The sequence below is a fragment of the Neofelis nebulosa genome, chromosome 2 (assembly GCF_028018385.1).
Source record: "Neofelis nebulosa isolate mNeoNeb1 chromosome 2, mNeoNeb1.pri, whole genome shotgun sequence".
Lineage (NCBI taxonomy): Eukaryota > Metazoa > Chordata > Mammalia > Carnivora > Felidae > Neofelis > Neofelis nebulosa.
Window position 1 is genome coordinate 197,458,953 of NC_080783.1, and position 118,736 is coordinate 197,577,688.

Sequence of the window (118,736 nt, forward strand, 5' to 3'; positions counted from 1 at the left end):
AGGTCTTGGCGCGGGGGGGGGGGGGGGGGGGGGGGAGAGACACGCCCCCTCCCCCACCTCGGCCTTAGAGAGCTCCGCCCCCATCTCCTGCCCACCGCCCCGGATCTCACCGCCCTTCCCCCCACCCCCCACCCCTCTCAGAATGAATCTCACCTCCTAACATTGATCTAAACTGCTCCTCCCAAACTCGCTTCCTTCCCCAGGCTTTGCCTCTGCTGTCCAGTCTCGGGGGTTCTGAAGTGCGTAGGCACCTTACCTCAGGAACGCCCTTCTCCGGAGTCGCTGACCCCCCAACACATCTCCTCCTGCCAGGATGGGGGCTGCATCCTCCTTCAGCCAGCTTCTGCAACACCCACACACACACACACACACACACACACACACACACATCCTGGGCTCGAATTTTGTGCTTTATCTCTAGGAGGTGGGCCTTATTGTCCCCTCTTCACAAATGAGCAACCTGAAGTTCAGAGGGGTAAATGATTTTCCCCATGTCTCACAGCTGGTGAATGGAAGGCCTGGACTTGAATCCATATGCCTTCATCCTTTCATCGCACAAATATTCATCAAGCACTATTTCTGTGCCCAGCATTTTTCTAGGCAGTGGGGTTACAGCAGCAGGCAGTAAACAGTGGACAAAATATACAAGTCAACTCTGTAGTGTATTAGATACATATTTTGGGAAAATTTGAGATCGGCGTTTAGAGGTTGGGACGGTGGCAGTGCTGAGGACCATTCCAAAGATTGTGAGGACCGTTCCAAGGATTGTAGATTTTATTCCAGGTGACATGGGATGCTCTAGGTTGGGGCCTTGAGCAGAGTGAGGGTCTGACTTTCAGGTCAAGCTTCCTCAGGCATTCTGTCAAGAACAGACTTGAAGAGTGGGGGCCAGGGTGGAAGCCAGGGGCCATTTGAGGGTGAGAGAGATGAGTCTGGTTACTTTGAAGGTGAGCCGACAGCATTTGCTTTCTGACTAGACACCTCCTCCCAAGTCGGTGGCAGCCGGGACACCCCTGGCTCTCCAGGGCTCAGACCAAAGCTCCACTTCCAGGTCCCCAACCAGGCCACTCAGATGGTCAAAGTCTAGTCTTAGTCCTTCCTGCTTGAGGATGGGGAGGTCTCAACTGGAGGATCTGGGGAGCCAGGCGGCGGTGGAGGGGGTGGGGGAGGTTGGACATGTGGGCCCTCTAGAACATCAGTTCCTCCGTGTGCCTTCGCTCTGGTGTTGGGACCCCCAGTGGAGGCGTGAGAGATGCCAGACATGCGTGGGTGGTTCCCAGCTGCCTCCTGTGTGAGGACCTGGGGGCAGGGAGAGACTTGCTGCTCAGGCCCCACCCCAGGCCCCTGGAGTGACAAGCTTCCTCCATCTTCCCCACTAGGCCTGGAGAGCCTGCCCTGTTTGGAGCTGGATGAGGGGACTGCCCAGCATTCACTGCCTGGGCTTCTCCTCCCCATCCTCCTCCTTCCTCTCTCTCCGCCTGAAGCCAGAGAATCTTCCCAGCTGGGTCTGGATCCTCCTCTCCATCCTTGGGGTGGGGGGTCGCAGTTTATCCTCATAGGGTGCTGCTCAGTCACTGTCTCTGCTTCTTCCCACTACCCCCTGCCAGCTTGACCTCCTACAGACTGACTTCTTGGCTTAGCCCCTCAGGAGCCTTCTTCTATTCCCACTGTTTTTCTTCCCTATGAGGGTAACTCTGATGCCCTGCCCTCAGGGCCCCCAGTCTGAATTCTGTCTCCCCAGTAGATGGGGCTTCTGATGGCAGGACCATGCCTTCTCCTCTTCCTGGAAGCCTCACCTTCTTTTGACTTTCCCTGTACCTGGAATGAGTGGGGTAGATCTGGGGGCAGAGTGTGAACCCTGGTAGGCTCTGTACTACTTCCAATCAGCCACCTCTCCCCTCCTGGGGGCCTAAGAAGCAATGGGAGGTCCCCCAGAGCCAAAGAGGAAGGCTTGGGGCTCCCCATAATGTACACCAAGGCCCAAGACTTAGTGCCCTGAGATATAGCCCAAAAAAGCGGGCCAGAGGGGCAGCTGTCAGGAAACCTACCTGGGTCCCTCACTTCTGGATAATCTGGAGCAAGTCTTTTCCCCTTTGGGAACAGAGAGTCTAAACAAGTGACCTGGGTGCCTTGACATCCCCTGTTGAAACCCTTGACCAGACAGGCCTCATTTGCTGCCCCACAGTCTCCTCAGACCTGAAATTCTGGGCATGAGCATAGTAGACAGGAGGCCTCAGTGGCCCTGGAACCCTGCAGATTTGAAGGGCTCTATGAAGACTTGTTGTGGGGGTGAGGGTGGAGTGGGGTGTCCTTGCTGATGATACTCATCCCCATCCCACCCCAAACTGAGGCACAGTTTAGGGTAGATGTTGAGTGGGGTCATTGAGAGAACTGAGCAGTGAGTAGGACCCATGGGGGATAGAAGAAAGGGCAAGTCCCACAGGAGGCGGTGTCCTCAGGGTCTGAGGAGTGGGGCTGGGGTACAGAAACCAGAGGTGGCCACCCTCCTCCAGCACTAAAGAGGGATGCCAGAGAGAGAAGCAAGTGGGGGGTGAATGGAGAGGGGACTGCAGATCTCTTGAGCACCTACTGTATGCAGAGTACTTTGCAGGCATCACCTCCTTTGATCTGAACTAATCCTGAGGAGTCAATAATGTTACTGCCATTTCACAGATGTGGAGACTGAGGCTCAGAGAAGTGAGGCCACCTGCTGGAGGTAATACAGCAAGAAAGTAACTGCCAAAATTTGAACCCAATTCCATGTGACTCAGGAGCCCAGGCTCCCCTCTGGAAGTCTCTCAGTGAGGTAGGTAGAAGCAGCCCCTCCCCAGCCCCCTCAGAGGCACAGCCCCCACCCTCCCCTCTTAGGTCCCAAATGGTTTGGAAAATCCTGATGGGAGCAGATGGTGGGGACAGATGGAGGGAAAAGCATCTCAGGGCTGAATTACACAAACAAACATTGATAAAGTGATTAAACCTCAAGCCACCCCTTTCCAAAGGGCCCTGCCCACCCCAGCCTGAAGCACCATGGACCCAGAGGTGGGGGTCTGGGGGTCTCTGGGATGCCCCAGTCTTAGCCCAATGGATCCCAGCTTCTGCCCACCCCTCCCACCGCCGGGGACCACCCCCGGACCAGAGCCCAGGGCCTCAGAGCTGCCAAGAGCACAGCCCGGGAGGGGGAGGGGGCGGGCCTGGCTGTTCCCAAGGGAGCTGGGCCATGAGGAACACAACGGGGGTGGTGGGGGTGTTGGGAAAGTCCTGCGAGCTGGGACTGCAGAACTGAAATCAGAGTTGGGTGGCGTCCCTCCAGCAAGCTTCACTTTACAGATGGGGCTCAGAGAGCTGCTGGGCCACGTCACACAGCAGCCTCAACCTGACCCGGCCCCCCAACCCCACAGTGGAGGGGGGCAAACCTTCACCTCTGGAAGGTTCAGGCAGTTCCTTCATCTATAAAATGGAAATGATAATTTTAATGCCTCCCTGAAGGGTCTTTGTGAGGATTAAGTGAGAGGAAGCTTGTAAATTTCGGGACACTGAGCCTGTACAGTCAGTGCTCTGTTAATGTCAGCTCCAGCCAGCTAACAGGGCCTCGCTGGTGTTGAGGGATCAGGAAGGCAGGGGTTGGTTGGAGATGGTCCCCCTACTGAGAAGAAGTTTGGGCTTAAAGATTTTGCCTGCAGAGTCCCTGAGGTTACTGGGCTCCTTGGTGGTGGGATGGCCACAGTGCCCCCAAGAAAAGCACCAAGTCCTGGGTAAGATTCATTCCATTCATCCCCCACTTGCTCCTGGGTAAGAGCAGCTGAGGGGCTTCCAGGTGGCTCAGTCAGTTAAATATCCAACTCTTGATCTCAGCTCAGGTCACGATCTCACAGTTGTGAGATCAAGCCCTGAGTTGGGTTCCACTTGAGGCGGGTTCTATGCTAAATGGGCTCTGCACTAGGTTTGGAGCCTGCTTAAGATTCTCTCTCTCCCTCTGCCCCTCCCCATTCATGTGAGCATTCTTTCTCTTAAGAAAAAAAAAAAAAAAAAAACATGAGCAGCTGATCTCTCTGCCACGCTCAGAATCCACGAGCCAAAGGGAGGCAGAAAGGGGCTGCACCTTTGCTGGTCCCTCAGTGTGAACTTACAGACATTGCAGGGAAACAGACCCAGGTTCACATCTTGATGTGGCCCCTTCCCAGCTTTGGAAAAGTTGACAAAAACAACCCCACTGACTCTGGTCTCTTCTCAGTAAAGCCTGTATTTCCAGCCCACAGGCACCTAAGCCTCAAGCTAGCCAGCATCCAGCTTATGGCCCTCCACCCAGCCTGCCCTGTGCCTGGGTCCCCTCCAGGAACCCCTCTCTTCTCCTCGTCCCACACTTACTTCCCAAGTCAGAGTTCAACCAAAGCATTCCTCTCAGGCCTGCCCTGTCCTCTACCCCCAACTCGCCCCCCACTCCACCCCACTCCCTCCTCTGGTGGCCCTATATTATCACCTGGTCCTCTTATAGCTCCCCAGCCTTCGGTTTCTCCACATCTAATCTTCCTCCCTGCTTAATAACCTTCCCCACCACTACCAGGGTAAGTGGGTGTTGGAGACTTTTCATAATACACCCAACGCTTGCCTTCCACTTCAGCTCCTACCCTCCACCTTCCTCCGAAAACTCCCCCAAGGCCCATCTCCTCTACAGATGGCCAGGATCTCCCCTTCGCTGAAGAAGGGATCTGGAGTCAAAGCTGGGCTTTTCCCTGACCCCCATCTCCCTGCATATGGGTTTTAACCTAGGCGAGGGTGGGGTAAAGTGATGCAGGCAGGTGAGGTAACATCCCAGCCACCCCTTGTCTGCACAATATTTCCTCTTCCCTCTGCTGGTGAAAGCAACTTTCAGCTGAAAGGGCCTCAGGTTCGATGGCTTGCCTTAGGTCCCCCATCCAGGCCCACTCTTTTGCCCCCTCCTCAAATCAGAAGTGGCCCCTTCTGTGACAGCTCTTCTGGCAAATAAGCGTTTGGGTCTTTCTTACACATTTTCATCGCATTACACATTCAGTCTGCTCCTGCAGCTTCTCCTGGTATATCTCTGTTTGAAAATTGTTCCTGGGGTCACAGCAAATGGAATAGTCACTCTTGGAAGTAGGATAAAGGGCAGGAAGCTGAGTGTTCACTTGTAACTGTATATGAAATTCTATATGCGTGTCTACAACCTGCATGCAGGCACTCGACCTCATTTGAGACTTGAGTCAAAATCTAAAGAGTCCAAACAAAAGCTTGTTTTAAGTTTTTACATATCTTTATTTCTTAAAATTTATTTATTTTGAGAGACGGGGGTGGGGTAGAGAGAGAGGAAGAAAGAGAGAGGGGGAGAGAGAGAATCTCAAGCAGGCTCTACACTGTCAGCACAGAGCTCAGTGCAGGGCTTGAACTCACAAACCATGAGATCATGACCTGAGCTGAAATCAAGAGTCCAACGCTTAACTGACAGCCACCCAGGCACCCCTCAAAAAATTTTTGTTAAGTTTTTAAAATTTATTTGAGTAATCTCTATACCCAGCGTGGGGCTCAATCTCATGACCCTGAGATCAAGGGTTGCAAGCTCTTCTGACTGAGCCAGCCAGGTGCTGCCCCCCCAAATCTTTAAAGTCCTTCCTAAATTGGGATCTGCTCTCCAGAAGCCTTCCAGCAGCCCAGCCCCGCTCTGGGGGGTTGCCCAGGGCCCATGGCCACAGGATGACTCTCCCCCACCCCCGCCTGCCTCTTACAATCCAGAGAAGCTGATGGAATCCCCAGTCACCCCTGCAGCGGGGCTTGGTAGCCTGAGAGATTGCACACGTGGTACAAGGCTGGGCCCACAGGAGTGGGGGCAGCAGACCTGATCCCACCACGGCCAGCTGTGTTCTCCTGGAGCTTCAGTTCTGTGAACCTCCTCCTTCTTAGAGCTGCTGTGAGGAGCCCACAAGACACTGGAGGGTGGTTCACATGAAGGAGGCTACTGTGTGACACTGCAGGGCTCAGGTGTACACATTCATACAGCCTAGAGGGTAGGTCCTTCCGGGGAGAGGAAAGGTGACATCCCAACCCAAGGCTTCTGCTGGCACCCACTATTGGCCCCATTTTATGGACGAAGAAACAGAGGCACAAAGAGATCGAGTTCCCTGCCTGAGACTGCACATGAGATTAGGGCCAGATCCAAGATGGGACCCAGCTCTATTTCCTGAGCTCTTTCCAGTAAGCCAGGATGCCTTGGAGAAGTGTGGGCTTCCCACAGGGTTCCGAGGCTCCCAGAGTCCCAGAACCCAACCCCCAGAGGCTGAGGTCGCTGTATGCCAGGGCCTCATGCTCCCGATCCGTCTCCCTTGCTGAGAACACTGGGTCAGCTCTCATTGCTGGCACCTTAGGCTCTCCCCAAGACTGAGGATTGCCTCTTTGTTTCCACAGTAACAGTGAACAGAGGGGTCTCCTGAATCAGTGCAGGGATTCTGCACCGGCACCTGCAAGTAGGCATGTGCCCTGGGAATCCCCGGGATGGACAGCCTTAGGTACAAGCACACATACACATGCATACTCACGCACATGCTTGCACATGCATACACACCCAATGCACATGTGTGCACACCCATCCCCCCTTGCGAACACACAAGTGCGCCCTTGCACACGCAGGCACACGCACAAGGTGCCCGCTAACCGAGAAATGGATCAGGATATGATCGTGCCGGGCATAACCCCCTCCCAGAGCCACCTTGGCCCACTCAGGCACAAGGAGGGTCTTGGAGACATGAGGCACTTCTGTACCCCCTGCTACATTTGTGGATACTTACTATGTGCCCGGTACTGCACATAGAACCTTTTCACATAGAACATACTCCCCACACCGCCACGCTGAGACGGGTGCCCAGTGAGGGAACAGGCTCAGAGAGGTGGGGGACTTGCCAGAGAAGGCATGGGCCGAGCCAAGATTTGAGTCCAGCATTGTTTGACTCCTGCCCTCCCCACAGACTTGTTGGTGCCAGACCCATGAGCACTTCCCTGGGACTCACAAACACAGATGAGGAGGCCTGGCAGGAGGTGGGGCAGGAGCTGAGGCCTCCCAACTAGAATGCCAGGGTTCCTGGACTTGTGGCTCTGGGTCATCGGATGCCCTCTCCAGCATCCAGCCATTCTTAAGACTGGGGACTGAAGGAAGGTCCAAGGGACAGCAGGAGCTTTCTTTCCACTTCTCCCAGTCAGCAGAAAAGGAACTCTGAACAGCAACAAGAACCACCAGGAATCTCTTGCCGGTGAAGCTACCTGGGTTCACTTGTGAGCTCCCTACCTTTCCAGCAAAGGCAGGAATCCAGCTGCTGAGGTCCTGGCTCCTCGACCTCATGGGCCTCTCAGGCAGACCCTTCAGAGATGAGGGGGCCTAAATTCAGAGGCCAGGCCAGCCAGGTCACCCTGAGTAATGAGTTGGGCGGGGGCATCATCCAGGAGGGACCTTTCAGCAGGAGGAGCTCTAACAGTGAAAATGGGCTGCTGAGGAGATAGTGAGCTCCCTGTCACTGGAGGCATCCCAGATGGGTAGGTGCTGGTGCTCCCTGCTTAGGAAGTTGAAAATAAACAGTGACTGAGTCCTCCATCATTATCCTCATCATTGTCATTATCATAGTTACCACTGATTGGATACCCTTTGAGTCAGGAACTTAAAGATACAACTACCGCTGCTGCTAATAAAAATAGCAGCCCCTATAGATCAGACCTTATGGGGTTGATCTTCACTGACTCCTCACAGAAACCTGTGAGGCAGGCATGATTGTTAGGCCCATTTACAGATGAAGAAACCAAGGCTCAGAAAGGTCAGTGACTTGTGCACGGTGCAGGGACAGCAAGACCTACGTTCTGCCTGGCTGCTGAGTCTGTGGTCTGTGCACCTGGGAGCTGGCCTCGGGGGTAAAACAGGACAGCCTCCCCCCAGTTAGGGCTCTTGGTTCCTAGAGCCTTTTCTGTTCTGGGCAACATTGGCTTCACTATGGCCAATGAGGCGCCCTCTGCTGGCCATTTCCTGGCTCTGCGGAACCACCTGAAGGCGGAGGCATACCCTCCAGTACCTGGGATGTGAAAGGTCGGTAGGCCCTTGAACCTTGGACTCTCACTTCAGATGGTGGTACCTGAGGTCACCCAGACGGTCAAGGTTGAGCAGAGGTTGGAGTCTAAGGGCTATCTGATTCCCAGGCTCTCGTCCTTCCACCCCTCCCTGGTGGGGAAGAAGTTTTACTCCAGCTGCCTTCACTTCCTACTGCAGCCTCCTCTACATCCGGGCTCCTACAACAGGGCCTCTGGCCCCACGGCTCTTGAGGGATCTTGGGGACTGTAGTTTGTAGCTGAGAACCTGCCTCCAAAGGCAAAGCGGACCCTAGGGTTTGTGGCAGTTTGGGGCATGGGGCTGTCATTGACTGACTGTGTGAGGCTAGGCAAGATTCTCAACCTCTCTGGGTGTGGTGAGATGGGAGTCAGTTCCTTCGTAGACTCCGAAGAAGAGATTTGAGGACGTCTCTTTTACCCAACCAGGACACCTCGGCCAGCCCATTGCCGCACACTACCTAACATTACCCCACCCAGCCGTTCCCTACCACATCACTGCATCGTTTTCATAGCCCAGGGGAGTCCCTGAAGGTATTTTATTTAGTCATTAGCTCACTGTTTATTGCCTGTCTCTCCCACTGGAATGTGAGATCGGCAAGGGCAGGAATCTTGTCATCCTGGTCACAGCTGTGTCCCCAGGACCTATAGGTGTTCATACATATTTGTTGGATGAATAATGCCCTCCCGGGGCGCCTGCGCGTCTCAGTCGGTTGAGCAGTGGACTCTTGATTTCAGCTCGGGTCAATGGGCTCATGGTTCGTGGGTTCGAGCCCCACTTGGGGCTCTGAGCTGACAGGGTGGAGCCTACTTGGGACTCTCTCTCTTCCCCTCTCTCTGCCCTTCCCCCATTCATGTTCTCTCTATCTCTCAAAAATAAATAAGCATTAAAAAAAAAAAAAATCTTAAAGCCCTCCCTAGCCCAACCTCTGTTGCAGCTTGAAACAGTCTTCCAGATCCAGGGCTGTTTTTCCTGTTCCCATTGTCACAGCCCAGAGCTCATAGCAACTCCTCCCACCCTTCTCTGCACCCTCCTCCATCTCCCCTGCTTCCCCCCAACATGAACACTTTGCTCTCCCCGGCCTCGGGGCCAAAGATTCCTTTTTCTCTCTGCCTGTTCACCCTCATTTGAGTAATCCCCATTTGACCCTCAGGATTAGTTAAGCTCAGGCATCACCTCCTCCCAGAAGCCCTCCCTGCTTTCCTTTTAAATTAATGCTCTCTTCTGATTTATTTATTTATTTATTTATTTATTTGAGAGAGAAAAAGAGAGAGGGAATGTTAAGCAGACTCCACACCCAGCTCAGAGCCAGATGCAGGACTTGATCTCATGACACTGATCATGACCTGAGCTGAAATAAACAGTCTGACGAGGGGCGCCTGGGTGGCGCAGTCGGTTAAGCGTCCGACTTCAGCCAGGTCACGATCTCATGGTCCGTGAGTTCGAGCCCCGCGTCAGGCTCTGGGCCGATGGCTCGGAGCCTGGAGCCTGTTTCCAATTCTGTGTCTCCCTCTCTCTCTGCCCCTCCCCCGTTCATGCTCTGTCTCTCTCTGTCCCAAAAATAAATAAAAAACGTTGAAAAAAAAAAAAATTTAAACAGTCTGACGATTAACCAACCGAGCCACCCAGGCACCCCTCTTCTGGCCTCTTTAGACCCTTGGTGCCTCCAGGTCCAGAGGGTAGTGTTCTCTCTGATATTATTTTATTTTATTTTTAGGATTTTATTTTTCTAAATAATCTCTACCCCTAATGTGGGGCTCGAACCCATGACCCTGAGATCAAGAGGAGCAAGCTTGGGGTTCCTGGGTGGCTCCGTTGGTTGAGCATCTGACTCTTGATTTTGGCTCAGGTCATGGTCTCACTGTGGGTTTGAGCCACATATCAGGCTCTATGCTGGCAGTGCAGGGCCTGCTTGGGACTCTCTCTCTGCCTCTCTGCTGCTTGCACACTCTCCTTCTCTCTCTCAAAAAAAGGAACAAAGAGAGTAGCAAGCTCTACCGACTGAGCCAGGCAGGCACCCTCCCTCTGTCTTTTAAATGTGTATCTCTTCTCTACCCTGGGCTCTCCTCAAGGGCCAGGACCGATCTGGTTCATCACTAGGCCTTCAGCACCCAGGCCCAGGCTGGCCTGGTACAGGCACTCAGGAAGCATTGAGCTGGGCTGGTGTCACCACTGCTGTGATAGGGACTTTGGGGATTAGACAGGCAGGACCAGGGTCTCCCAGCTGTATGGCAAGCCACTTAGAGCCTCAGGTTCCTCATCTATAAAATGGGTATGACAATCCTGACATCTCAGGGTTGTGAGGATTCAAAAGAAGCTTCTCTTATGTGTGTAATGTGCCAGCATGTGGAAACTGTTGGGTGAGTGGTGCGCCCCTTCCCTGGTGTGATCTTGGGCCTGGGCTTAGCAACTGCCTCTGTGAGCAGCAAGCCCCCTCAGGCCCTCCAGGGAAGGAAAATGTGTGTCCTTTAGTGAACCCTGGGCCAGGATTCCTGCCCTGAGGGGCCCCCAGGGGTGAAGGGAGGAGGTAGCAGACTCCCTAATTCACTGGCTGTGTGACCCATGGCAGGTGCTCACACCTCTCTGAGCCTCAGCTTCCTGATCTGGAACGGGAGCTAGTAACATGTGCCAGCCTAAAACTCAGAATAACGTGAACAAAAAGCCAAGTTCTTGGTAGGTGCTTGATTATTTGTGTACCCAAAGCCATCTCCTGCCCTTCTGATTCCTTCTGATTGTGATTTGGGGTGTGTGTATCTAGGGAGATCCCTTAGACAGGGCCATGACTATTCTAGGCTGTGAAGAGGAGCCTTCCCATTCTAAGTGATTGCCTGCGGGTCTGGGCTGGGCACCTGCAGTCTGGGTGAGGTGCTAGGACTCTGGGCAGCTCTGGACACTCAGGAGGGTCCAAGTCCTCAGGATTAGCCAGCCCTTTAGGACATGTCTGTGGAGTCCTCCAAATGGAGACCAGTGCAGCCTGGGAGGACAGAGGCTTATCCTTCAATCCCACCCAGATTCTCACTCATGCATTCATTCATACTTCCAATGCTGTATTTACAGAATGTTGCACAGAGCCTGGTACATAATAGGTGCTCATTAGATATATGTTAGGAGAACAATTTTATCCCACAAATTCAACAAACATTTATTGAGTGCTTACTGCACCTAGCCCTGTGCTAAGAGATGATGGTATAGATAGTGCCCATAAATCATTGGTCCTGGGGCCCCTCCCAAGAGTGCCAGAGGGGGCTCTAAATCTTCCCAACTCTTCCCACCCCCTACCCTGCTTCCACTCCAGGCATCAAGACTTTTCCCTGAATCTGGTAATGCCCAAGCACCCCATGCATCATGGGGCCTGGGAAGGCTGCACCTCCACAGGCACGACTCTCCAAATCCTCCCTGCCTTTCACGCTCTCCTCCAACCACTTTCCCCCTCCCTCTGAAACCCTTAGACACAGCCATCACCCCCCTCCCAGTGCCCTACATCTACCCGGGGTTATACCTGGAGAGGCCAGCAGGTGGCGCTGAGACCCCCCCCCCCCCCCCCCGCCCCGCCTCCCGCTGCGCTAGACTGGACTCCGGACCCCACCAGGACCCTCTCCCTTCTCGCCTTTTCTCCCCATCAGGGACAGGAGAAAACTCTGTGACCTCTAACTGACCCCTCTCCTTCCTGCTGGCTCCTGCGATGAGGCCTAAGGAGACTCCAGCTGCTCCTGCAGGCCCCGGGTTGTCTTTTCCTGCCTGGTGGGTGAGGGGGGTCCCCAGGGGCCAAGCTGCAGCTGGTGGGGCGGCGCCAGGCGGGGTGGGGCAGAAGCAGCTGCTGGGGGGAAAGAGAGGAGAGAAGAGAGGAGAAAGGAGATAGAGGTGCTTTGGTTCCTTGGCTCCTGCCCCAAACAGGTGGAGGTCCCAACTGAAGCTCACCCCAGTGCAAGGTATGTGGCTGAGGAAGCAGATGGGGCTGGAGGGTTTCAGTCTGCCAAGCAGAGCAAGTCTGGCGGTACTGATGGGCTGGCCAGTTCAGTTCGCTCTCAGTAAGAATCCCCGAGCCCCCTCCTATCCTAGTGACCCACAGAAACTTGAGGGTCAGCAAGGAGTCCTGGGGTGGGCATTAGGAGAGGAAAGTTCAATTGCTCCTCCTGACCCACTGTGTGAATTTCGGGGAGCTCTTTCCATCTCTGGACCTCAGTTTGTCAATCTAAAATGGTGGGCGGAGGGAGATTTCGTAGACCTTCTGTGGAATAACTTTGCAAAGTGGCCCTTTTCAAAAAAGGATTAGCTCTTCCCCTGGAGCCTGGGGGAAGGCCAGAAGGTCTTTAAGACCCAAAGGAATGCCCCCAGTGGTGGAATTTCGGAGTGGTGGAGAGAGACTCATTTGGAGATGTGGGACCCCGTCCATGTCGAGGGGCCTAGGGTCTTAGTCTACGCCGCCCTCCTCAACCTTGTTTCTCTGATTGGGACTCAGGGTGGAGAGTGCCACAAGGTGGGGGGCTTCCCTCGAGGCCTGCTGTTCCAGAGGTCCCCTTGTTAGGGAGAGGGTAGCAGGTGCAGGGCAAAGGCAGCTCTCTGCCTCTTCAGGAAAAGAGAAGGGGTGGATTGGGCAGAAGAGAGCGGGAGGCATATGGGTGTCCCCAGGGTGGTGAGGAAGGAGCCATCCATGCCCTTTATTAACTGTGGTTACTTGCCAAGTCTCCAAAGCCCCCTGCACTTTAGAGTCATTAGCTCACTCACTGCTCACAGCACTCAGCCAGGCTAGAATGGTGGGGGAGGGGGCTGGAGCTACTTTTCCCTCACCCGCTCTTGGGAAGAGATTGTTCCAGATTGTTCTCTGGCTGGGGAGTAGCTAGCACAGGCAAGTTGTAGGATCTCAGGGATGGTAGGGTGGGTGAGTTCACTCCGGGTGGGGAGACAATCGAGTCAAGCGCACGTGTGGGAGTCAGATCAGCCTGTGTTCAAATTCTGGCTCTGCTGTGAGTCCTGGGGCAAGTCAAGTGACCCCTCTGAGCTGCAGTCTCCTGTGCAAAACGGGGGCCGCAGAGAACTCCTTAAGGGGTTCAGTGAGAAGCAAGGGGCATCGCGCAAGTCAAGCCCTCGGCACAGTGTCTGGCACCTAGTAGGTGCGGGCTGTTACTCTCATGGAGATCAAAAATGGAGGTCCAAAGAAGGGGGAAAGACTGGCCGGCCGGGGTCACAGAGCTAGGTCTCCAGTGAGTCGGAGCACCCTCTTCTCCGCCACGGTGAAACGCTGAGCACCTACTGAATGCACCCCAGCGCCTACTAGGCACTCTAGGCCCCCCAGTCCCTGTTGTGACACTCCCCTCGGCTCACGTCTGTCCAGGCCTGCGAGGCCTCCGGTCTGGGGTGAGGGATGGGGACCCCCAGGCCGAGGGAGGGCGGGCCACGGCGGGGGGTGGCGGGCACCGATATGCGTCTCGGGGCGCGCGTCCTCCCTCTCCCTGGGGAAGGGCAGGGCAGGGGCCAGGTCGGGCCGTGTGCTGGGGGGTGGGGGAGGGGGACAGGGGCTGCGCGCGGGCGAGCGGTGGGAGCCCCGCGCAGCCGGAGGGCCGGGAGGGGGCGGGCGTGGGGGCGGGCGGGCGTGGGGGCGCCCTCCGCCCTCACCCCGCCCCGCGCCTCTCCCCGCAGCGGGGGCGCCCCGCCCCCCGGGCGCCCGACGTGGACGCGGCCGCCGCCGCCGCCGCCGCCGCGCGGGAGTCGCTGTCCGCGGAGCCGACATGCAGGCGGCGCGGGGCGGCGCGGGGCGGCCGGGCCGGGCGGGCCGCGGGCCGCAGCGCGAGCGCCAGCGGCCGCCGGGCGCCGGAGCCGCGTCCCCCTGCGCCGCCCCGGGCCGGCCGGCCGGACGAGCCGCCATGCGCCCCGGGCCGCCCCGCGCCGCGCTCCGCCTGTGGCTGGGCTGCGTCTGCCTCGCGCTGGTGCAGGCGGGTAAGGGGGCCCGGGCGGGGGGCTCGGCGCGGGGCGGGCGGGCGGGAGTCCTCTGGGCCCTTCCTGCCTCCCTGCCCCGGGCCTCTTCCCCACCTCTTGACCCCCAGGCCCGTCCTCCAGCCCCTGCCCCCACCCCCCTGCCCACCACCCCAGCCCTGGGGTCTTTGGGGTCTAGGGTCTTGTGATTCCCCGGTCCCCTCATCCCATTGCCCTGACCCCCAGGCCTTTGCCTCAGGTGCCTGAGCTGAGCTCCCTTCTCTGGCCCGGGGAGCAGCCGAGGACACCAGTCCCCCAACCTTGGGCCTCCCTCCCTGTCCCCAAAGCCCTGCAGGACAACTCTGCAGGTCGGAGCAGGATGGGGTCCCAGTTTGCGTGAGCATGTGTGAGGGGGATGGGGACTGGCACCCTAGGGCTCTGGGGCACCCTAGGGCTCTGGGTGGGTGGGATGGACCCCTGAGCCTACTGCAGTCACTGTCTGGCCTGCCCCGTGTGCCGGCCTCATCCTAACCCAGCCCAGGCTCTCCCCAGGCTCTGTATCTGTCCCTTTGGCTTCTGGCACCTCGCTCATCTGTCCCTCTACCCATCTCTCTGTGGCTCAGTGCTTTCTCTCTCTCTCTCTCTCTCTCTCTGCTTCCTCTCTACGTCTGTCTCTGATAGCCCACTTGTCTGTTTTCTGGTTCTGTGTCTGCCGCCACCTGTCTGTGTCCCTCTGTCTCTATCTCCACTTTGGCTTTGTCGCCCCAGGGCCAGCCCCTTGGGCCTCAGGTCCACCCCTCTGTGGGGTGAAGGGTGCTGGTCAGGGCCAGGTGTCCCCCTTGCAGCACTTGCCCCTTGGGAGACAGAGAGGCTGTGTGACTCACGGCCCCTCTCCTAGAGAGGTTCTTCCTTCCCTGACCTCCACCATCCTGTCACTCTCCCTTCTTGACTGACCCCCTCTCACCCTTTTCCCATATCCAGAAGACTTGACCCACCCGTACTCTTGACTCTCCCCTGAGAGAACGTGCTCTGCGTGACCCCGTCTTCCCCTGCCACCTCCCTACCTGCCTCTCGAGGCTGGCAGAGTGTGGAGAAGAGGCTCACCTAGATAGACCCCTCCCCGGGCTTCGTTCTATCTGGATCCTGGGTCACTACAATACCGGGGGTTCTTCTTGTGATCCTCAGTCCCAACCCAGGGCTCACCCTGGCCTGGCTCTTCTCGACCTCTGGGTCTTTCTCCTTCCCTCAAGGTCACTTGACAATGTGGTATTATAGAAAGAGCACTGGACTGGGAGTCCTTTTGACTGCTTTTCATCAGACTAACTTCCAGCACCTGCAACCCTGGCCACCTATGCCTCCCCTGCCCTACCAGCGCCCCCCCCCCCCACCTCTTTCCACTCCTCCGTTAGATCCGGCCCTAGCCCAGGCCCGTCAGTTCTAACTTGGACTGATGATCGGGCCAGTGTGATCATTGGGGACTCCCATCCTGGACATGAGGAGCCTGGGGCCTCTCAGGCCTGGCTCTTCAACCACTGATGAACTGAGATGTGCCAGCCCCATGGAGGCCTTGCTTTCTTCCTTCCCCACTGTGTGGCCTTCCCCAGGTTTCCACTTATGAGACAGTGGGCCTGGGCCCCACAGCAGGGGGTGCTCAGGCTCAGGTGCCTCCCCACCCCCAGACAGCCCCTCGGCCCCAGTGAATGTCACTGTCAGGCACCTTAAGGCCAACTCTGCAGTGGTGAGCTGGGACGTCCTGGAAGATGAGGTTGTCATCGGATTTGCCATCTCTCAGCAGGTAACCCTTGAGGGTCTGGGAGGGAAGAACACATCAAGATAGTAGCAGGGGATGGGGGGGGTGCAGAAATAGAAAGGAACAAGGAGCAAGAGGGACAGGCAGAAGAATTGCACATATGGCTTGGAATGGGGACCCCAGCGGGGAACGGATCAGTAAGGAGGGCTCAGGGGCCTTTGACTGGAATCTGGGAATCAAGAGCCTGGTTTTGATCTTAAACATAAGACCGAGGTTTGGGGCCCGGTTCAAGTTCTCACTGGGGAGACGGTCTTGGGCAACTTCTGTAACCTCTCAGCACCTAGTCTCCTTATCTGGAAACAGAGATAATGATAGCTCCCTGCGGAGGTGAGGGGATCGGGGAGGAAGCTTATGTGTATAAAGGCTTTATTTATAAAAGCATGGTAGCTGGGTGAGCCCATGTCACCGCCAGAGAGGTGGGCAGAGTGGGGTCGGTGACGGGGCGCTGACAGCAGCGGGCCTGGCATTTTCCTTGGCAGAAGAAGGACGTGCGGATGCTGCGCTTCATCCAGGAGGTGAACACCACCACCCGCTCGTGCGCCCTCTGGGACCTGGAGGAGGACACCGAGTACATTGTGCACGTGCAGGCCATCTCCATTCAGGGCCAGAGCCCAGCCAGCGAGCCAGTGCTCTTCAAGACCCCTCGTGAGGCTGAGAAGATGGCGGCCAAGAACAAAGGCAGGCCCAGGGCACTGTTCGGGGGGGGTGCGGGGTGAGGCTTGAGGAAAGCGCCAACCCCGTTTCCTCCCCCACTGCCCACACCCTGCTGCCTGGTAAAGCAGAACCTGAGAGAGGAGGTCACCTTAGTCCCCAAACAATGAGGATATAGCCTCTCAGCTTTGGGTCAAGGCCCTGTTGCTGCTGCCCCAAGGAGCCATCGGCATGTTCCCAAATCTCTTTTTGTTAGGTATCTGGGCACCTATAGAAATAAGCACTTAAGGTCTTGGGCTTGGCCCTAGAGGGGTGGCTGGGAATGAACGGAGCCTCAGACCTGGTGTCCCCCTCCCCACAGATGAGGTGACCATGAAGGAGATGGGGAGGAGCCAACAGCTGCGAACTGGCGAGGTGCTGATCATCGTGGTGGTCCTGTTCATGTGGGCCGGTGAGTCTGCCTCCAAGCTCTAATTCACTCGACTTCTGGGGAATGAAGGCCCCTGGCCAGACCCCTTCTCTCACAGGAGCGAAGGGTGGGGGCTTGGAGGCAGCTGAGAGATAACATGAGAAGCCTCAAAGTCTTGCTCTGGGGGCCAGATATGACCTCTCACAAAAAAACTTAGTAGATTGAGAGCTGCCTTGGAGCACTTGGCCTTCCCTCCCTCAGGAGTAGTTCCTGGGGTGGACGCATCCACAGCCCCTTTGCCTTCTGGCCTTGGCTGCAGCAGCCATGCCTCCTTCTGGGTTGCTGGGTCTCCAGTCCATCCATTAGAATGGCCATCTTGCATCTTGTTCCCAAAATGCACTGCTTTTCCCTCTCTTTAGCTTTTCTTAGATGAGGTAGTTGGGCTCATGTCTCTCCCTTTTCCCAATTGTCTGTGAGCTACCTGAGGATAAAGAACAAACGTCATCTTTGTACTTAACTCAACCAGCATTTTCTGAACGGCCATCCCATTCCAGATAGTAGTACTATAGTCGTGACTAAGGAGAGCCCTGGGCTTGCAAGGAACCGGGTCTGGGAGGCCCATACTTAACTGTGATTCAGTGTGATGAGTGCCATCACATGAGGGCAGAGGAGAGGGAATTAATTCTGGAGCTAGGAGTAGAAATCGGGAAGAACACAGAGAGGAGGAAACATGGGGATTGAGCTTTGAAGGATGAATAGGAGTTCACCAGGCAGCCAATAAAAGGAACAGTGTTCTGATGACAGTGTGTAGAAGAAACAAATTGAGTTCAGTCTGGCTCAGTGCAGCTGTGACCCAAGAGAGAAGGTAGAAAGGGGACAGTAAAGGACGGTGAGGCTGTAAAGTAGGCTGGAGTCTGTTTTGAGGGACTCGAACACCATGCCAAATCTGCATTAGCATGGTGGTTGAGAGGACAGGCTGTATCGAGAAGTGTTTGGAAAAAATGTTCTGTAGGCACATCAAAAAACAGGTGCTTGTAGGGCACCTGGGTGGTTCAGTCAGTTAAGTGTCTGACTCTTGATTCCGGGTCAGGTCACGATCTCTCAGTTCATGAGATCAGAGCCCTATGTTGGGCTCTGCGCGGACAGCTTGGAGCCTGCTTGGGATTTTCTCTCCTTCTCTCTTTTCCCCCTCCCCTGTTTGAGCTATCTCTCTCTCTCTCTCTCAAAATAAATAAGAACTTAAAAAAACAAAAAACAGGCACTTGTAGAAAAAGGACCAAAAAACACAAAGGATTTTACAAAAGAGGTTTATGGTGTGTTATTAGACTGGGCACAGACAGTATTTAGATAACCGTAACAATATAAACATGGTGAACTAACCCAAGATTGTGATGTGATTCTGTTAGGATCGTGGGGAAGGAAGCGGGGTATCTACCATGGTGGAAAGTCAAAAGGTAGTATCTAAAACAGATCAAGAAATAGCACTATAAATAAAGCACAGAGGTAAAAATGGAGAAGACACCTACCAGCACTGGAGTTGGCTGCCTTAATAGTATCTGACTTTCAAAAACTATGACGTTCATGTCTTATTCGTTTGCTAACAATGAACATCTAGCAGAGCGCAGGCCCTGGAGTGCGCATCCCAGCTCCGCCACCGCAGGACCTGGAGTAGGTGCCGAGGCGCTCTGCATCGGCGTCCTCACTGGTAACCTGGGGAGGGTAATTACAGGTACCCTCCCAGCGCTGTGAGGACGGTGGCATTGGCCGAGTCAGTGCAGACTGCACGGGGCCTGGCACGTGCTCAGTGAATGTTACGGTTTCTATTTCCCCTAAGGGGAAAAGGGAGCTGTCCGAGGTTGAATGAGGGGAAGGTGGGATCAGATGAGTGTCGTAGGAAGATCAGCCCAGCGGCAGCAAAGGGGTGGGCTTAGTGGGGGACAGGTGCAGTGGTGCAGGGGAGAGGCCATCTGGAGCTCAGTATCTAACAGGGGCCCAGCAGATGCCAGCGGGAATGAAGCGAACAGGCGGGCCTTGAGCTCTGGCCTCTCACTGCTCTCTCTTGCCCCCCCTCCCAGGCGTCATCGCCCTTTTCTGCCGCCAGTATGACATTATCAAGGACAACGAACCCAATAACAACAAGGAGAAGACCAAGAGTGCGTCGGAAACCAGCACACCAGAGCACCAGGGCGGAGGTCTTCTCCGCAGCAAGGTGAGAGGGAGTCTCGGACCTGGGTGGGCGGCCCCTGGGCTCAGCTCGGGTCCCAGCGTGGCTGCAGCTGGGTAGGGCCACTCTTGGCCGCTGCCTGGGTGACACACGGGACATAGCACATCGATTTTGGACCTTCTCCAGGGACCAGCGGGGTTAAACAGATGCGGTGACCGGGGAGGGCAGATTTCTCGGTTGGTGTGGGACCACGCAAATAGGGGGTTCTAGGCCCATTTCTGCTCCTGCTGTGCTGTGTGACCTTGACCAGGCACTTCACCTCTTTGTACCTTCGTTTCCTCTTCTGCAAAACAGATATGAGAACCTTTTCAGTGCTCGCTCTGAGCAGCTCAGAAGAGACGGTGGAGAAGTGAGAGATGTCATGGTTCTGACGATGATTATCCAACAAACATCTGGCCCTCTCCACATCTCCTCCCTCCATCTCCTCACACCCCCTGGCTTACTGTCTTCTCTCTTGGCTTCTCTCTTTCTGCCGCGTTTTCCTGAAGCCTCTTTTTAACCCCCATCTCCAGAAGCACCTCAACAATGTCAGTGGCTGAGGCTGCGCTCAGAGGCAGGTCCGCAGGATGCGCGAGAAACGGCCGGCGGGATGGCCCTGCCGGGGGTGGACAGGGGGCCTGGGGCCGAGGGCCCAGCACCCAGTCTTGGCCACTAAGCGAGTGAGGCCGAAGGCTGGGTTTAAGAAGGCAGAGAGACGAGGCACGCGGGCAGGCCCACTCTTTTCCTTCCACGCGGGATGAGAGCCTGGCTTTTAGGCTGCAGCCCTTCCTTCTCGTGTCCTCTCTCTAGTTCCAACCTTGCAAGAAGTCTATTCAATTAGCCCTGGCTGCTTCTCTCATTTTTTTCCTCCCAGTTTCCAAACAAGCCCTCGGTGAACATCATTGAAGCATGACTGCCCGTCTGCAGGGAAAAGGATTTCATTTTTCTTCTCTGCTGTCCCCGGGTCCATGGGCACCCGGACGGGGAGGACTGCGGATGGGGGGAGGCACAGCCGGCCGCACCGTTGGCACTCTTCCCCATCCTAGTCTGCTGAAGGAAACCGAACTGTGAACCCAAAATCTGCAAAAAATAAGCCACAAAACTAAAAGGCCTGGCCCCATTCTGGAAAAGGCAAAGCTGCATGAGACACAGCCTTCTTTCTGCCTCCTCGTGTCTTCTGGACTGGCTTCCTCTTTGAGACAATGCACAGAGCTCCCGGGAGATGACAAGCACCTAGACTGACTTCAGCTGTGTCTTTCAGACTGAGAGCCTTCAGGAAAGCCACAGGGCAGGAGCACGGCTGCCAGCAAGCCTTTCCTGGATCCAGCCATCAAGGACTTGCGGTGTGATGCACAACTTTGCGAGTGTGTAAGATGTTATGTTTTGTCTCTTTGGAAAATGTGACGGAAGGGCTTCACTCCAGAGGGCAGAGGAATTCCCCAAGCTGGTTGCCCGCAGCCTCTGTCTTCTTTGGCCCTTATTTTGACCCTTAACATAATTAGTCTGCAGTCTTAAGAAGACGAGGTAGGAAAGAGACCTGGACGGTACTGGCCCCATTTCTTTAGGAAGAGTCTTGGAATTGTGACAGTGTTGGCTTACATGACTGAAAAGGTGTGTCCACATGGGACATCCTGGGGGCTGCTAAATCACCCGCTCTGGAATGGAAGCTGCTAGAAGGCAGGCCTGAGCCATTTACCACAGACAGAGCAGCCCTGGCCTCTGGGGTCTCCATATCTTGCCATCTCATCCAGGGTTCTGTGAAAGCTACCCAGGGTCCTCATGTCCTTCCCTAGAGCCTGAGTGGTGTGAGGTGACAGGTCTCTCTCTCCACTGCCCCTTTCTGGCAAACAAAACAAAACAAAACAAAAATGGTGCTTGACAGGGGAAGGCAGACTCTTCCCTAGGACTGCAAGTTACAGCCGCTGAATGCCTGCGTGGGAAGAGATGGGCCTCTGCGTCTTCCAATGGTGGCTAAGGACGGGCATGTGGGAGGACCACACCTAGCACAAGCCTGGCACACAGTAGGCGCTCAGTGAATACCTGCTGAACTGAATGGTAAGAGCAGTGGCCCCCAAGCCAGAGAGCTGAAAGCCATCACCCAAAGACCGGCCCCACCATCCGGTCTATAAGAGCTCTCGTGGCTAGGCCAGCCACTGCTCTGCTTCGTCCTGGTGTGGCAGCACAGGGAGGGAGGAGAGACAGGGTGAAAGGCAGATGTCAGCAATACTAAGGGCTTCCTCATGGGAGGGCATGAGGCTCCACTCATTGTCTTGTGACTTCCATCCCTGCTGAATGGGACTGCAAGGCCAAGGCTGCTTAGGGGAGAGGTCCTTACCTCTGATTCAGTTAGAGCAATAACCTCTTTTTAAATGTAAAATAAAAGACAAATGAAAAGGCACATCCTTGTCTTCTGGTAAATGCCCAAATGTTGCCCTCTTTTTCTGGCAATTGGCAGCAAGTCAGGATGTGTGGAGGAGGGAGTCGGTTCTCTCTCTCCATTTTGGCCTGCAGCTTCTTAGGGACATGCCTGCCAGCCAAGCTGGAGTTGGAAGGGAAATCTCGAACAGATGGGGGTGCACGTGTAGGAGGAGAAAATAGCTGCTCCATCATCCCATTACTGAGGCCCCCAAATCCAGGCTCGGGCTGCCTCATCGCCTAGGTATGCAGGCTGGTGCTCAGTTTTTAAAACAAAGGGTTTTCCCCTCTGGGCAGCGCTGGGTGTTTTCCCCTGACCCGAAGGAATGTGGTTCTTGTTTCTCCCCAGGGTGAGGAGGGGAGCGGAGAGGAGCTGCGGAAGCGGCCTGCTGCAGCGCAGTATTCCCAGCTTGCTGTTTGGGGCTGTCCAAGGAACATCACAATGAGCCCAAACAGCAGGCTGAAAGGTGGAGTAATGATGCCATTAGCCAATGAGCAAACTGGTAAATGGGACACCTCAGATACTTTTTGTCCAGAGCCAGCAAGAGCTTGGAGAGAAAATGTCAGGTGAGCAGGACTTAGGGTAGACGTTCTGGAAGGTTCCAAGAGGAGGAAGACAGGTCTTGAAGGCTGGGTGGGAAAGTGGAAATCTATTAGCACCCAGAACTCTAACCCCAACCTGAGAGACAGGTACCTGCCAAGGCCTGGGTCCTGTGTACCTGTCTAGTGCCTTGTGGTGGAGAAGCCCCTAAGTCGGCGTCAGGTAAATACAGATCGCTGTCAGTGGTCAGGAAGGCACTGCTAAGGGGAATTTAGCAGGGCCTGCAGTACATCGGCTGAGGGTCTGAGGGGGAGGGGAGAGGAGTGGACACTTCTGGTTTAGAAAAATTTACCCCATTCTCTTTAGTTACCTCCCTAAAAACCCCACGTTCTACGACTGACCAGCCGTCATTGCACGGTAAACCTACAGCTACGACTTGGGCTGGGGTCCCCTCTTCACCACACTTAGATCCGCAGATTCCTCACAGCTTGGGACGGATGTAAGCAAGTTCTTGCAGACGGAGACCTGACCCGCAGGCCACGCAGGGCCTGTGGGAGAATGTTGGACAATGCTGGACGGAGGGCAGAGAACCTGCCTTGTCACCACCTGACCTCTCAGGCCAGTTACTTCTCTGGGGGGTGGTTTCCTTATGTGTCAAAAACAAAAAGGGTAAGAACAAGAAGAGGGAAGCCCCAGGGTCTGGGAGAGGAAGGACCATGAGTGTTTCTGTGGGGCAGGAGTCCTTTGCTCTTTCTGACCCTGTCCCTTCAACCCGGGCTTTTCAGGGTGGCCGCCTCTAGAATCCATGGTAAGCTAATTCAGCCCTTTTACAAAAATATGTAATATTGCACCACTCCAGTCACGTGATGTTTCAGACTGCTGTTATTTCTCACCCTCTTTAAACCTATTTGACAGTTTTTGGATTTCGCTTTTAAGTGGCCTCCAAGAACGAATTGCTTCCATAAATGGGACACGGCCCCGGCCCCGCTCCAGCCGCACCAAGCTCCATCAGTACAATGTTCCCAAACCCTCAAAGCGTCATTGGAAGCTAAGTTGAAGGAGCTCCTCCTATACCAATAGTTCCTTAATGAGAACGATAGTGATTCAGGACTACCAAGTGGAGTGTGTTAAAGCTTGTCCTCAAGAGATCACATCCCACCCCCTTCTCAGTGGGTGCTGGGGAAGGTCTGGTTTTCTGTCTGTGGCATGTGCCAGTTGTCATCGGACAGGACAGGTGGAGAGGACTGACAAGGCAGGAGCTTGTTCATTAAGGAATTCCACTGCTGACCAGCTGATACTTCCTGTGACAAGTGGAAATTTTTTTCCTGACAGGTGCCCTGACATACAAAGCAAGCATTCCCTAGAACCAGCTTAGGAATTGTTTGCTCTGAGAAAAGCAGGACAACACTGAGAAAAGCAGGGAACTCTGCTTTCTAGTTTTAGGTGGTTGGGTTTTTTTTTCTTCCTGTAAAAGCTCAAAATAGGCTAGAGAATGACCCCATTCCTTTGAGAGAAGGTCCATTTCTCCTCCCCCTCAATTTCCTATAACATAACATGAACTAAGGGTAAAGGACATCATCACTTCAGAGAATGCAGCCTCGTCTCTGAAACCTTTGATGTCTGCAGTGACACGGTGCTAAAAAGGAAATAAGCAACTCCCTGGACAAGGGATCTCCACCTGACAGAAACAAAATGGATATGTATCAAACAGCTGAGTGTTTAGCAAATTTATATTGAAGCTTTTGCCTGGACTATACAATATCCACTAGTCAAAACTTACGCTGACAGCAGGACAGAGAGCCTGTCCCAACATGTTGCTACTTATTTCCTCAGCATGAGGGGAGATTTTAAAAGCATTGGCTAATATAGGTGACAAGCTGTTACTGCCTTCATCCTGTCTCCTGGGGCAAGTCTAAGAAGCTTAGGCTCACAAAAGGGATCGAAGGAACGTCGTGTCTCCCACAACTACCCACGCTTAATGCCACCTTCATCCAAGTTCCAGGAGCAGTCAGTTTCTGGAGAAGCTGGATTAAGAACAACCATCAATTCTGTATGATCAATTCTGGTTTCCCACATCCCTTTTAAAGGGAGAATGTCCTGGGATAGCTCAGCGTCCTCCTTAATCAGCAATGGCTCGGGAGAGACTGATATAGAGGTCAACCATATAGCTGTGGGAAGGACTGTAAGGCAGCGCTTGTGTGATGGGGCTGAGCCGTCTCCCCCTCTGCAAAAACAGCACAGTGATATTTCAGGCTTTCTCTATGTCAGGCTCCTGACATGCACTATATGTAGCTGCAGATCCCAATCAATTTCAACATTTCTGAACTGCTGGAACGCCTTTCTCAACACTGTAATTTACCCTCAAAAGAATAGGGAGCCCGCACCCTCGCCTCCCCAGTACCACAATCTACTAACTGCCACCCCCGCCCAGACCCCACTAACCTACCCACGCAAAAGAGGAAGGAACCCTCCTTCAAAGCCTGCAACAGACGGCTACAGTACATATGCCACGACAAGAACTTTTATTTCTTTTTAATGACATTAAACACAACTGCTACAAGGGAAAAAACATGATAAAGAGGAGGCACCAAACTTCAGTTTCATAATTGATCCCGACAACTCAAGTAAATCAGGCCTGTGTTAGATGCAAAACTACAGGTTATTTCAGGCTCTTAAAAGTAAACTATGTAAACAGCACATTTTTACTCTTTGTCAAGACCCCTGTGGTGAGAAGGCCATCATGAACGAAGAAAGCTAGGTAGGCAGTTAAATGCACATAACCGTCACTCCAATAAAACAATACAGCAAGAACTCATCACCAAATATTAGTCTGAGAGGCCAGCACCACATAGGAGATATGCAGCTTTAAATACAGATTAAAACTCCAGATTTTACCCACCACCATCTTTAAGGCAAACATGCCTGATAATGAGTTTTCTTTGGCTTTGTTTTTTTCTTCTTAAAGAATACCATGTTAACCGCTAAAGAACAGTTCTCTCCTCCCCCAGTCCAACAGATTTAATTAAGCTGCTAAAGCTTTGGAAAAACAGAATTATTTGAGCAAAGAGGAAATGTGATTGTCACATTTTCTAGTGAACCCGTCACTCATTTGATTTGGCAAAGGCAAGGCTGCCATTACACATTCAGGCTTACACCCTCTTGTACCAGGAGTGCAGGAACATGGGCCTAAGCGAAATGCTGTCCCTTCACTCCTTGGGCCGACTGTGGAAACTAGACAGCCACAGTGCTAGTTACTCCAGCTACAATTAATTTTTATTATGCTGTGGTTCCAAAGGTGGATGTCTGCTCGTCTCACTCCATCATGCTAATTTAGGGAAATCTGGAGAAGTGACTGATTGAGTGAATGTCCATTATGCCAACTGAAATCGATTTTGACTCTTGGCTCTGAACAGAACTTCTTTGCATCTGGTTCCAGAATCTAAACCAAATGTCCAAGGAAGAGACTCCTCACCTGGATAAAAACAGTAAACACTTAGTGGCATCCATCTAAGGTTACTGGTGGCTTGAATGACTGAACTTTTCCCAAGTCGTTTTCTAAAGCCGGGTAGGCTGTTTAAGATGAGTGCAGAGATGGGCCGATGGAACAACAAAAGCAGAAGGAGGCAGCTAGCCTGGTACCACAGGCTGCACCACAGCGACTATGCCCAGCCTCCATAGAGTGCGAACAGCAGCGTGAATGCCGGACTGCAAAATCTCCCCAAAGAGGTCTAGAGCTGGCTGTATAGAAAGAATGACGAACTCCTTGACATCCATTAGGCTGCACAAAGTCTGTCCACTTAAGGTAGAATACCAAAGCTGAAGGTCAGGTAATGCTTTCGTGCACAGGCTTAATCACAGCTCATTAGACCCACATTATCAGTTTTGTCAAGCTGTGTATCAGAGGTCTGACCAAACGAGATGGTAACATCCGGAAGCTAAAGGCACCTCTTGTTAACTACTCATGGAGACAACAGAGTGCCTCTCCAGAGTCTCTCCCACAGGATGATGGACTCACTGACTAACACATCAACTCACACTTGAAGTTGGGGTTGAGCAGATGAAACTGAAAACCAACTCACACCTCAGTAGGACTGGTTTGCTGGCCTGTCCTAGAGTGAAGCCTCTGGGTGGGAAGCTCTTTGATAAAGAGAGCAGGGAGGCTGCTCTTAAGAGGCATGTCTATGTCTAACAGGATACAGGAGCACACCAACAGAACTTAAGGAGCATAGTGGTCACTGGGGAGAAAAAAGGCAAATCCTTGAGAAAAGAAAGAGAAGACAATCAGTCTCAAGACCACAAATCAACAAGGGTTAGTCAGCAGTCTTCTGTCAGAGTTGAGATGTGTCACATTTGTAAACCTATTGTGCAAAACAAATTTAATGAAGAATGGGGGCAGGGGGCAAAGAAAATAAATAAAGGAGGCTAGTAAGTACAAAAAAGAGAGAATATTTACACTTTTAATTTGTCCCTTCCACAGGATTTTTGTCCTGCTCCGTCCTACTTCAGATGTGCTGGATTACCGACTTTAAAATACTGACAGGTATTCAGAGATTCAAATAAAAAAGTAAGAGGGGTTGTTAAAAGTGACTTATATCCACTTATAAGTCATTAGCAGTAATTAATGCTGGCTTGCAGCCTGGTAATCTCTTCCTTACAGGAGATTAGAAGATGATTTCTTTTGGGCACCAGAAGTAGACTTCACCTCTGTGCAGAGGTGGGTGCTTTGCCTGAGCCTAGGGATTCTGGCTTGATGCTGGCTTTCAATTAGTGGTCACCTTCAATTTAAATAAAAAATAAAAACTTAACAGTGCTTAAACGCATGCACACAGACAAACAAGAAGGACGTTATACAAAAAAATTTCAAGTCAGCAACGGGAATTTCCAAAAGGTGGCAAGTTCTTTAAATAAAAATCTTGTGAAAAATAAAATTCAAAATCTACAAAGCACAAAAGAGCAGAAGATGAGCTGCTGCTCCGAACAGGACCTGGAACAGGACCCTGGATAGAGACCTTCACTGCTGATGGGGTGAGACAAATGGACTCGGTGGGAAATCTGGGAGACGCTGGAACCGATGGTGGCTTCGCATGTTCCTGTCAACCCACTGAGTCAGACTGTATCTTTGCAGAGGTTTCTGTCGGAACCGAGCGTAGTTTCTATCAGGAGAAAGGGAAAATAAAAACAGGAAAAATGAGTGTTTCGGCTGGAATGGCTATTTGTACACCAAAAATGGCCTAGGCAACTATTTGAAGAGTATCTTTACTTTTGGATAGCAGATACTAATTTTACATTTCAATCCTCACAATTTTAGAAACTTTGTACTATTTTATTTATATGAAAGTCACAATGTAAGTGCTATTTCCTTCCAACTCCCAAAGCCAAATTGCCACATAGGTATTATGGTGATATATGCCACATACACAAATGTTAAGAAAACCTAATACATAATGTATAATAACACTCAAGTAGGCAAAAAAAATTCTCTCCCTCAGGAAACATTTAGAACAGGATCTGTATTTCACTGCATCATGCTTGTACCTCCAACAGGACCTCACTGTCTGACACAGCTCAAGGTTGCTCAGGACTCAGCAGTTAAAATTAGAATAAAATTCCCAGAGAAGGTAAGTCATCATGTGAGTATCACATTGCAAGTTTGGAGACTGAATAATTAATAGCACGGACTCAAAGTTTCTTGAGATTCTCCTTTACTCACCCCCAGTCCTTTAGGCTGTACTTCTGAAAAAGACCCTGTGTGATAATCTGAGCTCATTCTCAACCCCTGCTCTTCCTAACAACCACCTGGGAAGCTTTTTAAAGGTTGAGATTCTTGCACCACACCCCCACCCCAACCCCTGACTTAATGATTTAGAATCCCTTGAGTCAGGGCCTGGACATCTGTATTTTTAGACATCTCCACAGGTGATTATGAGCAGCCAGAACTGAAAATAATGATAACATCTTATGACATTTATCTGGCCCTATAGGCAAGTACTTGCTGAATTCTGTAAATAGCTCACCTCATTTAATGCTGATAACAATCCTGCCAGAAAAGCCCTCTCATTAATATTTTGTACAGGTAAGGAAACAGTCTCAGGTTAAATAACTTGCCCAAGGTCATAAAGTGGAGTAAGTACAAGAGCCTGGATCTGAATTCATACCTGTCTCCAGAGTTCATCTGATAACCATTACACTGCCCTGTCTTTCTGAGATTTGCTATCATTTTGGCAACTAGAGAGGAAACGCTGAGCATAAAGACCCTGGGGTGGGAACACGTGTGACATATTAGAAAAATAGCAAGGGAGCCAGTGTGACTAGAACAGAATGAGCAAGGGGAAGAGTAGGAGATGAAGTTGGTGAGCTAACCATGTCAGGCCATGGTCTTTATAGCGGACTGTGAGGGTGGGAAATGTGAGATGGAAAGTTTTGAGCAGAGAATCTGAATTTCTTTGGCTGCCAAGTTGAGAATAGTAGATGGGCAAGGGCAGAAGCAGGGAGACCATTTAGAAGACCTGCAACAGTCCAAGTGAAAATGATGAGAAATGGTCAAGTTTTGGATATACTTACAGGATTTGCTAATGGACTGAATATGGGGTGAGAAAGTCAAAGATGACTCCAAAGTTTCTGTAACTGAATCAAAGTCACTGAATCGATGTGTAAAACCACCCTGCATCAAGAATCCAGAAGATTTCAGAACAGAAAGACCCTTGGACGTCAATTAGTCCAACATACTAGTTTTACTGATGTGAGGACCAGAGGAATGGAGTGACTTGGTCAGAATCATACATCTGGTTATAAACTGCAAAGCTAGTACCCGACCCCGCGTTTCCTGGATTTCAGTCCAGTTCTTACTCCACTATACTCTACCACTTCTTTTCTACCTCTGGAATTATACAATTACACCCAATTCCCCACCACATTCCTCCCGTGGCCAAATTCTACCCTTTTCCCCCTCCTCCTCATCACCCACTCACCGCATGGTGAGGTCCGAAGGATGCTGCCATTTTGGGTTTGGCACATGATGAACTTGACCCATCAAGGCGTACAGTTCCCCCAAGGCACCTGTGACACAGAGGGATCGTGGTTAGGAAGCAGCTCAATGAACTACCATATCAGTCTAGGTCAAAGCCCGTGCTTTCAGGGAAAGAAAAAACAGGCACTGATCCTAATACTATCTACGATTATCACAAGCAGTCAGCACAAAAACTATAAGCCAGAGAGGGAAGCTCGCTCTCAGATGGTGGTGGTGATGATGACGACGACGATGATGGTGATGATGACGATGATGATGCAGCAGCGGCAATAATGACAGCCACCATTCATTCATTCAACATTTATTAGCTCCTATAGTGTGTGAGGAACTTTACTGGTCCCTAGAATATGGTAGTAGACAAGACACTACCTGCCCTCAATTAAGTTTATATAAGGAGACAGGCAATTCCAAAATCTGTGATACGTGCAGTGACAGGAGAAACACAGGCTGCTATGTGAGCACAGAGACTGGAGGGTGGAGGTTTGAGCAAGCCCTCTCCAGAAGTAAACTACAAGCAGGGATCAAAAGGATCTCAAGAAGTTAGTGAGGCAGACAGGGGTAGAGGTGGGGGTGTCCAAGAGAAATAGCTAATACAAAGGCTCAGAGATACAAGACAGCAAAATACATTCAAGAAACGAGAGAAGTTGGGGCACCTGGGTGGCCTAGTTGGTTAAGTGTTTGACTCTTGGCTCAGGTCATGACCTCATTCATGGTTTGTGGGTTCAAGCCCCACATCGGGCTCTGCGCTGATAGTGCAGAGCCTGCTTGGGATTCTTTCTCTCTCCCTCTCTCCCCCCTCCCCCGCTCATGCTCTGTTTCTCTCAAAAATAAATTAATTATGGAAACCAATTTGACAATAAATTTCATATATTGAAAAAAAGCTGGAGGAAAAAAAATAAATTAATTAAAAAAAAAAGTTGAGAATAGAAGGCAGGTGGGGCCTTTTTGCTAAACAAGAAAAATTGCTGGAGGCAATTTGTCAACCATCTGGGAGACTGGCAAGGTGCTATGCGCTTTACATACTATCTTATGGAGATAGATGTTACTAAAACATCACTTTGGAGGTGGAACCTGGGTAGCTCAGTCGGTTAAGCGTCTGACTTCAGCTCAGGTCATGATCTCATGGTTCACGAGTTTGAGCTCCGTGTCGGGCTCTGTGCTGACAGTCGGAGCCTGGAGCCTGCTTCGAATTCTGTGTCTCCCTCTCTCTCTCTGCCCGCCCCCCCCACTCGTGCTCTGTCTCTCTGTCTCACAAATAAATAAACATTAAAAAAGTTTTTTTAAAACATCACTTTGGAGATGGGAAACTGTGGCTCGGTGAGGTGGACTTGCTTTAAATGCTCATTAAACCGATCTCAAAACTGGCTCCTGTTTGACTCTATGCTTTTCTGATAATGCTAATTTTGCACTTAGGGGAAGCTCACAAAAGCAGAAATTATGATTAGAGAGAATAAAATAATTTCCCTTGACCAGTGGTTCTCAAATTTTAACATGCATCATAATCAGCCAGAAGTATTATAAAACTGGTAGCTGGGCCCAACCCCAGACTTTCTGATTCTGTAGGTCTGGAGTGGGACCTGAGAATTTGTATTTCTAATAAAGGCCTAAGTGATGCTGAGGCTGCTGGCCTGGGAACCACTCTTTGAAAACCACTGCCCTAGACGGTACAGACTTTTCTTTCGGCCAGTTTACATACTTCTCATTGCCTTCATTGTGCTCTCAGAAACCGGAAGCAGTTTAACTAGGCTACAGCCCATCTTTTCAAGTTCTGATAAAAGATATTTACTTGGGGCGCCTGGGTGGCGCAGTCGGTTAAGCGTCCGACTTCAGCCAGGTCACGATCTCGCGGTCCGTGAGTTCGAGCCCCGCGTCAGGCTCTGGGCTGATGGCTCGGAGCCTGGAGCCTGCTTCCGATTCTGTGTCTCCCTCTCTCTCTGACCCTCCCCCGTTCATGCTCTGTCTCTCTGTCCCAAAAATAAATAAAAAACGTTGAAAAAAAAATTTTTTTTAAAAAGATATTTACTTAACTTTTAGGACGAATCTAATTTATTTGAAGCCTCAAGAAGCCAAGCTATGTAGAGAAAGTATATACTTTGAAGTTAGGCAGACTTAAAATTCCAATCCAGCCACTACCTAGTTCTAAGACCCTGAACAAATCATTTCACTTCTAGGCCCACTTGACCCATTTATGAAATATGGACAATAATATGTAGCATGAAGTTGAATATTAGGAATACAGCACATAAAAACTTAGCATATTGCCTGGCACAAAGCTGTAAGTGGTAACTATTGTTATTAAGGTGTTACAGCCACAGGCCTATGTTAGTTTGCAAAGACTCTTCAAATCATGGGACAATCAATCACCTCTCTGTAAGGAAAAATGTTTATTAAGTGGATCAGTCTACACATAAACTCAGATATGTGTTACAGCACTCAGCAGAAATTCTCTAACCATAATGAGATGATACTTTTCAGGAAAAATTTATAGATTCATCACAAGCTTCTGTGCAGTTAAAATTAAAAAGTACAACCAAGGGTAAAAGAAGACAACTGACAAAATGAAAAATATCTCTGAAACACATATGGCAAAGTTTTAATGCCCTTATTCTACAGAAGTAATCTCCTCGTAATAAAAGAGGTCAAAGGACATAAATAGGCAATTCACCAAAGTCATACAAGTGATCAGTAAACATAATGAAAAGATGTTCAATCTCACTAATATGGGAAGAAAACATATGAATCTCACTTCTTGAGAAGGAAATATAAACCAGAAAAGAGTTTCTCCTTTAAGAAGGGAAGTAGCTTTAGATTAGAAAATCCCTTGCCTGCTGGATGTTAAACTAAAATCAAAGGTCTCAATTCAAATTGCCTTTCCCATATCCCACTGTCACATCCCAGCACCCCATCCTTCTAGGCCGGCAAAAAAAATGTCTCTGTGAGGGGAAAAATCAGCTTTGAAGAATTTCAAGATATGTTTTTCCTGCCAAAGTATCATCAAAGGATGGCTGGCAAGATATGGGTATTGTGGCGTCCAATCTCAAAATGGAACAAGATTATCTGTGGACCATGTCCTTCAGTTCACTCATCTCTTACCAGCTACAGCCTATAAAACTATCCTGATGACGGAGGCTAAAGATATGCTATAAGCCTCCTATGAAGAAACCCATTTACTTTTGGGGTACCTGGGTGGCTCAGGTCATGATCTCATGGTTCGTGGGTTCGAGTCCTGCATCAGGCTCTCTGCTGCCAGCATGGAGGAGCCCACTTTGGATCCTCTGTCTCCCTCTCTCTTTGCCCCTCACACACATGCACGCACTTGCTCTCTCTCTCTCAAAAATAAATAAACATTACAAAAAACACAAAAAACCTATTCACTTTAAACTAAAAGGAGGAAAAATTGGTCGATTAAGCCCAAGGCTTCAAGTATTAAACTGCTAGGAGTCAAAATCTAGCAGCAGCAACTTACATATAGCACTCACCATGTTATTGAACATTGTCCTATGAGCTTTACATATATATATATATATATATATATATATATATATATATTTTTTTTTTTTTTTTTTAATGTTTCTTATTTTTGAGAGAGAGAGAGAGAGAGACACAGACAGAGCGTGAGCAGGGCAGGGGCAGAGAGAGAGAGAGGGAGACACAGAATCTGAAGCAGGCTCTAGGCTCTGAGCTGTCAGCACAGAGCCCAACGCGAGGCTCAAACTCATGCACCACAAGATCATGAGCTCATGACCTGGGCCAAGGTTGGACACCTAACCAACTGAGCCACCCAGGTGCCCCAAGCTTTACATATATTAACTCATTTGTTCCTTATAATAATCCTATGAGGTATTTTCCCCATTTCACAGATGAAGGAACTGAGACACAGAGAAGTAATTTTCCCAAGGTCACACAGTTAGTAACAGCCTGAATAACAATATAATACCATCGAGTTGAGTTTCCTTACAATTTTTTCTGGGACTGACATTTCACACTGGGGATTAGAAAGCAAGAATCCAACCACAATATGTGTAGTTGCATACTCATTACCTCACACAGTGGTAAGTAAACAAGGGCTCAATAATCAGGTCTCAGCTCATGCACCAACAAATGTTAGTTTTCCTTAGCACTAAGAACTTACTGATGGACTATGGGAACATTAATTATTAATAAGACTTAATGATCTAGAGATAATGAAAACTACATTTATCAAGCATTTATTATGTGCCAGGCACTTTGCTAACAGCTTTGCATGTACCCTATCATCTAATCCTAACCACCACATGGGGCAAATACCATGATCTCCATTTTATTCGTGATTAAACTGAAGCCTAGAAAAGATACCCATCTATCATCTAGTAAATGGGAGAGCCAGGATTCAAACCCAGGTGGAGCTAATAATCCAAAGAACCTTATTTCAGCTTATAGCTTCTATCTCTTCTTCCAAATTTAGAGATGCTAACAAGAATGGAAATGTTTGAATTTTCTCTTCACAGTCTCTAACAGATGGGCTTTCTTGGACCAACAATCAGTACCATGGGTTTATTTTAAGTTGTGGCTAAAAGGTGGTGAAGACTGTCCTTTGTTTTGTGCCTAAGAATGAAATTCATCTAAGAATGAAAGAGGAAAAAACCCTAACATTTCGGGAATTAGATAAACAGTCTGTCTAAACCTTAATCTATAAATATATTGATGACTAGTTTTGGTGGAAATCCAGTCTAATACCTGTCCTTAGTAAGTTAGGTCAATCAATTGTTAGAAAGGAGGAGGAATGGAAGATGCTGAGTGCTTGCTATGCTGATGGCCCTCCTGAAATCTTAGATTCACACCTTATACATGACCCTGTTTAATTCAGTGTGGCACATGACCCAAGAACAGAGAATCTCTCAGCTGGCTAAGGACGTAAAGAGCTGGCCTGGCACCAATAGGTCTTTAAGTAAATCAGTCAGACACTCTCCTTTGGAATGTGAGTGCGAGCTTTAGTAATGAAAATGAGAGAGAACACACAGCCAGGGCTCCAGGAGAGAACAGACACGTGAGACAGCTAATAGAAGCACTGGTCACAGAGAAAGAGAGAAGCACTGGTCACAGAGAAAGAGAAGTATGAGAATCACTGAATCAGCAAGGAAAACCTGGACACGGAACAAAGGCACCTGTTTCTGGGGGACATGGGGCCTGGATCTATGGCTGATTCTTTCTACTATAAGAACTGGCTATATTGTTGAGTGTCTAATCTTCATCTTCTCCTGTAAATCCTTAAACTCCAATTACTTAAAGGCAATCACAAGGTCTCTATTCCTTGCAATAAGAAAAAAAAAAAACAACACCTAATACAGGAAAGGGAATGAAGAGGAAAAGAACAAAATGTGCTATATGGGTGCAGGCTACTGCTTTTATAAATACATTAATAAAATAGGAATAAAAAGGAAAAAGACATTAGTGGAAAACAAGAATGCAAACATGTCACCTCTAGGTCAACAAAACTGTGATGATCTACTGCAAATCTTGACCGATTTCCTTGCAGACAGGGCAAAAAGCAAAAGAAAGAAATAGGAATTATTATATATTATGTATTATATAATATATATTTTTGAAGTGATGTGTTAGGTAGGGGATACTAAGTGATATAGGAATGTCCTTGACAGTAATGCCAAATGCAAAATCAGAATTTACATAACCATTGCTGCTTGTGATCTCCAGGAAAAATCAAAGCAGAGACTTCTAGGCATGATGAATGGGCTTACCTCCTACTGTGAGCCAACTAGAAACTGGGCAAAATATATGAAACAACTGTTTTCAGACTGCTCAGAATCTTGATTCCCAAGAAGGGAAACCACTGAGGTGCACCTTGAAACTTCTTGTGAGTCTCTGAGTCTGTAACTTTTCAAAATAAAAAGTTTAAAATGAAGGCAAAACACTCTGTAAATAAACAAAAGCAAAGAGACTTCCTCACCAGCAGACCTACACTACAAGAAACTAAAAGTTCATCAGGAAAAAGGAAAGTAACAGATAGAAAAGAATCAAGAGCACTGAAAACAGTCAGTATGTGAGTAAATAGAAAAGACTTTTTCTCATTTAAAAAAGTCTTTCAAAAATAACTGTTTAAAATAAAAATAATGTGTTGGGGCACCTGGGTGGCTCAGTCGGTTGAACATCCAACTTCGGCTCAAGTCATGATCTCACGGTTCAAGAGTTCAAGCCCCACATCAGGCTGGCTGCTGTCAGCGCAGAGCCTGCTTTGGATCCTCAGTCCCCCTCTCTCTCCCTGTCCCCCTGCTCACGCTCTCTCAAAAATAAATAAACATTAAAAAAAAAAAAAGGAAAAATAATGTGAAGAGTTAAATACATACATATATATATATATATATACACACACACAAACGTATATATATATACATATACGTATATGTACGTATACATATATATATACGTATACGTACGTATATATACGTATATGTATATATATATATATATGTACAGTATATAAAAACAATTGCATAAAAAAACAGACTGGAGATTTGGAAGTATATTGTTATTAGGGCTTTATGTGTTAAGTGGTGGATTATTTTGAAGATGGACTGATAAGTCAAAGATGCATATTGTCAACAACGGAATCACAGCTCTCAAAGTGTGTCTAAGAATCCCTGGGAGTCCCTCAATACCCTTCTGAGGCTTAACGAGGTCAGAATGATTTTCATAATAACAATAAGATGTTATTGTCTTTTCCACTTGCATTTCCACTGCGTAGGGTGCCTGTGTAAGGTGGCTCAGTCAGCTGAGCGTCCAGCTCTTGATTTTGGCTCAGGTCATGATCTTAGGTGGTGAGTTGGAGCCCCGTATCAGGGGATTCTCTGTTTGCCCCTCCTCTGCTCTCTCTCGTGCGTGTGTGCACTCTCTCTCAAAATAAATAAACATTTTTTTAAAAAGTGTACTGTGGAGTTCTCAAGAGGCTGTACGACATGATTTAGAGTGCAGAACCACAAGTGAGGATCTAGCAGTCTTCTGTTTAGCCAGGCATTAAAAGAGATTTGTAAAATGTAAATCAATGCCATTCCTTTCCCAAAATTTTTGGTTTCATTTTCAAAAAGTCATTTTTAGAGGCACCTAGCTGGCTCAGTCAGTGGAGCCTGCAACTCTTGATCTCAGGGTCATGAGTTGAAATCCCATGAAGAGGTTACTTTTTTAAGAAAGTTATTTTTATTTATTTATTTTTTAAATGTTTATTTATTTTTGAGAGACAGAGACAGAGACAGAGAGAGAATGTGTGGGGAAGGGGCAGAGAGAGAAGGAGGGAGACACAGAATTTGAAGAAGGCTCCAGGCTCTGAGCCGTCAGCACAGAGCCCGAGGCAGGGCTCGAACCCACAAATCGTGAGATCGTGACCTGAGCTGAAGTCAGACACTTAACCAACTGAGCCACCCAGGCACCCTTACTGCATTTTTTTTAAATGTTTATTTTGAGAGTGGGGGCAGAGAGAGAGATACAGACAGACAGACAGAGAATCCCAAGCAGGCTCCACGCTGTCAGTGCAGAGCCTGACGCGGGCCTCCAACTCATGAACCATGAGGTCATGACTTGAGCCGAAATCCTTAACCAAGTTAATGTATACATTTTACATAATTCCAATGAAAATATCATCAGAATTTTTCCTGGAGCTTAAATTTTTATTATAAAGTTAACTTGGAAGAACAAATAAGCAACAAATAGGAAAAAAATGGGGGAATGGGTGCAATGGTGTACATGACAGACTGCTGGCCTTAGTAGATGTAAAAGCATATTATAAGGTCACTATAATTAAAAGGGTATAGCATTCTTCCCTGTATAGACACACTAAAAATAGAAGAGAAAATAACACTTTAGAAATAGATTCAACTGTATATGAACATTTAATATATAATAATCATGACCTGAACTGAAATCAAGAGACGAATACTTAACTGACTGAGCCACCCAGGTGCCTCCTCCAAAAATTATTTTTAGTAAAAACACATTATTTCTGTTAACGTGCAATGAGTTTATTATCTTAAAAAATATTAATAAAAAATAATTTTTCAGTTCTTTTAATATGATTAAGTATAGACAGGTGTAACCCACACAAACAAAAACACTTTTTGGGGTCCTCAATTTGCAAAAGTGTAACTGGGTCCTGAGACCAAAACGTCGTGAGAACTACTACCCTAGAACCACCATGAAAAATAAAACAAAGAGGTATAGAATGGAGATGAAATGGAATACTAAAAAATACTTTAAAAACAACAAAAAAGGGGGACTCCTGGCTGGCTCAGCCAGTGAAGCCTGTGACTCTTGATTTCAGGTCATGAGTTCAAGTCCCATGTTGGGTGTGGATGGAACCTACTTAAAAAAAAATTTTTTTTTTTTTATAATTTTTTTTTTAACGTTTTTATTTATTTTTGAGACAGAGACATGAACAGGGGAGGGTCAGAGAGAGGGAGACACAGAATCTGAAACAGGCTCCAGGCTCTGAGCTGTCAGCACAGTGCCCGATGCGGGGCTCGAACTCACGGACCGCGAGATCACGACCCAAGCCGAAGTCGGCCGCTTAACCGACTGAGCCACCCAGGCGCCTCAAAAAAATTTTTTTAAATAAAAACTAGCAATAATAATAAAGGGCCTTGAAAACAAAGGTCAAGAAAAGATGAAAGAAAAAACAAAGAACAGATAGACAAACAGAAAACAAGTAACAAGATGGCAGATTTAAAACCAACCATACTGACTGGACTCACACTTAAATTAGAAGACTGAGATTATGAGGGGCGTCTGGGTGGCTCGGTCAGTTAACCATCCGACCTTGACTCAGGTCATGATCTCACTGTTCATAAGTTCGAGCCCCACATCAGGCTCTGTGCCAACAGCTCAGAACCTGGAGCCTGCTTTGGATTCTGTGTCTCCCTCTCTCTCTGCCCCTCCCCCGCTGGCACTCTGTGTCTCTCTCTCAAAAATAAACATTAAAAAAAAAAAAAAAAAAAAGAAGACTCAGATTGAGGTGGGGAGAAAAAAAACCACACTCAACTATATAGTGTCTACAAGACATCCACAAAGATATGAGGGGCAATGGCTGGCTCAGTTGGAGGAGTGTGCAATTCTTGATCTTGGCGTTGTGAGTTTGAGTCCCATGTTGGGGGTAGAGATTACTTAAAAAAAAAAAAAAACTTAAAAAAAAAAAAACCACATCATGCATACAGTAGTGAAAAGAAAGTTGGAATAGTTAATATGAAACAAAGTGACTCCAAAACAGAATATTAATAAAAATGTAAGTACTGAATGTTGCTAAGAGTAAAAAAAAAAAGTTCATAATGATAAAGGTGTCAATTTATCAAGACGTGTAATATTCCTATAAGCGTATGCATCCAATAGCAGAGATTCAAAACACACAAGGCAAAAACTGACAGAACTGAAAGGAAAAACATGAAAATCCACAATTAGAGTTGGAGGTATTTAAACACTCCTTTTAGTAAGAAAATCTGTAAGGATATATAATTGAACACCACCAGCAACTAACAAAACCGTACTAAAATGTATAGAACACTCCACCAACATCAGAAATATATATTTTCAAGTGCACAGGGAACATTCACCAAAACAGACCATATGGTGGGCTATAAAAATAAGACTCGGCATATTTAAAAGAAGTGAACTCATACTGAGAATATTCTCTGACCACAACGGGATTAAGCTAGAAATAAGAAGATTGCTGAAGAGTCCCAAATATGTGGAAATTAAGCAACACACTTCTAATTACCCATAGGTCAAAGAAGTAATCACAAGGGAAATTAGAAATTGCTTTGAGCCAAATGAAAATGAAAATATATCAAAATTTGTGGGATGCACCTAAGTAGCACTTAAAGGGAAAACCTGTGACTTTAAATGCTTGCAGAAAATAGAAAGGTCTCAGATCAGTGATCTAACCTTCCACATTAAAAAGCTAGAAAACAAAAGCAAATTAAACCCAAAGTAAGTGGAAGGAAAGAAACAACAAAGTGTAGAAAAAAATTAAATGTAATAGCCAAAACCAATATAGAACTATGAAACTAAAAATCTACTTTGGGGGAAAAAAAATCAGTTAAACTGACAAACCTTTAACTAGATTGTCCAAAAAAAAAAAAGATAAATTACCAATGTTAGAAATGAAACAGTGACCATCACTACAGATCCTACAGTAATTAAAGGAATCTTTAGGGAAACATTATAAATAATTTTATGCCAATAAACTCATCAACTTAGATAAAATGGACAAATTCCCTATAAGACAAAATTTTAAAATGGACTCAAAGATAAAGAAATTCTGAAAAGCCCTGAATCTTTTACATCTGTACTTTGACACCTTGCCAAAAAGAAAACTCCAGGGTTGGATGGCTTCACTGATACATTCTATCAAACATTTAAAGGAAGAAATGATACCAATCCTACATAAACTGAGAAAACATTTCCCTACTCATTTTATGCAGCCAGTATTACCACAATATTTAAACTAGAGAACAATACAAGAAAAACTAAAACCCAATACTCCTTATTAACAAGACGTAAAAACTGTTAAAAATATTAGCAAACTGAATTAAGGATAATTCATGAAGATCAATGAGTTTATCCAAGGAATGCAAGTTGGCATAAGAGTCAAAAATCAATAAATGTAATACACCATGTTACAGAAAAAAGGAGAAATACCAATATGACCTTCTAAATAAATGCAGAAAATTCAACTAACAAAATTCACCACCCATTCATGATAAAAACTCCAATCAAACTACAAACAGAAGGGGAACTTCCTCAACCAAACTACCAATAGAAGGGGAACTTCCTCAAACCTGAACAAAGGGTATCTATGATAAATATACAGCTAATACCACAGCTAATTTACTAGAGATCCTAGCCAGCGCAATAAGGCAAGAAAAGTAAACAAAAGGCCTATATAGATCGGAAAAGAAGAAACAAGCTGTCCTTATTTGCAGATATTATCATGTTAACACAGATAATCCTACGAGATTTATTAAAAAGTTACCAAAAGTATCAAAACCGCAATAAGATATCACCTCATACCAGTGAGTATCAAAACAACAAAAAATAACAAGTATTGGCAAGGATGTGGAGAATAGGGAACCTTCGTGCAGTATTAGTAGGAACGTAAATTGGTACAACCACTATGGAAATGGTATGGAGGTTCCTCAAAAAATTAAAAATAGAAATACCCTATGACCCAGTAATTCCACAACTGGGTAATTACCCAAAGAAAATGAAAACACCAATTTGAAATGATATATGCACCCCTATGTTTATTGTGGCATTATTTACAATAGCTAAGATATGGAAGCAACCTGTCTATAATGGATGAATGGATAAAGAAGATGTCACACACGTGGGGTGGTTGGGTGTCCGACTTTGGCTCAGGTCATGATCTCACGGTCCGTGGGTTTGAGCCCCACATTGGGCTCTGTGCTGACGGCTCAGAGCCTGGAGCCTGCTTCAGATTCTGTGTCTCCCTCTCTGCCCCTCCCCTGTTCACACACTGTCTCTAGACAGTGTGTGTCTTTAGTTCTAGACTTACTAGAACTAAATATTCATATACAAAAAAACCCCTTAAGCCTTTGCAGTATAAAACCTACAATAAATAGTACGATCACTTTGCAAAAGTTATACAAACCCTATATGACTCAGCAATTCCATTCCTAATCATTTACCCTGGAGAAATGAAAACACATATCCATACAAAAACCCATATATGACTGTTCATAGATGCTTTATCCATAACAGCCAAAAACTAGAGACACAGATGTCTTTCAACAAGTGACTAGATTAAACTACAGTATATTAATACAAGGAAAAATTCAACGGCAAAAGTACAGAACTACTGATACACATAGCAACATGGATAAATATCTTAAAATTATTCCAAGTAAAAGAAGCCAAACACAAAAGAGCACATACTGCATGATTCCATTTATATGAAACTCTAGAAAAGACAAATCTAATTATAGTGACCAAAAAGAAATCAGTGCTTTCCCAGTGCAGGAGTGGGATAGAGACAAAATGACTGAGATGGAGCACAGGGAAAATTTGGGGGATGGTGGGAATGTTCTATCAATCTTGATTGTTGTGATGATTTAACAGGTGCATAAATTTGTCAAAGTTCAGCAAAAGTACACTTAAAATGGGTGCATTTTAGGGGTGCCTGGGTGGCTCAGTCAGTTAAGTGCCTAACTCTTGATTTTGGCTCAGGTCGACCTCACAGTTTGGGAGTTCAAGCCCCACATTGGGCTCCATGCTGGTAGCATGGAGCCTTGCTTGGGATTCTCTCTCTCCCTCTCTTTCTGCCCCTACCCCACTTGCTCTCTCTCTCAAAATAAATAAACTTAAAAAAAAAAAAGCCACTATAAAATGGGTGCATTTTATTGCATGTAAAGTATAGATCAATAAATCTGATTAAAAACACAGGTCAAGGCATACATCCAGAGAAACAGAGATTGACTGCATGAGTTTATCTTCTCCTACTCCTAACATCCCTTACTAAATTAGAAAAAAAAAAAAAAGACTCAAATAGATGGTCTTAGCAACCATCTAAAGAAACTAGAAAAAGAGCAAGTGAAACCCAAAGTAAGCAGAAAAAAAGGACATAGTATCAGAATGGAAATCAATGAAATAGAAAACAGAAAAATAGAGAAAAATCAGTGAAACAAAAGCTGGATTCTTTTTTAAAGAAGGAATTACATAATAGTGTTCATAAACTTTTAGCCAGACTGATTAGAAGAGAGAAAACACAATTACTGATACCAAGAATGGGAGGATGACATCACTAAAGAAAACTATATAAAAGGCTAATGAGGGAATGTTATTAACTTCCTGCTAATAAATTTAACAACTCGGATGAAATAGTCAAAGTCCTTGAAAGACCACCAAAGCTCACCCAGGAAGAGATACCATTTCTTCTATATAAACTCTTCTGGAAAATTTGAAGAGGTAGAAATAGTTCCTAATTCATTCTTTGAGACCAACATTACTCTGATACCAAGACCAGATCAAGAGATTATAGAGAAGTATAAAACAATACCCCTTATTAAGGCAGATATGAAAATTCATAACAAAATTTTATTTTATTTTTTTAAATTTTTTTTTTCCAACGTTTTTTTTATTTATTTTTGGGACAGAGAGAGACAGAGCATGAACGGGGGAGGGGCAGAGAGAGAGGGAGACACAGAATCGGAAACAGGCTCCAGGCTCCGAGCCATCAGCCCAGAGCCTGACGCGGGGCTCGAACTCACGGACCGCGAGATCGTGACCTGGCTGAAGTCGGACGCTTAACCGACTGCGCCACCCAGGCGCCCCCATAACAAAATTTTAACAAATCAACCCAATGCTATCATTATAAGGATAACACCTTAAGACCAAGTGCAGAATGCATAAGACCAGGAATGCAAAACTGGCTTAACATTAGAAAATCAAATAATGCAATTCTCAACTAATGGACTTTAAAAACCACAACAATACTGTATGATCATCTCAACAGATACAGAGGAAGTATTTAATAAAATCCAACTCTCAACGAGCTATAAATAGGAGAGAACATCCTAAAGTTGATAAAGGGTATCTAAGAGAAACCTAAAATAATAATTAATGGTGAAAGACTAAATGTCTTCTTCCTAAGATCAGCAACAAGTTGCTTGTACTACTTGTATTAAACACTATACTGGAGGTTCTAGCCAGTGCAATATGGCAAGAAAAGCCAATAAAAAGCATCCATATTGGAAGGGAGCAAGTAAAAATGTGTTTATTTGCTGATGACATGATCACAGATGTAGAAACTGATGCAATCTACAAAATAGGTACCAAAACGAACTAGTGAATTTAGCAAAGCTGCAGAATATAAGGTCAATGTACAAAAATCAACTGAATTTCTATACACCAGCATGAACAATCCTTTGTAAGTATGGGAGGATCTGGAATTTATACACTGCTGGTGAGAATATAAAATGGTACAACCACTTTGGGAAATAGTTTGGTAGTTTCTTAAAACAAACAAAAACAAAAAACAGCTAAACATACACCTACAATCTGATCCAATCATTTTACCACTAGATTTTTACTCGAGAGAAATGAAAGCATATCCATACAAAGATTTGTACATGAATGTTCATAACAGCTTTATTTGTAATAGCCAAAATTTGGAAACAACCCAAATACCCATCAATAGGTGAATGGATAAACAAACTGTGGTATATTTATATAATGGAATACTACTCAGCAATGAATAGGAATAAACTATCAAAATGATGAATTTCAAAATAATTATGCTTCAAGAAAGAAGCTAGTATATACTATATGATTCCATTTACATAAAATTCTAGAAATTACAAACTATAGTGACAGCAGATCAGTGGTTGCCTGGGGAATAAAGGAGTCAAGGAAAGGTAGGAGGGAGGAACTATAAAGAGACACAAAGAAAATTTGGGGTGTGGTATGTTTATCTCAATTGCATGAGTTTCATGGGTGTATACAAATGTCAAAACTCGACAAGTTGTATACTTTAAATTTGTGCAGTTTACTAAATTTCAATTATAATAAAAAAGAAACAAAATCTTGAGATAAGAAATTAGTTCACAAATAGGAACAACACAATATGCAAAGGGAACAAAACAGGAAAAGGCTCTCAGAAATCATAAATGTGAATATAAAAATAAAGAAGTCAAGGGGCGTCTGGGTGGCTCAATCTGTTAAGCACCAGACTTGTAGTTTCAACTCAGGTCATGATCTCACAGCTTCATGAGTTTGAGCCCCGCATCTGGCTCTCTGCTGGCAGCACAGAGCCTGCTTGCGATTCTCTCTCTCTCCCTCTCTCTCTGCCCCTCCCCTGCTCATGCTGTCTTTGTCTCTATCAAAATAAACTTAGAAAAAAAAAAAAAGTCAGTAAGAAAAAAATATCCCAGCAAGTAGAACACTTTGCATAATATAATGGATAAAGAGAAGACCCTAAGAACTTCCAGAGAGAAAAAGACAGTTACACAAAAAGGAATAAAAATTAAATTAATAAAAGACTTCTTAACAAGAAGACTAGATGTAGGTCTCCAAAATTCTGAATAAAAATGATTTTCAATTTAGAATTCTCTACCAAACTACCAATCAAGTATGGCAATAAAGACGTTTTCAGATACGGAGGGCCACCCAAATTTATGTCACACTTTCTTAGAAATTCTCAGAGAATGTGCTCCACCAAAACAGATCAAGAGGAAGAAACAGGGGTCCAGGAACAGGAGTCAACTGAGGAGGGCAGCAAAAAGAAATACCAGGATGATAGCTCTGCAGCAAAGCTGGAGAACAAGCAGTATAAATTGGAGCAGAAGGACACAAGGCTCTAGGAAGGTCTCCAGAAAAAATTATTAAAGGAATTGATAGATTACTAGGTATGTTTGTGCATTTGTAGAGGGGCACAACCCAGACACACAGACAACATAGATAAGGATATAAATTGCAGAAAGATTAAAGACAAATTAATTTGTAGTTTAAAAAATAAGTGAGGTAGGGGCACCTGGGTGGCTCAGTCACTTGAGCATCTGACTGGCTCAGGTCATGATCTCATGGTTCATGAGTTCAAGCCCCACATCTGGCTCACTGCTATTAGCGCAGAGCCTGCTTTGGATCCTTTGTCCTCTTCTCTCCCCTGCCTGTGCTCACTCTCTCTCTCTCTGTCAAAAATAAACATTAAAAAAAATAATAAATAAAAAATAAGTGAGAGAATGAATTACTCCAGAAAAATAAATTATTCAAGAAAATGAAACTATAGTATAGTGCTTGGCTTTGCAGTGAACGATATTTACATAGTTGTAATACTGATGAATACTTAACCACCATAAGGGCAGCTACTCCCAGAAAACAGAAAATAACAAGTGCTGGGAGTGCAGAGAAACTGGAATCCTTGTGCACTACTGGTGGGACTGTAAAATAGTACAACCACTATGTTAAACAGTAAGGAAGCTCCTCAAAAACTTCAAAGTAGAACTACCATACCATCTAGCAATACTTCTGGGTACATATCCAAAAGAATTGAAAGCAGGGTCTTGAGGAGATATTTGCACACCCATGTTCACAGCAGCAGCATTCACAATAGCCAAGAAATGGAGGCAACTCAAATGTCTATTGAAGGATGAATGGATAAACAAACTGTGGTATATACATGGAATGGATTATTATTCAGCCATAAGAAGGAAGGAAATTCTGACACATGCTACACCACGGAGGACATTATACTAAATGAAATAAGCCAATCACAAAAAGGTAAGTGCTGTCTGACTCCACTTATATGAGGTATCTAAAATAGGCAAATTCACAGAAACAGAAATTAGCATAGCAGTTACCAGGGTTTATAGGGAAGGGGAAAAGGCTAGTTGTTTTACAATAGGTTTGATAAGATAAGAAAGTTCTGTAGATGTTTCACAACAATGTGAATAAACTTGACATTACTGAACTGCACACTTAAAAACTGTTTAATTGTGGGGTGCCGGGGTGGCTCAGATGGTTGTGTCTGACTCTCGGTTTCAGCTCAGGTCATGATCTCACAGTTCATTGAGTTCAAGCCCAGCATTGGGCTCCATGCTGACAGTGAGGAGCCTGCTTGGGATTCTCTCCCTCTCTCTTTCTCTGTCCCTCCCCTGGTCACGTTCTCCCTTCCACCCCAACTCTCTCTCTCTCTCAAATAAATAAACTTAAAAAAATGATTTAATTGGTCAATTGGTATTACTTTTCTTACCATAATTTAAAAAAAGATTAATGGGGTCATGTCAGAAGACACAGGAGCCCACTTGAAGGAAGGAGTCCCCACTGGTCAAACTTGAGACAAACAGAATTTTAAAAAGTAATGACTAGGGGCGCCTGGGTGGCGCAGTCGGTTAAGCGTCCGACTTCAGCCAGGTCACGATCTCGCGGTCCGTGAGTTCGAGCCCCGCGTCAGGCTCTGGGCTGATGGCTCGGAGCCTGGAGCCTGTTTCCGATTCTGTGTCTCCCTCTCTCTCTGCCCCTCCCCCGTTCATGCTCTGTCTCTCTCTGTCCCAAAAATAAATAAAAAACGTTGAAAAAAAAAAAAAATTAAAAAAAAAAAAGTAATGACTATATATAATGACCACTTAACATTAATTTTTAAGAATCTATGAGGTAATAGTGATACTAAAAAAATCTTTATAGAAGAATGGAAGGTATTCATTGCAAAAGAAATTATATTAGAAATTATTTAGAAAATGAATACTTTCTATGCAATTCTCTGTGTAGTAGCTGTTAAGCAAGGATCATCAATGAATACTAAAACAATTAACAATTGTTGTGGAACAGGATATTCAAATGATACCAAAGCAACACCCACAGATGACTTACTAATTACAAAGGGGAAAATGCACCTTACAATGGAAAGATATGACAGTTAACACTTTAACAAAGTGATCAAACTTAGCATCACTATTAGAACACCATGCCAAAAAGAAAAAAAGAACACCCTGTTACTGTGTGGTGTCCCCTAATCTGATAAAGATCGAATACATAACAGTGCCTATGAATTATACCAGTCAAAAATGCTTACTCTGAATCTAATCCCTCCTCTAGATCCAACTTCCAATATATAGGAAATACAGGGGATAGAGGAACAAGTTAAATGACACCACAGGGAAACAATCAGACACAATTCAGAATGTGAGACAATCTACAAAACAAGTGACCTAGATTAAGAGAGACTAAGGAGACAATAATTAAACACGTGAACCTTGATTCGATCCTGTTTGAACAGTTTACAAGAAGACATTTTGGGACAACTGGGGAAACTGGAATATAAACTAGATACTAGATGATTTTTAAAAATCATGATTAAGTATATATTTCCAATAAACATAAATAAAAAATGTTTAACCTCACTAATTAAAACAAAATATGTTAAAATTTACCTATCAAATTGGTGACAATAAAAATTAATACATTTTTTGGGGGGCAGGACAATCTGGTAACATGTAACAGAGGTTTTTAAAATATTTATATACTTTACCCAGCAATTCCACTTCTAGGTATTCATCCTATAGAAATAAGAGTTGTACATAAATATTTATTGACCAGAATGTTCACTGCAGCATTATTAATGAAAATGGGCACAACCTAATTATCTAAATGGAATAATAAATTATATAATACTTTGTAATCATTAAAAATCTTAATTTGAGATAATTAACATGAAAAGGTCCTTAGAAGACATTAAGTATATGGAAGAGAATAGTTATTTTTTGTGATCCCAGAGGGCACAACTAGGAACTACCACTGGAAACTATAGGGAAGTAGAGTTTGTCTCAGTGTAAGGAATAACTTTCTAACAATCAGAATTTTTTAAACAATGAATGGCCTGCTTCATGAGTTAATGAGTTTTGTGTTATTAGAATTCTAAGCAAAAGCTGAATGGTCACTTGGCAAAGATATATAGAACAGATTTATATGTTAGGAGATTAAAGAGAAGATCTTAATGCTCCTTTTCTACTCTAAGAACTTATAATTCCACATAAAGTTTTCCATTAGCTGGAATGTCAGGAAGGAAGTAGTTGGTAATTCTTTGTAAATGCTATTAAAGACTCACCTGGCATTAAACTAAAAAGAGATTATATTTATATTAGAATACTGGAGTTGAAGGATGACTTGTATTATCATATTCTGTGTCAATAACATATACATTATTGATAAAGTGAAAGAACATTAACCCAATGGAGAGAACTCAAACTGAATTGACAGGAACTACATTACTAATTTCTCTGTTTCTAATAAAGAACCTGGAGAGTTACACTTTTCCAAGGTGAAATAGCACTTAACGTATCAAAAAGGACAGGAGGCACTATATGCTTCCTCTTTTTGTTTCTGGCTACTCTTTACTTCATATATAAATAGAGGAGGAATAAAATATATCCCCACTCTCCTCTGCAATTTTGCACAGAATCTTTAAACTTTGGACGCATGAGTAGTGGGCAGTGGGAAGTAACACAAAAACATGGTATCACACTGTGTTCCTGGAAAGCAGAAGCAAGTGCTAGAGGACTCTGAAATTTTTAGAATAAAACCGGTGATGATGGCAATTCAAAAAAGAATCCCCTAAAAAACACACTTAAAAAATAACAATAATAACCTTTTATTATGGATATTTTCAAATACACACCAAAGTAGAAACTATAGGGGCGCCTGGGTGGCTCAGTTGGTTAAGCATCCGACTTCAGCTCAGGTCATGATCTCACAGTCCGTGAGTTTGAGCACTGTGTCGGGTTCTGTGCTGATGGCTCAGAGCCTGGAGCCTGCTTCAGATTCTGTGTCTCCCTCTCTCTCTGCCACCCCCCCCCCCCCCCCGCACTCTGTCTCTCAAAAATGAATGGTTCAAAAAAAATTAACAAAAAACAAAGTAGAAAATATAATGAATCCCTACATAACTATCACTCAGCTTAATTAATCAACATTTTGTAAAAGTTGTTCCCTCTAATTTTCCAGGGTTTTGGCTTTTTTTTTAAGAGTTGAAAACAAACACCTGACATCATACTACTTTACCTATAAAAACTTCAGTTTGAAAAGATACCCTTTCTTGCAAATAATACCAAGTATTCAATAAATGTTGGCTGCTAGGTACTGTTAGTGGCTAGGTACTGTTCTATGCATTATACTTGTGCTTACAAGTATGAATTTTCACATATGCTAAACCTCATTATTATACCCATTTTGCAAATGAGAAAACTGAGTTTTATTGGCTCAGGTCACAGAGCCAGTAAGCAGTGGAGTTAGGGTATGAACCCAGAAGTTAACTCTAGATTAGACTTTATTCTCTCAACCACTAAAGTATGCTGTCTTTCCCCTATGCGTGTTATTCTAGCTGTTTCTTATGGGATACAGATTATTATGGTAAAGTGGGAGAGGAACTGCTAAGTGGGAAGGAGACTGGAAAGACGCTGTAACATGAGTAGCTGCTCATTGCTTTTCTTGTGAAATTTTCTCTTCTAAATGTCCCAAACGAGAAGGGAAATATAATTGGGTATCATCAGTGTGAATTGCCTAGGACATAAAAGAAAGTCACCTCACAGAGGGAAAAGCAATGCTCAAGTCTCTTCCACAGAGGTTAAACACACACAAACTTCTTTCAATCTGCCCCTCCAGTTAATGACCCGCAGCGAGGGGATCTGGGCCGATGGGAGAGGGGTGTCTCTAGTTCCACCAGACCTTTAAAATGGTTCAAACAAGGGGCATGTGGGTGGCTCAGTTGGTTAAGCATCTGACTCTTGATTTTGGCTCATGCCATGATCACACAGTTCATGAGTTTGAGCCCTGCGTCGGGCTCTGTGTTGATGGTGTGGAGCCTACTTGAGAGTCTCTTTCTTGCCCTCTCTCTCTCTCTCTGCCCCTCCCCTGCTCTCTCTAAATAAATAAATAAACTTAAAAAAAAACAAAACTTTAAAATAGTTCAAACAAAGAGATCTCACAAGCAGAGGGCTGAGCCATCAGTACAAGCAGTATTTGATTCCTTAATGAAGTCTTTGAAGAAAAAATAAAAGGACCTGGAAAAAAAACTTCTTCTGGCTGATGCCTCAGTTCCAAAACTACTAATTAAAGATTTGTTTTAAAAAAAAAAAAGGGATGGGAGTAGTCTCCTCCGAATCTTTGGTCAAGAATTCTCCTAAAACTCTTCCTAGTAATTTATGACAGATCTTAGAATAACAGAATTATTTTCCCCATGGAGCCTACCTAGGGTGTCCTCCACTCTCCCCAAACACAAACAGAAGTGCTTCTTCCTTGTTCCTAGTGCACGTTATACATAATTCTCTTAGAGCACTAATCAATATTGTGGTATAATCATCTTTACCTTCTCTGGACTATCAATTCCTAGAAAGCTAGGACCCTACGTTGGTCCTCTTTACATTTCAAATTCCTAATCTTCAAACCTAGCACCACTGAAAATATTTGAGGAAGATTTGCTAAATGAATACAGAAAGAAGCTGAGGATGACCAAATATGGAGTGATATTTAGGAGAAGATAACTTTTATCAGTACCTCTCTAACCTCAGCCCCTTCAGTATAGCCCACAAGTTCCCCTCCCTTTAGGAGTTTTCCCACCAGCTACTAGTCCAGGATGAATGATAACAGGGCCTATATCTTTTGAGGGCTGGAGAAAGAATCTGGCCACTTTGCTTTGTAATAGCTTTTAATGAACTAGGGAGAACTCAGCTTGAAGAATCTGGAAGGTAGTCAAAACCTTTTAGGAGCTTTTATTCAAATGCAGATATAGAATATTATTTGAAATGCCTGCCTTTTTACATTTAAATCCTGAAGGAAACAGGGAAAATAAATAATTCTATATAAAACACTAGTGATTACTAAGCAGCCCTTGGTCATCCACTTCTATTTTTCAGACAAAAAAATTCCCTATCAGAAAACTACAGGTCTGGTTACAGCCCTCAGCCATGGAAGACGCACTCTTCACATAGTGGTATGAGTCTCCTTGGACCCCTCTCTAATACAGGTTAGCCAAACCACTTGGGGAATTATTTGGTTAGGCAATCTTTTAAAGTAAAAATCTTTGGGTAAAGAAGTTATCTTTCTCATCAATTTTAGAAAATTCAAAATAATCTCCCAGTTTAATCTATATTACACTGGAAAAAAAAAAGAAGTCCCATCACATCTTTTACATGCCATTCTCTGGTTACCATGTTACCTTGGTTAGTGTCCTTTGGGTGTTCTATATGAGCAATGACTTCCTTGAGATAACTTTGCTTCTGCTTTTCTAGATCTGATTGTGAAAACGTCGGAACATTAGTCCTTGAACAAAGCAAACCAGGAGGAAAAACAGCCCATTAGAACCATGAGTGTAGTGTTTATAGAGAGAAGTCATATATTGCTGATCAGTTAGAACAACTAACTTTCAGAGGCAAAATACTCTTTAAGATCCAGTGACAGAAGACAGTGTTAGTCACATAGTATAAAGCTGAAATCAAGTATGGAGTTGAGAAAAAAAGGAAGATGAGAAACAGATACAACCTCCTGTTAACAAGGCATAGGAAAGTGAAGATTATCCAGTCCCCAGAGAAAGTAAGCACTTGTTGAGTAACTCAAGGTTAATCAAGAAATAACTTCACAGAGCCACAGAAAAACTCCAAGAGATAAAGACCAAAAAGAACCAGCTGGGTGTGGCAGTTAGAATACTGGTGACCTTGGCAAGAACAATTTTTGGCCCTTGCTCATCCTGTTTGCACTGTACTATGGAGTCAGTGGATTAGAATATGGAGATAATAAATTCATAACTGTTCTAAGTAGCCTGACTTGGCTCTTTGGTATAACTTCCACTGTAAGTAATTCACCAAGTTTCCCTCAATTGTGCAAAGAAAGCAAAACAAACAAACAAACAAAAAAACTGGGATTAAGGATAGAAGTCAAAGGAAACTTTAGCCTTATTTCTAATACATTAAAAAGAATTTAAAGCAGAGGAGAGCCTGGGTGGCTCATTTGGTTAAGCTTCTGACTCCTGACTTCAGGTCAGGTCATGGTCTAGTGGTTTGTGGGTTTGAGCCCTGCATAGGGCTCTGTGCTGGTGGTGCAGAGTGCTTGGGATTCTCTCTCTCCCTCTGCCCCGTGTGCTTTCTCTCTCTTTCAAAATAAACTTAAAAAAAATTTAAAGCAAAATAAATATAATATCTGTGTAATAAAAAAAAATTTTTTAATCCCTTTGTAGGGAAGTCAATCTGACTCAACCTAAAAAATAGCTCTGCTATAGGGCGCCTGGGTGGCTCAGTCGGTTAAGCATCCGACTTCGGCTCAGGTCACCATCTCACAGTTCGTGGGTTTAAGCCCCGCGTCGGGCTCTGTGCTGACAGCTTGGAGCCTGGAGCCTGCTTCGATTCTGTGTCTCCCTCTCTCTCTCTGCCCTTCGCCTGTTCACACTCTGTCTCCCTCTCTCTCAAAAATAAATAAACATTAAAAAAAAAAAAAAAAAAAAAAGCTCTGCTAATTGGAAAGGCCCATGTAGAGACACTGCCATCTCCTGGAAACAAGAGAACAGATTGTAAAGTGACCCAAATCTGCAACCTCTACTAGAATTTTCCCTCAAGGACAGCTGCATTCAAGTTGGAAGAGATGACTAAATGATCTTCTACATAGTTGTATTTTAATGTTTGTGTTCAAATTATTCTAACTTCCTATCATATCTGTGACCAGGCTTCCCCATACACAGGAAAAGAAATCTTAAATTTATACAGTATTTTCACTAATAGGTCTTTCTGACTCTTCAAAATAACTGAGAAACAGCAGGGAAGGCATCATTAGCCTCATTTTGTTGACAAATAAACACAGATTATTTGACTTGCCCAAGGTTAGACAGCTACACGTTAGTGGTCCCAGAACTTAAAGTATGCTTACTCCTGGTGCGTGGTTTTATTCCACATTAAGGGGAAATGGAGGAGCGGAAGACAGAAATTGAAGAGAACCAACAGAAACCAGAATATTATCATACTGTTACCTTCTTTTGGCTTGCAGAACAGGTATGACTTTGCCTAGTCTTCTCTCGTTGACTTTCAGCTTCCCAGAATCCTTGTCAAGAACATTCTGCTTTCATTCAAAGCAGAAGATAGTCATAAAAAAAAAAAAAACAAAAAACTGAAAACACGATTTACAGACATATTCTTAAACTATAGGCTACAAAGGCATATTCCTGTACCCTACTGTGTAACAGGCACTATAGCAGATGCCTTAAATGAGATAATAACTAATTTTAAGGAAAAGAAAGAAACCCTAAGTTGTATGCCCATTTGACAGGGAATCAGGCTTAAAGAGGTTAGGTAAATTGTCGAAGATTTTTTAGCTCTTCAGTGGCTGATCAGGTGCTGTATCTCATTTAGCATAGCAACCCGAGATTGAGACTTAGGGTTAAAACCCCCAAAAAAGGAAAAATAATAGTAATATCATCATTATCTTAGTAATTAGCCAATAACAGCAATTTAATATTATATACCAGTTACCATATAGACATTATTTCATTAATCCTTACCATATATGTGTGAAGTATTATTTAGTCCAATTTATAGATAAGAAATATGAGAGAACAGAGAGGCTAACTAATTTTCCCAAGGTCACAGTTCTAGTCAGGGTTCAAATCCCAATTTGTTTGATGAATACAAAGCTTTGCTATACAGCTTGTGAATGAAAATAATTTTTCTCTTTACCTTGAAAAAATATACGTACTTTGTTTGATGAACTGGAAACTGGAAACGTCATTTCACAATTTGATTTATGTGATCCATTTTTCCAGGATGACCCCAAATGAGGAGTCTCTGAATTGTCCACGATCTGAGAGAATACAGGTGTAGGTTTCTTACTGTCAGGCATATTTTTATCAGACACAGTTTGCTGAAAGTTACTGTCTGGAGAAGAGAGCGGGGGCATATCCCAAGCAGAATTATTGGGACTGATCCCTTCAGACTCAGTGCAGAGTTTGCTCTCATTTGGGCTAAGACCATCTTCTCTCATCTCTTCCCCAAGGGAGGAGGGCTTTTCAAGATCTTTGGATAAATCAGTCTTATCCTTATCAAGCACAGCATCACAAACTGTTGGATTAAATGGTGCAACTGTTACTTTTACAAGATTCTTTTCTAGTGCAAAGTGTCTGTTTAACGGTTTAGTAGGAGTTGGGCCATGACCAACTGATGTACTTAGTTGAGGTAGTTTTAAGAGGCCAGGGGTCTCAGCTACTGGTCCCAAGGTGTATGATGAATTTTTCTCTTGGGAAGTATCAAATAGAATTTGATCCCCTTTCCCTCCCTTCTCAACGTGATTGCTGTCATCTTTAAGCAACCCTCCTCCCCAAGAAAAGTGCTCATTTGATAGGTCATCATCCTTCAAGAGCTCCTGAATATCTTCCTCTGTGAAACTGAAATGGCCATCATCTTCTTCTCCCTCAGACAGATCCAGCAAGGAGTCATCCAATCCATCCTCATCCGAGGAACCCCATGAAAATGGGGCATTGTCTTTAGGCAAGAGAGAAGTCCCAGAAGACTGTTCAGAGGAGACTAGTGAGCACGTCATATCTGGAAAAATAAGAAACAGTTTCACCGAGGTACAGGAAATCCCCATATCAACTTCTGTTTTATAGAGTGGTAGTATCCTAATATTTCAAATTCTTTGCACCATGACTTATAACATGAGAAAGAATTTTAAGATATTTAACCTTACCAGAATCATGGAAATACACATTCGAACAGTGACATGCTTTTTTTCCTAACAAAATAGTAAAAATTAAGATGTCACAATATCTAAGTTGGTAAGGATGTAGGAAACAAGCGCTCTCACAATCAGAATAAGAGTATTAAGTCAGCACAATATCTTGTGGAGAGTAATTTGCAATACCATTTGACCCCACAATTTTACTTCTGGCAATTTTTCCTACAGTAGTACCTATACAAATGCACATCGATACATTTATAAGGATGTTCAAAGCAGAATTATTCAAAATAGCCAAATATTGGAGAGAACCTTAATGTCCATGACCGGAACTATTTAGTGGAATCATGGTACACTCATTCTATGGGATACTTTACAACTATTTAAAAACACAATGAAATAGATCACTATATACTAGCATGGAATAATATCCACAACATAGAAGGAAAACAAATACATATTGTGTAAAATGCTTGGATTTTCAGTTTACACTTTGAAAAAACAAACACGTATAACTTTTAAAGTTTAAAAAAAAACTTTAAGAATACAAGAATTGTCTTCCATACTGTGTGGAGCTGCTGGCGTGATCTCTTTGCCACGAGACCAAATGGAAAAAGGTTTCAGCTCCTGCTAGCTGTTCCTTTCAGGAGACTTGTCAAAATGATTGACTCCCACCTTCCTGCAGGCACAAAGAAAATTAGAGGATCTTCTCATCACTTTCAACTCTGCTAATTACAAAGTCAACTGTATTATGCTTTAAGGTGCTCCACCTATTAATTTTGATCTTGATTTTTTTTAAATACCAGAAAGTTGGATTTTGAGTCAAGAACATCAAAGAAAAATCTTTAGAGGGAAAATTATGCAACTAAGGAACTAGTTTTGTTCCTCCCAACAATTTGTTCTTTCTTGAGAATTATCATTTGCTCCCGTAAGATGAATACTGGCTTGGGAGTCTTGAGACCTTGCTTATAGTCCTGGTTCTGTCACTAACCAGCTGTAATAATTTGGGCAAGTCACTAAATCCCTGGATTTGTCTCATTTATAAAATGGGAAAGGGGTGGGAAGGTAGACTAGGCAATGTCTAAGATTCCACCAAGATCTAGAAGTTCATCATGATCACACATACCAATGTCTCATTTTCAGTTTATATATAAATGCAAAGAACAGATCCAGAAAAATATAAAACTGATGACTGTTATAACCTATGATGGGACCAAGAGATCTCAAGGGAAGACTTCAGTGTCATTCTGAATAATGTCAACTATTCTACTTGAATATTTGTATATTACTGATGTAATCAAAACCTAGCTTTTACACAGTGATGGACCTAATCGAAATTATTTTCTAGATGGTAAAGGTAATGAAAGCTTGTATTTCACACATCACGTCAACATCTGAGAAGCTATTAAGAAATGCTTATACACTAAACTCAAATAATTTCGAAAACTCCCCGCTAGCCTTTTTAACTGTGATTTTCCCCCACCCCACTTTTCCTTCACACTCTGAATTTTAGCTTTAGTTCATGCACTCTTTCAGAAAACCATTTTCTGAGCTACTATCATCACACAATACTGAGCAAGACATGTTTCTATATGACTTCTTAAAAACAAAGATACAGTTTCCTACCTTGGTAGGAAGACAACATTGAAAGTTATGCACTAATATCAGAAAATATAAAATGGTATGAATAATAAAGTACTAGAGAAAGAGAAGAAAAAGAGAGGTATTACAGAACACTAGCATTAGAAAGGATTTATATAATGTATAACATATTGACTATAGTTAACCATACTGTATTTTTATATTTGAAAGTTGCTTGAGACAGATGTTAAAAGTTCTCATCACAAGGAAAAATTTATAACTATGTGAGTTGGTATGTGTTAACTACTCTTACTGTGGTAATCATTTAGTATTATGTACATACATCATTATGTTGTATGCCTTAAACTAATACAGTGCTATATGTCAATTGTATCTCAACAAAACCAGGGGTAAAATAAATTTTAAAAAATTTAAAGAAGGAACTTAAACTTACCCATCTTATAAATGAGATGGGACAAAAGGAAATATTAAGTACCTATTATAAACCAGTCACTACGAGACACATTTTACGACTTCTAATTTAACTCAACATAACTCTGCAATATAGACCTTACCAAATAAACTAAGCTTTCTGTTGCATTTAAACTTAGGGCTGCTGAGACTTTTTATCTTATTTTACCAATATTCCAGCATTGTTGTGAGAGAGTTCCAGGCACTGCAGGCACTGAAACAGGTGCCTCTATGAAGAAAAAGTAATTTCTCTGCACAGTGACTGGGTTATTTTATATTATTTCTTTAGGCAGCAGTAAGAAAAAGTTTAGATGTAAAGTTTGTAGGTGTAAAGCACAAGTACCATAGGCACCGGGTTAGGCAGCTTTATTTCTGAGAAGCCCTTTCTAAGCCACTATCTCCATTCTCATTCAAACTTCTTCCAAAAGGTCTAGTTCAAGCAGTTGGCTTGCCCAAATGAAGAGTTCAATAAATGTTCACTCTTAGGAAACTCAGGTTAAGAAGCATTAAGAGGGGTGCCTGGATGGCTTAGTCTGTAAAGCATGTGGCTCCTGATCTCAGGGTCGTGAGTTCGAGCCCTATGCTGGGTGCAGAGATTAAAAAATAAAATCTTAAAAAAAAAAAAAAAAAAAAAAAAAAAAAAAAAGATGGCAGGAAGTAACTTAACCAAGCACACAGAGCTAGTAATGCTAGAACAAGGATCTAAACCCAGATCTAATTCCAAAGGTAATGCTTTTTTCTGCTACCCTTGTCAGAGATTTGCCCAGGGTCAGTCAGCAAATGGCAGAGCTTTCCAATTTCACACTCTCTAACATACTATGAAAGATAAAGATACTGAAGAGGGCTTTTAATCCCTCAGCAAAAATAACTTAAGCCACTTTATTAAACACAGGCTTCCCCGGACTTCCCAGGTAGAATAGAAGAACATGAGAAATACTCCTGAATGCAGCCAAACCTCACTGGAAGAAAATCATGGTTATTGGCAAACTTTACTGTGCACACATAGGATCAATATCCTTCACAAGAACTGAAAACATCAATCCCTATACTACATGACATCCAGAAGCACAGAGCTGGCTCTTCTGAGTTTCTTTCAGAGAATGTTCCAATAGGTTTGGGAGCAAAATTATGCAAAACAATACAATATACAGATAATTTTTAACTTGCACAAATCATTCTCTCCACAATTTTATTTCCTCATTAAAAATTCTTTTTATTATACATAACTTAAAACATATACAAAAATCACAACAGTATAACAAACTCTCATAGATCCACCACTCAGCCCCAACAACTATCAGCCCATAGTAAATCTTGTCTCATCCACTTCCCCCCTTTACTGGATTCTTTTGAAGCAAATCCCAGGCATCACATCATTTCATCTGTAAATAATAGGAATTCCTTATCATAAAATACATGGTTCAGGTTTCCAATTATTTTATAAATGTCTTATTTTTTAAGATTGAAAAAAATCGGTTTCCATAGAAGTCCACACACTGCCATTGGCTGACATGTTTTATATTTTAATCTATAGGTTCCCCATCTTTTTTTCCTTGCAATTTGTTAAAGAAACAACACCAGATAGTGTATGGATACACACATATATCATTAAATTATAAAAATATGCATGGGACTAGGAAGCACAAAATTCAGGATAGTGGTTACTTCTGGTGGTAGAGAGGGAAGAGGAAGGTCAAGGGGGCATGAGTACCTTCAATTCTATCTGTAATGTTTTACTTCTTAAAAAATAAATAGATAGATAAATAAATAAATAAATAAATAAATAAATAAATAAATAAATAACAAAAAGACCTCCAAGAAATATGGGGAAGGGTGCCTGGCTGGCTCAGTCAGTAGACCTTGAGACTCTTGATCTTGGGGTCATGAATTCGAGCCCCATGTTGGGTATGTAGAAACTACTTAAAAAAATATGGCAACATAATGAAAGTAAAATAAAGGAAGCTATGTTCCCATTCCAAGGGGGAGGCAAGAAAGTTAATCATTCCTCTAAGTTCCATCCTAGGCCCTGAAACACCTGATAACATCTAAGACAACTGGATCCCAAACATGTTCCAGGACATTAGCTCCAAACCTTGGCCAACACTGGCATCAATACCCCCTCCCTTTGGTAATTTATGGAATAACACCTATTGTTCTCCTGACACTCACTTTTGATCAGAGGCTATGTTGGGTTCTTGAAAGAACATGCACCCTGGTCCCCCTTCCAATATAAACTCATAGCCCCAAGTGACAGAGAGACTCACTTTTCCTTTTCCAAGTCTCCCAGACACTCCATCTGCTATACTCTCTCACTTACACTATTCAATGAACTCTGTTCTCACTTCCTCCTGGCTCACATTTGATTTCTATCCTGAACTAAGCCAAGGACTCTCTTGAGCCTCAGACCCCTCTGAGTCCTCAGATTCAGCTTGCCTACATCAATAAGAAAGATAAAGCTGAATGGTGTGCATAATGGTATTGTTTTGTTACTTCCTACAAATTTCATATGCTTAAAATATTGAATAAAAATATTTCTAAATTAAGAAGCCAGTGGAGAAAGACAATGATTACATTCTGAAGTTTCAAATGTCCTCTTCTGTACAATAGAGACCATCACAGTAGCTACCTCATAGTGTTGTTGCCAGAATTAAATGAGACCGTGAACATAGAGCACTTAGCACAATAGAAGCACAATGGAAAAGCTAAATAAGTAGTGGCTATAGTTTCTATTTCATCCCACATCATCACCTCCCTGACCCCTAGAGAATCTTAAGGAAGCATAGAAATGGTAGGAAAGAGTGCTAATCTAACAGAGAACTCCCCCTAGGTCCTTGCTTGTTAAGAAATTATCCAGTATACTCTAATCTCTTCTAGTTTAACCCAGCATTCAACCATATTGCCACTGAATTAAAGACCAGGCTGTGTGCACGTCTGAAATATCAGGCAAATCCTGCAAATTAATGGTTACTGAAGTGTCTTGTATAGAGGAACTGCACTAAAATTCAGAGACCTCTGCAAGTCACTGAAAGTCTCTGAACCTCAATACAGAGGAGAACACTCATCTGAAAAATGGGGGATAACTATACACTGTTAACTTCAAACACCGATTATTAAGATCAAATGAGGGGATGTTTATGAAAGCACTCTAAACCTAAAAGCCCTATACTAATGAAAGTTGGTATTTAATGAATTTGCAAGAGGTGGGGAAAAAAAAAAAAACTCAGATAAAATTAAGTTCTAAAATGAAGTTCCACAAGACGGCCTTAGTACTTCTCTGTCTGCCATTCTACCATTACCTGACTTTCTTGGCACTTGCTTTGTAACTGCCACCTAAAATGAGATCTCTTTATTTTTAAGGGAAGAGTATTTTTCCCATCTCCAAGTCTGTCTCTTATTCCTCTGCTCCCCATCCCTTCTGTGACCCTATTCTGTCCTTCCATGTCTCTCTCACCTGTCCACCCCCTTCTTCACACTTCAGTTTACCACCCCCTCGCTCTGTTCTCTAACCACCTAGCTGCAACCTCAGAAACTGGTTCCCTTTCTATTTTTATCGTACCTAAGAAAACCTATTGCCTTAAAGCACAAAGCCTTATTTTATTCAGGCCACTAAAATTGCAACCCCAGACACAACCCCATATCCCTCTTTCAAGGTTCTAAAACCAAGACCATTACCAAGCTATGGCCAAGAGCAAAGAATATTTCCAAGGGACAGGCCTTTGATTTCCAACCTTTCCCATATCCAATACATGTGAGGCACGCGGCACAAAAGACACTCACTAGGCTTTATCGCTCTATAAAATGGGCATAACATTTAAACAAAATCAAAGTGAACTGAAATTATCTGTAAGAATTCTGCAACTTCCTTTGAAGTAACTGGAAACACCGTAGGACAGAAAAACAACCTAGGGCTGGAAATCTCTGCTTTAGGTTAACATTTCACTAGATATGGATTCCAGGACTCTCATCCCACAGGGGCATAAAAACTAAATATTAAAAAAATGCAGCAACAGGTGTCTTCTTTAGAAGAAAATGTTTTTAAACTAATTTAGGCAGGATTGCCAAAGATCGCAGCCTCTAACAAATCCAGAAGAAACTGGAGATCAGGGTGGGGCAGCAGGTGAGCAATGCAATCACTTCTTTCCCTTCTCAGGGGCCCCCGCTGCGGTGCCAACTGCCCTCCCTCCGCCCAAGAAAGAACTGGTAACACCACCAGTCCCGAGAACCCCTCCGGGCCCAAGTCCACCCTTCGTAGGACACTACTTGGGCTCCCCCTGCTCTTCCTTACGAATGCAACGGCCCCAGCACAGCATCGCCCTTGGGGCTGGGCCTTCTCTCTTCCCTTCTTCCCTCCCCCGAAAACACCAAGAAACTCCCGCCTCCCGGTGGAAGGCGGGAGAAGCGCGGGCTTGCTCCGCGCCCCTCCCCCCGGAGGGGCCAAACCGACCTCCTCCGCAGGCCTCGGTGGTGCACCCCTCACCCTGATAGTGACCACCCACACCCACACTTCCGCGGGACCCAGGCCCCGCCAGCCCTAGGGGTGGGTCATCCTCTCCTCCGCCCTTAAGGCGCTGCTGTAAGACCACGATCTTCTCCCTAGCAACAGCCCCCCAAGTGGGGCATGGAGCAGCAGCACCCCCAACCCACCTAACACACCCATCCTCCCACCCCCACTGGGCAGGGAGACGGACGGCGCTCTCCGTCTCGCAGGTGACCCAACAAGCCTCCCTCTTCCTCAGCAGGGTGAGGGGCATCTGTCGCCAGCCAACGTGGAGGTGGGGCGCAGGGACACTCCCCCTCCCGCCGCCATCACCTCAGGAACGACAACGAGCCCTTTCCCAGCAGGGCGAAGGCCTCCCAACCCTTCAACAGGGTGGACAGACATGTACGGCCCCCTGGAGAAGCAACAGGCGCCCCCATCCCCCCTCCCAGCCGGGAACGCTGACCCCTTCATCCCTCCTGCTCTTCACCTCCGGAAGCGGGGCCGAAGCCTGTGCGAACGACTGCGCCTCACTCCGCCCCCTGCGCCATTTTATCGCCCCCTCCCCGACCTCCCCCACCCCTAGCCAACCGGGCCAGCGCAAGGGGGAGGGCAAACAGGCAGTGATTGGCAGGAAACAGCCCCGCCCCTCAAGGGGTTGTGCCCCGCTCAGGCGCGGCGACCCCGCCCCCGTACCGCCTATCCTGCCTACTGGCTCCTCCCCTTCTCGTCTCATCGACCCGCTCGACTCTCAGCTGCTCCTGACTCCTCCCTGGCCGCTCTCAGGCGAAGGGTCCAGGCCGAGCAAGCCGAGCGACGAGCTCAGCTGATGCAACCTAACTGGGCCCGCGTGCCACTTCCCGGCACGCGGCGGCGGCGGCGACCGAGGAAGCGGCGCGGTGCCGGCCTGAGCGCGGGAAGCAGGGGCGACGGTGCCATGGGGGACGCTCCGAGCCCTGAAGAGAAGCTGCACCTTATCACCCGGAACCTGCAGGTAGGGCCTCGGGGTTGGAAATGCGCTGTCAAGGACTGGGGGCTCGAGGTCCAGTGACCCTGAGTGCCACTACAGGGTCCTAACTGTGTGGGGTCGGGGGCTCCGCACCGAGGCAATTCAGAGAGCCTGCTGGTTGGTCGGTCAGTCGTTCAGTCAAGCAGCAGTCATCTGGGTCCCACAGAAATGACAGTGGGCTCACCTGTGTGCAGTCACCTTGTGTTGAGCCAAGCTTTGAATCTAGGACTGCCACCCCACCCACCCTATTATGTGCCAGGCGATACGTCAGGGCCCTGCCCTCCCAGGGCTTGTCTGGAGGGAATCAGACGTTAAGAATAACCCATAATTCAGGCACTTAGTTACAGTTGAAAGAAGGACTGCCAAGTCCTATCCGTGGAGCTTTGGGAGGAATTTAGGGGAGAGGGCTGGGGGAGTGTCAGGGAAGGCTGAGGAAGTGATCTCTGAACTGCGCCTTGGCGATGCAAATCACTTCACTCCACATCTGTTCCTGCTGTTTCCAGGAACTGCGGGAGTAGAAGTTAACCAGAAGAAGAATGGGTCGGGGGGCGGGGGGGGGGGGGGCGGAGAGCATTTTAGGTAGGAACCCAGGTCAAGACCCAGAGGGGAGAAAGAACACTGGTTCAGAGAGAAGGCTAAATTCGCAGGAGTAGAATAAGCAAAGTGCAGATCAAACCCTTAATAAATATTTATATTGCTCATTTCTTTACCTCCTTCAGGCCTCTGACTATTGTCACATTATCAGGAAGGCCTCTCCTGACCACTTCATTTAAATAACAAACCCCCTGCCACCAGAACTGTCCCATCCCTTGTTCTAGCTTTTTTCTTTGTTGTTTCTCCATATAACTTATCACCATCTGACGTACTATATATTTTACTTGTTTGTTGAGAAGGGATAAGGAGGAACCAGGTTATGAAGGCCTTGCAAGTTATGCTTAAAATTGGAGTTTATTCTAAGAGCAGTGATACATTGGTTCGGCCACAGTTTGGGTTTTTTTTACCTTTTTTGAGATACAATTCACAGACCATAAAATTCATTCTTTTAAAGTATACTATTCAGTGGGTTTTAGTATAGTCACAAGGTTGTACAATTATCACCACTATCTGATTCCAGAACTTTTTCATCACCGAAATAAAACCTGTACCCACTGGCAATCACTGCCCATTTCTCGCTCCCCGCAGCCATAGGGAAACACTAATCTACTTTACGTCTCTAATTTGCCTATTCTGGACATTCCATATGAATGGGATCATGTAATATGTGGCTTTTTATGTCTCATTTCTTTCACTTAGCATGTTTTCAGAGTTCATCCATGTTGTCACACCTATCAGAATTTTCTTATTACGGCTGAGAAATATTTCATTATGTGGATATATCACATTTTGTTTCTCCATTCGTCAGTTGGTGGACATTTGGGTTCTTTCTACTTGTAACTTGATCTCAATCGGTAATTTTTGCATGCTTCCTCTTAGCCAGATCATTTGTCCTAGTCTCTTTCCACAAAATAATACTGGTTGGGGACAAAGCATAAATAGAGCTAATGGCAATGACTCACTCAGGTTTTCAAGAGTAAGTAATATGACCTTGTGGCAAGAACTCTCCAAGTGTCCAAATAGTCAGGGGCTTGGAGAATGCAGGATCCACCATCCAGCCACCTTGAAACAGGATTTTAATAAGTCCTGCTAACAGGTGATTCAAATCAGCAAAACAGTTTTTGTCTTTCATGGCTTCCAACAGCCTCCCCAAACCATCCCTTAAAGAGACACTAAGATCTCTTTTATTAGCAGCATATTGACCTATAAGGATTTTTCCAATACTGTCTTAGGGCAAAAGGAAATCATTACAGTATCTAAATAGGTGAACAAGTTAATCAAGTTTTGAGTTTTAAAGATCTCTCTGGCTGCTTTCTGGAACATGGGTTGGAGAGAGCAAGCTGTTAGAAAGCTATTTACAGTAGTCCTGGTATGAGCTGATGGCCTAGACCAGGGAAGTTCGATGGAGGCAGAGAGGAGGAGGATTTAGGAGCTTTGGGGTAACTTAGGCAACTTGGTGAATGATAGTTACCATTTACTGCGCTGGGGTGAAACTATAAATGAAAAGGATGGGTGGGGAGTGAGGTGGGAAGGTGAGAGCATGAGGTTAATTTTGAACATGCTGAGTTTGAATTAACTGGGTTGATAACAAGTACACTGTTCTATATATGGGTATGAGCAGGAAATTTGGTCGTTACTAGCTCATGAGTAGTAACTGAAGCAACTCGAAAGGGATCAGTTAGGGAGAATGTAGAGTAAGAAGAGAAGAGATAGGGCTGCGAGGATTGCTAATTTTTTTTAAATTTTTTTCCAATGTTTATTTTTGAGAGAGAGAGAGAGAGAGAGAGCGCGCGCGCGTGCACACACACTCACGCGAGCAGGGGAGGGGCAGAAAGTGAGAGAGACACAGAATCCGAAGTAGGTTCCAGGCTCAGAGCTATCAGCACAGAGCCCAAAGCAGAGCTCGAACTCATGAACCATGAGATCATGACCTGAGCCGAAATGAAACACTTAACTGACTGAGCCACCCAGGTGCCCCAGGATTGCTAATATTTAATGATTAGGAAGAAGAACCGCTGCCAAGAAATCTGAGCCATCAGCCAAAGAAGTAGGAGGACAACTAAGAGAATAAAATAGGGGAGGACCAAAAGAGGAGAGTGTTCCAGGAGGGAGTGAGGACTAAAAAGTTTTCATTGAATTTAGCAACATGGGATAAAGACCAGAAGAGACAACTATTTCAAGAAGTTGACGATGAAAGGAAGGAACATGAGTTAGAGTAGATGCAAGGGATCATGCAGGTAGGGACGTGTCCAGTTTTCTAACATGGTGACATTTCACTGGCAACAGCACCAACTTAGGTTGACTGTCACTTGACACTGAGAGCATGGCTGGACCTCCCTGCTGGCTCTGAGCTTAGACCCCCCCAATGACACATGCTTCTGTTTTCCTTGCCACAGGGTAAAGGATGAGCAAGGTGGGGCACCAGCATTAAACCAGCTCTTCTGCTTCCACAACAGGAGGTTCTGGGGGAAGACAAGCTGAAGGAGATACTCAAGGAGCGGGAGCTTAAAGTTTATTGGGGAACAGCAACCACAGGCAAGCCACATGTGGCTTACTTCGTGCCTATGTCTAAGATTGCAGACTTCCTGAAAGCAGGATGTGAGGTAAGAAGTAAGGTTATAAATCAAGGAGTTCCCTGGGGAATGGCCAAGAAAGAGATTTAACAAGGGCAGGGGAAAGAGGGGTGTTTGGAGGGACTTGGACAGAATCACATTTTGGCGGTCCCTCATCTGTTATGTCCAGGTAACAATTCTGTTTGCGGACCTTCACGCTTACCTGGATAACATGAAAGCCCCATGGGAACTTCTAGAACTCCGAACCAGCTACTATGAGAATGTGATCAAGGCAATGCTGGAGAGCATTGGTGTGCCCTTGGAGAAGCTCAGGTTCGTCAAAGGCACTGATTACCAGCTCAGCAAGTAAGTTCTGGATCATCCACCCTCCTTGTGGCTCTCATGCTTCTAGCTAATTACAGGTCCTGTGGAGTCCAGGCACTCTATAAATTTGGATTAGCAGTGCTTTGGCCCTACCAATTAAAAGCCATTAAAAAATTTATACTCTTTGTCCTCTTAACTCATCCATCAAAAATGTACTGACTTGTGAAGGCCTGTGTACTATCCATTTTGCTGGAGATACAAATGTAACCAAAGCAAAGTCCTTGGCCTTGCTGGGCTCCCAGCATATGGAGGAGTGATGAATTGATAAACAATTCAGCCTCCCTTTTTCCTTCCAGCCTCCAGCCTTAGCAAATAATGATAAAATAAATGTGAAAGAAAAATATTTCACTTGTTTCTCACCTCCCCAACAATTTTTACTGCTTCATACTTTTATCAATTTTATTCATACTTGTAATATTAGCAAAGATACAATTTTTCTGTCCTAATATTTTTAACTTAAGTAATTTCCTAAGTCATTTCTCCATGCCGCCTCATAATCTCCATATTTTTTTTTAATTTTTAAAACCTCAATTAAACTATGTATCACTCTACTGGTCACTTTTGCATGTGAACCCTTAGAACAACTTTTTTTTTTTTTTTTTTTTTTAATTTTTTTAATGTTTATTTATTTTTGAGAGAGAGAGAGACACAGAGTGTGAGCAGGGGAGGGGCAGAGAGAGAGGGAGACATAGAATCCAAAGCAGGCTCCAGGCTCGAAGCTGTCAGCACAGAGCCTGACGTGGGGCTCGAATTCATGAACCGTGAGATCATGACCTGAGCCGAAGTCGGGCACTTAACCAACTGAGCCACCCAGGCACCCTAGAACAACTTTTTAAGGTAAGCATTGCTATGTCCTATTTCACAGATAAGGAAACACATTCAGATTTAACTTTCTCAAGTTTATACTTTCAGTAAGTAGAAGAGTCAGGATGTGAGCCCGGATCTCTTGCTTACAAGTTCATTTCTCTTTTTACTTCATTGATCATAATTTTCTTTATCCTTCCTCACTTTGAACATTTAAAGTTTCAAATAAGGCACATAACACTCTAATGTACACAGATGTTTGAATCCACAGTTTCAGTAGAGCGCCTGAGATTCCATTTATTTTTACATTTATTCTACAGATATTTATGAAGCACTTATTAGATGGGAAGCCCTGTTCTGGGTCCTGGGTGTACAGAAGTAAACTAAAACAAAAACCCCTATCTTAACGGGCCTTAGTTTAAGCAAGGGGATACAGCCAAAGACAACAAATGAACGAGTAACGTATATATAGTGTGTCAGATGGTGGTAGGTGCTGCAAAGCAGGTGAGTGGGGGAGAGAAAGTTCTTGGGGAGTGGGGGGTTTCTGTTTGAATAGAGTGGTTAGAGAAGACTTCTATGATAAGAAGATACTAGACCAAGACCTGAAGAAGGTGAAGGAAGGAGTCATGCAAACACTTATTGAGTTCTTACTATATGCCAGACTCTGTTCTAGGTACCGGGATCATAATGGTGAAGGATTCAGGCAAGGTTTTTATTCTAGAATTGAACAGAATTTGGGGTAGGAGGAGATGGGATAAATAAATAAAGCTACCTTGCTTCAAAGTCACTTGATCTTTTTGTATATACAAAAGTGACTTCAAAGAAAGATGGCTTTGTAAGTGTGCACTTTGATGCACTCCCTCTGTTCCAGACAACAGCAATGATAAAAACATTAAAAAAAACAAAAAAAAACAAAGGACATAGCCAGGTTCAAAAACAAGCCAAACATCTCTGTGGTAAGAGAAACAGAATTGAAATGCAAATTGGTGAGTTGGGCTGAAGTTACAGGTTTGCTGGGCTCCAGGCAGGAAGCTGGCAGTGGGGACAAACCAGGCTTGCTACTTAAAGCCAAAGCATAAAGGAATGCTTTTCCCCTTTTCCTATTCCCATCCCTACCTATCAAGGAGAGTAGAGACAGGGAATGGGGGCACTATTAGTCACCTGCCTGATAAAAGTCTTTAGGGACTTTTATCAAACTTCAGGCCTATGGAGATTAGAATATAAGCATACCAAGAATTAAACCAAGCTGCCCACCATTTTTGAGTGTTCTATCTGTGATATTAACAAAAAGACATAGATCTAACATGCTAAGGAATAACATCCATTTTTAAAAAGGAAATTATAAAACAGAGGCAGAAATGAAAATGAATATATAGAAATAAAAAGAATCATTTAGAAATCTTAGAAATGTAAAAATTAGTCATTAAAGCCAAACCAAACCAAAACAAAAAACTCCACAGGGGCACCTGACTGGCTCAGGCAGAAGAGCAGGTGACTCTTTATTTTGGGGTCATGAGTTGAAGCCCCATGTTGGATGTTGAGATTATAAATAAATAAACTTTAAAAAAGCAAAAAAGCCCCACAAACCAGGCTTCAATAGAAGGCATCAACTCTAGACTGAATAAAGTTGAAGAGAAAACTAGAGATTCACCTAGAATACAGCCTAGAGAGATGGACAGAAAAACTGTAAGAGTGTTTGAGATGCGGATGAGGACTTTTGTTTCCAGCAGTCTGTCACACTGGGTACTCTGACCAGCCTTACTGTTGAAATCAACTAAAAAATGCTGGATAAAATATTTTTTACATTTCCTGAATGCTTCAGATCAGTCGGTTGAAAAATTAGTCAAGAATACTCAGTGGCCAGAAACCAAACAAAAGTGGGAATACAAAGATCCTGTATTTCAGGGGTACCTGGCTGGCTCAGCCCATGGAGCATACAACTCTTGGTCTCAGGGTTGTGAATTCGATCTCCATTTCGGGTGTAGAATTACTTAAAAATAAAATCTTTAAAAAAAAAAAAAAAAGACACTGTATTTCAATTAATCTAAGATGCCCTTAAAAAACTGCTGGGGCACCTCAGTGGCTCAGTCGGTTAAGCGTCCGACTCTTGGTTTCAGCTTAGGTCATGATCTCACAGTTTGTGAGTTCAAGCCCCACACCTGGCTCCACGAAGGCAGTGCTGAGCCTGCTTGGGATTCTCTCTCTTCTCTCTGTCTTTCTCCACCCTTCCCTGCTTGCTCTGTCTCTCAAAATAAATAAGTAGACTTCAAAAAAAATTTTTTTAGTACTGCTAATTAATCTATATCATGCTAGTGTTTATTTTTATTTGTTTATTTATTTATTTTAAGAGAGAGAGAAAGACTGCGCGCTCACAGGCAAGTGGGAGAGAGGGACAGAAGGGGAGAGAGAAAGAGAATCCTAAGCAGGCTCCAATGCAGAGTCCGATGTGGGGCTCGATCCTACAACCCTGGGATCATGACCTGAGCCAAACTCAAGGGTCAGATACCAAACCAACTAAGCCACCCAGGTGTCCCTCTGGATGAGTCTTAAAACCTAGCATGTTAGGGGTGCCTGGGTGCCTCAGTTGTTTGAGCATCCGACCCTTGATTTGAGCTCAGGTCAGGATCTCACGGTTTATGAGTTAGAGCCCTGCATTGGGCTCAGTGCTGGAAGTGCAGAGCCTGCTTGGGATTCTGTCTGTCCCTGTCGCTCTGCCCCTCCCCTGCTCACATGCTCTGAATGAATGAGTGAGTGAGTGAGTGAGTGAGTGAGTGAGTGAGTGAATGAATGAAAAATAAATAAAATAAGATTCTGAAGGAAAACAATTTACAGCTTAAAAAATCTGTGCCTACCTGAACTACCATTCAAGTGTAGGAGTAAAATACTTGAAAATATTTATCTGAAAAAAGTTATTTTCATGTGTTTTTTGGCCATTTTTGTTTCCTTGTCTGTGAAGTATCTTTGCAAGTAGCCCATTTTCCTTTCTTTTTTTTAGGAGTTCCTTATGAATTCCTGGCAAATCCTTTGCATTCCTTTGTCATTTATATAACATGAGTATAGAGTAATAACCACTGGAACAGAATAGAGAATTCTGAAATAGATCCTCATAAACATGGAAACTTAATTTATGACAGAGCTGGCATTGCAGATCAGCAGAGAAAGAATATACTTTTTAAGAAAAAATGGTGCAAGACAATTAGTTACCCATATGGGGAAAAAATTGATCCCTCCATTCCAAGAGGATTAGAGATTTAACTGTAAAGGCCAAACTATAAAACATAAAAAGACTGTACATATGTAAGACTATCTTATAATCTCAGGGCAAGGAAGATTCAACAAAAACACCAAAAGCACAAATCACAGGAAAAGATAAATGAATTCAAATTAAAATTAAGACCTTCAGGGGCTCCTGGGTGGCTCAGTGGGTTGGGTGTCTGAATCTTGATTTCAGCTCAGGTCATGATCTCACAGTTCATGAGATTGAATCCCACATCGGGCTCTGTGATTACAGCGTGGAGCCTGCTTGGGATTCTCTCCCTCTCTGCCTCTCTCTCTCTCTCTCTCAAATGAATAAACTTAAAAAAAAATAGAGTGATATTTTGAATAAGAGGATGGACCACTACATTTTAGGAGGTACCAGGCCGCTATGCTCTCTTGGAATGGGAGAGTGAATTAATGTGCTTTAGGATCATAGTGAGGCCTTGGCCCAGTTTCACAGCTGTCCTCTCTTCCTTTCCTCTTCAGAGAGTACACACTCGATGTGTACAGACTCTCCTCCGTGGTCACACAACATGATGCCAAGAAAGCCGGGGCTGAGGTGGTAAAGCAGGTGGAACACCCTTTGCTGAGTGGTCTGCTGTATCCTGGACTGCAGGTACTCAAACGGGAGGGAGTCGCCCAGTGACCTTTTCTGCTCTGTTTCTAACTATTGGTCATAAACCTCTCTCTCAGCCTCCATTAAGTCCATGTACTTGCTGTTCCTTGGCTGTGCTGTGGGCCTTCCTTCCTGTCTCCCTCCCCTCCCCTTTCTTGCAAGCCTTTGACTTCTCAGCTGTAGATCCTCCCCATCTGTCCTTCAAAACGCTACTTATCTCACACATCTTTTTTTTTTTTTTTTTTTTTTTAGTTTACAAATCAGTTTACTTACAGATTTTTTAATTTTCTTTTTCTTTTAAGTAAATTAGTTCTACACGCAATGTGGGGCTTAAACTCACAACCCTGAGATCCAGAGCCACACGCTCCACCAACTGAGCCAGCCAGGTGCCCCAGATGTTATATTTTCTTAAAGTACATTTCAGCCAACAAATCTATTTACACAGGTATCCATGGGAATTCATACCAGTTATTTACAGATCGTACTTACAAACCACACCCTAAGTCTTCTGTACAGAGTTACACTGGATGTGACTATTGACTGAAAATGGCCTGATGACCAGGCTGTTTACACATATGTAGTAAATGGGTTTGTTTTTTCATGTCTGCACAGTACAGGACACACACAGAGACCAGACCTCCCAGAGAACGCTTTGCAATGTCACACATCTTCTCTGTGTTAATCATAATCACTTAAGTGAAAAAAATTTCAGAGGTGCAAAAATAAATTTCAGGCATGGTCCTATTTTCCATTAAACAAAGCATATCATATTTCATGTGTGTGTACATTATATTTGTATGAGCAAGGAGAAAGATGACAAAATTCAAAAAAAAATTTTTTTTAAATAATTAAAATTGGGGCACCTGGGTGGCTCAGTCGGTTGAGCGCCTGACTCTTGGTTTCTGCTCAGGTTATGATCCCAGGATTGTGGGATCAAGCCCTGTGTTAGGCTCTTGTGCTGAGCGTGGAGCCGCCTTAAGACTCTCTCTGTCTCCCTCTGCCCCTCTCCCCTGCTCATGCGCTCTCTTTCTAAATAAAATAATTAAAATTTTTAGGTTTCAGTCACATTGGCTATCTTTCACATATATTTCAGTGCTCACAGGCCCCATGTAGCTAGTGGCTAACCTACTGGACAACACAGATAGAGAATATATTCATCATTCCAAAATATTCTACTAGACGGCGCTGTTGTAGATTATTCCTGCTTGCTCACCTTTCTCTCCCTCTCCTTCTTCCTCATCCCTCCATTCAATCAGACGTGAAATTTTATCAATTCTGCTTCTTAAGATCTCTTACGTTTGTTCTTGTTCTACATTCCCACTGACTTGGTTCAGCATTGTTTCTTACCTGGACTCTCATAGCAGCCTTCTAGCTATTTTCTTTGTTCTAATCCAAAGGCCTCCACTCAGTGCTCTGTCTGCCCTCTTACTGGTATGGTCTTTCTATGGTGTGGGCCGGGATGATGCTAGCACCCTAGCATGACATTTAGGGTCCCTACTTCTCTGATGCCATCATTAACCACTTCCTGCATCCGTTGAAGTTTGTGCTTTTGCAGACTGAATCACTCATAATTTCCCTAAACATTTCACACCTCTGTGCCCTCTGACATCTGTTTCCTCTGCATGGTGAAAAACATCTATGTATTCTTCAAAACCAAGCTCAGCCCACAGTCTGATTCCAGGAAGCCTTCACTGCCACCTGTCTGACCAGCTAGAGATCAGCCTTTCTTTCTTTCTTTGTGTTAGCACTGTTCCGTGAATGAACATCCAGGGTAGCCCTTCGCATACTGTACGCAGGTTATCTGCTTAACATGTCTCTCTTTTCAACTGTTTAATTGGCTTATTAAAGGCAGAGTCTGGGTCCGATTCAACTCTGCGTCCACAGGGCTGGCTCTAGGCCTGGCAGATAGTGACAATACCTGTTTGCTTACCAGTTTAATAGTGCCCTTTTCTCCTGAGCTCTCACAGCATTTTATTCTCATGCCATTATCTGACATTTGTCACAGGCTACCTTGCTCACTGTATCTTTGACACGACCATATTGTGTCTTCTCCTTCTTCCCTCCTTTCCCCACTGGATTGTGAGCTTCTTAAAGGCAGAAGCTCTTCTTTTTTTCCCCCATGACATCCACATGGAGTGCTATTCACCGCAGGCATTCAGCAAACATTTCTCCCGCTCTTGAGGCCAACAGGGAGGCTGGATGCTGCTTATTTGCTTCCTAGCTTTACTTTCTGAAAAAAACCTAATGAATTTCAAGCTTCTGATTTCTCAGATCCATATAGAAGAAATACAGTAGGAGTTTATGCTCATGTGTTTTTTTTTCCCCCACAGGCCTTAGATGAAGAGTATTTGAAAGTAGATGCCCAGTTTGGAGGTGTTGATCAGAGAAAGATTTTCACCTTTGCAGAAAAGGTTGGTGTCCTCTTTTCTTTTTTTTCTTTTGTGTCTCAGAGGTGTGCAGTTACAGTTTACTGAATATTCCAGTCCCACCACTCATAACTACAGAGAAAGAACGTTGTCCATTATCACACAATTAGCGACTGAGCAGAAATTAGCACTCAGACCTGGCTGGCTCAGTAAGTGGAGCATGCGACTCTTGGTCTTGGGGTTGTGAGTTTGATCCCCATGTTGGATGCAGGGATTACTTAAAAAGAAAAATCTTTTTTTAAAAACAAAAACCTGTGTAGGGGCACCTGGGTGGCTCAGTCAGTTAAGCATCCAGCTTTGGCTCAGGTCATGATCTCACGGTTCATGAGTTCAAGCCCCGCATCAGGGTCTCTGCTAGCAGCACGGAGCCCCCTTCGGGTCCTCTGTCCCTCTCTCTCTCTGCCCCTCCCCCTACTCACACTCGCGCTCTCTCTCTCAAAAATAAATAATAAAACATTTAAAAAAGGAAAAAAAAAAGCCCATGCTCTGGCTGCCACCAGGAAACTGCCCCCAGACCTGTTGGATTTGCTTCTTCCCTAGTAGCGCAGTTTCTAGGGAAAGGTACCACCAGGCAGAACTACTGATCTTTCTCAGAACATTCAGTCTGCATTGCTGTGAATCTTACATAAACCACTCATCTGAGTTGAGGTTTAGCAGGGTTTAAAGGAAGAAATCAGAGCAAACCCTTTAGTTCTTTTTGGGGAAAGAACGTGAGTAAGCTGAAAAGGACTATTGAGAAATGGTTGGTATTTTTGAAAGCTTCTCAAAACCTCATCTTGGCAAGGGCATGGAGAAAACACTGTTAGTGGAAATGTAAATTCCTGAAGAGTAGTTTGCCCTAATAATTATACAAATTAATGTTAAGGAAATTATTTTATTTCTTTATTTTTTTTTAAGTTTATTTATTTTGAGAAAGAGAGAGAGTGTGTGAGCAGGAGAGGGACAGGGGGAGAGGGAGAGAGAGACAATCCCAAGCAGGCTCCGCTTGAACTCACGAACTATGAAATCATGACCTGAGCCGAAACCAAGAATTATATGCTTAACCAGCTGAGCCACCCAGGCACCCCAAGGAAATAATTTTAAAAGTGTAATTTCGGTTATATATTAAAGTACTTATCACATTATCAATTTAAAGGAAAAATCTAGATATAAGAGTGCTTGGCTGGTTCAGTCAGTAGAATGTGCAACTCTTGATCTCAGGGTTGTAAGTTTGAGCCCCATGTTGGGTGTAGAGACTACTTAAAAATAAAATCTGGGGTGCCTAGGTGGCTTAGTCAGTTGAATGCCCAGCTCAATTTTGGCTCAGGTCATGATCCCAGGGTCATGGGATTGAGCCCCACGTTGGGCTCCATGCTAAGTGTGGAACCTGCCTAAGATTCTCCCTCTCTTGGCCTCCTGGGGGCTCATTCAGTTAAGCATCCAACTTGGGCTCAGGTCATGATCTCACGGTTTATGAGTTTGAGCCCTGCATCAAGCTCTGCACTGACAGTGTGGAGCCTGCTTGGGATTCTCTGTCTCCATCTCTCTTTGCCCCTTCCCCACTTGTGCACACATGCCTTCTCTGTCTCTCTCTCAAGATAAATAAACTCTAAAAAAACCCAAGATTCTCTCTCCCTCTGCCCCTCTCCCTCGCACGCACTCTCTCAAATAAAGTTTTTTTAAATATCTTTTTTAAAAAAACTAGAAATTCCTATCCAATGACAAGTGATTGGTTAAATATGTTATGATAACTCCTTGTAATGGAATATCGTATAGTGTATTTAAAATGGTTTCAGGATGTCTTTTTTATTAAGTTTTTAATTCTATTTCCAGCGTAGTTAACATGCAGTGTTATATTAGTTTCAGGTGCACAGTATACTGATTCACCAGTTCTATAGATGACTCAGTGCATTCCCCCAGGCCCCCACCCACCTCCCCTCTGGTAACCATCAGTTCTGTATAGTTAGGGGTGTTCTAGGTTTGACTGTCCACCCCCCCACCTTTTTTTTTCCTTTGCTCATTTGTTTTGTTTCTTAAATTCCACATATGTGTTGGGGCTCCTGGGTGGCTCAGTCTAGTTAAGCGGTCGACTTCAGCTCAGGTCATGATCTCGCAGTTTGTGAGTTCAAGCCCCATGTGGACTCTGTGCTGACAGCTCAGAGCCTAGAGCCTGCTTTGGATTCTGTGTCTCCTTTCTGCCCCTCCCCCATTTGGGCTCTGTCTCTTGTCTCTCTCTCAAAACTAAACATTAAAAAAAAATTTTTTTTAAATAAAAAATTCCACATGTGTGTGAAGTCATATGGTATTTATCTTTCTCTGACTGGCTTATGGTTTTGGGGTGTATTTAATGAATGGGGAATGCTTACAATGTAAATTTTTTAATTAGGTATTTCACATTATTCTATTTTATCTCCTCTGTTAAGTTTTTGGTTGAACGTACTTTTATTATTCTAGCAGAGATGTGACCCATGGCTTGTTTTTTGTGTGACTCACAATCTCTTAGAAAGGTTTTTATATTTTTTAAGGGCTGCACAAAACATGAAGAAGAATATGCAGTAGAGGGGCACCTGGGTGGCTCAGTCTGTTAAGTGTCTGACTTTGGCTCAGGTCATGATCTCGTGATTCATGAGTTTGCCCCCTGCGTTGGGCTCTGTGCTGACAGCTCAGAGCCTGGAGCCTGTTTTGGATTCTGTGTCTCCTTTTCTTTCTGCCCCTCCTCCTCTTCAAAAATAAACATTAAAAAAAATTTTCTTTTAAATAAATAAAAAGAATATGCAGTAGAGTCCCAAAGTCTAAAATATTTATTTTTTGGTTCTTTACAGAGAAGTTTTGCTCATCCTTACTCTAGAGATTACAACATGTGTCTGTATAGTTTATTACAGTTTAAATTGGGTATTTTAACCACTTCTCAACAATGTAAGAACCTGCAATTTAACTCCTTCCTGCCCTTTGTGCTATTGTCATATATTTCGCTTTTACATATATCTTAAATCCGAAAGATTTCATTATAACTCCTTTTCAAGCAGTCAATTTTCAGGTATACTCATCCCTACTTACCCTTCCTGGTATTCTTGACTCCTTCCTGCACTTCTATACCTCTGTGCTTCCTTCTGGGGTCATTTTCCTTCGGCCTGCAGAGGCCCCCCCCCCCCCCTTGGATTTGGTGATGGTAGTGCAGGTCGTTAGTAATGAATTCCTTCAGCTTTCTTTTGTCTGAAAACATCCTTCTTTTGTTTTCACTGGATATCAAATTCTAGGTTGGCAGTTATTTTTCTTTTAGCCCTTTAAAGAGTCATCCCATTGTCTCTGGCTGCCTTAGTTTCCATTGAGAAGTCGCCTGTAAGTATTACTGTTGCTCTTTTATAGATAATAACTGCTTTTCTCTGGCTGCTTTTAGGGTTTTCTCTGTCTCTGATTTTCAGCAATTTGACAGTGATGTTTTTTGGCTATAGTTTTCTTGATATTTATCCTACTTGGATTTTGCTGAGGTTCCTGAGTCTGTTTTCAGCAATTTGAGGCAATTGTCCCCTACTATGTCCTTAAATATTGCTTCCGTCTTATTCTCTGTCTCCTGCCCTGGGACCCTAATTCTACATAGGGTAGACCTCTTGACTATGTTCTACGTATCTTTTTAAAAAAATATTTATTTGGGGGAGAGCACAAGTGAGGGAGGGGCAAAGAGAGGGGGACAGAGCGTCTGAAGCGGGCTCTGCGCTGACAGGCTGACAGCAGCGAGCCCAATATGGGGCTCGAACTCCTGAACTGCAGGAACTTGACCTGAGCCGAAATTGGACGCTCAACCCACTGAGCCATCCAGGTGCCCCTCCATATGTCTCTTACATTCTGTTCTGTTGTTTTCTTTTTTTTTGTCCCTTCTGTGCTTTAGTTTGGTTATTCTCTACTGACTTTTCTTCGAGTTTATCAATCCTGTCTTCTGTTAAATCCATCCAATATTGTACTGTGCCATTTTAGAACTTCCATTTGGTTCTTTTTTTATAGATTCCAGCTCCCTCTTACAAAATTCTCTTTTATCCAGTTTGTCCATCTTTTCCTGTTTCCTTTCACACACCAGAGTTATTTTGACATCCTAATCTGTTTTTTCCAGTATCTGGATTGTTCCTGGGTCTGCTTTTAGTTCTCTTAATTATCAATCATTTTTTTTCTTCTTCCCCATTTCTAATACTTTTTTTATTGTATCAAAGATATCATAGATATGTGGTAGAGACTCTGGATTATGCTTACAGGGTGAGTGTTTTCTGTAGGCTGTTAAATTACTGACCTACCATCTTGATCCTGTCTGGGGCAGGTTTTAGGCTTTGTCAGAACACGTTTGTTTCAGGGCACCTGGGTGGCTCAGTCAAAGCGTCCCACTTCAGCTCAGGTCATGATCTCACAGTTCATGAGTTCAAGCCCCAAATGGGGCTGGCTCTGTGCTGACAGCTCAGAACCTAGAGCCTGCTTTAGATTCTGTGTGTGTGTGTCTCTCTCTCTGCCTCTCCCCTTTTCATGCTCTGTCTTCTTTCAAAAATAAATAAACATTTAAAAAATTTTTTTAAATTATTAAAAAGAAAAGATTATGTGTCTCCTTCTCTTCTCTGCTCCTCCCCTGCTTGTGCACGTTCTCTCCCTCACTCTCTCTCTTTCTCTCTCAAAAATGAATAAACATTTAAAAAAAAAAAAAAGGAACAAGTCTGTTTCAGTTTGCCCTTCTACAATGTGGGTCTTATTCCTAGGATACAGCCTTTCTGGGATCTCAAACTCAAATCTCAGGGTGTTCACAAAGACCTCTCCACTTGGAGTGGACCTAAGCTTCAACCTCTGTCTCCCCAGCACTGTGCAGCCTCTGAAGTCTGTGCGCAGATCGCCAGCCTCCCAGCACCTGTTCTCTGCTAGGCTTCCTAGCATCTCCGTTTGCACACACCGCTATGAGTCAGCTAATAAATGAGTAGGGAATTTTGACTTCGATTTGAGGGTGGGGGGGCTCACTTCTCTCTAGAACCTTTCCTCAGTCCTAGCCTCCTGGCAGCCCAGAACTCCAGTCTCTGTCTCTCCTTCGTCAGACTCTCTTTCTCTCAGCACCTCGTTTGGGGAAAATGCCCTCAAGGAGGAAGCCAGGGTGAGTGTGGGGTCACCTTTGCTTTCCCTTCTCTCAAAATTCATAGTCCTACACCTGTTGCTATCAAATGCCTGCAGATGGTCATTTTATATATTTCCAGCTTTTATAGTCGTTTATGGTGGTAGGGTAAATCCAATAGCTTCACAACATAATACTAGTAGGAAAACAGTAGGGAAAACTTTGTTTATGTTATTGTATACACCATCGAAAGGTTGTATATCCAATGCAGTGGATTATTAGCCACAAAAAAGAATGAAATCTTGCCATTTGCAATGATGTGGATGGAGCTAGAGAGTATTATGCTAAGCAAAATCAGTTACTCAGAGAAAGACGAATACCATAGGATTTCACTCATATGTGGAATTTTAAGAAACAAAACAAATGAGCAAAGGAGAAAGAGAGAGGCAAACCAAGAAACAGACTCCTAACTATAGAGAACAAACTGATGGTTACCAGAGAGGAGGTGGGTGGGGGGGAGCAAGTTAGGTAGGTGAAGGGGGTTGAGGAGGGCACTTGGGATGAGCACAGGGTGTTGTATAGAAGTGCAGAATTAGGGGCGCCTGGGTGGCTCAGTCGGTTGAGCGTCCGACTTCGGCTCAGGTCACGATCTTGCGGTCCGTGAGTTCGAGCCCCGCGTCGGGCTCTGGGCTGATGGCTCAGAGCCTGGAGCCTGCTTCCGATTCTGTGTCTCCCTCTCTCTCTGACCCTCCCCCGTTCATGCTCTGTCTCTCTCTGTCTCAAAAATAAATAAAATTAAAAAAAAAAAAAAAAGTGCGGAATCACTATATTGTACACCTGAAACTAATCTGTATGTCAACTGCAATTTAAATAAAAACTTTTTTAAAAAAGAAAAAAAGTCTACTCAGTAGGAAAAGAGATTGGAAGGACTATATCAAACTATTAAGTTGCTTGCCAAGTTAGATGGGATCAGGACACTGAGGAGGAGTTTACACTAACATTTGCTTTGTGTGTTTCTTTCTAACCCCTCAGTACCTCCCTGCACTTGGTTACTCAAAACGGGTCCATCTGATGAATCCTATGGTTCCAGGATTAACTGGCAGCAAAATGAGCTCCTCAGAAGAGGTAGGTTTGCCAACTCTGACTTGAGTTTAGAAATCTTCAGCAAGAGGGGCGCCTGGGTGGCGCAGTCGGTTAAGCGTCCGACTTCAGCCAGGTCACGATCTCGCGGTCCGTGAGTTCGAGCCCCGCATCAGGCTCTGGGCCGATGGCTTGGAGCCTGGAGCCTGTTTCCGATTCTGTGTCTCCCTCTCTCTCTGCCCTTACCCCGTTCATGCTCTGTCTCTCTCTGTCCCAAAAAAATAAATAAAAAACGTTGGAAAAAAAAATTTAAAAAAAAAAAGAAATCTTCAGCAAGAGAGATGCCTGGGTGGCTCAGTTGGTTGGACATCCGACTTTTGATTTTAGCTCAGGTCATGATCTCACAGTTCTTGGGATTGAGCCCCACGTTGGGCTCTGCACTGGCAGTGTGGAGCCTGCTTGGGATTCTCCTTCTCTCTCCTCTCTCTCTCTCTCTCTCTCTCTCTCTCTCTCTCTGCCCTGCCCCTGCTCGTGCATGTGCGCTCTCTCCCTCTTAAACTTTAAAAGAAAGAAATCTTCAGCAAGAGATGAAGATATTGAAGACTCAAAAGAACAGTTACCTGGCTAACTTGAATTCTTGTAGATTTGAATTCCAAGGAATCTGAGGTTCATCCCATTAATTCCAGTGGTTCTTGAGTATTGAAGGACCCAGAAGCAGTCCTGATAGGATCCAATCATAATCTTAACAATTTTACTGCTGTGATATTGTGTAATAAAGCACACAAGCAAAAGTAATGTTTTCATTCATCGACTATGGTAAATCTCAGCCTTACTAATGAGGTTAATGAGGTGAGGGTTACATTTCACCAAATAGCATCTTGATTCTTAGAGTGATATTTGATATAACTAATATGACAAATACAATATTTTTTAACATTTAAAAGTACTGCTTAGGGAAAATGCACTTTTGTTTTGATCACTAAGGGTACAGAATGGAGGGCTCTGTGGAACCCAGAGATGTGGAAGTTTGAGTTCGGGGTTCCCAAACACAGCTGACCTTGAGAACCACCTAGGGAAAGCATTGATTAGACTCTGTTCTTAGAGATTCTGATAAAGCGGTTCTGGGAAACAACTCAGGAGTCTGTACTTTCTTTCAGATTCTACTAGGTGATTCCGATTGAAGTCACGTTTGGGTGCTCATCCAGTTCTTTAAATCTGACTTCTCAATCGTTGATCAGAGATCAATAAATATATGCATGGAAACTTTTCTTATTATTTTTAAAGGAATATACTCATTCGTTTTTCTCTATGTTAAGATGATCCATGTATCAGCTATTTCTCTGACAAAATATCCTATCACTCACCCTATTTGGTGACACTCACCCTATCTTAACCCCGGAAGTCCGTGTTAGTTAGCAGCAGTTCCTGAACACGACTGCATCAGAATCACACAGAGAGCTTTTTCAAGATACAAGTATCTGGCCCAACCTCAAGAGATTTTGACTCATCTCCCAGTAATTCACATTTTTTCACAAGCACCCCAGGTGATTCATACACAGGCATACGTGGACCGGAATTTGGTAACCACTGTGAACCCAGAGATCCGTGAGTTTACTCACTTCAAAATAAGAAACAACTCCTATTACCCTAAAAAGGAAAAATGGCTCTAGGTAATATACAGTACCTAGTGTGGGGGCTCGCTGTGAAACAAGTCCCCTCACACATTGTTTGTGGCAATGTCAATTAGTCTTTCCCTTTCAGAAAATCGTTTTGGGCCTAGCAGTTTTGGGTAGCTTAAGGAAATAATCTCAGAGAAGGAGGAAAAAAAAAAAACAACTCTGCAAAGATATTCATTGTATTATATATAAATTGTATAAATTAGAACATAATCTAACAGTTTAGAAATCATTAAAGAAATTATATTGTCACTAATAATCGGGACTATAATACACCATAAAAATTACAAGTGAGGGTGAGGTAGCCACTCAGAAATACTTATGATAGGGGCGCCTGGGTGGCGCAGTCGGTTGAGCGTCCGACTTCAGCCAGGTCACGATCTCGCGGTCAGTGAGTTCGAGCCCCGCGTCAGGCTCTGGGCTGATGGCTCGGAGCCTGGAGCCTGTTTCCGATTCTGTCTCCCTCTCTCTCTGCCCCTCCCCCGTTCATGCTCTGTCTCTCTCTGTCCCAAAAATAAATAAAACACGTTGAAAAAAAATTAAAAAAAAAAAAGAAATACTTATGATAGAGTCTCAAGTGAAAAAGCAAAGAGTAGACATTTGTTCTCGAACTACAGATTTGTAATGATTCTGTGTGTTATAGACAAGGCCTGGGAAGAACCCAGGAAAACTGAACTAGTTATTTTTGTTGGGGGGCAATATCGTGAGTGGCTCTTGACTCTGATTAATTCTGCTTTTGTTGAAGCTGTTACTGTTTAAACCTTCGTTTAAAAAAAAAAAATGGAAATACACAGATTCGTTGAGCATATCTCATTTCCCACCATAAGAGGTCCCTTCTCCTCCTTGGCTTCTAGGAGTCCAAGATTGATCTCCTTGACCGGAAGGAGGATGTAAAGAAAAAACTAAAGAAGGCCTTCTGTGAGCCAGGGAACGTGGAGAACAACGGAGTTCTGTCTTTCATCAAGCATGTCCTCTTTCCCCTTAAGTCTGGTAAGACACCCTTTTATTGCTTCTCAGAGGCCAGGCCGAGGTAGCAGAAGTAGTGCTGAGGTCGCCCTTGTGATTTGTCAGAATCTTGTTCGCCGATGGCTTCCCTGATTCTGTGCTCTGACTTCTCATATACCGACGTACATTTGGAGTCGGGATGTCATTTCACTGCCCGTGGGGTTGTTACCAAGGTTAGGTTCTAAGCGGGGTGTCAGGGTGGGCAGGGGTGTAGAGATGAAGGTGGGCGCAGGCATGCTTAATTAGAGGAATACAAAAGAAATGTAAGGCACGATCCTTCCCCTTGAGCTTGGATGCCAGCTGGTTTGCTAGCTCATCTGATTTAAGAACAATAAAATGCCATATAATAAAGTTCAAAATATATAATAAAAACTAAAACACCCATAATATTTGAGCTAGGAATGCTGACTCTGCCATTATCAATGAGTTTGTTGGCATAGATCCATTTTCTTACAGAGTTTGTGATCCTTCGAGATGAGAAATGGGGTGGAAACAAAACCTACACCGCTTACTTGGACCTGGAAAAGGACTTTGCTGATGAGGTAATACCAAAGGAGGAGTAATCCCCACTGAATTCCTTCTGACAGACGTCTCCATCTTGGCCCAGCCAGGTTTCTAATATGCGCCGCAAGGCTCTGCTTGATGCTGATGTGTATTGTGTTAGTGTCTTAATGAGGATTCGGGTGGTTCACAGTTTAGATGGGCACATGGCACAAAGCTCGTATATTGATGTCCTCATCATTCTGCAAAGGATTTAGCCTGGAATGAAGGACCAAACCCAGCAAGATGAAGCATTTCAGGGAGAGGTGCAAAGTCCAGGTTCAAAAAAGAAACACCTGTGGAAGGTAGCTAGCTAAAGGGTACTGATGATCTCAACAGACAGTTTAACAAAAGAATTGCTAGGTGCCCATGTGTTAGGCACCATGGTAGGGGCTGGCATTACAGAGGATTAAATCCTCATGAAGGGGATGCCTGGGAGGCTCAGTCGGTTAAGCATCCCACTTTGGCTCAGGTCATGATCTCACAGTTCGTAAGCTCGAGCCCTGCACCGGATGAGCCCAAGCCCCACTTTGGTCTCCACGCTGATAGTGCAGAGTCTGCATGGGATTCTCTCTCTCTCCCTCCCTCTCTCTACTGCTCACTCACTCGTACCCTCTCTCTCTCAAAAACAAATTTTAAGGGGTGCCTGGGTGGCTCAGTCGGTTGAGCAACTGACTTCGGCTCAGGTCATGATCTCATGGTTTGTGAGTTTGAGCCCCACATCAGGCTCTGTGCTGACAGCTCGGAGCCTGGAGCCTGCTTCGAATTCTGTGTCTCCCTCTCTCTCTGCCCCTCCCCTGCACATGCTGTCTCTCTCTGTCTCAAAGATAAATATAACCATTAAAAATAAATAAATGAATAAATAAATAAATTTTAGAAAATCCTCATGAAGCTCATGGTCCAGTGGGAGAGGCAGACATAGAAACAAATATCACTGCTATGTGACTATACGATGACGATGTACATGTATGATCCAGAAATATAATAGGAGGAAGTGATTGCCTGGCTGGTCAAGCTTTACAGAGGGGACAGCCTCCGAACAGAGGGAAGAAATTGCGCAAAGACATGGTGAGGTGAGACAGCATAGTATGGAATTACAAGTGGTTTGATCTAACATGAGTCCAAAAGGTGAGGCAGAGTGTTGTGGGAGAGATAGGCAGGGCCAGGTCATAAAGGGAAGATGTGGCCATGGTGCATATGGAGAATGAAATGGGACTTTTGACTGACTCTGACTTTGGGTTGAATCAGCAACGTGATCGGGCTGTCAGAAACGTAATGAAGTCTTAGTGTAAGTCATCCGAAGTGTAGAGTCTGGAACCACAGAGTTGATCATTCAGTTCTCCACTGTTGTGAGTACATTTGGGGTTGTGCATTCAGCCCTGAACTTCAATTTTCTGAAGTTTATTTGACCATCTGGGCTGTGTTGGTGGAGAGAAGGAGGATGCTGTGATAGGGAACAGACCCAAGCCCTTGTCACAAGAGCACAGTTGAAAGAACAGGGGATGTTTAGTTGGGAATCAGGCCTGTGTTCCGTCATCCTCAAATACATGACAGATTCCCGTGGGAGAGGGGTTGGATTTCTTCCTGTGGCACCAGAAAGCTAAACCAGGTCTGCAGGTGGGGACCACGGAGGTAGGTGTGTTCGGGTTCAACATCAGGGAGAGCTGTGCAGTGACCTCCACTGTGTGGCAATGGACTGGGCTGCCTCACTTGACCTTGCGTCCCCGTCACTGAGGTGTTCAGGCAGAGCCCGGAAGACCACTGCAGGACACCGTTGTGTAAGGGACAGAACATCAAGTAGAAGCAAAGGCTCGGTGACCTCTGAGCTCTGCGGCCCTCAAAGCCCATCTTTTGGATGTTTTTCACAGCCATTGCTCTGAAACCCTTCTGTCTGCAGTCTGAGGCCAGCCACGAAACCCACACGGTACTCCTCAGTCCTGTGAACGGTCATTTGTGGGAGTAACGAAAAGGATAGAAGAAATGTGTCTGAAAAAAGAGCTTGGAGCAGCACTAGCCAATAGCACTTTCTGTGACCATGGACATGGTCTGTATGCACTGCCTCCTCACGCAGCTGCCACTGGCCACGTGTGGCTGGTCAGCCTTAGAACATGCCCAATGCAGCTGAGAAACTGCGTTTCAGTTTACCCTGAAATATCCACATGAGGCTAGTGGCTCCCATCTTGGACAGAGCCGGTCTAAAGCTCTCCTGTTGTTAAAATTACACATGCCCGGGGCGCCTGGATGGCTCAGTTGGTTAAACGTCCAATTTCGACTCAGGTCATGACCTCGCAGTTTGTGAGATCAAGATCTGTGTCAGGCTCCGTGCTGACAGCTCGGAGCCTGGAGCTTGCTTTGGATTCTGTGTCTCCTTGTCTCTCTGTCCCTCCCCCACTGATGCTCTGCCTCTCTCTCAAAAATTTCCCAAGGAAATGAAGGAATATTAGAAACAAAAATGTAGGTATTGTTGTATTACAGGTGTTCATGCCTAAGAGACATCACCTCGGAATATCTAACAGGTGCTTTCAGGCCAGATCTGGGATATAAAAGCACGAGTCATGGGACACAAGAAGAATTGACTTGCTCAACTCTTACTGCATACTTGCACTCCTCACCATTTTCACCCACGTTATGTGATTTAATCCCCATTCTGACTCTCTGAGATATAGGTATTATCTTCAGCTTTTAAGTGAAGAATCCCAGACTTAGAGGAGTTAACTGCCTGGTCCAGGGGTCACACAGCTAGCTGGAACTCAAACCCCAGTCTAACTCCAGAGCCCTTGTTCTTTCTTCTGGCTCACTCGGCTCGGCCCCCCTCGGGCTGTCTCCTTGGGTTGCATATGTGAATGTTTCTCTGCCTCTAAATGCCTCTGGTTTGTGCCATTCTTCTAAGAATGAATGGAGGGACTAGAAGACTTTGACTAATAAAAACATTCAGCCTCTACAAACCCTCAAGTTGGTATGGAATTCAGAGTCAAAAACCCTAACTCTCATACAGTGAGATAATCTTTCTGAACCTGTTTTCCCTTCTCTGTCAGCTTCACAGGATTGTTCTGAGGATCAAGTAAGACTGTAGGGAGGAGTGGTGTCTGGGTGGCTCTGGGAGCTCACTAGCACAGGTCATGATCTCATGAGTTCGAGCCCCACATCAGGCTCTGCGCTGGTGGTATGGAGCCTGCTTGGGATCCTCTCTCTCTCTCCCCCCTTCTCTCTCTCTCTGCCCCTTCCCCACTTGCGCACTCTCTCTCTGAAAATAAATAAATAAATAAACTTAAGAAAAATAGAGACCACTGGGGAAACACCCTGCACCCTCCACACACATTATCCTTAGTGGACTTGGACATCTGTGCTGCATCTCACAGAGCCTTTGGACGCTTTTGCAGGTTGTACACCCTGGAGACCTCAAGAATTCTGTTGAAGTCGCCCTGAACAAGTTGCTGGATCCTATCCGGGAAAAGTTTAATACTCCTGCACTGAAGAAACTGGCCAGCGCTGCCTACCCAGACCCCTCAAAGCAGAGTAAGGCGAGCCAGGGAGGGGGAGGGCCAAGGGGTGCTTGGCATCATCAGGACAGAGAGCCTGTCAGTGGGCTTCAGAAGAAGGTCTGCCTTAAATTGAGAGCCCGAGAAGCCAGGGGGCCCGAAGTACAGGAATATCGTACCCCATTGACTCCTGGAATGGAGCTGGAATCATCTGGATTTTGGTTTGGGCGATGCTGTGAAGTGATTACGTCCTGCCGTACCAGTCTACTGTGTGAGACATGGCCTGTGATCTCATACTTCACTAAATCCTCTTCAGTTAAGAGACCAGTTGGGTTAGACCATGAGGGTAACACAACTGCTCAGGCAGAGTCTGCACAGCTCCTTAGGAAAGCTCATCTTTAGCTTCGCCCAGTTCCCTTGCATGGGCTTCTGACCGGCTCTTAGTTGGCCATCCATTGACCCATGATGCTGAGTTATTAACTTGGATGGTTTTGTGTGACTCTCCCAGAAAAGACTCCATCAATGCATGTGAGATGCATGAATAGAAACACCTAGAGGTAGCAAAGCTACTACTGTCCCTTCCCAAAGGTTGCCAGTCCTATTTTAGAGAAGATATAAGTAGGGGCGCCTAGTTCATGAGTTCAAGTCCCATGTCGGGCATAGAGATTACTTAAAAAAAATAAGAAAAAACTAAATGGGTAGATTCTGGGGATTCTGCACTAAACCCTGCTAGTGTCGTCATTTGGTGGGGTCAGCATTTGGCCTGTCATGGCAGAGGAAGAGAGTTCTGATCCCTTGGGGTTCCTTTCTTTCCCAGAGCCGATTGCCAAAGGTCCTGCCAAGAATTCAGAACCAGAGGAGGTCATCCCATCCCGGCTGGATATCCGTGTGGGCAAAGTCATTAGTGTGGACAAGGTACTCATTTTTCACCACATCCCAGAGAGGCCGATAGGGGTCACGTTTGTCTGTTTCCATCTGGAGGAAACCTGGCCTGGGATGGGAAGTAACATCCCTGAGGCCATATTGCAAGTCAGAACACAGGTGTCTAGTTCCAGGTGTCAGGCTTTTCTTTCCCTTTGCTGCCTCTGGACCTTTCGCAACCAGACACAGCCAGGAACTCAGAGCCGGGGTTGGGGAGGAGAGGATATTAGTCAGAGGGAGGTTGCTTATCAGTTAAATCTGGTCTGATAGACTCTTCTGGTCTCTACTGGCTTGTCTGGACTTGGCTGCAGGCCTTATCTTGGAACAGCCACTTTGTCTCCCTGCCCCATCCCACCCACCCCTGAAAATGGGGAAGGGAGAGGGACTTCCTTTTACCCAGAGACAGAAGGTTATGCAGCCAGCGACCTGGGACCATTGTTGTGGACTTTTCTTTCTTTCCCAGCATTGTTTTTCACTACAGAGACTACTGAAAGTACTTTGAGATGGCTGCCTCCTTCAGATGGTGAGGCCAGCATTGTCCTCCGCTCATCTTCCAGGCCACGCAGGACTCAGCCGGTGTAGCATGTGGCCATAGCGGTAGCCGCCCAGACAGTCCAGGCCATTTACTTGTGCAGGAGACTCCCTGCACCTCATCTTACTCAAACCCTGCCTCTTGGGGGAGAGTAAAATGGAGCTTCAAGGCCCATCTTCCTGTCTGCTCTCTGGGACCTGGAAAGAGTTTGCTGCAGAGGGTCCCTCAGGAGCCTCTGTTGGAGAGTAGATGCCCCTTTCAGCAGTCAGAGGGCTCACCGGACCCCCATGGTCCCTTCTGTCACGATACCGTCCGGGACTAACCTCTCTTGCCGGCAGCACCCAGACGCAGACAGCCTGTATGTGGAGAAGGTCGATGTGGGGGAAGCTGAACCACGGACTGTGGTGAGCGGCCTGGTGCAGTTTGTGCCCGAGGAGGACCTGCGGGATAGGCTGGTGGTGGTGCTGTGCAATCTGAAACCCCAGAAGATGAGGGGTGTCGAGTCCCAAGGCATGCTTCTGTGTGCTTCTATGTGAGTGAGAGCTTGGGGTGGGGCGCGGGCCTGAGCGTGGGGGGCAGGAAGTGCAGGGAATTGGCCCACGTGATGCCCTTCTCCAGGGCATCAGGCGGAACACTTGGAGAAACTGTCCAAAACATGATGCGTGAAGGAATTACTCACCACGCACGTACTGCGAATGAAGCGCTTTACCCAAAGTTAATTTTATTACCACAGGAACTGAAGGTTCAAAGCAGCAGGTACATGCCCAAGTCTCTCTACTAGTGAGAGATGGAGCCAGGATTCTAGCCTAATTCTGACTGGCTGTTCAGGCCTTGCTGTCTCTGTTATGTCATACTTCCTCCCCTAGAAGCCTAGATTTCGGTGTCTCTCCTGACAGAGGGTTTCAGTCTAGCCCCGGTTAACCCAACGCACAAATGTAGTACAGCACCGAGGACTTCCTGGGCCTCTGGCATTGAGGAGGCCCTAAAGCCCCACAGTGAAGGCCCCGGTGCTCTGGCTTCGCTGGCCGCTGCAGGCAGTCCATAGTCTCACTCTTTCCTTCTCCTGTGTGTCTTCCCCAGAGAAGGGGTAAACCGCAAGGTTGAGCCTCTGGACCCTCCTGCCGGCTCTGCTCCCGGGGAGCGAGTGTTCGTGAAGGGCTACGAGAAGGGCCAACCGGATGAAGAGCTCAAGCCCAAGAAGAAGGTCTTCGAGAAGCTGCAGGTAAAAAGCTGCAGTGCCCCCTCTCTGGCCTGGGCCGCCTGGACCGTGTCCCCAGACTGCTATTGCTGAGTCCACAACTGCCCTCTCCCCCGCTGGGCCTTCCTGCGTCTGAGCCCCTCTCTTCCTTCAGTCCAGACCGCCCCGGAGGAGGTGTCTGAGCAGCACGGGAGCCCTCACACGTACCTAGCATGGACGGGCTATTTGAGGCACCGTGTGAGGGACTTCAGACGTTTCCTCACTTGATCTTCAGCTCGTGATCAGAGGCCTGTGCCTATTGTACCTGGCAGGATACCTGCCAGGGCCACACAGGGTCACCAGCAGGGATGAAGCCAGGGTCCCACCACCACCCCCAGCCTACCTTGATCTTAGAACCACTCATTCTTTGTCTGCTCTCTGGGACATGGACTCCATACAGCCTGTCCCTGTGACCCCTGAGTGCATTCGTTCCCTCAACAAATACTGAACCCCTGCTGTGTATGCCCACCACTGTTCTGGGCGCTCGGGCTACATCTGTGAACGAAGTAGCAACAGTTCACTCTCCTCATGGAACCAACATGTGTGATTATGAGCAAATGAGGAATTAATACCTCATTTCCTCGCTCAGCCAGAATGTTTCTGGGTGAGGGGCATTTAGAGTGCTGTCTACTTCCATCCGTCCTCCTGCATATGGCGGGTGGTTTTACCCGCTCCCTCCTTTCCTGCTTTTCCAGGCTGGTTGTTTTGTTTTGTTTTAATGTTTTTTAATGTTTATTTATTCTTGAGAGAGAGACAGAGTGTGAGTGGGGGAGGGACAGAGAGAGGGGGAGACACAGAATCCGAAGCAGGCTCCAGGCTCCGAGCTGTCAGCACAGAGCCTGATATGGGGTTTGAACCCACAAACTGCAAGATCATGACCTGAGCCAAAGTTGTACTTAACCGACTGAACCACCCAGGCGCCCCTCCAGACTGGTTTTTTAAATCACTTATTTTTTCTGGCTATAAAATCAAAAATTTTTTTAAGTTTATTTATTTATTTTTGAGAGAGAGAATGTGGGAGGGGCAGAGGGAGAGAGCGAGAATGCCAAGCAGGCTCCACACTGTCAGCACAGTGCCCGATGCAAGGCTGGAATTCACAAACCCGTGAGATCACTAAGATCTGGATGCTTAACCGACTGAGCCACCCAGGCGCCCCAATAAAAATTTTTCATCGTAGAAATGTCTAAAGTGGAGGGGATATGAAGACAATGAAATATGCATAGTGTTGCCACCTAGTGATACTAGAAAATAGCATTAGTGGTCATTTCTTTCTGGACTTTTTCTATACATGGAGATGACATATTTACAGTTTGAGTCCCACCATATGTCTATTTAACTTTGTGCTAGAAAAACTTCCCCATCTTTTTAAACACTGAGAGGGGGATCTTACTGTATATACTATTGTATCATAATTGCTATAATTTAATGAAATTATCTAACCTTATTAGACGTTGAGATTCTCTTTGGGTTTTCACTATTTGAACGCTGAGATGGAGGTCTCAGTACATAGTCCTTTGCACTTACTCGTGACTGTCTTCCTAAACTAAATGCCTAAAATGAGCTTCCCGAGGTGAAGAATGAGAGCTGGGTGCGCAGCTCACAGAGAAGCTCGGCCTGTCCACACTGCTAGAGCATCAGAGAGCCTGTTCTCCTGCAGTCCCGCTGTCCCCACATTCACTGCTTTTGTTTATTCCATGCAGGCTGACTTTAAAACCTCCGAGGAGTGCATCGCACAGTGGAAGGAAGCCAACTTCATGACCAAGCTGGGGTGCATCTCCTGTAAATCACTGAAAGGGGGCAACATTAGCTAGCCAACCGGGCACCTTCCTCCCTTCTCCCGTCACCGAGTCATCTGCTGTCTTAATTTGCTCCGTCCGTCACCCATTTATCCATCTCCCAGGACACCGAAGCAGGAAGTTTGGGACTTTATCAGGTGTGGGACTCAGTAAGCGGCAGCTCAGCTTCCCCAGAATCCAGAACCATCCTGTCTGGCTGAAGTGAGCCGCTGACCTCCCAGGTAGTCATGCCGGTGGGGCAGCAGCAGGGAGCCCAGCTCTACCTTCTTCCCTCGGCAGCTGACTGGAGAAATCTGGTTTCAATAGAAGTCCTAGAAAAGGCTTATGCCACAGTCGTCCTAATTGGAAAAATATTAGTTCCTGCTTTCCTAGAGTTATCCCAGCGGCTGTCTCTGTCTGGGATCTGGTGCCTGAACTGGGCTAATTACAGCCTTTCCCCAACAGGAAATTGTGGGATTCCAAAAGCAAGGGGAAGAGAAAACAGAGAACCTAGTGGTCTACCGAGGGGTTGGCAGCTTTTTTCCCCAGTGGCCGCCAACCTTGAGGCTTGGCACTGGGGGCAGGGCCAGCCCCCAGGGCTCCTGGAATTTCTCTCCCTTGATTCTGTTGGGTTGAGACATTCCCTAAACCAGCTGTGTGTTATTAATATCGGAAGTAGGGCGGGCACAGCCTGAATCCTCCTTCAGAGAGGGTGGGGTACTTCTCCATAGGCATCTCAATCAGAATCACTATCACTGTCATGAATTCAAATAAACTATCTGAACAAAGGTGTCTGGATGAGGCCTGTCTGTGAGCTGGACCATCCCAGGAGAGAGGAAAAGGTGTGGAGCAGCTTCTGGGCCCCTCACCCAACCTAGGCTGCTCATATCTTGGACTTTTGACCCTGTAATGTTGGGAGATAGTGAATTGGATGACCGACACTTTGACTTTTCCTTCGTGATAAAAGCAGAAGAGGCCCACTTTGGGGTCCAGTGCTTACAGGAGGCAGAAAGAACATTCTCTCATAATAGTGGGCCCAGACCACCACCACCCTGTCCCTCCATTAAGAAACAGCAAACCACAGCCACGTTTTAATCATTTAATTAACACCTTTGAATGAAACACACACACACAGCTCTTTCATGTGTCTCACTCAGGCTTCAGGGCAGAGGGAATGGATTTGTTTGTATAGACATATCAAAGACTCAAAAATTTAAAGAAATATATATATATACTTCTCTCTCTCTAACATTTTTATGGAAATTAAAAATCAGAGGCTTTTGGTCTCTCCATTTGCACTAGGTCAAGCTCATTTACCCCAGAGGACAAAGAAGGGTTGCCTCTTCTAGATCCTCCCTTCTCCTTTGTACTCTGTCCCACCCAGTGGGGAAACAAGCTCAGAAGATTCTAACTGAGGATAAGGAGCTCAAGTAACGTGGGGGGGGGGGGGGGGGGGGCGGGGAAGAGACACAGAAGTTGGGCTCCCTCCCATCTCCATCTCCAACAGCTCCAAGGCTGCTGCCAGGGCCAGGTTTCTTTCGTGGAGGCTTTGGCCTGGTCTTGGTTCCCAGGGGGCTGGTCAGGAGCTCTGAGCAGAGCAGTGCATCCTGACTCTCCTCTTTCCCCGGCTCACTGGACAGGTGCGACATGTACCCAGCAGCCGCTCTCCATTACCCAAAGGGCAAGGGAAACCTTGGTTTACAGAACGCTGGTTTACAGCCACAGGGAGAAGACCGCAGTGAGGGAGGGCCCCAGGAACCTGGGCTCTCGTACCACATCCCCTGTGTTCCCAGCTCTGGTTCTGGGAGGGGTTCAGCCTCTCCACAGAAGCAGCTGAAAGTGAGGTTCCTCAAGCCCAAGTCACTGTTGAGGAAAGAGGATCAGGCCAGAAGGGGTGGCCCTGGTGGCAGTCACACTACTGTGAAGGGAGGCCCCAGGGCCAGTGGGGAAGCCAGCTTACCTAGATAGGAGGCACAGGCTGAAAATAGGTCATTAAAATTCCTAGAGGAGACCTCAGTAGCAGAAGCTGATGGCCAGGGGGCAATTGCCCAGCCTGCTCCCTAGGAGCACTGAACCCCCTTCACTGACTAGGGAAGAGTCTGGAATAGAATGCACCTTTGGCTTCCTTCCCATCCTTGTCACTCAGCGTCAGCTCCCCCCAGTGAAACCACCTGTGCTGAAAGGCAGCTGCAGAAAGAACATGCACCGAGTAAAGAGAAAGGTCAGAGAATGTAATCTGTGGGGCCAGGTCTGGGCCCACTGCCCAAATAAGCGCTCCCCTGGCCAGACCCTCCACCCGCCTCCCTCAGGGCTTCCTGCACAGCTGAAGGGGACACAGCTTCGCCACAGCCCATGGGCTCCTGCCTCTGAAGCGTTGCGTCTGCCTGCCCAACCTGATCAAGTGAAACAAGGGGGCAGATGCTTGGCATTACCAAGTGCCCGCTGAGAGGCCTCCCTGTCCTGTCCTTCCACTCTCTGAGGGCAGAGCCTGTGGACCTCCTCTCTTCTTCTCCCTCCCACCCCCTCCCTCACTTGGGCCCAGGCAGTCCCCACTTCTCGTCCCCTGCATGGAGCACCTGGCAGAACTGGAAGGCAGGTGGTTGGTGGTCAGTTGAGGCACAGGAGGGCTAACCCCTGCTGCCCCTTTTGTGCTTTGGAATTCCACAGCCCCGCTCCTACCTCCAGCCTGGAGAAACCTGTGGGAATACAATGACTCGCCCACCTCCAAGAACTAGAAAATGAGCAAACTGGATCGGAGGGAGCAGACTGGTCCCAGCTATGGGCTGGCTACCGGGGACTGATGCTGCCGCCATGTAAACAGGCCCTTAGAATGAGGCTTCATGGGCCCTGGAGGATGGACATGCAGCCACTTGTCAAAAGTGCTTTGATTCTGGACTACAGTATGTGCATGATTTGGACACGGGGGGGGGGGGGGGGGGAGGAAAAATTCACGTGAGGCGCTCTCCTCCCAACCGTGTGGCCTCAGGGCCAGCAGGGGGCGCAGCCACCCACTCCCACCAGCTACCTCCTTCAAGATGAGGCTAAGGCCAAGACAAGCAGCAGCTGCCAGAGGGGAATCCATCCAGGGAGGAAAAGGCATGAGCTGGATGACTTGGAGGGCAGGATCAACACCAGGCTTGCATAAATATCGAAGGCTGTGAACGTTAAGGCTGCAGGCATCCTCTCTACTAGGTTAAGTGTCTGCCGTATCGTCTCATCCTTGGAGCTGCTCAGGTCCCTGAGATTGTATTCCTGGGATGGGTCAGCCGTGCCAGTGAGGTGCCTGGCGGTCAGACCAGCTCTTTCTGTGGGTCTGCGGCAGGGGGAAAAGAAGGGACATTCAGCAAGGGGCCTCTTGGCTTAGTTCTGGCTACTAAGAGCCCAAGGCACATCCTCACCTCCTCAACTGACCGATGCCAGCAGCACCAGCTAGATGTGTTACAAACAATACCTCTGACGTGCTAATGTAGGCATCACTGCCCTGCACTTTATGGTGAGGAACTTAAGGCCAGGATGGGTAGATAAAATGGCAAAGTTGGAGTTCAAACTCAGTAGGTCTGACTTCAAAGCCCTACATACCATGCTCCTTCACTAGCTTATCAACGGTGATCGCTCACCCTTCCCAGGCAGCCTGAGACCAGGGAAATCTTAAAGATCCAGTAACAAATTCCCAGTAGTGGGACTTCAGACACCTGCTTCCCAACACCAGTGATGGGGACCCACCCCCACCCCCACCCCCCGTACCTGAGCCAGGTGGGCCCAGCTTCTGCTCCTCCAGGCCCACCAGCTGCATGACACTTCCGTTCTCCGCCAGCTCCCCCTTAGTCCTGTCTTCAGCATGGAGCCCGTTGGTGGGAGGAGCAGTAAGGGACTCAGCCCGAGGAAAGCTGGGCGAGGTGGATGGCGGGACTCCCACAGAGGGCTTGCGAGCCACGGGTGGGGGAGCTTTAGGTGGCTTCTTTGGGGCTTGGGGTGGCCACTGCTCTGAGATGTTCCGAAGTTCGGCCACCAGATTCCGCTGGAGGTCAGCCTGGGTCTCAGGGGACACTGGCCTCTCCAGCTGCAGCTTCTTGGTGCCCCTGGAGAATATGAAGCTGGCCATAGAGGCAGGGGACTGGGGAGACCGTGGCTCCACCTCAGGCGGTCCATTGGGCTGGGCACTCGCAGGGTCCTTGCTGGCAGCCAGACCAGAGGCCTTGAGTTGGACAGCAGCATGGAGCCCTGAGGAGGGGGCAGGCGCTGGGCTGGCCCGCCCTGACAGGGCCCTTCGTAGCGGCTTCTGGGGGGCTGACGGCCCGGAGGCCGGGGTTGCAGCAGCCGCAGGAGCGCCCACAGAGCGCAGCCGAACCATCTGCAGGAGTGAGGGCGTGACCAGGGGTGCGCCAGCATCCTCCCTGGGAACCCCGCTGCCTTTGCTGCAGCCCACCGGTTCCTTCCGTGGGAGCTTGGCCAAAAGCCCCGAGACAGAACCGGCTGGAGGTGGGGCTGGTGGAGCCGGAGGAGGGTCTGGGGAACCGTGAAGCTGGCTCTGGGAAGAGACAGCAACTGAGAAGGATGAAGCAGCCAGAGATCTAACAGGCTCTGGGGGGCCTGAAGGGCCTGCAGGCTCAGGGCCAGCCACAGAGAAAAAGGCCTCCTCAGGTGGGGGGAAGTCAGCCATGGAAAGGTCCTGCACCTCTGGTGCAGGAGGCGGGGGTGGGGGCCAGTTGGGGTCTTGGAGGGGCTCCTCAGCAGTCTCTGGGGCAGATGGGGCCTCAACGACCTCAGGCTTCTTAGTGGGTGGGGGGGGAGGATGATAAGATGGGGGTGGGGACGGTGGGGGTGACTGGTCTTTGGAGGAACTGGGTGACTCCTGTGGCGGGGTCAGGGAGGTCTGCGGAGTCGGTGGGGGCTCGGGACTCACATCAGCAGTAGAGACCGGCCCGGGGACCACAGCAGGAGTGGCAGAAGTGGGGGCAGCTTGTTTAGGACTCTTGGACTTGGAAGGGGGTGGGGAGAAAGGGGCGGGCACCTTGGGGTGAGGAGGTATGGCAAACCTGTCACCCAGGGCAGTCGACATCTGTGTACCAGACCGGTCTGAGGGGGCTGGGTCAGAGGATGAGGAACATAGAGACGTGAGGGAAGAAGAGACAGAGGCCCCAGGGGAACGAAGGGAAGTGACACGTTCTGGTTTAGGGGGTTGGGCCTTGCCTGGGGAAGCAGGGGCCCCTGTTAGACCCTTAGGAGGGAGGGTAGGAGTACCACTTTGGCTCGAGTACCCACTGGAGGGTGAGAGCGTCCGTTCTGGGGAGCGTGGGGGACGCCGGGAGCCACCTGGAGACAAGCCAGGCACCCAGGTGCCTGCTGAGTTGGAGGGACACGGAGCTGCCCCCGTCCCTTCTGCCCCACCAGTGGTGGGTGGCCGAGGCAGCTGTTGCTGCTGCTTCCGCTCAGGCCTGGGCGGCAACCCCAAGGGCCCGTCGGGTGCTGCTGAGCCCCGCTGATGGAGTGAGTAGGTCCGGCGGGGAGGTGGGGGGGGCCTCTTCAGCTTACAGAGGGACACGCTCCGGCCAGACAGCTGCCCACTGCTCCGAACGCTGACAGTGTCGGAGGCCTCGGCAGTGCTGCCCCCGCTGGGAGAGCCCCTCCCACTGCCCCCCTGGGGAGGAGGTGCCACGCTACTGCTAGCCAGAGAGCCCTCGGGCTGACCCTCAGAGCCACCCTTAGAGGAGAGGGTAGAGCCATCAGACACAATGGTCTCAGAGGACTGAGAGTGGCTCCAGGTGTCACTGGAGGAGGAAGGATGGCGGCTGCGGGGCCGCGGGCTGGAGGCCGAGGAGAAGCGGCCCAGCGAGCGGACAGAGGCCGGGCTGGCCGACAGCAGGCTGCAGCGGCTCAGTGTGCGCAGGCTGCAGCGGCCCAGAGCCACCACGTCCACCGTGGGCGGCAAGACAGCATGCGGAATCAGTTTTGACAAGTAGGTGGCCTGGGGCGAGATGGACATGGCTGGGCTCAGGGGTTCTGGAGGCCCTGCCCCTCCTGTCAGTCCGGGCACCGCTAAGGACATGGGCCGTGTCACTGGCGGGGGCCGGGCTCCTGTGGACCGCCCAACGAGGGTGTCATCCCGGTAGACGCGGTCGATGTGGCGCTGCAGCATGGCCTCGGCCTCGGCACCGGCCTGGGCCCGTGCCTCCAGCGCCTGCAGGGACACCCGGGCCCCTGTCTCTGAGGCCGGGCCCGCCGGACGGCCATCCACCGTGGGGATGCGGACGGCATCCCGAGGACCAGGAGGCCGAGGGGTACCTGGTGCCTCACGCTCGTTCCGCAGACCTGCGAGGGACAGGGAGGACCGGGGGGTCAGCAGAGGGTTCAGCCAGAGCTCCCGACTCACCACCGCTGCCCTCCTCCCCGCCAGGCTCACCGAGTTCCTTCTGCACGTGCTGCGGCAGTCCCAGCACCGTGCTCCGCCTCTCGCGCCTTCGCCGCCCCGACTTCCCGGACGATTTGGAAAATGAGTCATGGGGTCGGAAGGTGGACCCTGGGGGCCAGTCCAGGGGAGAGAAACCGTTAGAGCAGGTCTCAGGACACATTTTGCAGAGCACTACTGTGGAATCACTAATCAGTGCTCTGCAAAAAAAGATTTCCATAATCAAGGAGGCGTGGGCCAAGCTAGGTTAAACAAAGCTAAACACTTCTTTTCTAGAAGGCTGATCATTTCCAGTGATAATTTCCACTTAGTGAACAATTATTATGTGTTAGCATGCTGAACACTTGGCACTCGTTCCAATAATGTAAGTACTCTTAACCTCATTTTTATAGAACATCAAACCAAAGATCAGAGTGGTTAAGGGTTGGCCCAAGGTCACACAGCTGGGAAGCAGCAACACCAGGCTCAAACCCAGGTTTCCTGACTCCTAACTGTCCTGCTTTGCAGTTAATGTGCATGGCGAGTCTCCAAGAAAAACGGAGGATACTGTGTTTCCTGGATTCACTGACTCACAGAGCCTTGGGAAATGCCAGATGAAGAGGAAATGGGGCAAGGAGCAGGTGCTGGGACCGAGGTAGTGCCCACTGCCCCCTCCCCCGCCGGGAATCCTGGCTGGTGAACAGACACCTTTGCGCTGGATCATCTCTGAGCGGATGGAGAGAGCGTCCTCTGCTGTGGAGCTCTCAGCCGTGTAGGATGTGGTCTGGCTGCAGAAAGAGATGCTGTCTTCATCTGGCCCCATCCGGGAGGACTGTTGAGGGAAGAAGGAGATCAGGCCCTGGCCTCAGACATCCCAGAGGCCTACGTGGGCCTCTGCTGTTGCCTCTTCAGGGCTTCCCTTTGGAACTTTTGACTTGGATTCTCCCCAGCTTCACCTAGCACTGAGCGGGTTATCAGCTGGACTAGCCCTGAGGGGTCATCTAGTCCAGCCCTTCGTGATACAAAAAGGAAATTGAGATCCAAAAGGGTTCAAAGACCATACTTGCCAGAGATTCAGCAGGAAGGGAAAAGCAGAGTCAGGACTGAGCTGGGGGCAGAGCTCACCTGGATGCTCTGGGTGTCTCCATGGTCCCAACCACCTTTATTCAGTTTCTGTTTTTCTGGAAGACACCAGAAAGGTGTGTCGGGCTAGGTCCCTGACCTTGGAGAGCTAAGAGGGATACTAGAGGGGAAGTGAAGGCTACCTTGGTGCTGGAGGGAACGGAGCCCCTCCTGGGCCTGCGTGTGCAGCTCTTCGAGGTGAGGCGGTCGCCCAGTGGGGAAGAAGACATTGTCCTGGTGCTCATCCACTACAGACCCCGGCCCCTGGCCAGACCCCACACTTAGACGTTTGTCACTCTCAGCCTTGGCAGAGCCTAGCAGAACAGAGGAGGAAGAGAAGTGAGGCCTGGGGATGCACAGGCTCCACCACAACACACCCCAGTCCCAAGACTGCACACGGTCCCTGCACACACATGCAAGGCCTGCTTCCCCCAATCTGTAGACACAACCCACAGTTCTGAGTTATACACGCGATACACACAGCCCCCGTGCACATATGCAAACTGTACCCAAGAGTACACATCTGAGCACCCACACCACACAAAGTTCCCCATACCCAGGGCACACAAGCCCACCATATATGCACACAACACCCACAGGCTTCAGGACATACACAAACAGCATCCCAGTATAAACACATCTGGGAACCAACATCGAACACAGGGGCCTCCAGAGAACACAGCCAGCCCCTAGGTCTATACACAACAGCTACAGTTCCCATTCTGTACATATACAAACAATACCCAAGTACATACACGACTGTGTATCCACATGTCACACAGGAACCGATGTAAGGCACCCTGTATACACATAGCCCGTAGCAAATACACTGTCTTGTCTCCACACCCCGAGCTTTACTTTACAGAAAAAAACCACCCCTTTCAAACACCCCCCTTGGCCCAGGCCCAGGAAGACACTGTGGGACACTAGGAAAGGGTGTGGGCTTTCAGAGGTCACAACCAGAATTCCCAGGAAGTCCTGGTAGGAGGGACAAATAAGGGACATGGCCTCTTATGTCCCCTACTCACCCATGTGGCTATCCCTTAGAGGAAAGAAGGGGAGGGGAGAAGGCCCTCCTCCGGGCCCCTCTAGCCCCAGACAAGGCAGCTCCAGCCTCTCTTGGGAGAACAGTCCCAGGCATCCCCCTCTCCTGGAGGCCCCAACCCCTGGTGCAAAGGAGCCAGGGATCCATTACAAAGGATCCTGTTACAGGCTCCGCCCATGGGGAAGCTGGTCATCTAATCCTGGGAATAGGGGGCTGTGTCAGCACTTTGCAGCCCCAGCCCCCCTTTTAAATGGAACCCACAACATAAGCAAAAGCGCTGGGAGGGTCATGTGACCTTGGCAGCACCTTGTAGAGAGGGGCAGGAACAAAACAAGCCCTTTAAAGGGCCACACCCCAGGATGAGGGTCTTCAGCTCAGACACCTGCCCATTTCTTCTTCCCTGGCCCACTCTTCAACAGCCAGCTCCTGCCCAGGGAACCTGCAGGAACCCTACAAGGTCAGAGCTCCTAAGTCTCCCAACAATCCCGATGAGTCTCACCTAATCCCTGCATTTTACAAGTTGGGGAAACAAGATCGACGGAAAGGCCTTGCCTACGGTCATCCAGCAAATCAGAGCCAAGACTAAACTCCAGGTTCCCAGAGGGGACACCTTGGACCACACTCCAACCAAGGACATTTGCTTGCCCGCCTCCCCCCCACCACCCCCGGCGAAAGTCTGATAAACCATGGCCCCCATGTCTTAATCCAGGCCTGAAAGCCCAGTTCCTAGAGAAGCAGTAAGCAGGCGCACTCCAAAACTTCTCTAGGGGCCCCACCTTGGCCTCTAAACAACGTTTCAACGATCACGCCCCAAATTCCAGGGGCACTACTTTTCTCTCTTCTCTGCTCCCCACATCCCATCCTTCCACACATGCTGATTGACCTGGAAGAGGGTGCCCTGCCTCTCAGAACTGAAGTACTGGGATGTACCCAGTACAGCGTGGGTACCCCTGAAGGGAGGCAGTCTCACCCAAGGGCTGCAGGCTTCAAGGTCAGAGACATCTGGATCCATCCTCCCAAACCCAAGCAGGGCCCAGACAAAGGCAGCGGAAAAGCCGCTGGACAAAGGCACAGGGGAGGACAGGGTAGTCTGGCCTCATTACTGCCCCCCATCCCCCACCCATTAGCCTTCCCCGGCTTTGATCCCCTTTTTACAGAAGGCTCTGGCAAATGGAGGTGTCGGGGTCCTTCTTTCCCCACCCCCCCCCAGCCACACCCACTCACCCTTCTTCTTAAAGAGCCCGAGGAGCACCGGAAGGCGGCGGCCCAGGAACACCACCATGACTGCGGGCGCCACTTGGGCCGTCCCCTATTCCGACCTCTCCGGAGCGCCGGGCGCCGCCTTCACCGTAACCCAGCACCGAGTGGTGCGAGTCGCCCGCCCAGCTGCAGAGCCAGCGCCAGGCAGGGGAGGGGGAGGGGCTGCTCTCCAGGTCCTCCTCCCACCTGCGCCACTGGTCCCGCCCACCCACCGACCCCGCCCCTCAAGTGGAGTGCCGTAGCAAGAACCATCCCAGATTCTCATGGGGAAACTGAGGCCCCGAGTCTGCAGATGCTCGGCTCTGGTGGAGAGTATGACTAGCAGGGCTGAAGACAGTCCCAGGAGCAGACCATTAACCCGTCCCCAAGTCCTTTACTAAACCGTCAGGGGCCAGAGCTATGGCAGGGGTCCCAGCTGCCAGATGGTGGATGGAAGAGCCACTAAACTACACTTGGCATGATCCCCAAGTCCTCCTGGCTGGTGAGGGTAATTCCCTGGGGAAGGAACTCAGAGGTGGAGCAGCCAGGCAGCCCAGAACTGCCTGTGATGGCAAGTTCACCGGCAAAAGCCGCTGGGACACAGCCCAGGACACAGTACTAGAAAGCCAGGGAGATGCCCAGAGCAGAAACACAGTGGCCGGTGGGAACAACTCCTCCTGTGTATGTTCGGGACTTTCTTCCCACTTTGGTCAGGTGGAAGCAGCCCAGAGAAGCACTATGAACTATCCAAGGTCACACAGCAGAGGTAGGCTTCATCGTCCCCCTCCTGCTCTTCCAGCCCAGGATCCTTCCCACTGGCCTCACTCTATGACTTGGTGACTCTGACGAATCACCAGGTAGGCAGAACAGAACTAGCCAAGAAACCAGCTCACAGCTAAGGGCAGTAAAAGTGGAAGGTGGGAGGAGGGAACTGGAGGGAAGTCGGGCTCAAGTTCAAATCCAGCTCCATCACACACAAGTCATGACCTCATATGGAAACAAGGCCAATAAGTCCTCTTTATAAGACAGTTGTACCCATTCATTCAATCAGCAGTATTTATCGAGCTAGTATTGAGAGCTATAGCAAATGGAGAACTTTATCTTGGTCACCAGTACATCCCTAGCATCTAAATCAGTGCCTGTCACATACTGTGAGTTTAATAAACATTTGATGAATACATGAATGAGGTAGACTAACAATATAATTTTAGATTAGTGAAGACTGGGAAGCTATGATAGAGAAGGGGGTGCCTATAAGAGGCATCAAGGAAAGTCTCTAAGGAAAGGACATTGGAACCAAGACTCGAAGGAGGAGGAGCCCGCCAGGGCAAGTGCTGGGCACAGAGCCCTAGGGACAGAAGCAAGAGTAAGTGTCAGCCTTGAGGCAGGAGTTGGGGGGGGGGGGGGGTGTCTCCCAGAATAGAAAGGAGGCCAGTGGGGCTGAAATACAGTGAGCAAGGGAGAGAATGACAGGAGCCAGGTCGAGGTGGGGCCCGGTAGGCCATGGCAGAGTCTGGCTTTTATTCAAAGAGCCCCAAGAGGTCAATAATGAAGGTTAAACTGGGTAGGAACAGTGTTAAGAGATACCCTGGGCAACTCCAAAAAGAGTAGCCGAGAAGGTGGAAGAGAAAGTCTGTGAAGTGCTGTCCCCCAAACTTAACCTCAGGACACCCCCTCTCTCACCACACCTTTCTCTCTGAGCCCCTAAGGATCTAAGAATTCACAGTGGCTCTCATGCTGCAAGACCCCTCTGCAGCCCCTTCCCCATTCGCTGCCCCACCTCTCAGACCACTCAGAGGATGAGCCCTTGCTCTCTAGAAAACAAACTTTTATGCAGCTGGATAGTATGTAAATCCACAAATCACTTCAATCTAAACAACAATCCTAAGAAGTGGGCACTTTTTTTTTGAGAGACCGAAAAAATGCTGTCATAGTTGGGAAGGGGCAGAGGGAGTGGGACAAAGAATCTTGGGCAGGCTCTGAGCCCAGTGCGGAGCCCAATGCGGGGCTTGACCTCAGGACCTCACGACCTCGAGATCATGACCTGAGCGGAAATCAAGAGTTGGACACTTAACCAACTGTGCCACCCAGGCATCCTGGAAATAGGCCCTTTTGTCCCCATTTTACAGATGACGCAATGGAGGCTAGAAGGGGCAAGCTGGGAAAGGGCAAGGTGGTATTTGCACTCAGGACAACTGGAATCCAAAAGCTACGCTCTGTCTGCCATGCCAGCTACAAACCCGATCTCCCCTCTGAACAAGGGCTGAGGGACCCTCTCATCCCCAGAAATTCGAAGTTTCTTGGCCACAGCCTCCCCTCTTCCCTCTCTTAGGCCAGACTCACCTGCCCCCTTATTAGTCCCGCTCAGACTGAGAAGAGCAATAGGCCTCATTACTTTAGGGTGATTAACGCCAGGTGCTGGGGGAAGGCAATCTCTGCCCTCATGGATCTTACAATAGCCCTTGGAGGCAGGTTCTCGAGGATTCTCTCCCATTGTTGGTCATGGACCTGTGAGGCTCCAAGAGCTAGGTGACTTCCCAAGCCCTGGCTGGCTCCAAAACTGAAGCCTTTACCCACACAGGACACAGTCATCCTCAGCTACCCGCTAACCAAGGAAACTCAGGGCTGAGCTCCACTCAGGGCATGGGGGAACATCAGCTCAAGGTCTCAGGCCCAAGCTGGCAGTCAGGGCCACAGCTGCAAAGTCCCAGAGGATCCAAGGCTCTCACACTTGATAACATCTGGTTGCTCCAGTAACACCCCTCCCCCCACACCCACAGCTTGGCCAGAGCCTGAGGCCTCTCTGAGCCTCGCAAGGCAAGGCAAAGCAAAGCAAGGCAAGGCAAGGCTTGGGTCCACACACCTGTGACTTGCTTAGGGTGGAGCTCAGCAACCAGAGTCTCCAGTGGAGGGCAGGGACCTCACAAAGAAACTGGGGCCCAGAGAGTGGAAGGACCTTGCCCAAGGCTGTATTTAGAGCCTTCTGCCTTGGCACAGTCCAGAGGTGCAGCCTGGGGCTGAAGCTCCTGGCTCAGCCTGCAGCCTCCGCCTCCCCTCCTCCCCCACCTGCCAGAGGAAGGAAGCTTCCTGGATCAGAGAAGACACCTTGCTCTCGGCCACACCCCCTAACATGAAGGGCACACCAGGAAGCACACATGCAAGTTCGTGAGCTCAGATATAGTCCAACCAGCAGAAGTATGTGCGCCTGCACCTCCAAAATGTCCCACTGGGCTCCCCCCACACACAGGTGGGTGCTCGCAGGACCACGTCCACAAAGCACACCCAGGCCACCCTAGTCCGTGTCCTCACACAGGAGCAGGACCGCAGACTCACACAGGGCCCAGCCAGGTGGCTGTGTGTACACAAAGGCAGGTGCATGTACCCACCACTGTGGGGCTTTCCTGAGCTTGGGGACAGGGAAGAAAGGGGGAGGGAGCCCCCAACCCCCAAGGCCAAGGGCACATTTGTGCGCATGCGTACACACTGTCTTGGCAACATCCTCCATGGGGTGAGGCCTCAACCTGCCCCATTCCAGAGCAAGGGGCGGGGGTGGTGGCGGCGCCCACAGCCAGGCAGGCCTGACTCAGGGGAGAGGAATGAGGGGGGGAGGGAACAGCTGCCCAGGTGGCCTTACTCAGGAGCTGGAGCCCTCCAGGCCTGGGCCTGACCCCGTTCCCTCACCACATTTGACCACTGGCCAGGCCCGGGAGCCAGGATTCAGGGTGTTCAGAGGTCCTAAGCCCCTCTGTACTGGTGAACAACCCAGGGCCTTCCAACAGGAGCAGAACCCAGAACGTATGGAGATTTTATTCTCCAAGACAAAGGGAAAGGAGTATAACAAAAACCTTCACGTGGAAGTTTCTCTTTCTCTTCAGTCTCACAGAACACCTAACAAAAAACCTGAAAGGTATGTCTGACTTCCCTTTTCACAAAGAGCACAAGGAGGCTCCAGGGAAAGTGACTTGCTCAAGGTCACTCAACCAGCAAGTGGCTGACCCCACACTGGAACTTGGGTCTCACTCCAAACACTGCAATGGTCCTAAGTCCGAGGAAGTTAAGGGATCAGGGGGGCTGCATGCAGCCTCAGTCCCTGCCCAAAGAGGGGGAGCTCTGCACCCCACTTCTGCAGAAGGGAAATCCCCCTCCTCTCTCCCCTCAGTGGGAAGCCCCGCCCTAGAGCAGAGCTGCAGAGCTGACAGGCCGGTTTTAAGATAAATATGGGGGGGCAGGGAGTGCCCCAACAAGGAGAGGAGGATCCCATGCCTCAGGCGGCTGCAGGAACCAGCAGTAGTGCAGGGAGGAATTAGCTACAATAATATTAATAAATGTCATAATGAGTTTCCGGGTCAGTATCTGCTCCTGACAATGACATAATAATCTCTCTGGGCCAGGGTGCGAGTCTCAATTTCCAAAAACCCTTTCCTTTGTTCCTTCAAGGCACAATTATCCCTACCTTATATATGGCAGAGAGGCAGCCACGATGAAGTCAAGAGGGGAAAAGCCTGGGAATCAGGAATCCTGGATTAGAGGCCTTGGACAAATGAATCAGCCTCTCTGGGCCTCAATCTCATCTGTAAAGGACCAACACCTACCTCATGGAGTAGCTGGGAAAGCCAAAGCCACACAACCAAGTGTGAGCACAAAGTGTGGTCCTCAAGGGAGCTTCTGCCTCTCCAGGGTGTAGGGGTGGGTAAAGGTCTCTCTCAGGCCCCTCTGCCTTTCTACTGTAACAGGATAATAAACTCACATGTATTGATAGTACCAACTGATTGAGACACACATGATCTCACTAAATCCCCCTTGCCATACAGAGGCACTCCCTCAGGGTCAGTGACTTACCTAAGGTCACACAGCTAGTAACTGGCAGACTCAGGGTGTGTGAACCCAGCTCTGACTGGCTGCAAAATCCTGTTCTTCCCATGCCACCAGAGGCCTCCACTCCCACCCACTTCCGGAGCTCTCTTCAAATCCCAAGTGGCCTTAAGGACCATTATTAAGATAAAGCCTGATAAGGGACACTTTAACAAGAGTTCCCTATCAGCTCCTCAGTGACTTAGTCCTAATCCTCCTGTTTGGGAGGGAAGGGAATTCCAAGCCCAGACCAGAGACCCCAGGGCCCTGGGAGTCAAGAGCCTCAAGGTTTGAGCTCTCACTGCCCCTCAATTGCAGCATGATGCTGAGCCAGTACGTGCCCTTTTCCGAGCCTCAGTTTCTTCATCTGTGAGATGGGAGGGTCGGAGAAATGATCTCTAAAGGTCCCTTAGCATGTGGGCTCTGCCCCTAGGAGGGTAGTGTCCCCCACTTTGGGTCAGGGCCTGGGGCAGCAGCGGGGGCGGGGGGTGATCCCTACGACCAGAGAGGGCTGGGCCAGCCCCTTGTCTGCAAGCCCAAGGCTTCCACAACCAAGTCCAGACACACTGTTGGTCACAATCTCTCCCAGGAAGGGGGAGGAGATGTAGGGAGAAGCTGGGGGGTAGGTGAGTAAGAGGAACAGGACTTTTCCCAGCTGCGGGACCTACCAAAGACCCCTGGTGCTCCAAGTACAGAGGCAGGGGGAGGGATGAAAGGAATTCCAGGTGGTCTGACTCCCCCAATGACTTAGTCTATTCCCTCAATCTCCCGATAAGCAAGATGGAAACAATAAATCCCACGGGGGCAGGGGAAGGGGGTGACTGTGTATAAACCTGATAGTACAAGGTCTGGGAAAAAGAGGAGGATCAGGGGCATCTGGGTGGATCAGTCAGTTAAGCATCCGACTTTGGCTTAGGTCATGATCTCCCGGTTCTTGGGTTCAAGCCTGGCATCGGGCTCTGTGCTGACAGCTCAGAGTCTCCCTCTTCAGAGTCTCCCTCTCTCTGCCCCTTGCCCCCACTCATGTTCAGTCTCTCTCTCTCTCTCAAAAATAAATAAATGTTAAAAAATTAAAAAAAAAAAAAAAAAAAAAAGAGGAGGGTGGTATGGTGGGGGATGCTCCCGGACTCCCAATTCACATCTTTCACCAATCCCCCAAACTTCCCAAGACCAGACGCCAGTGGGCCTGGGGAGGGACGGGGGTGTGGTTGGATTCCTGAGATCCAAGGCCAAACAATCCCAGCAGGTTAGTATCTTTCCAGCAGTGAGAAGGCCTCTCCCTGTCCACCCTTACCATTCCCTTTCATCCAAGGGCATTGATCCAATGGACCAGCCATTCCTTGAATCTCAGTTCTCCTTCCATTTCTCACCTGCTCCCTCTCTGAGCCCTTGGGGGGCTTCGGTGCTCTGTCCTCAACCCCTGCCCCTCTCCCACAGCGCTTCCTCCACTTGTGCTCCCCAAACCCCCAGGGCCTCGGGCTGAGGACCTGCAGGCCCCTCAATCATAAGGAACCCATCTATTCCTAAACTGATTAAGGGCACAGTCTTTAAAATTTGATAGGCTTGAGTTTGAATCTCAAAGCTACCTCCTTGCTGAGTGGCCCTGGGCAAGCGACTTCACTTCTCTAAGCTCCAGCTTCCTCATCTGTAAAATGGGAAGGATAATGGCTTCTAGCTTATTTCTATACCTGTTGGGGGACAAATGAATTAACTGACGAAAGGGTTTAGCACAGAACCTCATTTTTATCTCTGAGTTATTATCTCTGTCACCAACCCCCCCAGCAAAGCAGCCTGGAGCATTAAGCCTCCACAGCCCTCTCTGGCCCAGACGCCCAACATCTGATTAATCCCAGGTCCTATCACTTCTGCCGCCTCCTCCTCGGTGTGTCTGCAACTGCCACTCCTCTCCACTCCCACAGCCCCCACCCTGTCCCTAGCCCTCACCTCACCACCTCTCCCCTGGATTACTGCAACAGCCTCCAGACTGCTCTCTTGAGCTTCCACTCTCACTGCTCCACCCCCCAACCTGTCCTGCCTGCACCTGCCCTGTTCTGGCGCCATCTTCCCAACACAACACTTTCATAGGCTCCTCCCTTGCTCAAACACCTTCACTGGCTCCCTATGGTCTACAGACTCCTGCCCTCTCTGCTTGCCTTGCATCATTTCCCTCATCCTCTCACAAACGAATCAAATGGATAAGTACTCAAACCCCAGTCCCATACCTGGGCAGAGGCCGAGGCTGAGGAAGCCTTAACAATCCTCAGCACAAGAAAAACCAAAGGGATTGAAGTTTGCATTCACAATGGAATTTCTCTTCCCAGGCACAAGGAAGAAGCCTCAACCAGTTTTCTCTCCAGCCTCCATGCTCAGATTCAACTCTTGCCTTTGTTCATGGCCATTTCCCAGAGCTGAAGAGCATCCCTGGTCATCTCTCTCTCATTTAATCAACAATCAGGACTCCCTCCAACCCTGTAGTTTCTTCGAAGGCCAAATTAAGACCATCTCTCCAGTTTTCTAAAACTAGCCCCAACCCAAAAGCCTTCTGAATATTCCTCAGCCCCCACACTTACTTCTCTGTTGTCTTGACATTGCTTTCTGGTTTCTTAGGACCACCTTAAAGCCTGGTTGGTGCCTGAGTTGCAGCAGGAGCTGTAAGGGCACAGGGACTAGTGGGCAAGAGACTGTAAACCTAGTCCTCTCATCTCTCTCTCTCTCCTACCACAAATGGTCACAAGTCAGCACCCACAGTTGGTTCTCAGGAAACCATCAGATTAGAGTGGCCACGGGAAAGCCGGGGAAGAGCCCCAGCCCCACCCCTTGGTGCAGAATCTAAGAGAGACAGGTGGTCAGATGGATTTCAGGATTGCTGGGACAGGGAGACTACTGGAGGGTCCTGGAGTCTCTCATCAATCCACTTTCTGAGGAATCCTCAGAGTCTACCAGAACATAATTAACCCTTTTCCTACTGTTATTTTGATCATCACTGTTATTCTTCAAACCGCTACTAGCACATGATCTTAGACAAGCCCACCTTCTCTATCCATAAAATGGCTAGACAGAACCGTAAGGGTCCCAGAAGTCGCCTAAGCTATGCCCCCCTTATTTCACAGACAGGCCCTTCCGTGGGAGCCAGGAGGTCCAGAGGAGTGAAAGCAATCTGCTCAAGGTCACCAGAGCCCATACCAGAGTCACACTGAAAATCCAGACCCCCCAATTCCCAGCACAGGTTCTATCTGTCACCCCCTGCCCCCATGTGGAGGGATGAGATCATCAGGCTCATTTCAGAACCTCTAGGAATGTGGGCCACCCTGGGAAGACATGGGTGGATTCTCCCACCACAGCCAAAGGAACCCCACCCCACCTTCTCCAAGATTCTTCCACTCCCAAAGGCCAGAAGGAATACCTGCCTCTGTTGGAGATCCCCTTATCTTCCTCAGGGGGAAAAGCAGATCTAACCCCCAGCCCCTACCCCATCTCTGGATTCACCAGGTAAGGGAACTGGCCACCCTCAAGAGCCCCTCCTCCAGCAACCCTTGGGACTCTGGGGGATACCCTGAACTGTCGCACCTGCTGGGGAAAACCAGGAATCCTATCTCCCAACCCTAGAGTTGGAAGCCTTCTCCATTCTCCCCCTCCACCCACCCCCCACTTGGAGGCTGGAATGTGACCCGCGGAGGGATCCCGCAGCACGCCGGGAAAGGCTGCGTTCCAGCTCGGTGGCTGCACTGAAAGGGGGACATGCGGCAGCGACCACGGGAACCGCGGGTAGGGGGAAGGGGGACGACAGGCAGCGGCGACGCAGATGGGGGTGGGGAGAGAGCCCAAAGAACCAGTCCAACTCCCAATCACGTCAAATGGAGGCGGCCCGTAGTCTCCAGCCCCCTGGTTTCCTGCTTCTCTCCTGCACCTTTGTCTCCCGTCCCTCCTGCAAACTTTCAGCCCGTTGGGGGCTAACAAGTGTGAGTGTGTGTGTGTGTGTGTGTGTGTAAAAGTGCCTTAGGGTCGGTCTTTGAGCCTGAGTGTGGGAGTCTGGTTGGTTGTGCAGTTCTGAACCCGTGGGTACATCTATGTGCCTAAGACGCTGGGCAACTGTACCTACATGACTGATGTGTGTGTGCGAGTGTGCGAATCTGCGCGTGTGGTATAATTCCTGTGGCTGTGTAAACCGTATACCTAGGCGTATGTACCTGTCTCAGGGTCTGTGCGTTCTACAACGACGCTGTGGGTGTAAACGTGTATGCGATTTTGCGTCTGCATGTCCGTACATTTGAGTGGGTGTTGTGTGTGACTGTGTAAATTGTGAACATGGACGTGTGCCCGCCCGTGGGTATTCGCATGTACGCGTGTCTCTTTGCGCATGTGAGGGGTGGGGTCTGTGCGGGGGATTCCCGGCCCCCCACACTCACACCCACCAAGCCCCGGGAGGGGGCAGCAGCGGTGGCGGCGGCTGCGGCAGGGAGACCCTCCTCCCCGCCTGCCCCGCCCCCACCCCCGGCCCCTACCTGCCGGCCGCTTCGCCGACCGCCCGAACCGCCAGAAGCTGCGGGCCCGGGGGCCGCTGGGGGCCTTCCTCTTGTGGTGTGAGTTGCCCATGGCGGGCGCGGGAGCCGGCGCGGAAACCCTAGCGCAGCCCAACCAGCCCGGCCGCCGGGCCCGCAGCCCCGGGAGGAAAGCAGAGAGACGCGCGGGCGGCCACCGCAGGCGCCCCCAGCCCCAGCTCAGCCACGCCTCCAGGCTTTGCGGCCAATGGCCGGGCCGGGGGCGGGGACGGTGGAGGGGCGGGGCCTGGCGCGCGTCCCGTAGGCTCCACCCCTCCCGGGACCTGGGAGACCAGCTGAGCCACCCCACCCAGAGCGCTCGGGAAAGGCCGGTGTGTCCAGGTGGGGCAGGCGGGTCGCCAGCTCTCTCAGCCCAGCGGCCGCCTCTCTGAGGACTGCAGTGGCGCCCAGAGAACGAGGGCCAGGTCTCCAGACAAGGGGGGTCCGGAGCCCCGCTGCTGCTGGGGCCCACCAGCCACCACCCCGTGAGTGTCACGTGTCTGTGTGTGTATCTCCTGTCTCTGTGCCTGTGTGTACACATGTATCGATCTGACTGTATTTCTGTCTTAATAGTGTTTCAATAACAGCATCCTTTTATATAGCGCTTACTATGTGCTAGGCACTCTGATAAACTGCTTTCATGCCACAGAACAATTTTATAAGGTAGGTAGTTTTATCATCCCCGTTTTACAGATGGGGAAATAGGGGTTCCATGAAGTCAGATGACTAGCCCAAAGTCAAACATCAGTAAGCTACAGAGCTAGGACTCAAACCCAGACTGACTCCAATACCCACTGATCCATGCTACTACCCCTACCGTTTATCTGTGCCTCTGCATAACCTTGAAGGAGGGCATGTAATTGGGCATTGGTAACTGTATGCTTGAATGTGGCTGTGTAGTTGTGTACCTGTGTACATATCTGTGACCCTGAACGTGTGGGTTCCTCTGTGTAATCATCCGTGTGCATCTATCCATATCACTGAGTCTGTTTTCAAACATCTGGATATGCGCTTTTGTGTATCCACCTACGTAACTGTGGCAGGCTCTGTCACGTTGTGTCTGTGAGTGTAAGTAATGGAGTGTATAGGTAAACATGTGAGGCCACTCATGTCTGTGTGCCCCCCACTCATCTCCCCTTATACAAGTCTTCATCTTTCAAACCTAGGCCTCGCTTCACCTCTTCTAAAAACCTTCCAGGCCGCCAGGCTATCCTCACCTCTGTGTCCTCACAAACGCCCTTGTGCCCAGGGCTCAGCAGCCTAGGCAGTGACTCTCCTTTACCATTGCTCTGCCCTGTCTCTCCTACTAGGGGCAGCATGGTGTAGCAGAGAGACTGCTGGGCTAGAAGTCCAGAGCCTTCAGTTCTAATCCCCATATTGCTCATCCTTTCTGCCACCTGGGTAAGCCTGTCCACTGCACCAAGCTGCCTCTTATGCCCAGTGGCTCCAGGGCACCCTGTCCCTCCCTGCAAAATTGGGGAGTCAAGCCCCACCCTCCTTCAGGTCCATGCCTTGCTAAGAGTCTGCGATTAACAACAGTGCAGTCCCCAAGGGGTTATATTTTATTCATCCACTCATTACACATACACTATCTACCAAGATGTGTGCACCAGGTTCCCGCTTTGCAGAGAAGAGGGTCCTGGCGTCAAAGCTGGGAGACCTCGGAGTATCTGCTAGCCCAATTCCCCTAATTTACAGATGGGGCCCATAAAGGAGAAAGGTGGTAGGAAGGAGCAAAGAGAACACTCAAGGGTAGCGTCCAGATCTCTTGACATAAGCTGAGCGAGGGTGTATGCAAAGAACTTCAAAGGACGTCTGGAGTGTAGCAGGTGCCTTGGCCTTTGCAGGAGGCTTTGCAGTAACTGCCCTGCCCCCAGGTCAACTCATCTCCCACCACACCCCTCATCAGAGCTCCAGCTGCACAAAACTGCTTGCCACACACACACCCATACACCCTCATCAGAGCTCCAGCTGCACAAAACTGCTTGCCACACACACACCCATACACACCTCCAAGCCTTCCCACATGCTTCTTCCTCTTCCACCTTTGCCTGGAAGATTCCCCATTTTCCTCAAGATCCTGCTGGACAGTCTCTTCCTCCAGGAAGTCTTCCTTGCAGCCCTCCTCCCCCAGCTCAGCCCTCTGTGCTCCCACAGGCACTAGTGCTGCACTCTGATAGAACTGATCACACCTCACGGCCCCCCAGCACCCTCTGCAACACCATTCCAACACTCGTCTCGAGACAACAGCTTGTTGTGGTATCTCCCTTTCCAACCAGAAAACAAGTTCCTCGGGGACACTGATCGCCTCCCTCCTCTCAGTAACCCCAAACGCAGCACAGTGTCGGGCACGCAGCACGTCTGCTGTGCGGTGTTGAACAGGACCTGGTGGAGGCAGAGACGGTGGGGCTGGCCCACTGACGCGGAGGAAGGTGGTGATGATGTCACTTAAGTACTGGGAAAGGTGAAGAGGCACCGGCAGGAGAGTCCCAGTCTTATGTTCTTTCACTACAGAGGCTGTGCTTGCTCCAGGATCCTGGAGAAATAGTACTGCCCACAGCCAAGAGCATGAGAGAGCCTGGGGTAGGACTGTGGGAAGACGTAGCTGGTATGGAAGACCAGAACTCCTAGAAACCACAACACTGGGCTGAGCGCCTGGTGACTTTCTTGAACCATGGTGAAGACCTCGCCTAGCTGGAGGCTTGGAGGAGAGGGGTGTCCTAAGCAGACAGGGGGCCCTGTTTGGAGCAGACCCCAGCAGCAGCCTCCTGGGAATTATGCACTGTGCCAGAAAATTTGGGGTTTAAACCCTTTGCAAGCTGAGCTGTGTCTGTCTCCCCTCCATGCCAATCACAGGGCTGGGCACCTTGTGAGTAGGGCTGACAACCCTTGATGAACCAGCCCCTGGGGGCAGTAAACACAAAAGCACAGAGACAGTGGAGTATACTAATGGGAGAGACCCAACAGCGATTCCACCCCTCCGGCCCATAGTAGCTGCTTCCAACCTGCTTCCAACTTACTTCCTCCCCCAAGTCAGCCAAGGGCCTAGAGGTGGCCGTGGGGTATACTGGGGTACGCTGGTATGTTGACAGAAGGTGGAGGTGTGGATACCTGCTCTCCCTGCCCCACCACCGTCACGGTGGCCCAAACAATATACAATGCCTCCTCTCATTAGTTTTCATGGGCATGTGACAGGCCAGGAGCAGCTGAGGCAGCTTTGAGGTTTGGGGAGACGGGGATTTCCAGGGGACAGCTGGGTAAGGGGAGGCTCTCCCTCTGTCCTTTTCTGAAAAGAGTGTAGATTTTTCTGGCCACCGGGCTTAGCCACCCAGTTCAGCAAACTTTGCTGCCAGCCCTGCTTCAGGGGCAGGAGATGGACAGAATAGTGGGGGGAGGGCCCATCCTAGCCCGAAGGGGATTTCCAGAACACTGGGATGTGTGCCATGGGTGGGGATTTGAGGCCTCCATCAGGAGGGAGAGGGAGAGGCAGCTGGAATGAGCCCCTGAAGGTGTTGGAGGTAAGGGAGGGGGTGGAGCCCTTCTTGGACTCAGCTTCCTGCTCATCTCATCCCACTCCTGGTTAGAGGCACCTCTCTGGGGCCGGATTTTCCATTTGAAGTCTGAACAAAGGAGTAGGGAAGCTAAGGTCAGCCTGGCAGGTGAGGGTTCCTGCTCCACCTTTAATGCTGGCTGGCTGTGTGACCTTGAGCAAGACACTTAGTCCTCTGGGCCTCAGCTGCCCATCTGTATGTGCCATTATGGCAGCCTGCAGCATCTAGGATCCACAGATGCCCATGCTCTGGGGCCCATATCAGATCACCTAGCTATTACCCAAAGCCACTTTGCACCAGGCCCTGTGCTGGGCAGTGCAGAGGGAAAGGACCATCAACCCAGTCCTGCCCTCAGGGTGTTCAAAATTATGAGGTATGGTGATTCCTGCAACCCACAGAACCCAGAGAGGCAGCTGGCCCCAGCTCCTTGCAGGCACCTAGCCTGATTCCAGCACTGCAAATCCCTCAACCCCAGCTTCCTTTCATCCTTCCATTTTTGTTTACATGTCACCTCCTCTGGGAAGCCGTCCCTGATCTCCCCTGGGATCACTGTGCTTCCCTCCTTTGTCACACTTCTTGACCCTTCATTACCTATTCCATGTCTGGTTCCTCCCTCAGATTGTGAGGTTCATGAGGACTGGGACCTTGTCTCTCATTCGTCCCCAGAACAATGCCTGGCACATAGTATAGGTACTTATTACCCAATATTAAATACTTAATCAATATTTTGAAATACAATAGTGAGGCACCCTCTCCCATCTGGATCCAAGGCAGATAATGCCCATCCCTTCACAGGGGCCTGGAGGAGGTGGTCCCAGATTCCTCTAAGGAAGTCACTCCCCCATTGGCCGTATCCCACAGCAAAGAGAAACCTACCCCTAACAAACTGGTCCAGGCCCCAGGCTAAGGACACTGAGATGTCCTACCCAAGAAGGTGGCCAGAAAAACATATACTGTCCAATTCCAAATCCCTTAAGCACCCTGTTCTAGTCTGGAGGCAGTAAGTTCCCTGGGGGCCATCACAGAGATGAGAACACTGGTGCCAGGCCTTGAGAGATGAGCAGGAGTTCAGTGGATAGAGAAGTGAAGATATGCACACCCTAAGTAGGGGAGACGGCACATGCAATGTGGAAATACACAGAGTGTTTACTGAAAAGCAAACAGACACTCTCCTGTCCTTAGATAGGCAAAGTGTCCATTACCCAAAGTGCCTTAGGGTCCTGACTTTGTTTTGGAGCTCCTCAGGCCCCTTCCTCAGCAGAGAGAGATGGCATTATTCACACTATTCTCCTGGCCCTCCTTACTATAATATCTAGGCCACTCGGTCCCAAAGTCTTGTACATGACCGGCCAAAAGGCAGCCTCTCCTTTCCTGAGCATAGCTCCCACCCTCATGGCCCCAGCCCATCCTTAAACCAGAATTCTAGAGCCAGAGAGGCTGTCAGAGGCCATGAAACCCCATCTTTGTCAAGACGGGGCATGTGTGGCCCACCGTGGGGTACCACAGAACGTGTACAGAGCACAACTCAAACTCAGGAGTCTCTCCACAACCCCACACCAAGGGCAGTTCTCCCTGAGTGAGTGGCCAGAGTTCTTCAGGTGAAGTCTGCTGGACTCGGCAAGGTGGCTCCTGAATTCTTTAAGTACTGAAGTCCTCTAACTCTGATCCCAAGAATGATCCCACTCCCCACCCGGCCACTGTCCACTGCCCGCGAGTAACCTTCTTCGGGAGGGCTACATCCTCCTATGTACTCCTCTCCAGAGTCTGAAACACACCCAGCCTCATACTGTTTTGTTTGGAGAGTGTGGCCTCTGGAGGCCGACTGAGTGCTTCTGTCATTCCATGCAGGTGGGGACCTTGCCTGTCTTGTCCCAGGTATCCACGTTACCCTGAACAGGGCCTGACACTACATAGTAAAGGATAGGTCTTTTTCAAATGAATGAAGCCGAGTGACCTATTTTCTCCCCTATAAATGGTAATAACTGCCCACCTCTCAGGCTGTTGTGAGGACAAGGGAAAACACTCATAAAGATGCCCAGCCGGGGTCTGCCAGAGAGCAGCCTTCTTGTTACTTCTTCAAGTTCGCCGGCACCCTGCTCTTCTACGCTGCTCACCTCCTGCAGAGAGCCTCCCCTGATTATCTATTTGGGCTCCAGTCCTGGCATCTGTCCCAGAAACACTTCCTCCCCACATACTTGTCTGGAGTCCAGGTGATATTTCTGGAAAATATGGCTTCTTATTTGTTTACTTTTTCTTATGCCTGAGTCCTCTTGTTGGGCAGAGGTAAGATTCTTTCTGTGGCTCCCCCCTCAATCATCATCACCACTACCACCATGGGTATCTGAGGCGTAACCAAGAGTGGATTTCCAAACATGGATCAGCTAATGTCCAAGTCCTCAGCATCACAACCGCAGAAACTTGCTACCCTCTAGACCTTTCTCCACAGCTTCACAAAGCACTTGCATGGCTGTTATCTAATTGGGTCCCTGAAACACCCCTGTAAAGCCAGGATTTATTATCCCTGTTTTACAGATAAGGAAACTGAGGCTTAGAGGGGTTTAATCTGCTGGTGTCACATAGCCTGGGAGGGGCAGCAGAGTTGTCCTGTCAGCCCTGAGCCTATTCCCTCCAGACTGGGTCCTTAGAGCTCAGGTGATTAATAGCAACCCTTTGCATTTTTGTGGTAACTTCACTTTCGCAAAATTTTCACGTCCCCTCTTTTGAGAATCGTACAGAGACAGAAATCTTGGAGTCACAAACCCACCAAGGCAACGTCCAACCAGAGGGTCACCCCTGTGAGAAGGTCCCCTGTCTTCCCTGAGCCAGTAATGGAATCAGTGGGACCACAGAGAAGTTGCTGCCCAACATCACAGGGCTTGCGAGCAGCTGAGCCAGGATCTGGACTCTTATTTGCCTGACTCTCATACTCCTCCCACTCTGTCAACTTCCCTTATTTCTCTCTGGACCTTTTCCCTTCTGTAGAATGGGTTGGATGAAAAGATCTTTAAGCCTTACCCCCAGTCTATGTCCCACCTGTATGTCTTATTTATGAAAACGGTACCGGTTGGAGAGGCAGATGGTTTGAGTTCAAATCCGAGTTTGGGCAAATTCAGCACTCACTGTCACTCAGCCTCAAATATTTTTTCATCTGCAAATGGGCTCAAATGAGATAATGGATAAAGGGCTCCTGGCACATTCAGAATAATCAATAATTGTCAGATTTCCTCTCTTTTCTTTCTAAGTCTGTGCAGGGCAGTCCTGGAAGACAAGTGCTCAAAATTCTACTCTAAGCTCAGTTTCCCCATCTTAACTGTAGTGGAGTCAGATTAGGGGAGCCATGACCTGCATCTCTGGGTCTCTGGTTCAGAGACTGGGATGGGGGAGCTTCCCAGCAAAAGCTCCTAACCTCTCAAGAATTTTCTGTATATTCCTCCTTCCCATTTTCCCCAGTCTCCATTCTGAACATTTTCCCCAGAAATAGTTAAGCCTTCTTTGGGCTTCCCCTTCCTGATCAGCAGTGCCAGTGGAGATTAGAGAGATTGGATTCATTTGTCTTCATAAACAGAAAAGAAGTTGGGCCAGGCAGGTGACAAGGAAACAATTGGAATAATAGGAGGTTGGAGCAAAATGGAGCAGGACTTCCTCCAGTCATACCCAGGGCCACCCCCAGACCTGGGGAAACAACAGCCAGGGGCAGGGAGGTGTTTCCCATGCACGTGGGCTCAAATCAGGCCGACTGCTGCCCAGAAAGCCCAGTGCTACTGGATACCAAACACAACGCAGGGGGAGGCCTAGCCACTGAAGCAATGACAGATATACCCCAGGAGGTTGGAGCAGGGACTTATAGGATCAGCTTTCCCAGCCCCTGCCTCCAGGCTGGTCTCTGGGGAAAGGGGTCCACTTCCCTGGGGTACACCACTAGCTTTCTATCTCTAATCCTCACAGTCTGACCACAATCCATCCTGCTGCAGTTCTGACCCAAGCCCTCTTGAGAGGGGGATGACTTCAGACCGAATCCCAGTGGGACAGCCTTAGGACAGACTCGGGCATCCAGTTGGGAGTACAGAGCCCTTGGAAACACCCTTCGCCCAAACCCTCCCTCAGGGCTTGGCCCAGCCATCCCTGCCCCAGCACCCTGACTTCTATTTGTGCCTGGGCCAAAGGGGAGCAGGGCCCTCATCCAAAAGGAAGATCAGGCCGGATGCAATCACACAAGAGGCTTTTCACCCTCTTCCTGACCCCTCAAATGTTCCTTCTAATTCTCCTGCAGAGGAGGTGGTTAAAGGACACTGGGAGGGTAAACACAGATGGGATGGGCCCGCACACACCGCCATTTCCTCACCTCTGGCACTGCAGCAGGAGCCACAGGGAAGGTAGACTTCGGAGCAAGGCAAGCCCCAAGGGAGCCCCACCCTCTTGCAGAGACTCATGCCCTACCCCTCAAACGGGAGACAGAAACAGAGGGGGGAAATGAGAAAAGAACCAAGCAAGTGCCCGAAAGAAAAGTGACCCCAGCAGGGATGAGCCAAGTCAGCCATCCGCCCCCCCCCTCCCCTCCCCTCAGGCTGCCCATCCATCAGGCCAGAGAGCCCACAGACAGGGAATTGGCTGTTGTGTTTTAAGTACCCATCACAGCCCAGATACAGCTTCTCCGTTAATTTGGGCCTCAGTTTCCCCCATCTGTAAGCTCGCTTCCAACACTGGCATGTTTCTACCAGGCCTGGGGGAAGGAGTGATGGGGAGGGGCGCCATGGTTCATTCTCATCCGTGAGCTCACCACCCCAGGGGGTGGATGTTTGCGGTTTGGCCCAGGGGAGTGGTGAGGGGAGCCAGGTGGGAAAAGCTAACACAGTTAAGAACCTAAAGCATGCTATGCCCCACGTTGGGTCCTTTGTGGGGCTGAAACACCTTTTGAGTGCAGTTGACCTTCCAGACCTGGAGGAACCCCCACCAGAGACGCAAGGCCACTTGCCTCTCCCATGGGCCCCAGGCCAGAGCCAAGTCTCTGACCCCCTGACTCAGCAGAGGGCAGAACCTGGGTGAGCCTGGGGGAGGGGGACTGCCTCACCGTCCCAAGAGCCAGATTGCCAGCACTTCCTGCTTAAACCAGGAGATTCCTGCCCCAGCCGGGGGTCCCTTCTCTCCAGAACGGGGCCGGGCTGACTCTGGGCGATGCTGGCGGGGTGGGGCGCGCAGAACGGGGGTGCTCGGGCTGAGCCCCGGGCTCTTCGCTCCCCCCCCCCGCCCCAGTGCCTAGAGGCTCACCCCTCCAACGCGCCGCGGACCCCTGGCTGAGCCACCCTGGCCGCACCCTCGGCGCCGCCCGGCGCGCAGCCCAGGTGCCCGGCCGCCTTACCTCGGCCTTTACCCTTGGCCCTCCTGGCCTTGTCGTCAGCCTTCTTGGCCCGGGGGGCGGCCGGTTCGGCGCCCTCGGCCCCCGCCGCCTTCTTCTTGCGCCGCTTGCCCCGCAGCCAGCTGAAGGCGCGCCGGAGGCCGGACGCGCCGGAGCGGGACTTCTTCCTGCGCGGGGGGCTGCCCGGACCCCCCGGCTCGTCGGCCGCAGGTGCGGCGGGGGGCGCGCGGGCCGCCATGGCGCGGCGGGCGGACCGGGAGGCGGGGGTCAGGCCCCCTGCGGCGGGGCACCCATGCGCGGGGCGGGCGCGCGGGCAGGCGGCCGCCGCGGGGAGACGCGCGGGAGAAAAGTTTGGGCGGCGGAAGCGGAGCCCGCGGGGAGCGGCCGGGCGCCGGGAGCGGCGCGGGAGGGGCGGGCCGGGCGGCGAGCAGGCGGGGCGCGGAGGCCGGCCGGGAGCACAGGAGGGAGCTGCCGCGGGGCGGGGGCGGGGGCGGCGCCGCCTGCCGCCCTCCCCGCCGCCTCCGGCCCGCGGCCCCGCTCTGGGCTCTCGGGGGGCCCGAGGAGGGCGAGGTCGGGCGCCGAGCGAGCCGCTCCCGTGTCCTCGGGGTCGCGCGACGGCCCGGGACCCAGAGGGCGGGGTCGCGGGGCGGGGCGGGAGGGGCGGTACTGAGGTTCGGTGCCGGCGGGGGCGCGAAAGGGAGTCCGCCTTGCCGGAGGAGGTACGACGAGGAGGGGGCGGAGAAATGCTCGGGTTGGACCCCGGGACTGCTAGGTATCCTGAGTTCAGTTCAGGAGGAGATGGGATGATGGTTCTGAGATTCTCCTGGAATAAGGGAATTCTGAGAATTCTTTCCAGAACTCGGACGGTATTGACGGTTTGCTCTAGAGACTGAGGCTTCAGACGCACCTGAGACCTGTGACCGACAGTGGGCCTTC

At 47.8% G+C, this 118,736-nt stretch overlaps 4 protein-coding genes across 16 annotated transcripts; 2 read left to right on the forward strand and 2 right to left on the reverse strand.

The window, feature by feature from the left end:
* The first annotated feature begins 13,803 nt into the window (after positions 1–13,803).
* Positions 13,804–21,473, forward strand: FNDC5 (fibronectin type III domain containing 5). Its single transcript, XM_058718204.1, has 6 exons — positions 13,804–14,026; positions 15,682–15,797; positions 16,292–16,490; positions 16,825–16,914; positions 18,948–19,081; positions 19,950–21,473. The coding sequence occupies exons 1-6, from the start codon at positions 13,819–13,821 to the stop codon at positions 19,986–19,988; spliced, it is 786 nt and encodes a 261-aa protein (XP_058574187.1). The 5' UTR covers positions 13,804–13,818; the 3' UTR covers positions 19,989–21,473.
* Positions 21,474–24,534: 3,061 nt separating this feature from the next.
* On the reverse strand, positions 24,535–71,439 carry S100PBP (S100P binding protein). Of its 10 annotated transcripts, XR_009258268.1 has the most exons (8): positions 61,969–62,003; positions 54,813–54,925; positions 53,272–54,113; positions 52,550–52,638; positions 50,753–50,856; positions 47,075–47,102; positions 29,000–29,087; positions 27,166–27,184 (listed from the first exon to the last, which is right to left on the reverse strand). XR_009258268.1 is itself a non-coding variant. In XM_058718194.1 (7 exons), the coding sequence occupies exons 3-7, from the start codon at positions 54,109–54,111 to the stop codon at positions 27,043–27,045; spliced, it is 1,263 nt and encodes a 420-aa protein (XP_058574177.1). In that variant the 5' UTR covers positions 54,112–54,113; positions 54,813–54,925; positions 61,969–61,991; the 3' UTR covers positions 24,535–27,042. The 10 variants fall into 10 exon arrangements, 9 of the variants coding, with proteins under 9 accessions (XP_058574177.1, XP_058574181.1, XP_058574178.1 ...); XM_058718194.1 differs by lacking the exon at positions 47,075–47,102 and having other exon boundaries at positions 24,535–27,184; positions 61,969–61,991; XM_058718198.1 differs by lacking the exons at positions 47,075–47,102; positions 61,969–62,003 and adding an exon at positions 61,878–61,963 and having other exon boundaries at positions 24,535–27,184.
* YARS1 (tyrosyl-tRNA synthetase 1) lies at positions 61,563–90,504 on the forward strand. 2 transcript variants are annotated; one of them, XM_058718192.1, is made up of 13 exons: positions 61,563–61,769; positions 64,835–64,981; positions 65,121–65,296; positions 69,863–69,992; positions 72,323–72,403; positions 78,504–78,596; positions 81,082–81,217; positions 81,689–81,774; positions 85,153–85,288; positions 86,069–86,166; positions 87,043–87,236; positions 87,785–87,926; positions 89,642–90,504. In XM_058718192.1, the coding sequence occupies exons 1-13, from the start codon at positions 61,605–61,607 to the stop codon at positions 89,750–89,752; spliced, it is 1,695 nt and encodes a 564-aa protein (XP_058574175.1). In that variant the 5' UTR covers positions 61,563–61,604; the 3' UTR covers positions 89,753–90,504. The 2 variants fall into 2 exon arrangements, with proteins under 2 accessions (XP_058574175.1, XP_058574176.1); XM_058718193.1 differs by having other exon boundaries at positions 61,642–61,769; positions 64,775–64,981.
* Positions 90,505–90,801: 297 nt separating this feature from the next.
* On the reverse strand, positions 90,802–118,222 carry KIAA1522 (KIAA1522 ortholog). 3 transcript variants are annotated; one of them, XM_058718190.1, is made up of 7 exons: positions 117,804–118,222; positions 97,367–97,537; positions 97,227–97,282; positions 96,810–96,933; positions 96,117–96,233; positions 93,461–96,025; positions 90,802–93,029 (listed from the first exon to the last, which is right to left on the reverse strand). In XM_058718190.1, the coding sequence occupies exons 1-7, from the start codon at positions 118,036–118,038 to the stop codon at positions 93,007–93,009; spliced, it is 3,291 nt and encodes a 1,096-aa protein (XP_058574173.1). In that variant the 5' UTR covers positions 118,039–118,222; the 3' UTR covers positions 90,802–93,006. The 3 variants fall into 3 exon arrangements, with proteins under 3 accessions (XP_058574173.1, XP_058574172.1, XP_058574174.1); XM_058718189.1 differs by lacking the exon at positions 117,804–118,222 and adding an exon at positions 108,861–109,075; XM_058718191.1 differs by lacking the exon at positions 117,804–118,222 and adding an exon at positions 99,493–99,649.
* Between the last annotated feature and the right edge of the window lie 514 nt (positions 118,223–118,736).

Bases quoted from the DNA above. Each gene is read 5' to 3' on its own strand.
- FNDC5 (XM_058718204.1), top strand. From the start codon at position 13,819: ATGCAGGCGGCGCGGGGCGGCGCGGGGCGGCCGGGCCGGGCGGGCCGC. The intron at 16,491-16,824 runs GCAGGCCCAGGG...CCCTCCCCACAG, and splicing joins GATGGCGGCCAAGAACAAAG to ATGAGGTGACCATGAAGGAG. The intron at 16,915-18,947 runs GTGAGTCTGCCT...CCCCCCTCCCAG, and splicing joins GGTCCTGTTCATGTGGGCCG to GCGTCATCGCCCTTTTCTGC.
- S100PBP (XM_058718201.1), bottom strand. From the start codon at position 54,111: ATGACGTGCTCACTAGTCTCCTCTGAACAGTCTTCTGGGACTTCTCTC. The intron at 50,857-52,549 runs GTAACAGTATGA...GCTTTGTTCAAG, and splicing joins GTTCTGCAAGCCAAAAGAAG to GACTAATGTTCCGACGTTTT. The intron at 27,185-28,999 runs GTGAGTGGGTGA...TTCTCCTGATAG, and splicing joins CCTTCGGACCTCACCATGCG to AAACTACGCTCGGTTCCGAC.
- YARS1 (XM_058718192.1), top strand. From the start codon at position 61,605: ATGCAACCTAACTGGGCCCGCGTGCCACTTCCCGGCACGCGGCGGCGG. The intron at 65,297-69,862 runs GTAAGTTCTGGA...TTTCCTCTTCAG, and splicing joins ACTGATTACCAGCTCAGCAA to AGAGTACACACTCGATGTGT. The intron at 78,597-81,081 runs GTAGGTTTGCCA...CTTGGCTTCTAG, and splicing joins AAATGAGCTCCTCAGAAGAG to GAGTCCAAGATTGATCTCCT.
- KIAA1522 (XM_058718190.1), bottom strand. From the start codon at position 118,038: ATGGCGGCCCGCGCGCCCCCCGCCGCACCTGCGGCCGACGAGCCGGGG. The intron at 97,538-117,803 runs GTAAGGCGGCCG...CTGTTCTGCTAG, and splicing joins GGCCAAGGGTAAAGGCCGAG to GCTCTGCCAAGGCTGAGAGT. The intron at 93,030-93,460 runs GTACGGGGGGTG...CCCCTGCCGCAG, and splicing joins GCTGGGCCCACCTGGCTCAG to ACCCACAGAAAGAGCTGGTC.